This window comes from Mixophyes fleayi, chromosome 2, assembly GCF_038048845.1.
Source record: "Mixophyes fleayi isolate aMixFle1 chromosome 2, aMixFle1.hap1, whole genome shotgun sequence".
Taxonomy (NCBI): domain Eukaryota; kingdom Metazoa; phylum Chordata; class Amphibia; order Anura; family Limnodynastidae; genus Mixophyes; species Mixophyes fleayi.
The window spans coordinates 284,938,060-285,082,238 of NC_134403.1; the positions used below are offsets into that span (position 1 = coordinate 284,938,060).

Here is a 144,179-nt window from a genome sequence, read left to right on the forward strand (position 1 = left end):
CCTTCTTCACTCTGTGCCATGCTGCTTCCCCCCTTTCATCACTCTGTGCCATGCTGCTTCCCCCCCTTTATCACTGTGCCATGCTGCTCCCCCCTCTCCATCACTCTGTGACATGCTGCTTCCCCCTTCCCTTCATCAGTGTGTTATGCTGCTCCCCCCTTCATCACTCTGTGCCATGCTGCTTCCCCCCTTTATCACTGTGCCATGCTGCTCCCCCCCTCTCCATCACTCTGTGCCATGCTGCTTCCCCTTCCCTTCATCACTGTGTTATGCTGCTCCCCCCCTTCATCACTCTGTGCCATGCTGCTTCTCCCCCCTTTATCACTGTGCCATGCTGCTTCCCCCCTCTCCATCACTCTGTGCCATGCTGCTTCACCCTTCCCTTCATCACTGTGTTATGCTGCTCCCCACCTTCATCACTCTGTGCCATGCTGCTTTCCTCCCCCCCTTTATCACTCTGCTTTCCTCCCCATGCCTCTGTTCCTTTACTTACCTTTCTATTGGATTATTTCTTCTCTTCTCCTTTTCTCTTCTTTTCTTCTGACTTGCTTACAGGCTTCTCGCTGCGTCGCTCCTCACTGAATGTCGGGCGTGATGTGATGACGTCACGCCCGACATTCAGTATGAATGGAGAAGGGAGGAGGAAGGAGCAGCGCCGAAGAGGTAAATATATATATATATTTTTTTTTTAAAGTACCTGCTCTCCCCACCAACGGAAGAGGGCGAAACCATTCCTTTCCATGGACCATAGGTCTATGCAAAGAGTCAAAGGCTTTCTCTAAATCTGAAAAATACATTATTCTGGTGCCAGGATTGTCATATTTAGCCTGAATGTTAGCAATCATTAATACCATTTGTTCATTCCACCATGAAGTTCACCAGGCTACTATCTGATTGTGTATAATTGCTAGAATGTTAGCTAAGATTTTAAAGTCAAAGTTTAGTAACAATTGGTGCCAGAATGATGAACACAGCATCTAGACTTTTGTTTGGCTTTGGATTTAAGACATCTCTCATAAGGTATTGTACAGACCCCTCAACGTTTCACGAATGTCCTCTAAGTGAGATTTATACGACTTGATGGATTATCCCATATAGGCCCAGTGTGTTATCATTTGGGAACAACAGTCCTAGTGTCAGTGGGGTGCAGTACCATTCATACATGCTGGTCCTGTAACCTTTCATTGTGTCTGCCTTTGAGGTGGCTCCCAGGGCAACCAGGCCCTGCAGGGAGGAGAACCATCTTTAAATAGAACATGCGTGTTGAGTTTGCACGTAAATTGATTCATTCTGATGCGCAGCCAGGCTATCTGTCTTACCAGTACCTCTGTCCGCACAGCGAGTGTCCTGACCATGGTGTGCTATACCTTAGGAAGAAAGGAAAGAAACAGGGGGGACTCAGGGTGGCACAACCTGTAAACTGGTCAGAGGGGTGTATTTTCTAGTCACCATGACAATTTTGTCAAACCCTACATATGTGTATAAGTATGCAGACATGTATTCACAGCGTGTTCTATACCAGATATTACTGATTCATTACAGCTCACGCCATCTTCCCTGAAATTATCGCTTTGTCATCCTCAAAGCAGGGAAGTCCAGAAATGGGAAACTTGCATGATCAAAGCACGAGGGGATTATTTTGGCATCAAACATAATGTAATTTCACGTGGATTTATTTATGTCATGAAAAACTGTGAGGGAAGGAGAGTGATCTAAAAATAAACCAGCTTTGTAATATTTGTGGTAGGAAGCAATGTGTAAGTACCAGCCAGTTCTTATTTCCTGGCTAAACAGTCAGGCACATAACACAAAAAGTTCCTTTATTATGTAATGCTGTTTATATTATAACAGTCTATCACTAGTTTCACAGATCCCAACGAGGGTTGGATTAAATCAGGAAATGTGACATATATACACTGTCCACATTTGAACACAAATCCCTCTGCCCTTCTTTCTTTTTTTTCTATTATTTTCCTTTTTATGCTTCTGATCGCTCCATTTAGATTTCTCCCCATTCTATTTATATTTTGGGCAGGGTCCTCAATACATAATGTGTCAGTGTATTAATATGTATGTCATGTTCTTTTCACTACTCTCTACAGCGTTACAGAATATTTTGTGCTGTAGACCTATCATGTAATAATAGTAATAGATTTATAGGGGTAAACTCCTATCCTTGAAACAGGTGTCTGCTTGGCTCTTAAATTCATCATAGCATCCAGTCTGTAGAGCAGTCTATTGTAATAAAAGCAAGCAGGTTACTCGCATGCAAGCAGGAGAAGATGCCATGGACGCATGAAAAAGCGCATTTACATGCAAAATGCTTCAAACTGTCCATCCCTAGCATATGGTCAGAAGTAAAAAGTTCATAGACTTCAGTATTAGTAGTAAATGTAAGATTCACATTACCCTCTTTCTACACAATATAATAATGTAATGAAGTGTCATGTACACAAGCGAGTATGGAGTCTTGACAGTGTTATTAATAAATGTGGAAGTCACATTTACCATAAAATATAATAAAATACAAGTTACAAACTAAATTAATTTAAATTAAATCCAAATGTCTTCCCCTTTAAAATGCAAATGGGAATCTTCTTTCCTTACTCGGTCCAAATGGCAAAATCAATTAAGTAATGTGAATAGACAAGACGCAACATAAAATATAGCAGCCACACTAATGAATGAAGAGGTATCAGCTGGAGAGGTCGATCCGCAAACATTCAATCCAAAGAGGCTATAGCTAGTGCCACTGACAGTCTTCATCATCAATGCATCATATTGCACTTGACCTACTGCATCTGTAAGAGATACGTCTCCTGACAGGTATATCTTCATTTGAGTCCAGGTCTAGCTCAGTCACAATTACATGAAGACGCCTTTACTACACTTGGCCCTAAGTTTTCCCACCATATCCCTCCCCTGTTTTACGTCTCCAGTTACAATGAGTTGAAAGTGTAAGATTCAAGATTCAACAAATTCTACATAAGCATTTATACTTACATTTATTTTTAGTATACATAGTACGAATATGTATATCACACAAAGAAAATAGATGTACATCCAACTCTACATGAGGCTCTATGTGTTTAGATTGATTGACTGATCTTTCCAGATAATACAGCTACTCAGTGAGCATTCATTTCATTTGGTTGTCCTGTTAACATTAAAATTGGTCAACATTCTGATTGTTTGGTTATTTAATTGTCTAGAAAAATACATGTATGACTGGCCACACACATAGCAAACTTGTGCCTCAGTCTCATATCCAAGCAATAGGACCACTGGCAAAATTGGCCACACATGTTGGCCAATAGCGATCATCATCATCTATTTATTTATATAGCGCCACTAATTCCGCAGAGAACTCATTCACATCAGTCCCTGCCCCATTGGAGCTTACAACCTAAATCCCCTAACTTACACACACACAGACAGAGAGAGACTAAGGGTAATTTAATAGCAACCAATTAACCTACCAGTATGTTTTTGGAGTGTGGGAGGAAACCGGAGCACCGGGAGGAAACCTACGCAAACACGGGGAGAACATACAAACTCCACACAGATAAAGCCATGGGAATTAAACTCATGACCCCAGTGCTATGAGGCAGAAGTGCTAACCATTAAGCCACCGTGCTACCCACAAGATCACCTTCCAACCATATTTACCAAGGCGTCAGATTATGATCTGATGACTTTTGATTAGATTATGGAATTCAAGATCATTTTAGGTGAGTTCATGTTAGCTAAACTGTTTTGCAATAAATTCCCCCCTCAAGAGCTGTTCCCCTAGCTCTTCCCCCTTTCTTACTATGTGTGGAACACACAATGGGGAGGGGTGGATTTATTTTTAAATGATTTTTTCCTTTTTGCATGCTCACGCATGCAGACTTACTGGCGCAAGGTAAGTTAACCTTTACTGCCTGAGCCAGTATTGCTTACAGAGATTGATTTTGGTAAATTGCAGTGATAGGGGATTTTTTTTTTTTTTTTGATGAGTGATGATACAAAACAGTCTTATTGCTAGTCTTCATTCGGTACAACAAAGTAATAAACATCATCTATTAATGTCAAAATACTCTCGTCCTTATTCTGACGAATGAAGACTGCTCCTCAGTGGCGGAACTACCATTGGTGCAGCAGGTGTGGTGCACCGAGGCCCATGGAGATAATGGGGCCTGCTGCACGGCGAATGCAGAGGGTAGGAGATTGCAAGCTGTGGGCCCTGGCTCCCTGCTCCCCTCCTCCCCCTTTCCCTGCACAAGAGCCCACAGCTTGCTATATCTGCCTCTGCTGCTCCTAATTGGCTGCCTGTCTGTTAAGTAGGCGGACCTACTGGACATTAACACATTTGACTCTGTCGCTCCTCAGAAACAGTCAGGTTAAATTGGGCTTTTTTGCCCTATGAATTACGACGAATCAAGCAAAGATTAAAATTAATATTGCTGCAACAATAATAATATATTACTTCCCTATGGGGGCACTATTATATACTTTGTGTCCCTGGTACCCACTGGCCAGGGATGCCAGGAGGGGACCAATGTTACTTTGCATTGGGCTAGGCATCTCTAGATGCGGGGACCGAGTGTTTGTTCGTGTCCACCATCTTAGAGGACCGGCACCCATGCTAAATATAAAGGCCTGTTTTTTTTTTAACATTTCATTCATTTATTTATTTTTACTTAACTTATCAGTACCTAGAGCAAAAATAACTAAAACCACATGTGGCTTGAGCTACCACACCTCTTACAACCACCATCTTTTTTATTTCTGCTTTTCCCCCCCTTTATACCGACGGTTTGAAAAGCACACATTGCTAAACCCATGTTTTTCCCATGTTAAAAAAATGGGATGACAGTTTGCTATGTTGCACTTTTTATATGGTGGTTTTGCTGTGGTTGTGCCTTTCATAAGTCTGGTGATTTTCAAAATACCCCAAAAAATGCATAAAAATGGCGGTTTTATAAAATCGTACATTGACACATTTCCCCCAAGGACAAGTTTAGAAAGCAAGCCTCATTGTGTGCTGTTCCCAGCATAACGTTACCCTTGATGCACTTTTTTAGTCACAGTGTAGATTGTCTAATTTTGTATTTAGCAAAACAAAATACATAAATGACTCGAACATTTGACTGGTACCGTATCTGCCTGGAATGCACAAGACACGTGTGTGTATAAAAGTAGGTGCAAGTTCTGTCTTGTCTATTGTTTCGCTTCTAATGGGTTGGTATCTGTAGATTCCAGCCAGGTATCGGATGTTTTTCATTACAGAGTAACATTCAGTTACATTGTCAAAAAAAAATATCCTTAAGAATGGATTCAGTCTCAACATGATTGAATTATTTTTAACATGAGAATTATGCGTAGGTTAAAAATGTGTAATCCCAATTATAGGCCCACGGAGTCTTAAATTATATGATGTTGCATTGAAACTTCATAAATTAATACATTAAAATGGAATTGTGGATTAAGCTGACTGCAGTCTAAACTTAAAGGTTCAAAGAAACTCATGAATATTTTAAGATGATCGAGCCTCATCGGGAAGGAGCCCTTCGGTGTGAAGACGTCGAGGTAAGTGTTGTCGGAATAATTAGCATCACCCATTCTTTGATAACGGATATTATTATATATGAATACAGTTTTAATTCCTTGATAGATGGATGTACACATGTTAACGGACCATTATGAACCACTAAATTGACATTTTCAGATATAAAACGCAAAGGTAAAATACCATGTACAATGTTAACCTGACATTCCACTGCATCTTTGTTAAAGGAAAATTAACTTCCCATTCATTACAGGCAGCTGCAACTCCTTACACATCTTAAAAACAGTGTCCTCATCAGTTCTGATACAGGTCAAAAAGCTGAAACTAAGTTGCTGTAACATCACTGGCCCTGCCCCTGTGTATGAAATAACACCAAACTCTAATCGACCACCTGACACTGTGTTATGATGACAACCATAACTGGGGTATGATAACCCAATCCATTGGATGGGAATCGTTCATTCCTACCTCCCCGGCCAGATCCTGGAGTTCCCCCAAATATAACCGTACAGTCTCGCCTTTCTCAAGAGTCAACCAATCATCTCCCGCCCCTTAACCGGCAAAAAGAGGTAATTTCACACCTTATATTGGCCTCTGCATCCAATCATAAAGTGGTCCTCACCACTGATTTCTGTAAATATACTTTAAAGATATCTATCCAATATCTGATAAGTGCACTCCATCCTGCTGATAAAGCCAGCTGTCCAATCTTCCTCTAACTCCCAGTATCTGACTGCAAATGATCCCATAAATGAAATATAATCCGTCCGGCATCCATGGCCAGATGCTGTAACCAACATGCACCCATTATTATTATTATTATTATTATTATTATCTTTGACTTATAAGGCGCCACAAAGGGTCCACAGCGCCGTACATTACATATACAGAAAACAGAACCAAGACACAACATGATACACAAATAAATACAAACACAGGTGACAGGGTAAAGCAAATCAGATTATATCTGACAGATAGTGTAAGGGATGGTAGAAATCAGCAAGAAGAAGGCCAAGAGGTACAGAGGGTGAAGGAACAGTAGAAGGAGCACACAAGGAAAGAGGGCCCCGCTCATGAGAGCACCCCATCCAGAATATCGCTTATTAAGACCTTATCCCTGTACATATTGAGAGACAACTCCATAGATTATATTTATCCCATATCATTTCCTCCTATATGTAAAATGATCATGTCCGGCCTTTACACTTTCCTATGGATCTTTGCCACTTCTGGGATTTCTTTGGCCCACTCTGTCCAAACCAATGCAGCACTGCCTGCTCAATGTCGATTCCCAAGTTCTGTCCCAAAGGCATTCTGCCCAGTGTATGTATGAGTCTCTAGTATATGAATTATTTAATGGGCTTTGGATTTACACAATTCAACAGTATAAACTTGTAATACTGCCTGTTAATGCCCTGACCCCTTTCCCTCTACTTTTACTTCAAACTTAGTCTTCAGGCTAAGCTATAACCTGTCGCTGTTTGATCTCCATCTCCTCATTCCTTAAGTGCCATACTATCCATGTTGTATCAGCAGCTGCGCCTATTTGTAGAGTAATGCATGCTGAAATGTGTCGCCTCTACCCTTGCTTTACATGGGCCAGGGCTCAGCATGCTTGTAATCTTATCTGAAACAGGGATGAGTATTTTTGTGGGGATTTTCTCCCCAATAATATTAGCCATGGTTGCTAAAGTCTTTGGCACTTAACTCTTCTCCCATTTTTATCACCTATGTCCACTCTTGTCTGATTTTGCAACCAAGAAGATTTACTAAAACTTCTAAAAAGGTGAAGGTGCTGTCCATGGCAACAAAACAGATTATATCTAACATTTATCTAGCACATTCTAGAAAATTAGATATAGAGTCTGATTGGTTGCTATGGGCAACACCCCGACTTTTCCTTTTCAGAAGTTTTAGTAATTCCAACCCTAGGGGCTAGATTTACTAAATTGCTGGTTTGAAAAAGTGGAGATGTTGCCTAGAGTAACCAATCAGATTCTAGCTGTCTAGAATGCACTAAATAAATGATAACTAGGACCTGATTGGTTGCTATAGGCAACTTCTCCACTTTTACAAACCCACATTTTAGTAAATATACCCCTAAGTCTTTAAACAATGGAAGCAACGTCATAATATCTATATAATCCCCCTCCATGCTATTTATTTTATCCTAATGTTAAATGCAAGCCAGTGGTTGAGCTAAGCACACATATGCCTCCCATAATTATAACTTAGGATCTGTGATCTCTGCTCTCAAATCTCCCTTTTTTCAAACACGTGACTGACTACTGGTACAACTAAGCCAGGTCCAAACTATACGGTTGCTGTTTGGAGTCTGTATTTGGTAAACAGTCAAATATACTGCACTTTGCCGCAATTGTGGCCACCCCTTTCTCTTCCCATTCCCTCTCATTAACCCATAGTTGCCTACTCTCCCGGAATGTCCGGGAGACTCCCGAATTTCTGGAAATCCTGTCGGACTCCCAAGAAAGCAGAGCAACCTCCCGGATCCCAGACAGATTGGTAAATTACATGGAAGAGACGGGGCTTAGTGACGCGAATCACGCGTCATCTTGGCCCTGCCCCCGGCTGGTATAGGACAAAATGGCTATAATCACTTAGGGGCGGGGCTTAGTTACACAATTTTCCTAAATTTCAGTGTACAAATAAGCTATCAAGTATTTGTGCGTTACATGAAAAAACAGCTAGCATTTAACTTATGTGCAAAGTAAAAAACTAATCTGTTCCTCTTGCATTGTAACACGGTATTGTCCAGGAGAAAACTTGCCTTACTTTCCTTAATGAATCAGGTCTTCTGTGCACAATATTCAGCTCAAACAACATTTGATCTATTTTAATGTCAAAACTGGCTTTACTTCCCCTTTAAAGTGTGTTTATTATGAACAACATACATCAAAGTCCACCGATATTGTATACTTGATTGTGATCCATGGGAGGCATATCCCACAATGTTCCTTGTGCTGTGTACTGTCTTAGAATCAGTAGGTGTAAATGTCATCTGACATCTATGATTGCAGTAGGTTAAATATTTAGCATTCTCCTTTTTATTCCCACAGATCAAAAGTTTAAAAAAACACCAGCTAACTAAGTGCCGTGTGCAAGCTGCACGTTTTTATTTTAAAACTTTAATTGTAGGTTTGCGAGGTGGTGTGGCTAAAGGTGTGGGATATTTGTGTTTGGGTGTTCTTAAAAAGGGCATACTTATCTTTCCTTAAACCCCCACGCCATAGTGACACATTGAATGCAGATCTCAATTGCTGTTCCTCAACATCAACTCTGCTACTTGGCAAGCTTACAGCCAGGGCATATGGAGTCAAAGGCTTAATTATAAACTAAGGAATATAAACATTAATTACTCATGCTTTTAGACTTTCCAGCATTGCTACAAAATGCACAGAGATTTTTGTTTATGAGATTAGGGTCTAGATTTACTAAGCTGCGGGTTTGAAAAAGTGGGGATGTTGCCTATAGCAACCAATCAGATTCTAGCTTTCATTTATTTAGTACCTTCTACACAATGACAGCTAGAATCTGATTGGTTGCTATAGGCAACATCCCCACTTTTTCAAACCCGCAGCTTAGTAAATCTAGCCCTAGGTTTCTTCCATAAAACAATATTTGGTCAAATAAGGATACTCACAAAGAACCTGTCATTTCCCTCATTTCCACTTTTTTTTAATAATGTTTTACTTAAATCATACTTATACTTGCCAAGTTTTATAACCTCCCGGAGACGAGGTCAGGTGACAAGTGCAGAAGGGGGCGTGGGGCGTCACCACAGCCTGCTCCGTGCTATGTAATGCCGAACAAGATTCAGAAGAAGGGGCAGGTTGTCCACCGCTGCTCTAGGTATTACAAAAAAAAAAAGTTACACTGATAGTTATTGCACTGGGACTTTGAAAGGTGATTGCATGGGCAGCCTGAAGTCCAGCTGCCGTAAATATTAGCTTTGGTACTTTGAATGTCAGTGGCCAGAATCACTATGATGCTGCAGCAAGAGACAGGGTCAGCCTGCACAAATATTATGTCCTCTGTTAATTTAATCAGGAATACCAAGAGAGTAGAGGAAATAGGCTGGATAAGGTTGGTGGAGGATTAAGTTTCAAAAAAATATTAACCTCTAAAGATGCAATCCCACACATTTGAGAAGGGTGTGTGTGTGTGTGTGTGTTGTATTTTAAAGCAAGTTTTGTACCTATTTAACATGGTGTCCTGGATGTCCCCACCCATGGCTAGTAAATCTCCTAGGGTCTTACCTGATGCAGCATCACTTCCAAGAGACACAAAGTATCACTTGGTTTTATGCATCTGTACTAAACGTGGAATTTAGACTTTCACGTAAGTTGTAGTTGCAGGACACTACACCTGGACAGGTGGATCAGGGCAGAGTAGTAAGGAAATTCAGATGTATCTCTGTCACATCCCCAGGGAATGCAACCTATTGTGAGTGGTCTGCATCTGTATATACTGTCTGCCTTTAAGCAGATGTATATTTTGCACTCTGCACTCCCTTCAAAAATGAAAACCAACACAAGCCCTTATAGTCTAGCTGATTACCGCTAGCAAACAGCATGGGGTCCACCCGCAACAAATGCAACCAGCACCAGGCTGAATCATTGCTTCATTTTAGTTCACAGTGATTTTTGTCTTGGTGTGTCTTTGTTTAACTTTGTTTATTTGCTTTTACTTTACTATTTGACACTACAGGTCCCCGTGGGCCTAGCCTGCCTGGGCATGCTGATACTTGTATTTCTGGTACCCATGGATATGCTGGCACTTGTAGTTCTACAAGCTCCAGCATACCGAAGTAGTTAATGGATGCCAGGGCTTGCTGGGACTTACGCTTCACATCATTAACCTAAACCCACTGACCAGGGGGGTGGGGAAGAGCCCTATGCTGGTTGATGCTGGTTGTGGCTTTTCTGGAGGACCCCCGTTTGTTTCCCTGCATTAGCTGTAACCAGCCAGGCTAGTTTCATTTTAGAGGGTGGGTGGCTAAAGTCATCATCATCATCATCATCATATATTTATTTTAGAGATGGGTGGGCTCGGTTTCCTTGAAACCGAACCTACCCGAACCTCGGGGATCCGATACCGAGCCGACTCTCGCGCCTATTCGGATTCTAAAACGAGGCAAAATGTCATCATGACGTCGTCGGATCTCGGGAGTTTTGGAATCAATAAATACCCGCCTCCACGGCGATCTAGTGCCATTTGAGAGAGGGACAGAGAAGGGTTAGGTCACAGTAGAGCAGGCAAAGTGATAGAGTAGAAATAGGAGGGTGTGTATTTTTTCTGATTTTGCACTACAAAGTGTTTGGGGTGTCATATTCTCCCCCTTATAAAAAAAAGCTGTATTTTCTAACTGCTGAAATCCTAATATAGCACTGTATGTTTCTGAATTTCCACTACAAAGTTTGGGGTATAATATACCCCCTTATAAAAGAGCTGATTTTTCTGATTGCTGAAATTCTAATATAGCACTGTATTGTTTAGGGAGGGCCTATCAGGGATTAAAATGTATTTTTCTTAATTTGCACTAATAAGTGTAGGGTGTAATATATACACCCTTATAGAAGAGCTGCTTTGGTCATTTTTATTAATCTACAAGTCTCTGCAGGGTTTTTTCTTCATTTGCACTAAGTGTAGGGTCTAATATACACCCAAAGACGAGTGCTCTATTGTGAACAGTCAAAGATGAAGAGGAAGACAAACAGGCTTGTCTGTAGAATTTGCAGGCAAATTCAACAGTGTTACATTGAATAAACAGACACATAGGGGGAGAAAGAGAAGAGGGAGACAGAAAATTAATCATCTTCCTTTTACTCAGGACTGTCAATGGTGTTATTGTCTCTTAGTAGACTGTGGATCATCCTGCGACAGTCCTGGATGGTCATCTTCTCCCTTTTCAACATGAGGCGATTCCTGGCAAGCCAAATAGCGTCCTTAAAGCTGTTCATTAGGCTCCAGGCCTCCTGGATTGCCCCAATGATGTGGGTCCCAGAAAATAATCCATAAAATACTGAATGGTATGAAAGGCAAGTTCTGGGCACACTGTCCTTATGTTCATGTTCCAAGGTATCCAACAGTGCCTGTGCAGAAGGACAGTCCCAAAAAAAATACTGTGCTGTTTCCCTTCTGGTGATGCAGAAGGGGCAGTGGACCTATCGGCACAGGTTCCAGGAGTGCATGAATGTCCTGAGAGGCAGACATCCCTGGATAGCCATCCATGCAATGTCTTTGTGTCTAGTAGTCAGCCTCTTAGAGGCCACATTCTCCCACACGTTTTTTGTTGTGTTTGTATTCAGCACTTTACATGAAAGGTACTTAGCTAGATTATAAGTTTGTGGGAATTGGGGCTGATTCGAAGCTCACTTATGAACTGGCTTTTTGCTATTTTTTTCAATGGCTCTTTTTAGTGCATTGTCTGGCACCCTGTATTGGTGTGTGTCTGATAAAAGCACGCATCCTGGCAGGGCTGCCAAGAGGAATTCAGGGCCCCGGTACAACAAATACATGGGACCCCCCTTATAGTCGAGCATGCAAAAAAAATTGCGCCGCCTTGAAAATTTTTCGGGGGTTTGGTCAAGCATTTGGGGGCATGGCAAATGTGCCATTGGGGCGTGGCTAACATCAAAATCACTAGGCTCTCAATTCGCCGGAGCGTCACATATGTCCAAGCACTCCTGACTTTCAGGACATCTAGCACCACAGTGTAGTATAGAAAGATGGCAGTGTGTACACAAACAGTTCAGTCTTGGCCTGCACCTTACACTGGGCACAACACTCACCAAAAATTGGTATTGTCCCTACTAGAATCACAACATTTCACACACTGTGCTGCTCTCTCCTACCTGTTCTTCTCACTTTCTCCACCTGTGGCTGCTGTTTTCTTTAGTTGTGGCTTGTCTGGATCCTGGAATGTTGAAGGACCTATTTGGAAAAAAAAATGGAAACATTTAGAAAATTACAGCCAGCCCCGGCATTAAATCAATAGCACCCACGATTAATGATTAGGCCTTCCTCCAGCCCCAACATTAAAATAATAGTATTCACATTTAATAAATAAACTTATTCCCTTCCTGCAAACAGCAATACCTATTTCCCGCAACTATCACTGCCATTAAATAACTCATAGTCACATTTAATAAATAGACCTCATTCTCCCCAAACTCACCCCCATATTCAATAGCCCCCAAACCACCCCATGTTAAATTAATAGTCCCCGCTATTAAATTGCCTCACCATCACCCTACAAACAAAATAGCGCCCATTAATTAGCCACCACCTACCTCACACACACTACATTGCAACAAGCCCCCTGTGCCATTACACACACATTACTGTGCCCCTTCATCACAACTACACTGTGCCCGTTTATGCTCACACTGCACCCTCCATGCTGTTTTCCCCCCTTTTTTTTTTAGTCTGTGCTTCTCTCCCCTTTTTTTTTATCTGTGCTTCTCTCCCCTTTTTTTTTAATCTGTGCTTCTCTCCCCTTTTTTTTTTATCTGTGCTTCTCTCCCCTTTTTTTTTTATCTGTGCTTCTCTCCCCTTTTTTTTTAATCTCAGCTTCTCTCCCCTTTTTCTTTTAATCTCAGCTTCTCTCCCCTTTTTTTTTAAATCTCAGCTTCTCTCCCCTTTTTTTTAAAATCTCAGCCTCTCTCCCCCATTTTTTTACTCCCTCTTCCTTATAGTACTGTCCCTTTCTGTTTCCCCCCTTGCCTCTCCGTTTCTTTCCTTATCTTTTGTCAGCTTCTTTCTTTTCTTCTCTTCTCTTCTGTCTTCTCTTCTTTCTCCATGCTGCTTTCTTCATGCTGGCTGCGGCGCTCCTCACTGACTGTCGGGCATGACTTGATGATGTCACGCCCGACAGTCAGTGTGAATAGAGCAGAGAAGAGAGGAGGGACGCGGCTCCGCGATCACGTGAGTATGATTTCTTTTTTTCTTTTTTTTTTTGTTCCAGCGACCCCCACCAATGAGCTTGATGGACCGACCTCCCACCCCCCCCCCCCACCCCTGCGGAAAAAATATATTAAATTAAAGAATAAAAAAAAAAAGCAAGATAAAAAAAAAAAGTAAAAAATTAGAAGCAAGGGCCTGGCCCGGGTCCCCTGGCAAGCCCGGGTCCGAGTAAAATGTAACCACCCCCCCCTCTCGGCGGCCCTGCATCCTGGGGGGGGTTAGTGCTCGTTGCCATGTATTAGCTGTAGAATTACCTCAGTTATCCAAGAAACAGGTGGAGCGATTGTTGCCATGTATTAGCTGTACAATTACCTCAGTTATCCAAGAAACAGGTGGAGCGATCCAATGAACCATAACTGGTTTCATGATCCAACGACAATTCCATCTTGCCCCACTTTTATTTTCTGCCATTGTGTCCTAGATATGGCAGGAACTGCCGTGTGTTTGAGTCATTGCTCTGTCGCTTACCATCCAGCCAGATTGCTGCATTATTTGACTTAAAGTGTATGAAAAGCATATTGTGACCTGTGAGATGGTAAAAATTGAATGGAAATCACTGGAATATAGTGTTAGTGAAGTTAATAATAATGTAGGTACAAAATAATAGCTAAATTATGTGATTTTAGCCCAAAAAATTGAATTTTGTAAAAAAATGGCTAAACAAAAACAAAACACGCAAGGGCGGTTTTGGCAAAACCAAAACCCGAAGGTAATCCAGATCCAAAACTAAAACCAAAACACAAGGGTCAGTGAGCATCTCTAGCATATATATATTACATTATTATAAGTTGATATGCTTATGGTCAAGAGATTTGCATTATAGGTGCACCAAGCAAGTAATTACTTTAGGTTCCCAAAACATATATATGTATATATACTGTATATATATACATATAAAGCATCACTCTGCAATAGAGATGGGCAACAATTGATAGTAGAGGTTAATCACTTGGCAGAGTCTCTATAACCTAGTGTCACATAGAGACGACAAGGGTGTGGGTGTGAAAGGTTTAATCATGAGAAACGTGTCTGAGCACATCTTAAAGTCTTGAGTTAAATATAAGCAACTGGTGACCTCAAAGAGGCAAAGGCAAATGAGATATATGTTTAATAAATGTTTAATAAATGGGATGTGTCCATGAGAAAAGATGTACACACCTAACTTAAAATCTTATGACAAATCCTCCAATTACACTCATGATTTATGTACAAGAGAAGACATGTTGTTCGTATTAATACCAACAAACAATAAGAGAAACATAATGCATCATTTTAAATATCACTATACCTATAAAGTGGGAATTGAGACTACAATTTAATTTCAGAACCTAGGACCCTCATACCGAGGGGTTGTATTTATCATAACCATTCAATCGTGAAGATTTCCTATTGATGCCCATCGCAGCCATAGGAAATCTTCAACTGCAAAATGTATCAATGAGAGTTCTCCAGGACAGCTGAGCGATGCCAGGACAGTGTAGGCTCAATCTGCGAATGCAGGATCCGGCTCTTAATAAAAACTAAAAAATAAAGTTGTTTACAATTTTTTTTAAAAATATAAAAAATAAAAATAAAAAAAAATGAAAAAGATGTTTTAGTTTAATAACAAAGCAGTTTTATTTTTTGGGACCGACTGATAGCGGTACAGAGGCAGTACTTTTACCACCACTGTACAGGATAAATAGGCTTGTCCATGCTTCACTGGCCAAGGGACTTTAATAATTGGAGAGAAACCCTAAATCTAGTGAAAATCTCCAGTTTTCACCGGATTTGGGATTTCTTTCCTTAATAAACAGACTCAATAATTATATTTACATTGAACATTACAAAGTGCAAAATAGTTTTTGAATATCCTGTGCTCTTCAACTTGTGTTAGTGCATCTAGATTTACGTCTAAGCGCATTGATGGCGTTTTGTTGGAGCAGACATTTGCATTGACCAATTGGAAGGGTTAAGCCTTGTGAGGGTGTTCATTGCAAAGTACTGAGTAGGCAAGAATATTAAAATCAAATAAATGGGAGGAGAGTGAGCATTTTATGGGCGTTTCTTGATGTGCGGATGGGTGAACAGTCCCTCCGCAAAAGGACTTTATTTTTAAACATCTTCTATCCTTGAACTAGTGTTGAATGAATGTGTTGTAACAATGCCATAACTAGGCCCACTAATTCTATAGAAAATAGGGTGGGTAGTGCACAGTCCTACTTTGTGATTATGCAGACATGTAACCCTTCTGAGCAAACTAAGGAGCCAAGGCTACCTTTCCTTTTGAATCAGGGATTTTCCCACGGGAAATCTTAAAGGCAGGTTTGTGCAGAGGTCCTGAGGGGTAAAATTTAAATTGAAAGCTTCCCAAAGAGATGACTACAGATTAAAGAATCTTGGGTATTTCTCTTGGAATATATACCCCAAGAGGTAGATTATTATGATCAGTGTGCTGGGCACTGGTCTAGGCTCTGGACCAGGTGTAGTGCTATTGATGTAGGCCAAACTGATCACAGATCATTAACCTCTTACCAGGTCAGGAAAAAGGAAACATTACTCAGTACCAACCAGCCCAACTTGACTGTACAGCACAAGAAAGACAGTGGGCAGGGAGATGCTGAAAGGTTATCATGTCAAAGCCAGAGTGGTGAACATGGAAACTGTCCTGCCAATAACAATTCCCATATCACCTTTTTAAACAGGGGGAGATGTCATGATCATGGTATACTTAGAAGTTAGAAAAATAATTTATGTAGCTCCCTGTCACTGTGTGTAGTGTGGGGTACAAAGGTTACACAGTGTACCTCCTTCTCAAGCCCTGGCTAGCTGGTGGGCATGGGTGTAAATGACCAGGAGGTCCCTGCACATGCAGATATGTCACTACAAAGTGTCTTTGTAAGTAGCGGGACACAGATGATGTCACTTTGTGGTGCAGTGCAATAAAAGTCACAATAATTTGGGCGCTAGACCATCTCTATGGCAAACTGAACTCTTTATTTACACTCCTTTTCCTCCAGCATGATAATCATAATGTTTGCAGCAATACAGAAATATATATACAGCTCCTTACTCTCTCCAGCACAGTTCTTAATGAGCAATACAAATATGGTTGTAAGTATTTCTCCTTACTCCTCCAGCACAGATCTTAATGTTATCTAGTTGTAATATAACATAGTTCACATGTCTCCTTCACTTCCAGTACCCCATACTTCACTGCAATGCGCCCCATCTCTGCAGGGACATTCACATGGATGCTAACAGGCAGGCAGCTTGTCTTCAATTTAGTTCTGACACACTCTGTGTAACTCTCAACTGCAGCTCCCCCTTCCTCTGAGGGGATGATTTCTTTCTTGGGCTCAGACACATTACTCTGTGTAATCTCAGCCCCTCAAGCTCTGATACTTCAGCTACACTGCCTCTTTCAGCAACCCTCTCTCCAGGGTCTATAAGAGGCTTAATGGCTGATATCCTGACTTCCCTTCCCCTCTTACTCTTATTTAACTATTTCCTTAAATAATTGACACCAAACCTGAGTGTGGCAAAATTAAAATATTTATTTAAATATTGCGGTGGAGAAAAAGAACGACGTCCGCCGGGCAGAACCAGAATGTCCCAACATTAACCATGGGACCTCATCCACTGGGGTTCAATCAATCAAACCCCGGGTTTAAGTGGGGGACAACCAATCACACCGTGGGCACACATATCTACCATAGTGGGGCCCCGCACCTCAGACTTTACAAAACCCGCCAATCCTCTGTACTAAACGGAATGCAACCGCAGGGTGACCCACAGGAGCAGTACTTGTATCGAGACTATAGCTGCTTCACTCAAAGAGAGGCGGGTTCAGCGTGACCACTACCGTAATGTGCTCCCCAACTGCTGGCTGTCGACTGCACTGCATTTTCCGGCAACTTTCAATCCAGGATCTCCAACAGCAGTTCCAGCATATCATAACTTAGCACTATCACGATAAGCAGCCATCACATTATGTATGCCATAAAGTACCACCAACCAGGGAGGGTGGGTGGACAACATCCAGACTCCAGAGACTGTTTTACTCTCCCCCAACTAACGTATAGACACTGCCTACCCCTCCCCATGACATCAGATGGGCATACTCTATAGTTAACTATTAACTACAAAGAATAAATCCAGTTTAAAGATACAGCCTCAGCTTTTAAATTGCCTCTGAGCTTATTTTAGCCCTCAGTTCTTATTTCATGAAAAATGTCCCCCTCTCTCTTGGGGTTCTTGTTAGTGATATCGGTTTCTCCCCCTCTCTGGGATTGGGTACTCCTCCCCTCTGTAAATGCAGCCACACTGCTGCATGCAGCAACCCCCCTTTGGGGTCCTTCCCCTTATGGGGCTCCACCACTCTTGCTTAGGGGACAGTAGTGATTGTCTCTAGACAGCAGCCGTCACTCACTCCCTCCTGGGCATTGCTGGGGGACCCTGGGACCTCCACCCCACTGTCCAAGGTCCCCAGCTTTCACATCATGTCTCCTCTGTCTCTTGCTCTGTCTGACCCTCTCTTAATCTTATCCAATTCCCCCTTGCTGACAGCCCCTCCTTCTTCTCACTCAGTCTCTCACGGGCTGGGCTGGGCTGTCACCATAGCAACCAGAAACACCTTACTCCAGGTGACCCTCCTATATTCACTGGGTTGCATGGTTTACTAAAACACCACTAGGGAGCATTACATATAGAAATGTATAATAAATATATAAAATAATATATAAATTTCACTAAAAATGATATGAGCTTTAGTGAAGTTTTTGTCCCTGAGTCATTAAGAAAAGCAAGGCAGAAGAAGGCGTAAATTTGATCTTGGACAAAACCAGGGCCGGACTGGCCATCTGGCACTTCTGGCAAATGCCAGAAGGGCCGGTGGCCAGATGGGCCGGTTACTAACTGGCCGGCCCCATCGCTCAGCACACAGACTGTCATGCCAGCATTCGGCATGACAGTCTGTGTGCTGAGCGGTGGGGTCGGCACTACACTTACTTCCTGGTGTGGCCGCGCCTCCCCTCCTCCCCTCTCTTCTATGAATGGCTCTGGAGATGTCACATGGGACGAGCACCATGTTTTAGGAGAGACTACACAGCGCGCCGCGGAGGGCACAAGGTAAGAGGGAGGGGGGTTAGTTTGTGTGACAGGGGATCTATATGTGTGACAGGGGATCTATATGTGTGACAGGGGATCTATATGAGTGATAGGGGATCTATATGTGTGACAGGGGATCTATATAAGTGACAGGGGATCTATATGAGTGACAGGGGATCTATATGTGTGACAGGGTATCTATGTGAGTGACAGGGGAGCTATTTGTGTGACAGTGGATCTATATGTGTGACAGTGGAGCTATTTGTGTGATAGTGGAGCTATTTGTGTGACACCAGCAGCCACAAGTGGTGACCATGACAAGACAGGTAGGAGAGACCAGGACAGTCTGCCAACTGTTCTGAATTTGGTGGGTGACTGTCCCACTTAGTCAGGATTTGGTCTGACTACAAGGACAGTTGGGAGATATGTCCTGCTTCACACTGTACTGCTTGTTAAGGCAGAACTGCGTCCACCTAACAGTAGTGCACACAGTATTGCCTTTGTATTTGTCAAAAATTTGTCTAATAGCCAAATTACATCATAGGAGCCCCCCTGACTTAAGTGCCCGGGCCCCCCGAGCCTTAATCCAGTTGGTCAGCAGGAGGATCTGTGCTCCGTCCCGGACAGGGCACAGCCTGCAGAGCAAGCCGAGGAGCTCTAAATCTCACGAGATTTATTAATCTCGTGAGACTAAGAGCTTCCCTGCTCATTCTACAGGAATGTCAGCAGCATCAGAAGCATAGATAAGTACAGTGGGCTGGGGGTGTCATAATGTATCTGGGGGGGTGGTGTAATGTGGATGGGGAGGGTCTGATAAATGTAATGTTTTATTATAATGTATGTATCAACGCACCATTTTGACCACGCCCCCAACATAATGTAGCTACGCTCTTGGCGGCACCGCCACTGCACTGCGGCACACATTTTTTTCCCCTGCTAATCAACAGAGGTGGGCCTGTGCGCTTTAAATGGCAGGGCTGATTTTTAGTCCCAGTCCGGCCCTGGACAAAACCATATTACAATGCAAGGGGTGCAAATGAGTTTATTATTTTGCACATAAAGAAAATACTTTTTTTCATGTAGCACACAAATACTTGATAACTTTATATTTACACTGAATTTTACAGTTGATCTTGGACATGCTCTACCCCAGCTATAAATCTGTCCCCAAATTTTAACTTTACCTCCCCCTTCAATGCAACATAGTTTTTGCCGAGGTGCAGTTACTCCTTGCTCTTTTGCTTTGCTCTCCTTAATGAGTCAGGTCCATTGTGTGTAAATAAACCAGGGGTTAATGGATGCTAAAGCTAAAGCTAGGTACACACTACACAGTTTTCATCCAATAATCGGCTAAATCAGCCGACATACGACCGCTCGTTCAAAAGTCGAGTCAGTGTGTGCAGTACACGATGGTCGAAAGTCTGCCCAAATGGACGATTGTCGCCTCATTTGGTTGGTCATACTGTTTAATATTTTTGTTCCAATCTCGTTTCCGTTGTGTAGTGTGTATAAACTTCTGACCGATCCACAACAGTGAGTACGAAATTACAGTCATTGCTCACGACAACATGGCTGTAAAAAGTCGCTAAAGGGACGTCCGCTCTTCCCTTTATCGTCCTAAACAAGGCTAGTGTGTATGCAGTCCATGGACTGAGCGATCGGAACATCGTTCGCATGTAAAATCGCTCGGCATAAAAAGTTGGTTGAAATTTCTGTAGTGTGTACCTAGCTTTAGTCTTTGTGTCTTGTCATTAAGCTGGGTTGTTTATATTTGTAGAGGCCTGGTAGTAAATTTATCAAGCTGCGGGTTTGAAAAAAGGAGATGTTGCCTATAGAACCAATCAGATTCTAGTTATCATTTATTGAATACAAAGAACAATAGTCAGGATAACTCCAGTGCATTATATATTGTCGTGAACAGAGAGAACTTACAGTTATTTATAAGGGTTAACCCATCACATAATTGTGGGGGATAAGGCCTAAAATCATAACTGCAATGTAAATATGTTATATCAAATGAATCCAATGATAAGTTTAGCTACTGAAGTGTAAAGGTTAAAGACAGAAAGTTTGATGTATGTGTAGTTGATGACTTTGCACATTCCAGTGTGAGAAGATAGGAGTGTCACCTGTGGCAGCTTCAAAGAGCCCCTGATGTGAGATATAGCCTGGCTTGGGATGGAGTTTGACACCTGAATAGACTTTTAGGAACCACTCAGCATGGTGTCTGGATCACAGAGCCCATCTACTAACTTGCCTATACTTTATATAGACAAATAGAATTCAGTTTTAAAATATGCCACTTAAAATCAATAAAAGTAGTGATCAACCACAGATTACTCCATAGCAGGATGAGGGGCACCTCATATGTCAAAGTCAGAATTCTGCCCACAGAGAAGTTAAGGAAATGAGTATAAGCTCTACAATTACACTGTATCTGGGCGTGTTTGAGATAAAACAATGGACAAGTTCATAGGGGATTTATTAATAATAAAGTTGGATTTGTGTGACGCTCCACAGAAAAGTTAGGTCACATAGTAGAATTGGTTAGAAAATCAGGCAACATGCAAATCGTGATTTAAAAAAGTGTCACAGGCCACAACCCCTGGGGGAAGGAAGAAGAGTGGAAGTGTCTTTAAAAGGCTGAGACCAGGTACAGCAAATTGTCAGACTTTTAGGAAATCAATTCACATTGATAAGCTGTCCATCTTCCAAGCCAATTTCCCTTGGCCAGAATATCATCATCATCATCATTTATTTATGTAGCGCCACTAATTCCGCAGTGCTGTACAGAGAACTCATTCACATCAGTCCCTGCCCCATTGGAGCTTACAGTCTAAATTTCCTAATATAGACAAAGACACACAGACAGAGTGGGACACAGACAGAGATTAGGTTTAGGGTCAATTTTTTTTATTTTTTTTATAGCAGCCAATTAACCTACCAGTAAGTTTTTGGAGTGTGGGAGGAAACCGGAGTACCCGGAGGAAACCCACGCAAACACAGGGAGAACATACAAACTCCACACAGATAAGGCCAGGGTTGGGAATCGAACTCCTGACCCCAGTGCTGTGAGGCAGAAGTGCTAACCACTTGGACACTGTGCTGCCCATACCATTTATCTGTATGTTACGCTCTGAATTCAATTCTTTTTATTTTAAGCTGTTTTTGCTTGGGTATGTTATGTCAATTTATTCATTGTTTATTAATTATTTTTTATATATCTGAATGCCCTGTACTTTTGTATATGAAATCTATAATTTAATATGTTGCGTCATTGATACTCTAACGAAATTATTAGTCTGTTAAGAAGAAATAGCTCAACCAAGTTAACCCTTTGAGATTTGTTGATATATTTGATTAACAAGCTTAGTGTGTGCTTATATTTACATTTGTGTAACAGTCTGGAGGTGTGAAGAGTTAACCCTTTGTTTGCTGGTGGGGGCCTTGTTAGCCTGTGGTAGCTAAAAGTCTTGTGTTCCAGCGTGGGACAGCATATTGGGGTCCTATTGCCTGTATTCAATAGGTGGTGGCAAACCTGAAGTGTGTGAGAGTGTGAGTGCTGTTTGGGACCGATTCAGTAGGTCTATAGCCTGTGTGATAGGTAGAGAGAGACTGCAGACTTGTATGTGAACTCTTACAGCAAACACCCAAAGTCAGCTGGGAGCATGTTCGTGACATATATTCATATAGGGCACATACATCAAAGCACTAACTTTTATAATCTACATTTGAAAAGATCTTTGTACATATTTGAAATGAGTGTAACCAGTCACATGACATGTGTCAAGCCAAGATACCAGCCTTATGAGGAAAAGAGAGAGGTCAAGTATCTTCACAAATGCCTATATGCAGAGAGTGCTACTGCATTTTTTGTAGGTAATATCCCAGTAGAACAAAATCCTGATTCTAGAATTTTTGATTAAAAGTGTGTATGACCAACCAGCAATAAAACCAGTCGTAAAACAGATCAGCATACCAGCACACCTCATTCTCCCCACATCCCTAGATCAACATTTTTTAAATGTTGAAATACTGCACACTACAATTCCCGTTGTTTTTAGTAAAATGTGTGGGCCCAGTAAAGCTGGACCTAAAACAGAAGCTCATATGGTGCTTCACTTCACATATAATGCCCCCATGAATACCCAGAATAACAAAACAGTTAGTGTAGCAATGCCAGACCCCACTCACCGTCAGGTCCCATAGTAGCAGCGGAGGCTACTCCCTTGGTTGTTCTGCCACTGGTTGTGCACCATGATCAGGTGAAACTGTATAGTTCATGATGTGCTCAGAGGCACCTGCTAGGTAGCACGTATCCCTGGAATTTATTTTAAAATGTTGCCAACTATGTACAGAGGAATGACATATCAGCTTATACTTTACTAAAAATATAAAAATAATGTACATCATATTAGGTGTTATGTAATATTTTTTGACAATTTTAAAAGCATTCTAATTTTGGTGGAGGTGGTGTTTGGGTCATTCATTCCTTAAAAAAATTTGTATTTTTATAGGTTATGGTAAAAAGGTAATATCGCACTCTAGAAGAATTAATCATTTCTCTGCAAAACTTGGACCATCATGAGTCAATTACTGTATTAGAGGCTAGGTAGCAACATTTTGCCATGTAAAGATTTCATAACAACAAGGGTCATTTAAGTTTTTAAAACTGCTAACATATGGGGGCAAATGCTTTTGGGGAAGTACAAGTGCAAGTATGCACTTGTGCCAATGTGTATGCTGCCCCTTGTATTGCCACAAAAGGTTTTCAGTTTAATGTAATTTTCTTTACCCTGTTATCTAAATGCAAGGGATACCATAAGGGGTCCAGTGCTATTCTGTAATAGGCATGCACTGTCTAGGTGAGAGGGCTCGAACATTTTTTTTTGTGTACAGGGAAAACATTGGTTGTTTTTCCTTGTAGCAAACACTGTGCAGCTTTTTTTTACATTGCGATATAGAGTTGAGTTAGGATGCGTCCAGGGCTGGCATTGGTATTTCTAATGCCACCCTCCTGCTGGCAATTTGCACATTTGAGACTTTACCCAACATGTGCCTCAGTGTGCCTATTTCATTCTTGCCAGTTTTGGCAATCTCCAAAGTTGGCCATGTCTTGGGGGTGTGGCCATGGTAATTGTGTCATTAGGCCACACCCCTGCTATACAATGCCAATTTTGTCCTATTATAGCAGGGGGCAGGGTCAGGATGACACAACTAGCTTCGCCTCCACCCACTTCACCAACTAAGTGGGCAGAATTCAAGAGGTTGCCCTGCTCACCTGGAAGTCCGAGAGAGCTCCCAAAAACTTTCGAGTCTCCTGGACATTCTGGGAGAGTAGGCAACTATGGTCTATTCTGATGCCACTCTGTTCAGAGCTGGGACTCAGAAGATAAGAGAGAAGGTGGTGATGTGGCTCGGTAAGAGCGGCGTCCTCCTGCTGCACTTACCGCCATCCCTGGATGCATCCTATCCCAACTCTAAATCGGTCCATGCATTTTAAATTGCCCCCTTCTGTAGTGTAATTTGGGCAAAATGGAACCTTCTAGCTGGAGTTATCCTAACTTTAAATGATGTTTAACATGTATGGATGTATGTGAACATAAAAACTGAAGAGCAGAGGAAGAAGATATAAAATCTGCAGATTTGATTGAGTATTAGAAAAGAGCCACCACCTGCTTCAAATGTTTAACACCATAATTGCACAATAGCTCTTTTTGTCTGGACACTTACTCAAATTACAACTGTTACAAAGCTGTCAAGAGAAAGTATTTTTCAGTTCTGTTCCTCTTTCATAATTCATAAATGTGACCCTTACATGGCCTTTGTTACCGCTTACATTCTACTGTTTTGATGTCTGTTTATTGACCCTGTATCCCATTTTACTGTACAAAATGCCATTTATAGCTGCTGGGTGCAGTCATATGGAAGGAAATGGGAGGTCCTGTAGGAGAAAGGAAGGATGCTTGAGTCTTACATATGATGTATTCAATTTATTGCTGAGGACCTGAACAGTATAGCGTAAATGAGATCATAAGATTAACAAACAAAATGTGAAACCTGCCCTGGTAAAAGAACAACAAACACACAGTAGACTCGGTGGCTGTTTATGAAGTTGTAAATATCAACAATATGTATATTTATATTTAAAGAGCAGCCAGGTGTATTCTTTAATTATTAAAAAAAATATATAAATTATGATTCAGATTATGATTGGGAAATGGATTTGGTATTAAATAATAGCATGAAATTTCTACTAAAGTGAATGCTGCTGTGTTTAATGTTGGCTAAAATGTTTTTTCTTCAGCACCATTTGATGTGAGGTTTCAGATGTATGCTGTAGCTTACATATCATACCATAAATTCCCTATCTATTTCCTAGAGTCCACACAGGATTGCACAACCGTGGATATTTCTCAGAGCTTGCTAGAAGCATCTTCAGCAATGTACCCGAAAGTCATCACAGGCCTCAACTCTCTCCGTAGACTTCCTTATTCTGCAGCTTTTAAAGCTTGGAAGATCAGATTGAGCTCATAGCACCAGGTCTCATATCTGTAGGCCATCCTTATCTGGGCCACGTTGGTCTTGCGGATATCATTGCCGTGCGGTCCTTCCTTGCGATAGTCTTGACCAAGAAAATGTACTTTTTCCTAAGCAAATAAAGCATGTGAACTGTAAACACAATGATGATATCAATTTGCCATATACATGTTCACATTAAGGTTTCTTTCCTCGTGTTTTACCCTTTCCACATGCTTGCTAGAAATGTATTCTCTTCCCGTGTACTTTTAGTTGAAATCAGTTTTTGATGACTTGCTTGAAATTCATTGTATGTGAAAGTGATCAGAGATAACTTTGAATAGTTATAGTTACTGTATAGGGCATGAGTGGTCAATTTGCTCTTATTACTATGTAATCTTCATTTATGCCCATATGATTAATTAAATAATTGTGTTAAAAAGCTCCTACCCTATCTATTGTTTATTATCCCTATTATATTTGAAGACTACTATCATTATTATTATTATTAGAGAATTCTATTCATTTTATATGCAGGTGTTAAGCTAGGTACACACTACAGGGTTTTTACAGGGTAAAATATCCTCAGTAGCTTATCTATGCAGAAATACAACTTTGCAGATCATCCTACACAAGCATTGTGAGTGAAGAGGCTGATGAGTTATTACTGCTACTTTCCTTATTAAACTGCAGTTAATTGCTAGCAAAACAACAAAAACCTTTGCTCACATTCCCATCTCCTCCCATATTCCCATCTTTACTTTACCTAACTTTTATTATACAAGTCTATTCATTAACTCATTAAATATCTTTGCCGAAACCAGCTACCGGGTTCTCTATATATAGTTTATGTTGTGTTAACAATGTTTCAGGAATAAAATGATTAAACGAACAAGCACAAACCTCATGGGACAATCCACACTGCAAAACACTGCTCTTGGCTATCTCACACATGTCACAGGTGCTAAGCTTGAAGACTTGAGCAGCAATGGCATATTCTTCCATAAGAGGCTCCTGCAGACAACAAGATCAGTTCATGTTTAACAATGGACATGTTGACATTAAGCCAGGATAAGGATATAGGTGCAAAAGTATAATAATAATAATAATAATAATAATAATAGTAATAATAATAATAATAATAATAATAATAATCATCATCATATAATAATAATATCCAGAATCTTATTATTAGGAATTTGATGGGTTATGTAAAAATACTCTTCTATTGTAAACAGTATGACATTTTATAGGTGCAATATTCCTGTGCATTTCTGGTACATCTACAATGTGTACATTTCTAAATCCAGTCTTAGCAATACCAATAAGTCAAATGTTTTACTTCCTGTCACTTGTACAATGCTAGGAATTGTATGTATTAAAATAGATGCACAGTGAATGATGGACATAGAGATATGAAAACCAGGACTCTCGCTGCAAAATATGAAATCAACTTTTTTTTGTTAACTTTAACTGTATTTGAGTAAGGATGAAAAGAAAACCTGATTAACGGATAAGGGTGCAAGGCTTACAAATAATGCATAATATCTTTCTTTTATTCTATATATCTATGTATAGATCAGTGATGAGCAACCTGAAACACTTTGGTGGCTTCATGGTGCGGACCTCTAACTTTCAAAAGGGCCCCACAATAGCCTTAAATTCAGTAAATAATTACAAAATGTGGATTTTATCAAAGAAAGAGGCACCTGAGGCTATAAAAAGAAAGAGGCTATAGCTTGTAACCTATGTTATTTGCTATAGCAAATAAATCTGACAGTAAAGCAGGAAGGAGCTGGGGGCCACAGGTGAAGGCTCGGAGGGACATATAAGACCCTAGGACTGCCTGTGGCCAAACACTTTTTTAGATGTTACATGCTCGACAATATATCTATTCTTGTTGTAGCCGTAGACTCTAAGGGCTAGATTTACTAAACTGCGGGTTTGAAAAAGTGGAGATGTTGCCTATAGCAACCAATCAGATTCTAGTTAACATTTATTTAGTACAATCTACAAAATGACAACTAGAATCTCATTGGTTGCTATAGGCAACATCTCCACTTTCTCAAACCCGCAGTTTAGTAAATATACCCCTAAGTGTTACGGCTTCATATAGAGATCAATCAAATCTGTCTGTGTAATTAGGATCCAGTGGAGAATCCTTGCATTCCTTTCTGCAAAATTATTCAAGAAATTGGGTCATCAGTTCTACATTTGGTAAAATATTTGTTCAAAAACACAGCAGAACTTTGGCTTGAAGCAATGTACCAGTGGGGCTTGCTATGCATTTGGCACATTTTTTTTTGTTAATTTACATGTTTTCTCTTTAATACCTATATTATTAAAAAGTAATATTAATTGAATATTTTTTTTCTGTGTGTTCTTTTGTGAGTTTATATTTAACATAAGTATTGTGTGTATCCTGCAGTGTCTTGTCTAGTAGAGCAGAGTAACTTTACACTGTAGTCATCACCACACAAATCTTCTGAACCGTTCCTTGATCACTTCTTGCGAACGTATACCGGACTTAAAGGCGTTCTAAAACAAACGAACATTACACTCAGTATACACACTTTAATGAATCAGGCCCTGGGTGTCCATACATCACCATTTAGACATTTTATGACTTAAGCCCTTATATGAGGTCAGAGGTTCCATGCTTGAAAAACCTTTTTTCGAACACCACCAGTGTCATATTATCCTACACACATAAGTGGTGGAGGAAGTTTTAGGTAAAGAGACAAGGAATAAACCAAAATTAGTAATAAAAAATCTCTCAGGTAAGTTTAACTAAGGAAGAACCAATGCAGATGTGTACAAAGGGTAAGCATAAATAAGAAAATTCAAACAAAACTCGGTTCGGGGAAAGCAGCCACTAAAGTGAACCTGTCTGGAAGGGAATCCCTGCCCTCCAAATTAATGGAACTGAAATATAAATAGGCTCTGGGCGCTGAGTGATATTGGGTAAATGTTTTTAATATAATGCAAACATAAATGTAGCATGTTCCGGACGGAACAGATATATTGAATAATATTCCAAAATGCAAATAACAAATGTGACAGGAAAAAAGGGTACACATATAATATGCCAAATGAGATGATGTAGAAAGAATACTGTACTCATATCGGGATGGGAATAGTCTCGAAGCCCGATTGAAAAAAAGTATAGCCCGCCAGCACTAAAAGGTAAGTGAGGGGGTTGTGCCTGTTAAGCTATAGGGAGTGGGGGAGGCTGTACCTACTAAACTATAGGGAGTGGGGGGAGGCTGTACCCATTAAGTTATAGGGAGTGTGTGGGGGGTGTACCTATTAAGCTATAGGGAGTGGGGGCAGGCTGTACCCATTAAGTTATAGGAGTGAGGGTAGGCTGTACCCATTAAGTTATAGGGAGTGGGGGCTGCACCTACCAACCTACCAAGCTATAGGGAGGGGGGCTGCCTATATCAAACTATAGGTAGCAGGGCTGCCTATATCAAACTATAGTGAGAGGGATTACATATACCAAACTATAGGGAGAGGGACTTACTATATTGTTCGATAGGAGGGAAGGGATGGGGGCTGTTTTAATAACACATCGGTGGAAGGTAGGCTATAAATTTAATGGTGGAGTTTAGGTAGGGCCTAGTTACTATTTAATGGATGCTATTTTATTTGTGGGGTGATGGTGGAGCAATTTAATTTATTTGTGGGGCTATTTGATTAAATGCTGGGGTGGTTTGTGGCTATTAATTGAATGTGGGCAGAGTTTGGGAGGAGGGCAATTTATTAAATGTGAATATTATTTATTTAATGCCAGGGGTGGGTGTGGGAAATATATTAAACGCAAATGCTATTAATTTATTACTGCGAATGTTTAGAGGCAGGGAAATAGGTTTATTTATTAAATGGGAATACTATTACTTTAATGTTGGGGCTGGAGGAAGGCCTAATTATTAATTGTGGGTGCTATTGATTTAACGCTGGGACTGGTTGGAGTTCTCTAAAGTTCATGTACCCATATTTTTTTTCAAATAGGGCCTCCAACATTCCAGGATCCAGACAAACAGCAACTGATCTAAAGGCACTAGCAGCCACAAGTGGTGAAAGTGACAAGAACAGGTAGGAGAGAGCAGGGCAGTCTGCTAACTGTCCTGAATCTGGTGGGGCAGTCCTAAATTTGGGTGACTGTCCCACATTGGCAATATCATTAATCCTTCCTCCTTTGCACCTATTACATCACCAGCAAACCCTTGGAATAGCTCTCCTTTTCAATTATGCCATTGTCTGCCAACCCACCCTGCACTGTTATCAATTCAAACACCCCCAATCACAGGACACATTTAGCAATCTTTAAGAGAAAGTAAAGTATTAATGAAAAGTTGAATGCAATCGACTGCAGGACAGGACAGGGGAGAGGGGTTTGGTTTGGTTTCTGACTCAATAAAATAAGCACTACCAGTAGCCCAAAAATAATATACTGTTAATTAGAGGTGGGACTCTATCACAATTTAAAGAGCACTACCAGTATCCAAAAAAAAATGGGAAGAGGGTCTTACATAAAGAAGCACTATCAGCAAACATAACACCCTATACTGTTAATGGGGGGATTTGACATAAAGAAGCAACACCAGCAGACCTAACACACTATATACTGTTAATGAGGGGTGGGGCGTGGGGATTCTGACACAATAAAAAAGCTAACGCAGCCAGTGCACAAATAATAATAAATGAACCTTTCTAGAAAACATTATATCTACTGTTATTGGGGTGGGGGTTGACATAAGCCAGCACATGAACACAAAAAAACGCCCTACTAGAAAACATTACATATACTAGTATTGGGCGGGGGGGGGGGGGGGGGGTTGTCTGCCATAAGCCAGAGCACAAATCTAAAAGAAATGAAAGTCCTTTTCCTAAATACTATATATATTATTATTAGGGGTGGGTGGTTCATGCAGGGCCTGATTATCCAACAGGTTGACTAGACCGCAGCCTAGGGTGCAAAATTGTGACAGAGAGGTATACACTGAAATTTACTTTAAATATAAGAAAATATTTGTTCTCCAAAGTAAAAAGAAAACATGAAAGAAAAATGTAGAAGATTTTAATCTTGACGTATTCACATGGCAAAAGGCTGGAGAACTTGAGAATAAGCAAGTAGAAGAGACAGGGATGGCGACAGGCGCTGGAGTGACAGCCCCCTCACATCTTCACTCTCAGTAGCTCTCGTTCATGCCTCCATTCTGGTATACAGTTCTGATTTTACAATGACAATGAAATCAGTGACAAACACTGCTGTGACCCTGTTAAAAAACCCAAGTGTAGTGGAGTTACATCTTTAGTTCTTTGATATGTATGATACATGTGAAATTGGCCTTATTTGCAATGTACACTTTTTCTTTATGGACCACACTATAGTGGTATACTTTGTTCTCAATGGGCTGACCACACCCCTTTTAATGACTGACCACAGCCCCTTAGAGTTGGCCCACCCCAATGTAGTGGGCCCCTAAAACTGCATTCCCCCGGTGGGCCCTTCAAGGCCCAGTCCGACACTGTCTACAAATAAGGTATAGTGAGACTGCTGCATGCGCTGTCTGAGCCCTCTCTCCACCCCCTGTCCTTACACATTCCCTGGCCTTTCTGTGGATAATACAACAGTGTGTGAGACCTAGTGTAATCCATGATAAATGCCCAGAGATCTTTCCCTAATTTCAATAATGAAGTGAATGTAAAACAAGCAATGCAGAATTTGGTACAACACTTTTATTTATCAATACAAATGCATATTATGAGTGATAATTTATGATAATGATATAGATCTCTGTGGTAGTTAGATGCTTGAAAATGTCACTTTCAGAACAGTTTATTGTTAAAGGCACTATACCTATAGCTATGGACAGGGCCGGACTGGGACTAAAAATCAGCCCTGGTATTTAAAGTCCACAGGCCCACCTTAGTTCCAGCAGGAAAGAAAACGAGGTGGGCCTGCGCGGCAGCACCGAAAAAGGCGTGACCACATTGTGTTGTGGGTATGGCCACATGTGGCAATGATACATACATTAAAATAAAACATTACATTTATCACACCATCCCCCGAGGCACATTATGACACCCCCAGCCCACTGTACTTATCTATGCTTCTGGTGCTGCTGACATCCATCAGGGTGCTAACTTCCTGTAGAGTGAGCAGGGAAGCTCTTAGTCTCACAAGATTACCAAATCTTGTGAGACCTAGAGCTCCTCGGCTTGCTTTGCAGGCTGTGTCCTATCCATAGACTTGGAGCAGCTATCCGCTCCCTCCTGCTAACCAGAGCTGGATTAACACTTGGTGGGCCTGGGGTGTTTAAGACAGGGAGCCCCTATTATGTAACATAGCTATCGTTTGAGACAAATGTTAGACAAATACACAGGCAATACTGTGTGCAATACTGTTAGTTGCACACAGCTCTGCCTTCACAAGCAGTACAGTGTGAAGCGGGACATACCTCCCAACTGTCCTTGTAGTCGGATCAAATTTCACTAACCGAGACAGTCACCAAAATTCGGGACTTCCCCACCAGATTCAGGACAGTTGGCTGACTGTCCTGCTCTCTCCTACCTGTCTTGTTACTTTCACCACCTATGGCTCCTGGTGTCTTTACTTCAGTTGCTGCTTTTCTGGATACTGGAATGTTGGAGGCCCTATTTGGAAAAAAAATGGGTACATGTAATTTAGAAAACTCCAACCAGCCCTGGTGTTTAATCAATACAACCCATGTTTTATAATTAGGCCTCCATCCAGTTCCAACATTAAAATACTAGTATTTACATTTAATATAAATAGCTGCTGCTGCTGATAAATAAACCTATTTCCCTCCCTCTAAACAATCCCAGCCATAAATGTAATAGGTGTATTTATTAAACGTTAATGCTATTTCATTTATGGCTGGGATTGTTTGGAGGGAGGGAAATAGGTTTATTTATTAAACGTAAATGCGATTTCCCGCAACCATCACTGCCATTAAATTCATATTTTTTTCCCAAACAGCCCCACTTTAATTTAATGCTGGGGTGGTTTGGGGACTATTAATTGAATGGTCCAATCACCCTATCTTAAATTGCTAGCCCCTAATATAAAATTAACCCACATCACCCCACAAATAAAATAGCACAAATTAAATAATTAGCCCCACACCTAAACTCCACCATTAAATTAATAGCCTACCTCCCACATTATATTAACATTCTCCTCCTTCCATGCCTGAGTACATGCCCCCAATTGATATTATGCCACACAGTAGTGCCTCAAAATCATATTTTACCACACAGTAGTGCCCCAAAATCATATTTTAACACACAGTAGTGCCCCAAAATCATATTTTACCACAGTAGTGCCCCAAAATCATATTTTACCACACAGTAGTGCCCCAAAATCATATTTTACCACAGTAGTGCCCCAAAATCATATTTTACCACAGTAGTGCCCCAAAATCATATTTTAAGACACAGTAGTGCCCCCAGTTGATATTATGTACCAATAGTGCCCGCAGTTGATATTATGTACCAATAGTGTCCACAGCTGATATTATGTACCAATAGTGTCCGCAGTTGATTTTATGTACCAATAGTGCCCCCAGTTGATATTATGCCCCAACAGTGCCCCCAGTTGATATTATGCCCCAACAGTGCCCCCAGTTGATATTATGCTACTCAGTAGTGGGCAATAATATTTCCCCCCTCCGTTTCCTGTGTGGCAATCTTTCTCTTCTCCCCCGTTTTCTGTCTGTCTGGCACCTTTTCTCTCCCCCCCCAGTCCCGTTTTGTGTCTGTCTGTCTGTCATTTTTTCTCCTCCCCCCCTCCCCCCCTACCTTTCCGGACTTACCTTCTCAGCTTCTCGCCTGCCTGCTTCTCTCCACTCTTCGTCTGCTGCCTTCCAGGACCTGTACTGGAAGTGCGCAGCACATGTGACCAGGAAGTGTCAGTGCACACACTGTGCAGTGCACGGTCAGACCGGCCCATCTGACCGTCGGCCCTTCTGGCATTTGCCAGAACTGCCAGATGGCCAGTCCGGCCCTGGCTATGGAGATGCCTTTAACAATAAACCGTTATGATAATTGTATTTGAAAACATCTAACTACCAAAAAGATGTGTACTATTATTATTATTATTATTATTATTATTATTAATAATAAAATACTGTATAACAACAATAATATAGTTATATATAGCAGCTAAGTGTTTGAAAATATAATTATTCAAACAGTTTAGTGTTAAAGGCCTCATAGATATACTGTAATAAAAGCATAAAAATGTTTAATGTTTGACTATATATACCAGTGGTCGAAGTGGAAATTTATATGTATATTTAATGATAGTTAATAATCATATTAGTCGCATACCTACAAACTACCAATGAGTAAACACTGGCCCCAACCAGACACATACTCAGGTGTCCCCCCAAACCTGGTATTTTTATTAAATATTTATCAGGTATCATAGAAATGTATATCATGTAACATAAACATTATCTTTTGTTCAGTGAATAGTTATAATTTAATTAACACTTACTGAATGTTGGTTAATTTAATGTCATTTAATAATCATATTAGTCACATACCAACAAACTACCAATGAGTAAACAGCGGCCCCAACTAGACACATTTTCAGTCCCCAAACTATGTCTCCTTCTTTCTCAAAGTTGCAGCTAAAGGAGACTATTGTAATCAATGAAGTGAGTGGATAAATGATAAAGATAAGTCAATGTTGGTTCAATAGCTGTAACATTGTCTTGTACTTAAATCATCCCTCCCGCAAAAAACAAAAAAAATCTTATAGCGATTTTGAATCACGAGAAAATAACTAAATTTGACAAATTGTAAAATTGTTCCACTCATCCACTAGGTTCCAGCAGTTTTTTTTTTATTGATCCTATGACATTTATCTCCTTACACAACAATGTAGGAAAATATATATTGCAGATTGATTTTACCTTGGTGTAATGGAACTGCATGGGGTCATCTGTAGACAATGATATCACCAGGCCTTTTTCATGGAAATCCAGCAAGGGATTTTTGGCATACTCCAGAAACAGACTGTTGTTACTCAAAGGTGACATTGCAATGGGGATTTTTGCCAAGAAGTAGAGATATTGCAGCACAGGACTCTGAAAAATACAAGTGTTAGAAATTATACAAAAAACTAGGCCTTAATCATTTCCCACATAGATGACACAATTTTGCCTATATCAATTGGGCTACATGCCAAACTATAATTACAAATGGTGTAGCTAACATTATTGCATATTTTTGCATAGTTAATTATATGATTTTTTAGCTTCAATATATTATTATATTTTAAGATTAAGTTCATCTTTTATATTTCAAATTTAGAAATGTAACCCCTCATCCGCCTTACCTCAATGGGTCCCAACCTTGGGATTCCCCTCCTCATTCTTGTTGGGATCCATAATTATATTGGTTTCAGAAAGGAGCATCAATATATGAGTCAATATGCGAGTAGACCACATGCCAAGTCCTATGTTGACCCCACCTCCTTCTCTTGCACCACTTCAGGTCACTAGCACAATGATCCCAGTGCAATAGCTATTAGCACTGGAACCTTGAATGCTATTGAGTTCAGTGATATCAGTACAGCATTTATTCTTAAGTTTTTGGGAGAGTTTAATGACTTATATTTTACTATTAGCAAATATAATATAAACCTTTGCTATATGTTTATGAACTTTCTTAACACAACTTCACTTACAAAAAAATGTATTATATTTGTCTTTCATTTAAAATAAAAGCAATATGTTTGTGCTGCTAAAAACAGTAGGTGAAATGATTTGGTGGAGGTGTTGATATTGCTAATTTTATGCAATCAAAACACTTATATTTTAAATAGTAAAACACAGAAAACTCATATTTTTCTTTCCATATGGGAAAAACAAACACTTATGAAAATAACGTACATTTTATCTATAGGTTCATACAGGTATGTGATTTATTAATTTACAAACTTACCTTTTTCAGGTTTAAACCATGAGAAATGTTGTCTGCGGTCATAAATGCTGCTAATAAGTGAGTGATAGCACCAGCCTCTCCACAGTGAGGGCGGAACAGGAAAGTGTTCAATCCCCTTTCCCTAGAATGAAACAGACCTACTCAGACCTGTATATACATTTATGTACATATTATATACACACACACACACACATATTTACATACTGTACATATTATATATATATATATATATATATATATATATATATATAATATTCCAAGAGGGAATGCACTCAAATCACGCCAATTAAACCGTGCACAGTCCATAAAAATAAAATAAGTCATGGGTGTTCAATGTAGATGAACAGACCATGATAGGCTTAGAATAAAATATCAAAACATTTACTAAGATAGAAAATACATTACAGAGTCATGCCCAACGATTGTTTCAGTATTCCATACTTTCCTCAGAGACAATCAGAGTACAAGCGGGGTCCAGAAAAAAGCCAGGGGCCACAACGAAAATCGACCAACAAACGGACAGAGTATCCACAGGGCAAGGAGAGCCGGTCAGCTAATATGATACACAACGCTATAACCAGCAGAGAGGCTGGCCTCTCCCTTCCTTAAATACAGAATGTGACCAATCAGCTGCTAGTGCAGCAGCCCCTGCAATAAGCCCCCAGGTGTAGCTTATTTAATGGGGTCCCCCCTGCACACATCCCCGGCTGTCAGAATTTGCCTTGGACACAGCGCTGAACACTAGAGCATTCCAACCATTCCTTGACAATGGCAGGGACAAGTAGGGCGGAAGTGACGTCCCAGCTGTCAGGGCAACATTCAAAACGAAAACAGCAGGAGCAGCAGTCAAGCCGTCTAACTGGCGACGGCTCGTGGCACCAATATGCCTGGTTATACATTTCATAACAAAGAGGTATAATAGAGCTAAGCACTTTACTTTACTAGGACACTAAATTAAAAAATATTTTTGCCTAGGTGAATTCAAACCAATGGTCATTTTTTAGCATAAAAGAGAATCTGGATTAGAAGAAATCTTGGGTCTTCCCAGGCCCAGTGCTACCATTATTCAGCTTTTGGTAGCTGCCTAAGGTACCAGGCTTTTGAGGGTGCCACTTAGGCTGTCCTCCCACCCCCACTTGGGTCATAATTTAAATACATTGGGCAGACGCTAGGCATTAGTATAGGCTGCGGGCCTGCAGCTGCTTTCAGAAAGCAAAAGCGCTGTCTTAATCCCTCTCTCTTCGAAGCAGCCCCCACCCCTTCTCCGCATCATAGTGCGTACGGGCCATACTTTGTGGAACTGGATATATACATAGGGACACTGACATGTGATTATTTGCCCTCTGACCATTACAGGGATGACAGATCAGCAACAGGTATCATCATCATCATTAATTTATATATACGTGGAAATGGAGGGATTAATCAATATAATTTGGGGGAAGTTAATGTTCAGGGGGATAGGCATAATGATTAGGAGTTAAGGGTGAGGGGGTTACTGATCTTTATGGGTTACTTTTGATGAGGCTTTGGGAATTGATGTTTGAGGGGGTTAATAAATATAATGATATAAAGTAATGATATTGATGTTAATTAATAATGGGGATGAGGGAATTAGTGACTATAAAGGGGTTATTGATGTTAATGGGGTTGCTATGATTACACTAAAGTATTTAATTATTATGAGGAAGGGATAAGTAATTATGAAGGAGATGATGTGGAAATTAATGATTATAAGGGGGTTAATTTGCAATGTTAGGGGCTAATTAATGATGGAAAGGTTGATGAAGAGATTGTTATGATGATCCTGACAGATTTGATGATTTAGAGGAGGTTAGTGACTGAGTATCGGGGGGAAGGGGGGTTGTTTGATAAGTGGCTGAATGATTATTATGAGGGGTTAATAATGATGCTGGGTTATTTATCAGGATTTGGGGGTTACTTATGTTGGACCACTACTCTTGGACATGTGCTTTGTGCCCCCGTCCCCAGACAAATATTTGCCAGCCAGGCCTGCGTGTAATGTGTGGGATTTGGGTGGGGTGGTGTTGGTGTAATATGTGGGGAGCGGGGTGGGGGTGATATTGGTGCAATTTGATTTGTGAGGAGATGGTATGGATGGATGGTATTAGTGTAATATGTGTTTGTGGTGTAATAATGTGGCTCGCACACAGGGTAGCATGTGGGGGAAACTGTCTCAATAAATGGCATATAAGGACATCTGCACATTTGATGACATGTGGATGAAGCAGTGAGGGCATAGTATCTATATGTATTGTGAGTGGCATAAGATAGCTGGGATAGTAGGTGGCATGTGGGGGTACATGGTAAAGTGGAAGGTAAGTTGGGGGAAACTGGTACAGTGCATTTCATGTGGGGTGCATCTGGTACACCAGATGGCATGTGAGGGACACATGACATAGTGAAGGATATATGCAGGTTAATGGGAGGCATTCTGATTATGGTGGTGTCAAAATGTTGCTGGGACCCCGTGGCCCATGTCATTAAGAATGCCAGTACTCTAAAACAATGCTTATGTCTTGTATTAGTAGTATGAATTAGAGGCTTTGATGTTTTCATAATATTTTTTCTGAATACACACACATTTTGTATTGTGCAGATACATATATGAAATGCTAACCCACTCCTTAGCCCCCTCTCCTAAAATCTCACATTCACCAGTGTCATGGGCACTGAGTTGGGATAAACAGGCCATATTTTCCAGCATTTCAACAGTCTGGACAAAAGTGCTGATGATTGTGACGATGGGACCAGTGGCGGATCTACTATGAAACTAATGATTCATAAACTTCAGGACCCCTAATCACAGAGGGGCCCTGGAGCAACATTTTTTTGTGTTTCATATAGTATGTAGTATTCATTTTCATATGTGTCTAAAATAAAAGATTATATTAACTGTGGTTTTTGCTATATTTTATTTTATTATTCCATGATTCATCATGCATGTATATAAAGTTTCCCTAATTTTCATCCCCAATAACTCGAAAACTATAAGGCATAGCCTAGAAATCAGTAACTTTGACATGTGAGATAACCCAGGATAGCAATTTTAATCAAAATCTGAGATGTAGTGGTTAAATGTAAAAAATAATTGTGGTGATCTGTCATGGAACAGCCCCATTGAAGAAGATAACTGCGGTTACCCAGACCTCGTTGCTGGTGGGAAGGGGTTCACTGTATGAGCCATTTTCAAGGACTCCACCCCACCACCCCATTCTCTGCCGTTTGGGCCTTGAGGCAACAAAACCCTTGGGACTTGGGGATGTTGCCCTATTGTTGCTGGTTGCAAAGTGGCCCCCATAACATTTCAAGCTTCAGGGTCCCAAAAATGTAGGTCCGCCACTGGATGGAACAGAAAGCAAGACTGTCCCACTAGGTATACAAAACAGAGAGGTCCTCATTTACAAAGTGTACTGGATGTCAACGCTCTTCAAGATGTGTGTCTGCTTCCCTCTCTTGGGAGATAACTTTGCACACACTAAAAGTGCGCCTAGTTGTGCGGTGAAGCCAAAAAATCCGAAAAAGGCCTATTGGGCAAAGGTATAAACCATCATGTCAAAGTCCATCCACCTATCACTTTACTACCACTACTTCATTAAATACAACTATTCATTCTTTCTCCTAAAATATTGTTAATTTTAGCCTCACTTATTTCTTAAATTAATCATGACAGTGAAGGAACATGGTTTTATTACATGTGGCACTTTTGTCCATTTGAATATGTGATCTACATTGGGGAAACAGGTTATTGCACGGTAGAATGGCTGTGCGCAACTAGACAAGAAACGTCCTTAAAAATGTCAATGCCCCTAATTTCAATAATCTTGCTCCGCAATATTAAATCTCGTTTCTGCACTGCCTTGCAAGACTAGGTGCGTCAACAATGTACTTTGCAATGAACGTCCTCACTACTACCATCCACCTGCTGGTGCCCCACCGTAAATGTTGCCATCTTGCTCTAGAAAGTCATGCTCTTCAGCAGAGATCTAGTCGCAGTTGCGCAACTCAAAGGCACAGCACCACCAAAGATGATTTTTTTCCTGTTTTGGGACTCGTAAATTAGGCCCAGAATGACTTCTTCTAGTAAATGTAATGGCCTTTGTGAGTTTGTACAATTTACACTCACCATCTAATATGATTTTATGATAATCCCTGGATTTACAGGTCTATTGTTGCACAGGAGATGAGATTGAAGCTTCTTAATCACCTGATTTACAGGTGTATTGTAGACAATGAGATTTATGCTATTGGTAACTACTTAAAAGAAATGTCAGTAGTAATAATGCTGTCGAGGCAGATCCAGCCACATCTGCTATTATTACAAAATAGATATTTTCCCATAGGGTGTATGTGGAATTTGTAGCCACACTTGGCAAATATAAGGGCACGTTCTGGCTTTATGTTAAGTAGGGTAGGACAAAAAATTAAAATAGTTCCTAATATGGGTCAGAAGATAGGAGGGAATGAAAAATGCTGCTTTCAATTAGCCTAGGTTATCTGTATATATTACAACATATGTGTAGGGATGTAGTTGGCTTAAAAAATATAGCCTACATCACAATCAATAAAAATTTAGTCAACATATATATTATTTTGGGCTAAAATATTTATAATACGAGTAACATAATTTAATGAAATAAATGTGTCAATTTGTACCTTTAACTGAACAAAAATGTATAATCAAAACTAGTGGTACTACTACTACTGATATTAAGCAAACATGGGGCTATTCTGCATGACTAAAAGGGCTCTGTGGATTCTTTCTAAATTGATAATATGTTAAAAAGCATGCAAGCTACACCCACTTAAATTCACTAGGAAATCTAGTCATCATCATCAACATTTATTTATATAGCGCCAGCAGATTCCGTAGCGCTTTACAATTAGCAGCAAACGGTAATAAAACAATACTGGGTAATACATACATACAGAGAGGTAAGAGGGCCCTGCTCGCAAGTTTATAATCTATGGGAATAAGTAATCCTGGTTTTTGCATTTGTGCATAAAAACATTTAAATTATTGCAGGTATAAGACATTTCATACATTCGATGTCTGCCAAAGTAATTCAGTTTTGTGGTGTGAGTTTCTACAACCTACTGCAGCTTTTAATGAAATATTAGCAGAACTTCAAGTTTTTTACATGTATATGTTATATTTTAATATCTGTCGAATTTTTGCCTTTTAGCAAGTAAGATCCATTAACATTATAAAGACTTTTCTTAATATGTTGCTAGTGACAAGAGACACCATCTGGTAGATAGCTGTAATTGCATCGCCTGCCACATCTAATGCAGTCACAGGTTTAAAATGATATGATCAGTCATCAAGATTTGATGGGTCATTAAAATTACAGAAAGATCCTCCTGTGACACAAAGCCCAATAGGGTCCATGTAGCATGTCTCATACAAGAAAACATAGGAAGTGTGACTTTGTAGCTCAATGATATGACCAGATCATTACAAATTATGTCAATTCTGTATATATTTGTAAATTTATGCTATAAGTATGTGTTATTTAAAATAAGCTTATTTTCAGTGCTAACAAAAATTACCTTCAGTGTAACAGTGGGCCCATACCCCAATTTAACAAAGATATAGGTAATGTTGTATTAAGGGATCTGTGCATTCGGGGCTGTGACATACCTCCTCAGGTTGTTCAGCACTCTGATGTTGGCGTACATGTAGTAGATATAATACGTATACGATGGGTTCTTCTCAATGGTCCAATTTTGGGGCATCGGGCTCTTTGATGAAAACATGTGACCACTGTGTTTGGACTCATCATCCACACTGTCAAAGGCAGTTATCTGTCAAATCAGAGCATGGGCATAAAGAAATACAAGTTGAGTATTATAATATAATATAATATAATATAATATAATATAATGTAATATAATATATTGATAATAAAGATTGAAAATAACAGAAATTGCATAAAATCTCAAGAGTTAAAAAATTAACCATCTACTTTTCTGTCCAATAAGATCCCATTGCCTTTAGCTACTGTAAATGTAGGGGATATATATTCTCCCACAGTATTACTATGTGGCAGACATAGTAAAACAAAGCAAAATTAGGATATACAACTGTTATCCCAACCGCTGTGTTTTACTAAAGAACATTTGTGATATGCAGACAGAAAGTCCTGATATGCACACTCATTGTAAACTTACATGTCTGAGGAACACGCTGAGCTCCTTGTTGGCATTTGGATTGATTGTAGCTTCAAACACTGGCATGAAGATATTTTCCAGCATTTTTCCAAAATGAGGCACAAATTTCTGGGCCCTGAATATATCACTATAAAAATTTAAATTAAAAATACAAAACACACTGTAACTGAACATTCATATCAAGTTGTATATTATATGGGTTTGTATATTTTGAGTACCTATTTCACAAATAAGTTACATAAAATCAACTAAAACCTTTCTAGAAGGTATGTGTATGTCCAGTACCCTAAAATATACAGGCACACAAGTAATTGTGTGTTTATGAGATGAAACCCAACTCATAAAATATTCTTGACCAGGCCAATTGCCCATTACAATTGGTGTTGAAATTTTGAGTAGGAATTGGCTAGTGGATCAGCCTATTGTATACTGCAGTAAGCGGAACTAGCAATCCCTGTTTTAGTATGGGTGTAGGCATTTGAAAGTATAAAATGTCTAAAGGAGGAAGACCATTGGTGAACTATCATGAAAGGTGTAAGTAACAGAAATTGCATAAAATCTCAAAAGTTAAAAAATTCACCATCTACTTTTCTGTCCAATAAGATCCATTTGCCTTTAGCTACTGTAAATGTAGGGACTATATATTCTCCCACAGTATTACTATGTGGCAGACATAGTAAAACAAAGCAAAATACAACCGTTATCCCAGCTGCTGTGTTTTACTAAAGACGCTGCTGTCTGCTCTTAGGCTTGGCACGCTCTTATTGTACATTTAATACGTGCATATGCCCAGTCCTCTCCCCATTCCGCCCATGAACTTGTAAGTGTCTTTTGCGTTCAAAGATGGAATGGACGTTGCTGCATTCCCTGGCATATAGTTAATTTCTGGGCATGCGCAGACCGATTTTATGCAAAATATGGCACGTATTGGCATTTATGTTCCTTAATGAATCAGGCGCTAAGGGCCACATTTAGGGTTAGGAACAAATCCAACTACAGGGTGCAAATTTGCAGACCATGTTGTCCCTACAATAGCCCCGCCCCCACGTCTTCGCAGCGCAACATGGTATTGCCAAAATGTAAATGTGAATATTTTGTACAATAGGACCCAGCAGTGAAGCTGTAGTATATGAATTAGAACTGACTAAGAACTTTCACTAATGGATGCTGCTTATAAGGGGTGTGTCATGTGTTATTAAATATAGATGCAAGGAGGTTATCATGCAGAGTAGTATACACCATTAGCATGCACATGGAAACTGGTTTATCTTGGTTTATTTTTCTAGTTTAATTGAAATGGATGTGGTTTGGCAATGTTTAATTGAGGGAAAGGGGCATTAAACACACCTTCTTCAGTTATTTTGATGGCATCTCCTGTTCTGGTAAATCAATATCCTTTCCACATATCCACCCTGATTCTTTTGTTCTCATGGCAGTCAACCTGCTGCCCTACCCAACTGCACAGAGTGGAAATGCAATTGATTTAATATAGCATACATACAATGAACTGTGCTATGACCATATTTTATAATTTAATAGATTAGAAGGTCTTTGTTAATCCATTGTAGATTCTTTGATTTACACATCTGCATGTTTCTTGAGGCCCTGTTGCTTTATATAAAGTTATCTTAGCTTCATTAGCTTGTGAGTTAATTATATATGTAATAAATACGTACCAGGTAGGGATGCAGTGAGGGATGGGATAATGAAGAGCTAGGACAACAAGAATGTGAAGGGGAGGGCAAAATAAGTGAACTGGTTGGGGGGGGTGTTATGTTATTGTGCTGTAGTAAATATCTAAATATCTATTTTTTCTATAATTGCTTATTATAATCACTATTTTGTAAGGAAAATCAAGTATTGAGTGAACTAAGGTATATTAATTTATACTCCTATATATTGGTATGAAACACATGCAAACATGCTCCAACAAGCTTTACATTTTATAAATTCATTGAAGTTATGTACAAGCAGAATAACCATCATGTTACTGACAATCCCACTGTTACCACAGCCCAAATCTATTCATCACTCAGATATCATAAACCAGACTTTCTAGATCTAAGCTTTACTAGAACAATTACCCATTATGGAAACACGGCTTCAGGATGTCATACACTTACAAATGATTTTAGATGGTTGTGTAAGGATTGTCTAATAACTCACATAAAAGTATGCCTCAAAATATAGGGACAACAAAATGTTGAATCAAACCAAATTATTATTTTTAAAATATTAATAATCAAGTCTTGTAGAGTTGAAGACTAGACAGCTGAACGCACTTGAGCGCACAAGACATTTCATCACTTGTTTTAAAGTAATTCTCTGGTGTTCAAAAATACTGATAGAATATGACTAGGAAATACTCCCCTTGAAAAGCTATGCACAGGTAACAATTTTGTAACAACTCTAACTACTGCATTCATTGTAAACACATAAACCGCTTCACAGGGGGATAACACCATTAATGCAGTTAACTGAACTTGTTCATTGGTGTATTTACAATTTGCCACAAAAGGTTAAAAATTTCACTATCAAAAACAGAGTGGAATAGTCCTACACAGATCCGTTCTAAATATTACAACACACAATTAAGGTATGCTTTGCTGATGTGATTGCAATTCCACACAGTAAAATTCGCTGCAAAAGATCCTTCTGTCCTCTTAGATCTATTGCGGGTCCCTAAGATGATGATTTCTTTACTATGATTAAAAAATTATTAAATAGATAAAGACCTGCTTACCTCCTCTCCCCCCAAATATAAGTAACTAGCACGAAAGCTATAGCCTGGCTTAGTTAATGCTGAGGCATTAAGTCTTCCTGCCACAGGTCGTGGAAATTAACAATGTAGAGCAGCTCCCGTCTGCATGTAACGGTGGGGCCCTGCGGTGCCGGTACATACAGATGGAGGGATCATCGTCATCATCATAAACATTTATTTAAATTAGCACTTTCCTCTTATGCAGATATATTATCATTTCAATTTATAATTAATGCATTAATTGCGGCGATATTTTTCATTGGGTGTAGGAGGGAACTGTTTAGGGCAGATCTCTTATCTCTGTTATTTCATGCAGTTCCAGGCAATACTTACTAAATTCTTGGAACTTGAATCATCCATTTCATGTTAGGTGAGTAAACCTTTTGCTTGTTGAACCAGCGGGCAAGGTTGGTCCACTCACTAGGGGAGCGCCCATAGATTGAGAGACGGGGTTCAGCATACTGGTACTTAGCATCCTCCAGATCTGATCCCACTTCCTAATTTGAAAAATGCAAGGTATCGAGCATTATGTTGGCATATGAGGTGATGGAGATTAAATGAATAGGTCTACAATGTAGAATAAACAGCCAGGAATTGTAGTTCTCCTTTATACAAAAAATTATTTAAATAGTATTTTGATATGGCCAAGACTAGCCTACAGTAGCCTAGAACTGTTGTCAGTGAGAAGACCCATTTACTATGTCATGATCAGGCCAGAAGTTATGCTGGTGCTCTGCTCATTGTTCTTTATGTTATAGATGTGTTTTAGCTGCTCAAACACATGCCGATTTGCTAGGTACGTTTGACCACATTTAGTAGCCATTGCATTGAGACAAATCCCAAACTAGTCCAGTTGGGCCAAATTGATCTGCCAGGAAGGCACCCTTGATCAGCTGATAGTATTGATCAGTGCATGTATGAGATCAGGTATGAACCTGAAGGGGAAGAGGACCATAAAACTGCCAGACATACCTTATCTTTGTGTCTGAATGTCTAGATCTGTGCTATTTGACATCCCATTAAAGGGTCCAAATTGATTACAGATCTGAACTCCTTGCAATCAGGCCAGATTTCTGCATTACACTGTATGTGTTCAGCTTTAAAGACAAGTACAACCTATTTGTTTCAGTAGATCCAAATGTCTGTCCGTATGCTGTCTAGAAAGAGAACACACCTAGCCGGATGGCATAATGCAAATGTAAATGAAAATATAAAATAACTCCATTAGTCAGTCTAAAAACAAAAGGGTGAGCAATATGCCACATCACCATAACTGGTTTGTCAAGCTCTAATATCTTTGCCTCTTAGTACACATTTGGGGCTCATATTTTTAAACATTTGTTATACACACTTCAAAAATGCAAATGCACTGACAACATCCCACGGGTACATCATGAACAGATAATGAAAATTAATTATTAAAAAGAGTGAAAATACAAATTTGTAGTAACTCCTATTCAATTGTGAGCGTTAACGCTGAAAAACGAGCGCTCGAAAAATATTACCGTTTATACGGTAATATTGCGCGCGAAAAGCATTAATACGGTAGTTTACTCAGGGAGCAGCGAGCTGAAATTCCGCGAGTAATTACCGTATTAACGCTAAGATTTTTCGAGCGCTCGTTTGTTAGCGTTATATTCATACATTTTGAGTTAATGTACTGGAAAGCTATGTAGGATTTCTGACCTGAAGACAGGTCTGGAAGAAGATTTTTGCCAAATAAACGTGGAAATATCAAAGTGTGCACACAATTACATTTCAATACATTTCAATACATTTCAATACAAACTGATGCAGTAGCATGAACTACACAACTACTACATATAATCTGTATGATACTTGATAAATTAAATACAATGCTAGATCTGTTTCCAAATCTACCTATATTGCCTGTATAAATGTAGAAATTAGATTAAGAGCTTGATAAAGCATACACAGTGGGCGAAGTGGGGGTGTATACGGTGGTATGCCATACCGCCACTTCTAATATTTCTTCTCATTGTAAAACTATTAAATTCCATTCACTTACATTCGCATTACATTTTTCATACCACCACTTCCAAATTTCCACTTCCACCAGTGAGAATACATGTATATAGTGTGAATCCCAATCTGTGCTTAAATTGTTTAACAAGGGATCAAAACATACAATGTATTCTTAAAGCTCCTTGTACTCGATTCATATATCCCCCTCAATTAGCCAGTCTCTTGTACAACGTGTTGAATGAGAGAGTAAGTTACTGCTTATAAAGTGCACAATTTATATCACGATTAATACACGTATATGGATATAGCAAAATGAGCACTGCTAGGTTAAATTTAGAATTGTAGATCAACATGTTCTCGAATTTAGGAAGTACATTTCTTCAGAAGCCATATGTCAACGCAAACAACTGATTTCTAAACAACTTGGTCAATATAATAAAATCCAGAAATTTACCTTAATTATAGTAGCAAAATATTCACCATCAATAACATTTTCTGTTTTGAGGTACAAGTCTCGCAATTCACTGGCACCAACTGGGTTATACTTGGCATTAAACTTGTCAAAGCGCTGAAAAGTTTGTCTTCCCTAGGAAAATGTGCGTCATTAATATTATCAATTAGTTCTATAATAACTTAATTTGCCTTTCGTATACATCATCTTGATGAATCACATATATTATTGCATGTAACAGTAGGCAGTAATTGGTCATCGTTGGATTAACTATCTCCCAAGCCAACCACAACTCACATGTTCCATATATGAGCCATTGAGAGGTGGGTGCAATGGGGAGATGGGATTATTATTATGTATTTGAGTATCTTTTATTGTAATTACATTTAGTTTCAGGTAACACAGTTACACATGCATGGAAATTTAATAAGGATGTATAAAAAGCAATTCATCTGAAAGTTGTCTACATGGTGTCTTTTTTTCTGTGATGAATTGCCAATAGTGCTATAATATCTAAAGATATTAAAAACAGACTTTTCAAATATAGCAATGAGCATTTTCACATGAATATTAAAAAAAAAAAAAAAAGTACTGAAAATTACAGGTTTAATTTATTGTTACTACAAGAGATAAGTGCTGAGGGTATTTAGAAATCTTTCATTAAATGTTTTTTTAATTTATTTATAATAATAATAAAGACCTTACCCCATGCAAGTGTGTAGCTGAGCTGCACCGGTTTACTGATGCAGTTGTCAGTGTGGAGTTCAGTGCCTATTTTGTAGGTTAAAAGTGTGCAGAACGGTGGCTGCTAGATTAGGAAGAGCTGTCATGTCACACAGTGTAGCACTATTGGAACTTTTTCAAGTCCTAGGTAGCAGTAGGGTTATGGGGTATGGAATTGCAGAATAAACAGATATTATTCAGGTCACACAATGAAGTGGTGGTTGATGTTTTAAACTTTTGCTGCAAAATCACCTCCAATATTATTATTATTATTATTTATTTATAAGATGCCACAGATTCCATAGCATTAGATACTGAAACAAGTAACAAATAGATTAGGTAATACACATAAGTTGCACAGATGAGTGTGAGTAATGCTATGGGACTCACACAAAGTGAAGCAAAAGATATAACAGGATGTACAAGGAAGTCAGACAGTAGACAGACATGGGACAATAGGTAGAGAGAACCCTGCCCACAAGAGCTTGCATTTTAAAGGCAGGGATGGTGAGAGACAGAAGGAGCAACTGGGAGAAAATGGAGATGGCAGGCGAGGAAGAGGAGGTGATGGATAAGATGGTTAAGAGGTGGTAGGATAGGCGAGCTTGAAAAGGTGAGTTTTCAGTGAGTGTTTGAAGGACTGAAGGTTGGGGGAGTGTTGAGAGAGGTAGGGTAGGGAGTTTCAAAGAATAGGGGCAGCACGGCAGAAGTCTTGGAGGCAAGCATGGGAGGAGGTAATGAGAGGTGAATTGAAGTTGAGGTCAGGGACAGAGTGGAGTGGCCGGGTAGGTATGTACCTCGAGACAAGGTCTAAGGGGGAGAAGTGTTGGTAAGGACCTTGTAAGTGAGGGTAAGGAGCTTGAATTGAATTCTGAAATGGATAGGGAGCCAATGAAGGGATTTATAAGTAGTGGAGGAGGAAGAACAAGAGAGAAAGATGAGATTGGCTGCAGCATTCTGTATGGATTTTGGTTGCTTCCAGAGAGAGGAAGAGACATTTTTTCATGATGTTGCCTAGGAGGAAGTGGCAGAATTTGTCGAGAGACAGGATATGAGGAGTAAAGCTGAAGGCAGAGTCAAGGGGGACTCTAAGGCAGTGGGCTTGGCTGATAGGAAAGAGAGTTATTTTGTCAACCACGAGAGAGATATTGGGAGGGATAGCAACATTGGCAGGAGGAAAGATGATGAGCTCGGACTTGGAAATGTTGAGTTTTTCGAAAGGCATCCAGGTAGTTACAGCCGAGAGACAGCTAGATACTTAGGTTAGGAAGGTGGGAGAGATTTCAGGGGATGAAATATAGATTTGCGTGTCCTCAGCATAGAGGTGGTATTGGAGGCCAAATGATTAAATAAGTTCACTGAGAGAGGTGGTGTAGAGAGAGAAGAGCAGAGTGCCAAGGGCAGAGCCTTGGGGGACTCCAATTGAAAAAGATAGAGGGGGGAAAAAGAGTCGGAAGCAGAGAGGCTAAAAGAGTGGCCAGAAAGGTAGGAGGCAAACAAGGAGGGTGCTGTTTTGTGAAGGCCTAGGGAGTGAAGGGTGGTGAGTAGAAGAGAATGATCAACAGTGTCAAAAGCAGAAGAGAGTTCGAGGAGTATGAGAAGGGAGAAGTGACCCTTGGACTTAGCTGAGAGTAAGTCGTTTGTTACTTTAGCAAAGGCAGTTACAGTTGAGTGAAGGAAGACTGGCTGGAGAGTTCAAAGAAGAGAGTGGGAAGAGAGAAAGTGGGTGAGATAAATTTGAGAGTTTTAGAAGAAAAGGGAAGCAGAGATATGGGGTGATAGTTGGAGAGAGAGGATGGGTCAAAGGAGGATTTCTTAAGAAAAGGGGAGATGAGAGCATGCTTGAAGGGCAAGGGGAAGATACCAGTGGAGAGAGAGAGGATAAAGAGGTGATCAAGGTGACGACAGGTATTGGCATAGAGAAAGCTAAGGAACTAGGAAACGACAGGTCAAGAGGACAGGTTGCAGAAGAAGTGGAGGAGAGAAGAGTGAGGATCTCAGGCACAGTTACAGGAGGGTAGGAGCCAAGGGTGGCAGAGTGAGTGATAGAGAAATCGGGTGAGGGGAGGTGAGTCTGGCGAGAACAGATATCATTATGGATAGAGTCAGTTTTTGTCTTTGAAGTAGGTGGCAAGTTGAGAGCAGTAATGGATAAGGGGGAACGCATTAGAGAATTATTGGTAGCAAAGAGGCATTGGGATTTATTGTGCAGGGAGGAAATGAGGGATGTGACATAGGTTTGTCTGGAAAAAGAGAGAGCTGAATAGTAGGAGGAAAGAATGAAATTAAAGTGGATGAACTTAGCAATGGAACAGGATTTCCTCCATTGGTGTTCAGGGGAGAGAGAGCACTTTTGGAGTAGACGAGTAAGAGAGGAGTGCCAGGGTTGGGGTTTAGACTGGTGAAGACAAAGTGGGTTGGCTGGGGCTGCAGTATCAAAGGCAACAGAGAGTGTTGAGTTATAAAGAGAGACAGCGGTGGTGGGACACGTTACAGAAGAAATGGGAGTGAGGGGTGGCTCGAGGGAGGACGCAAAGATGTTAGGGTTAATGCTTTTGATGGGTCGCTGCATGCAGTAGTGCCATTGTTATGGACTTTAGCATTGAGATGTTTAAAGTGGAACATCTGGGGGAGAGTTGGGCACATTCCAGGGGTAAAAAAGAAATTGCAGATGCGCTATCTAGTTTTAATATTACAAAATTTCGCATCTTGGCTCAGATGTGTCGCCTTACAGATGCCAAAGCGTTGAGCCTGTCCAGCCCTCTATGACACAAAATACTTGGACTGCCTATTACAAGCACTGGGATGCCTTGATGGCCTAGATTTGGAAACAATTCATATTATAGCTAAGGAGCAGCTCTTCTTGGAGATGAGAGTAAGTGAGTATGTGACCAGCCCAGAATAGTATCCTGGCAGGTATTTCATTTTGCTTTCAGTCTCTAGGCTGGCCAGTTGTGACAAATGACCTTAACATTATAAGGATGTTGACGCGTTGGAATAGGATCTCTGTGGCCCCAGATGCCAGACGACCTATTACACTAAAGCTACAAGAGTTGATTACCAATAGCCTTCAAAGAGTGTGCTGGTCTCAATTTAACAAAATTATTTTATACTGCTTTTGTGCTGGCATTCTATGGGGCCATGCAAGGAAGTCAGTTAGTTAGCCCCAATAGAAGGGAGACCTGCAGTGCTGGATGTGAATGATATCCAGTTAAATAAAGGAGATTAAATCCTTGTTATGAGGAGTTCTAAGATTAATCTTCTAGAGAACGGGAGATGGATCAAGTTGATAAAGCTTCATGAACCTGCTATATGCCCTTTAACAAGGTTGCATAGGTGACCAAGAGTGCCTGGACTTTTATTCGTTCATTGATTTAATAAAAGTTGACGCCATACATTTGAGTACTCATTAATTTTGTACAGGCGCAGTAGGCATATGTGGAGCAGCCATTAGGGGTAAAGGCAGATGGAGATCCAACAGGTACCCGCTATGTATATCGCCATAAAACATTAATGGTTCTTGAGCTGTTTGATAATCTTCATATGTTTCTTTAAAACAAAAAATAAAAAAAAATAAAGACGAGTGGATAATGGGCTGAGTGTGAGGATGGGAATCACATGGCAGAAGGCATAAAGAATGTCAAGTCGGTCAAACATTTTTTTAGGTTAAGAAGACATTAATGTTAAAATATATTATAATGTTCAAAATGAATAATAACCACTAGTTTGCCATCTTAAGAAAGACTGAGGATGGGGTTGAAGTTTATCAAATGGAATGTGTATCTTAAGTGTGGTTACTCATGATGTTGAATAACAGAGCAGTTGTCACACCTGGGGATCTGTCTGTACCCGGACTGGGTTGTGTCTCTGGAGCTGAACTGGTGCCTACGTGTCCAAAGCTGGCTGGCTTGATTATGTTCCTTTGCATTGAAGTGAAAGGACTGGTACAGATGGTGGTTGCTGTGAGGAAACTAAAGAAACTGAGTGGCACTGGAGACTGGCAGGTAGTCAAGAATAATAGGATGGTGATCAGATTAGAAAAGGTGACCAGGCAGGAACCGGAATGCTGGACTAGACTGGAAGCGGATTACTGGACCAGACTGAAGACTGATAGAAATGACTGAGTCGACTGCAGACTGCTGGAAACCAGGTTGGCATCTAAAGAATCAACATTGCACTGACAACAGATTAGGGCTCCAGGAAGTCCTTTTATAGTAACTGCTATCCGCTGATTGGAGGCTGTGATCAGCTGAGCTGAAGCAGTACTCTCACTGGCTGAGAGGGATCAGGTGACTGATTCCAAGATGGTAGCTCCCATGCACTGGTTTTGAATGGAACTCTGGAGTGGAGACTGCTATTCCCTGATTGGAGGCTGTGGTCAGCTGAACTGGAGCAGCACTCTGACTGGCTGAGAGGGAGCAGGTGACTGAATCCAAGATGGTGAGACCTAGGCACTGGTCTTGGAGGGAAGGCAGACACGACACTCTACAGGGAGACATGAGACCAGCAGAGCCTGTGGACTGCAGGAATAGCTTAGAAAGACAGAGGAGGGATAAGTGACAGGACCTAAGAGTCTGGTGCATTTCAGCAGTGTTTTATAGGTGCATACCCCATCAAGGTATGGATATGTGGAAACTCCTACATCTATTGAGCTGAATTAAGGGCAGCAAAAAAAGCTACTGGGGTAAAACCTGGGACTCAACTTTAAGCAAGTGGAGCTGATGTGGTTAGAGATAAAATTCATGCGGTGGGCCCAGGTGATCTACATTTACAAAACTCTTCAAGAGAAGGCCAGACTTGTATGTAATTACACTGCATGAAGGTGGTAATGACGTGTAATATCAAATCCTTAGAATTAGAGAATGCCACATGCTGTGACCTTGTTCAGATTATTAGACAAGATCACAGCATATATTTGGTATATATATATATGGTGGTGTAGTCTGAGATGTGCAATTCTTGGTATGGAGACAGGTCACTAACATAAAGGCAGTAAACCTGAGCCTTGAAAAGGCAAATAAGAGAGTGTCTGGTTTACTGGGCATGATGGGGGTTTTACCATCATACATTGGAAATGTAAGACAAAACAACCAGGTTGTATATGCTAGATGGAGTGCGTTTATCAGGCATTGGCATAGCAATATTTTGTTTGTGCATACAGGAAGCAGTGGAAAGAGCCATTGAGTGGCTTAGGAGCAGAGACCAATTTTAGAAGTAAAATTGAGCTCTTGTTGCATTAAGGGGAGGCGGCTTGATGTTGTCCCCATTTGAGGTGACGCTATACCATATATTTATGTGAGTTTGGGGGGAAACCTGGAATTGGCTAGATAGCAGTCCTAGAAGTGTTTTCTGCCCACAGCTTGGGTTATTATACCCTGGTTTGGTTTTTGTTTTTGTTTTTAAGTTTCATACATTTATGTGCAGAAGTTTTATTGGCCCTCAAGTCAGAATGTATGCATCAGTGACTCTAATGCTTGTCACAAACATGAAAAATGAGAAGCAAACATGAAAAGTGCCACATAGTATAAGAATTTGTATGTGTGAATACTTACAGCATGGACATCTAGAGAATCTACTGTCAGGTCATAGGGGTGAAGTTTCAGCTTTTCAAACACTTGTTTTAAGGTCATCTGGTTGCCCTTTGCGTTATAAACCACACGTTCTGAATCCACCCTGTAAGTCTTCTTAATGAAGCGTAGAAGGTGCTTCTGGTTCATGCAGGCTGCAGCGTGGATATGAGTGTCTACCTTTAAAAAGGTACATGACCATGTTTAGTGTGCACACAATTGTCGAAATATCTCATTTATGTTTGGTCAATAAAGTGTTTCAAATTAGCTTTTTTTTTTTGTCTAAGAACATTTTAAATGAGTACTTAAAACTACTTTGGGGCTAAAAACCTATGATGTTCCACTGATCCTGTATCATCCCCTACTGGGCATTCAAAAATACTACAGCATCTATTTATAGTGGCTGAAGTCATATCATACACAATTTTAAGCCATGTTCTATAAACACAGAAACTAGGAATATAATCAACATTGATAATAGAAATATGCTCAATACCAAGGATAGGACAATAATGCTGAGTGTAGCAATATGCGCAATACCAAGGGTAGAATGTTTAGCAATACTGCTGCAAGGAATATGTTTACTACCTTGGCTTGTAATATATTCAACACTAAATCTAAGGATATGTTAAATTTTAAGAGTAAGATTATTATTAACACAGATGATAGGAATATACTGAATACTTAAACTAGGAATATAAGCAACACTAAGATAAGGAATATACTTGAAACAAATGGTAGCATTATTATGAATACTGAAGCTAGGAATGCTATTGATACTGAGGCTAGGAATAGTCTCAATACTGACACTAGAGTTATTATCAATACTGTGGCTAGTAATGTGCTTGGTGCTGACGCTAGGCTTATTATCACTGTGGAAAACAAGAATACTCAATATTATGGCTGGGACTTTCTTTAATACTTCCATTCTCCAGTGTATTCCTGTGTACATTTCTTTATATTGTGCTGATAATACTTGTGCAAAAAGATTTAGTGTCATTTTATTTTAAATATAGAACTAGTTTTTACCATTCCTGAGAAGACTGCATGTCGTGAACATAGAGAACTTACAGTTATTTATAAGGGTTAACCCATCACATAATTGTGGGAAATAAGGCCTAAATCATAACTGCAGTATAAATATGGTATCAAACGAATCCATTGATAAGTTGAGCTACTAAAGTGTAAAATGTGAAGCCAGAGAGTCTGTTGTGTGTGTATTTGGTGGCTCTGCACATCCCAGTGTTAGAAGATAGCAGTGTCACCTGTTGAAGCTTCAAAGGGCCCTGCGGTGAGCTATATCCTGACACGTTAGTTTTTTGGACACCTGAATAGACTTTGTGGAGCCATTCACAGCTTGACAAACTTGCAGACAAAGGCAGCATTTGAAGACTGCCTTTGTCAGTCTGTAGGTATATAGAAAGATGAACCTCAAAGAAAATGTCTTCTTAGTTCATATTTTGGGAAATCTGTGTGCCACTCCATACTGAGGAGCAGAAATCAAACCAGGTACTGGCGGTATCAGGAGATAGCTATAATAACATGTCTTTGGGAAAGGTATGTCACATTATCATAATTCCATCATGTTTGGTATTTAACGAATCCATTAGCCTGTTAATAAGAATATAGCTCGACCAAGTTAATCCTTTGAATGCCGGTGTGTGATTTGTTAACACATTTGACTAACAAGTCTAGTGTTTGCTTGCATTTACATTTGTGTAACAGTCTGGAGGTTTGACGAGTTAACCCTTTGATTAGTGGTGTGGGCTTTGCTAACCTGTGTGTAGCCACAAGCCTTGTGTGCCAGTGAGGGACTGTATATCAGTGTCCTATTGCCCATATTCAATTGGTGGTGGCAAACCTGAAGAGTGTGAGGATGTGATAGTGCTGTGTGAGGACAATTCAGTAGGTCTATAACCTGTGTGATAGGTAGAGAGAGACTTGAGTGCTGGAATCGTGTGTAACCTCAAACAGTAAACATCCAAAGTCACGGAAGCTGGGAGCGTGTTTGTGACACTACACATTACCTTTCTGCAGTTGTAAAAATCTCGGTGTGGGTTATTTTTCAGCTCTTTCAATTCATCCATCTCATTCAACATTTCATGGACCTTGTATTTAGATGACAAAAACTTCAGACGCCGATGGGTGTATGTCTTACTGCAAGCAAATGTTTGTAACTTAGGTTTCACATTAAAATCATAGTATATACACTATGGGCCTGATCATTAGTGCTCTTATCTTGTGCAAAAGTTAAGATGCTTATTTTAAGAAGAAAAACGGGGAGATAAGAGTGAAGTTAAGATGGATTTTCATCTTAACTTAAGAAATTCTTCACTTACGCAGTGGATTTTGCTTCTTATCTCCCTTTTCTGAGCATGCACAGAGTGGATTTGCTTAAGATAAGCAAAAAACGGCAGATAAGATCACTAATGAATCAGGCCCTACATGTTAAATTTTCTAAGAAAAAAGCTGCTCTAAATTTCACAAAAGTCTGGTATTTATGTAGGTTTTCTTGTGCAGTTTCAAAGTATTTCAGGCAGCATTTTAAGAGAGGTGGCTGATACCTCTTTACATGTAAGAAGCACATTATGCCCTCTCTGCTAGTGGTTTATAGGGGAGAGCAGCTACTCCAATTTCTGCAAAGCCTTGCAAAGAAACATGTAGCTCTGGCAAGTGAAAATAAAACAAGTGGAGGTCAATAAAGATAAATGTGATTGCTCAGGAATTTCCAACTCAAACTGTATACAGCTAAGGGTAGCATCCTAATTTGTTTCTGTTCGTTAAACAGCAAAACAATAGGCAGGAAATGGTAGCAAGACAAAAAAGCAATGGCTAGCTAGAAATATAGCTCCAGGGTCAGTTATACTTACACAGGTCCTTGCGCAATAAGCATAATTAAAAAGTTCATGTCATCCACAAATACACGAATATCTGGGTAGTTGAGATTTTTAGGTTTTTTGTTGTTCAGTGCATCATTGTCTGGGTAGACATAAATCACACCGTCTTTCATCTCTGACTTGTATCCAAGGTCAGCAGGAAGGTTATCCGTTCTGAAAGGGTCTTCTCCCTTTTGTGGTGGTGGGTTGAACGCTGTAAAAGTAGGAAGGAAATTAAGTGTTGCTTGTGGCTGCATTGGTTTATGCTCTGATTTAAGGTATTTGAATCACAAGATTTGGTTGAAAAGGACTAATAAGCTTTATCGACAACACAGTGGATGTGGTTGTATAGATGTGTGTTCATATATGCATTGTGGTAATGGTCACCAGGATAAGACTTGTCCAACAGGGAAATGCACAGACAGAGTTAATGATCCTGCTGTTACCTTGAGAAAAAAGTTTACACACAGGTGCATGACATGGGTATGCTTGCTGTGGTGTGTGTTTGTGAATAAAAGGATTGTGGGTTCTGGTGGGCATGGCTTCCCATGCCGACTAGCAGCCGGATAATAGGTAGGGCTTGTGGGAGTAGTTAGTGTGTCAGGAAACCGTGGAATCTGTAACGTTTGTGTTATGCTGTTTTATGCTGGAATAAGAGAGCAACTGCTTAAGAAGCCTGGAGTAAAGAGACTGTTATTTGGTCATTTCCACAGTATTTATTATAGTGTAGTAAACAGGGGCGCTCACCATAAATGTATTAAGAAGTTCCATCCTGGAATAGATTTCATCTCAATAACTGAATGAAGCGTGTGACCAGGAGATCTACTCAAGTTTGTGAATAAATAGCATAATATGCACACTAAAGTCGCTCTGGTTTCTTTCAAATTAGAGATGGTCACTGACCCCCGTGTTTTGGTTTTGGATTCGGTTTTGGATCTGGATTACCGTCGTGTTTTGGTTTTGGTTTTGGTTTTGCAAAACCGCCATTGCGTGTTTTGGTTTTGGTTTTGGTTTTGTTTGGTTTTGTTTTGCAATTTGTTATAAAAATTACATTTATTGGTGCTAAAATAACATAATTTAGGTATTATTTTGTAGCTACATTATTATTAACCTCAGTAACACTAATTTCCAGTCATTTTTTATTCAATTTTGAACACCTCCTATGTCACAATATGATTTTCATACACTTGAAAAGAAAAATTGCTGCAGTTCTTGCCAGTGATAACAAAAAGGCCATTGTCATGCCTGGGCATAAGACCAAAAATCCACCTCTTAAGTGTGGAATTATTTTTACACGAATCCTGGCAAGAGTTGTCTATCCATTTGTAACATTTTGAAAGCCACACTCAGTAGAGGTAGGGACCTTAACCATCTGGGATCCTCATCCATGTTTCGTCATTTTTCAGCGAGTTATTGGCAAACTGTTGGGAAAATCAGAAACTTTGGTTAAAAAAAAATTAACAACAAGCATTCCAGCATAATCTACCTCCCTTCTCTCATCTACATCCCAGCACCTGCAATCTTCCCCCCCAACAATTGGCAAGTAAACAATCCTCTGCAAGAGGAAGCAAGAATGAAACCTGTCACCCAGTCGCAAAGCGGATCACAGACGCCCTGGGTACTATGCTAGCGTTAGATCTGTGTCCAATGTCCACTATTAATACAGTTGGTTTAAGACATTTAATTGAGGTGTTATGTCCCTGTTAGCAAATGTCATCACTATACCATTTTACTAGAAAAGCTTATTCTCTCCTGTACCGGAAAGTTCCTAAAAATGTCATTATTGGGTGACAAAATGGTATTCTACCCACTGTACACTTAACCACAGATATGTGTACAAGCGGAACTGGGCAAACAAAAGATTATATGACTGTGAAAGCCCACTGGGTTGGTCTTTCGCCTTCCCCAGCATGGACAGCAGCAGCATGTACCCAGGTGCATCACATTTTTGAGAAGTAGGCTACTCTGTGTATCAGCAGCTTCACTAAGAGGCATACAGCTGACAAACTGTTCCAAAAACTAAGGGATGTCATTGAAAGATGGCTAATCCTGCTTGGAGTCTCCTGAGGATATGTCATTTCTGATTACGACCCCAATATTGGTCCAGCATTACAGCGGGGCTGAATTCCATCACATTTCCTGTTTTGCACACACTATCAACTTGGTGTTACAGAACTTTTGAAAAATGACATGCAGGAGATGCTGTTTGTGTCCATAAACATTTAGGGTCAATTTGTGGTTTCTGCAACAGCATGTAGGAGAATACAGCAGCTGCAAGAAGACTAGCATTTGAGGGGAATATACTTTAGTCCAGCGAAGTAGTTACCTGTGAAGAAAGTGCAGACACAGTTAGCTTGAGTCAAGTGATTGCCTTAATAATAGATTTTGAAAAGGTGCTACATAAAATTATAGTGTGCAATAAAACAAAGTAAATGTGCTAACTATATTTTAATTGTAGATGAAATACTTAATTTTCTTTGCAAGGATCCCAGACTTATCAACATCTTGTTGGGACGTCTTCTCCTTCAGTTTCTCTGGCAACTGCTTGTAATAAAAGAAATTGCTTTCCCAAGACACCCAGTGGTGATGCAGATGAGTCCGCTAAACATTTTGATATTTGCTGTGCTGTAAAAGAATTGCCCAAAAACCGTGACAGCTCTGCCCTAAAATCAACTAGTCATTCCCTTTGGAAGGCCATTATCAGCAATTACATCATACTACACAGACTTCTATGATATTGGGATATTGGGATGAATTAGTATTGTTGGAGGAAGATTATCACTAAACCCTGCCACCTCTCCAGTTTCGCAATGAGCTATGGTACAATAAAATGTAACTGCAGATTTAGACCAAGACTGTCAGCCCTATTATTTCTATTTCAGCAATTACAATTAGCAATGGAGCAATGGAGCTCTTCTCTTTGGGTGTTACCTATATAACGCAGCACAATTTGCCTGCAAATTCTACAGACAAGCCTGCTTGTCTTCCTCTCCATCAATGACTCTTAGCAATTGAGCACTCGTCTTTGGGTGTATATTACACCCAAACATTATTAGTGAAAATTATGAAAAATACAGTTTAATCCCTGATAGGCCCTCCACCATCCTTTGCATGTTAATAGTAGGATTGGTTGGAATTATGGTCAAGGTCACACATTTTTTTGACAAATCCTTCAAACCAGCCCAGATGTCAAACTGTTGTGGTCTGCCCCCTGCGTCATCCCTGCTTGTGTTTGGAAAGTGCATATTGGTGCCAGAACCTCACATGCCAGAACTGCTCCCACTGGTGCCACACTGCTGCAGGACTTACACAATCAACCGCATCCTCATCGTCGGATACCCAAATCTCCCCCACATCCTCTTCTAAAGACAAAGTGTCATCCTCACTTGGTGTATCACCGGCTACACTCGGGCTGTTCAGGCACACATCAGCAGAACTGCTGAAAGGGCCCTTCTTTATGGGTAGACTAACAGAATGGTCACGATTAGACATCCCACTGTTGGATGGACTCTCCACAGGGATTGTTGTCATTTGTGAATCAGAGCAAATATTCTCCTGTAATGCCTCACTGTTATCTTGCAGCTCGGCTTTGACGCGTAACAGTAGTTGTGCACCAATTGTAGGCTGGGTAACTTTTTGGGATCTGCCACTAATAGCCAAAGGTGAAGGCCTCATTCTCTCTTTGCCACTGCGTGTGTAGAATGGCATGCTTGCAATTTTTTTTTTATCGTCACTTAACTTTTGCTCAGTTACACTTCTTTTTCGCTTCAATACAGTAAAATTTTTTTGGGTTTTTGTTTTTTGCACTAATTTGAAAACACTCTGTTGTTTGACATCGCCTTGGCCAGATGACGTACTGGGAACACTAACATCAGGACTGGTGACAGAACCTGGTTGCTCATTTAGATCATATGTGGACTGCTTTGAATCCATTCTGAGCGCAAACCACTGGGGAGTGCTAAAAATTATTTAGTAGATTCTGCTGACAGTTATGACTTTTGACAGCCAGAAATATTAATGCACAATTAGGGAGGACACCCCAAAAACACTGAGGTGTGCTACAAATTATTTAGTAGATACTGCTGACAGATATGACTTTTGACAGCCAGAAATATTAATGCACAATTAGGGAGGACACCCCAAAAACACTGAGGTGTGCTACAAATTATTGAGTAGATACTGCTGACAGATATGACTTTTGACAGCCAGAAATATTAATGCACAATTAGGGAGGACACCCCAAAAACACTGAGGAGTGCTAAAAATTATTGAGTAGATACTGCTGACAGATATGACTTTTGACAGCCAGAAATATTAATGCACAATTAGGGAGGACACCCCAAAAACACTGAGGTGTGCTACAAATTATTGAGTAGATACTGCTGACAGATATGACTTTTGACAGCCAGAAATATTAATGCACAATTAGGGAGGACACCCCAAAAACACTGAGGAGTGCTAAAAATTATTGAGTAGATACTGCTGACAGATATGACTTTTGACAGCCAGAAATATTAATGCACAATTAGGGAGGACACCCCAAAAACACTGAGGTGTGCTACAAATTATTGAGTAGATACTGCTGACAGATATGACTTTTGACAGCCAGAAATATTAATGCACAATTAGGGAGGACACCCCAAAAACACTGAGGAGTGCTAAAAATTATTGAGTAGATACTGCTGACAGATATGACTTTTGACAGCCAGAAATATTAATGCACAATTAGGGAGGACACCCCAAAAACACTGAGGTGTGCTACAAATTATTGAGTAGATACTGCTGACAGATATGACTTTTGACAGCCAGAAATATTAATGCACAATTAGGGAGGACACCCCAAAAACACTGAGGTGTGCTACAAATTATTTAGTAGATACTGCTGACAGATATGACTTTTGACAGCCAGAAATATTAATGCACAATTAGGGAGGACACCCCAAAAACACTGAGGAGTGCTAAAAATTATTGAGTAGATACTGCTGACAGATATGACTTTTGACAGCCAGAAATATTAATGCACAATTAGGGAGGACACCCCAAAAACACTGAGGTGTGCTACAAATTATTGAGTAGATACTGCTGACAGATATGACTTTTGACAGCCAGAAATATTAATGCACAATTAGGGAGGACACCCCAAAAACACTGAGGAGTGCTAAAAATTATTGAGTAGATACTGCTGACAGATATGACTTTTGACAGCCAGAAATATTAATGCACAATTAGGGAGGACACCCCAAAAACACTGAGGAGTGCTAAAAATTATTGAGTAGATACTGCTGACAGATATGACTTTTGACAGCCAGAAATATTAATGCACAATTAGGGAGGACACCCCAAAAACACTGAGGTGTGCTACAAATTATTTAGTAGATACTGCTGACAGATATGACTTTTGACAGCCAGAAATATTAATGCACAATTATGGGGGACACCCCAAAAGCGCTGGGGAGTGCCAAATATGAAGAAAAAATAATAAACCTCTATCCTCCTCTCTGCACTAGCGATTTTGGTTAGAGCAATTGCAAGAACAATATGGTATTCTCTGTCCCTGCTCTAATTAGCCTATGACTACACCCTGCTCTCTCCCTCTGTCAAATGGCGATGGATTGCTGTGGAGGCGTGTATTTATAAAGTTGAAGTATCGCGAGAACCGAGTCCCGAGATCCGACGACGTCACAATGACGTTCGGCCTCGATTTGGATTCGGAATGGGCGGGAGAGTACCGAGCTGCTCAGCTCGGTACTCGGATACCCAAAGTTCGGGTGGGTTCGGTTCTCGGAGAACCGGACCCGCCCATCTCTATTTCAAATATTCTTCTTTATTTATTACTCAATAAAAGCCCCAGACTAAGATTAAATAGAATTCCCAATTATATAATTGATCGATAATTGATAGCTAATAAATGATGGTGCAACATAAAGTTGGCAACATATGAGCAAATCATATGAGAGGTTCAATGTTATCTGCACATAATTGTTCACAAAATCAAATGTTATGACTCCAATGCATCAGAGGGATGATAAAAAAACATGTGTAGAAAATTTCTAGCCTCAGCATATTTTATTGTAATCTCAAACATAGTCAATGATACATGCACTTACATATTCATAACTGTGTTGTCTGGGGGCAGCACGGTGGTGTAGTGGTGAGCACTGTTGCCTCACAGTACTGGGGTCATGAGTTTGATTCTTACACATGGACTTAACTGTGCGGAGTTTGTATGTTCCCCCTGTGTTTACGTGGGTTACCTCCAGGTGCTCCGGTTTCCTCCCACACTCCAAAAACATACTAGTAGGTTAATTGGCTGCTATCAAATTGACCCTAGTGTGTGTGTGTTAGGGAATTTAGACTGTAAGCTCCAAAGGGGCAGGGACTGATGTGAGTGAGTTCTCTGTGGTATTAGTGGTGCTATATAAATAATAGCTAATGATGATGTGTTCCCTCACTTTGTATGAGATAAGGTAGTTGATTGCTCAGCTGCTTTGAATAGAAAACTCCTCTGTATGTGAGTAAGGAATATTTGACACAGGATTCACGATGCATGTTTGTGTCACTACCTATAAAATAATAGACCCATGTGTTTATATATAAATTACTAAAAGCTGTTATTATTCATTGTGACTAGAGTCATAAAGGGCCAATGAACATTACAGTCATGGAGCATAAAGGTAATATACATAGTTCACTGCACTGTAGCTGTTGTTCAAATGTAAAATTTGCCTCTGCACTTTTTTACAGGAAGCTGAAAGGACAGGACATACAGCAATGATTGTTATTTACTAATAATGTTCAAAGGTGCAAATCTGCACTAAAATCATGCCAACCAATCAGTAATTATGTTTTATCTGTCTAGTATATTTACAACAATGAAAACAAATGATTTGTATTCAACATATATAATCTTCAGTGTCCTAATGGAATCTGATGGAGGTCAAAAAGCTCAGACTGCAGTCTGTTAGACTGCTGTGAGATCACTGCCCTGCCACTGTGCATGAATCTCCCAGTACACACCGGGCATTTTTGCAGAGCATGTTTGCAAGTCTGTCAGTCCCATCCTGACTGCTGTGATAGAGAACAACATCCCCTATCATGGCAACCTGCTGCAAAGGGTGGAAGACAGCATAATAGATATATTATTATTTAGTTAAATATACAGTACTCAGCTCAGTAATACATCTTTCCATTTCATCATCTGTTTTTGTTTTACCTGGGATTATCTCATCATCCTCTTTCCAGGTCCCACCTTCAATTTCACGGAGATATTGGGCTACTGTCCTTGGGAATCGTTGGATGGAATCTCTCAAGTACTTTTCTCGTATGGTCAGTGCCCGATATAGACCCTTTCCTGCCAGCTCAAAGTCATCCACAGTCACCTGTAATGCCAGTGTGTAGATGGTGAATATAGTTTCATTATGTATGCAGTCAAAAAATATTCTGCTTCTCTAGAAAAAATTGTCACAGTTTATTTTAAAACAATACTTACTGTATATATACTAGTGAGTAATAGTTTTCCTTAAATTAAAATATAAATTTTAAAGTATCATATTTCAATGTGCATATAAAGTAAATAATATTTTATGGTTTTAACCATACTGGGAATAGCTCCTAGGGGGAAGTAGCTGCCTAGGTCACAACAAAGCTTGGGAGAAATGTGCAGTACAATAAATCTTTTTTCTTAAATTCTTTAAAGTGAAGACAACGCCAGTTGCCATCATCAGGGAGAATTCCCTGATCTATGTATTAGATTCAGCCCACAAAATGGATGTGTTCACTGTGTAGATTAGGGTTAAGGTGAACCTAAAAAAATAATATGAGGGGTTGTACTGGAAGGAAGAGCAGTGCACTAGCTGTCAATATGATACCCTGGCGCAGAGCTGGATTAAGGCTCTGGCGTACCCTGGCACATTTTAGATAGGGGGACCCTATGATGTAACATAGTTATAATTTTAGGCAAATTCATCATCATCAACTATTTATTTATATACCGCCACTAATTCCACAGCGCTGTACAGAGACCTCATTCACATCAGTCTCTACCCCATTGGAGGAAACCAGAGCACCCGGAGGAAACCCACGCAAACACAGGAAGAACATACAAACTTCACACAGATAAGACCATGGCCAGGAATCAAACTCATGACCCCAGTGCTGTAAGGCAGAAGTGCTAACCACTAAACCACCATGCTGCCCACAAAAAAACAGACAATACTGTGCACACTACTGTTAGGTGCATGCAGCTCTGCCTTCATGAGCAGTACAGTGTGAAGTGGGACATGCCTCCCAACTGTCCTTGTAGTCGGAGCAATTCCTGACTAAGCGAGACAGTCACCCAAATTCTGGACTGCTCCATCAGATTCAGGACAGTTGGCAGACTGTCCTGCACCCTTCTACCTGTTCTTGTCGCTTTCACTATCTGCGGGTACTGGTGTCTTTAGCTCAGTGGCTACTTGTCTGGATCATGGAATGTTGGATTCCCTATTTGTAAAAAAAAAATGGGTACATGAGATTTAGAAAACTCCAACCAACCCTGGTGTTAAATTAAATTATATAGCATTTACATTCAATAAATATATCCATTTCCCACAACCATCCCCAACATTAAATAATTCATATTCACATTTAATAAATAGCCCTCCTCCCCAAACTAAGCCCCATATTTAATTAATAGCCCCAAACCACCCCAGCATTAAATTAAAGGTCCTGTCACCTCATCTTAAATTAATAGCCCCCATTATTAAATTAAATAGCCCCACCATCACCCCACAAATAAATTAATAGCACCCACCATTAAATAATTAGCTCCGAACCACAGTCCACCATTGAATTAATAGCCTACCTCCCAACCATATTACAATAGAGACCCCTGACCCCGGCAATAAATGAATAGGTATATTTATTAAGAGTAAATGCTATTTCCTGCAACCATCACTGCCATTAGTTAATTCATATTCACATTTAATAAATAGACCTCATTATTATTACCAAACAGCCAAATATTCAATTAATAGCTCCCAAACAACCCCAGCATTAAATTAAAGGTCCAATCACCCCATCTTAAATTTATAGGCCCACTATTAAATTAAATAACCCCACCATTAATTTAAATTACCCTACCATCACTCCACAAATAAAATAGCACCCATTAAATAATTACCCCCACCTATACTCCACCATTAAATTAATAGCCTACCGCCTACATTATATTAAGACACTCCTCCCTCACACACATATTATATTAACATATCCCCCCACACACACAAACATTATATTGCGGGTTTGAAAAAGTGGGGATGTTGCCTATAGCAACCAATCAGATTCTAGCTTTCATTTATTTAGTACCTTCTACAAAATGATAGCTAGAATCTGATTGGTTGCTATAGGCAACATCCCCACTTTTTCAAACCCGCAGCTTAGTAAATTTAGCCCCGGGTCTCTCACCGATAGGAGACCACACATCAGGGGAGGGCTGGCAGACTTTAGCCCGCTGGCAAACACAGTACTGGCCCATAAGTAGCGGCCCATCCTTAAAGGGTGGTTCTTGGTACAATATATATTTATCTATATATAAAAAGGCTATTTTAGTGTTGTTTGAAGCATATATATATATATATATATATATATATATATATATATATATATATATATATAAAAAACAAGTAGGGCGCCCAATGTGTAGTATTAGATAGAAATGGGGACGATGTAATAAACTGCGTACCGTAAGGATTCCAGGATCATTTAGTATGGCAATTGTGCATTTGCTCCTGAGGAAGTCCCACGGTGTTGGGACGAAACGCGTTGAGCTATTGATTCTACTGATATTCTACTGACATCATTTCTGTACCTCATGTGAGTTTATATTACTCTTTTTATTAAATCGTTATTTTTTACTCTGACATGGCAATTCTGTTTTTGTCTGTCTGCCTATGACATCTGTCTGATTGATTACACTATGATGGACTGTTGATCCTGAGCACACATCCTGAGCACACATACGCTACTTATATAACAGGATTTCTGGTACGCAGATTTTTTGTTTCTATTTGGAGGTGTTTACCTAATATTAAGCCATTTGGTTTGTGGGCTTCCACTATTGATAGTGGTGGAGGATTCATCACAATTGGTGTTATATTATACAACCATACTAAACTATATGTGCTTTTATATATCCACATTGTCGTCATCCTGTGGGCGAGGGGGAGGTATTACCTCTGAAGAGGAACTCCTACCATACTACATGATCCTGGAATCCTTACGGTACGCAGTTTATTACATCGTCCCCATTTCTATCTAATACTACACATTGGGCGCCCTACTTGTTTTTTCTATCAACAGTTACCCCCATTTCTCCGGATTAACCATCTGGACACAAGTCATCTGTGGCAGCCGCTCTTAAATTGAGCTATATGTGTTTTTCTATTACGGGACTGATCATCTGGTACATTCTTATACCAATTATGTAAATTGGTGGTTACAGTGTGGTTGCTAGCGCCTTATTATATTGATTTTGTGCTTATATATATATATATATATATATATATATATTTATTTATGCCCAGGCCCAGAGCTGGATTAAGGCTCTGGGGGCCTGGGCACTTTAGACAGGGTAACCCCCTATGATGTAGCATGGTTATCATTTTAGACAAATACACAGCCAATACTGTGTGCACTACTGTTAGCTGCAAACAGATTTGCCTTCACGAGCAGTATACGGTGAAGCGGGACATACCTCCCAACTGTCCTAAGCGAAACAGTCACCCAAACTCGGGACTGTCCCACCAGATTCAGGACAGTTGGCAGATTGTCCTGCTCTCTCCTACCTGTTCTTGTCACTGCCACCACTTGTGGCTGCTGGTTACTTTAGCTCATTTGCTGGTTGTCTAGATCCTGGAAAAAAAATGGGTACATAAAATTTAGAAAACTCCAACTAGTCCTAGGGCTATATTTACTAAGCTGCGGGTTTGAAAAAGTGGGGATGTTGCCTATAGCAACCAATCAGATTCTAGCTATCATTTTGTAGACGGTACTAAATAAATGAAAGCTAGAATCTGATTGGTTGCTATAGGCAACATCCCCACTTTTTCAAACCCGCAGCTTAGTAAATCTAGCCCCTAGTGTTAAATTAATAGCACCCATGTTTTATAATTAGGCCTCCCTCCAGCCACAACATTAAAGTACTATTCACATTTGCTAAACATATCTCTTTCCCTCCAACCAACCCCGACATTAGATAGCAAACACAATTAATAAATAAACCTATTTCCCTCATCCAAACAGCCCCAGCAATAATTTAATTAGCATTTACATTTAACAAATATTACCATTTCCCACAACAATCACAGGCATTAAAAAATACATCACATTTAATAAATATACCTCCTTTTCCACAAACAGCCTACAACCAATAAATAGCTCCCAAACCACTCTAGTATTAAATGAAAGATCTAATTACCCTATTATAAATTCAAAGGCCCCACTATTAAATTAAATTGCCCCACCATCACCCCACAAATAATATCGCACCCAAAAATTAGCCCACCTGCAATCCACAATTAAATTAATAGCCTACCTCGCACATTATATTAAGACCTCCCCGTCCCTTCCACATTACATTCATTTACTGCCCCCCCCCCACACACACACTACAATCATTTACTGCCCCCCCCCACACACACACACACACACACACACTACAATCATTTACTGCCCCCCCCCCCCACACACACACACACTGCATTCATTTACTGGCCCCCACGCACACACAATATATTGGCCCCTCACTCACACACAATATATTGGCCCCTCATTCACACACAATATATTGGCCCCACACACACACACACAATATACAGGTCCCGTACTCATATATATACAATATGCTGACACACACACACACACACAATCACATACAATATGCTACCTCACACACACACACACAATCACATACAATATGCTGACACACACACAATCACATACAATATGCTACCTCACACACACACACACAATCACATACAATATGCTGCCACACAATCACATACAATATGCTGCCATACAAAATCACATAAATATGCTGCCACACACAATCACATACAATATGCTGACACACTCACTCACTCGCAGATGTATTAAAGTGAGATTTTATGTAAAATCGCCAGAGATGTGTTTCTGTCAAAATCGCCATTTCCAAAATCGCTAGAGGTCAAAGTCCCGACCATCTGCAGTCGTCTTCTCGTCACCCGGTTATTGCTCACACATTGGTACTTTGGGACAGAGTTTAAGGTTCGGGGTGTAAATGTATCAAGCTGAAAGTTTCCGGCGAGTTTGAAAAGTGGAGATGTTGCCTATGGCAACCATTCAGATTCTAGCTGTCATTTTGAGGAATGTTATAAATAAATGATAACTAGAATCTGATTGGTTGCTATAGGCAACATCTCCACTTTTTAAACCTACCCGATACTTGCTTATTGATACATTTACCCCCTGGAGTGGCTTTAACAGCTATCAGACATGAATATAATTACAAATATGTGGGAAGATTTCAAACATGTAGTGCTTGCAAGAAGACTTAAGAATATTTGTGGCCTAGATGAGTTCCGTAAGGAAGAGTGGGGAAAATTAACTCTCTACAGGAAATGTATGGAAGCTGGAATTTCTGTGAGTAGACTGACTGACAGGGTGATCACACTTTTATACAAGCCACATTCATTGTTCTTTAATTCGCTTTTAATCTGTTTGACACAAAGCTACATATCAAGATTGTCACACATGGTAATATCACCAGTGATTTTGTCACGTCTATGGCTGCAAAACAAGTGTGAAGCTGAAGAATATTCCGATTAGATTAATATTGGGCACTCCTGTACATACAGTCAATGGAAGACCTCTATTTGCATATGTGAGCTCATCGTCTAACAACACTTACAGGCTGCAATTGGGTGCAGAATTGGAAAGACCACTTGCTCTGAGGCCCAAATGGCTGTATCTTGCTTATTTTGACAGTCACATGTGATGTATGCACAGCAGCACAAGCATATATTTTCACTGATCCACGGGCAACACAGGGCAGCCGGGCGTGCGTCTCCAGCCTAATTAATTATCTCATTTATTAATTAAACAGTGCCTGGGGATATTTACAGGGCAAAGCCCTGATTGGCTAGTTACAGTATTTAAGGCAGGGAGGGCTTAGCTTCCCTGCCGGTTATAGCGTGGATTTTGTCTGTTGCTGACCTGCTCCTGTCCTGTTCCTGCTTTGTCCCATTTTGTCTAGTGGATACTCTGCTTGTTTATTATTGGACCTCCTGTTGTGACCTTATTGCCTTGTTCTTGGATTCTGCTGTCTTGCTGGTGACCCTGACCCTTTGGCGTGTTATTTGACCATTCTACTTGCTTGTGACCCCTGACCTCGGCTTACGTCTGACCATCCGCTACCATCTACTCAGCCTCCTCTGACCTGCCGCTGCGGTGTTGTTAACAAGCTTGCACTACGCTAGGAGTTAAGTCCTGGGGGCATCCGAGTACCTGGGAGCGCATAAAGCTCTACGGGTAAGGTGGCTGCTATAGGTGAAGAACTCTGTCATCTGTTCTGCAAGTTCGTTATCAGACCGGCAGCCTAACACTCACACAACATATTTCAGGCAGCATTTCCTAATCCTTCAGGAGTCATAATGACACTCAATCTATTTTAAGTGGGCTAATAAAATAGTAATATCATGTTCATAAAGGTCAACAGCTGACATCCATTTGTAAACTGATATCCATGTCTTGTCCATATTTCTGAAAATAGGAGACATATCCTGACACAGATCCCCACATCCCATTATAATGAGCGTTCTAGACTTGTCACGTATCCTTCATCAGTCAACTCAAATGATTAATACTGTGCCAGGCACTGCTAATTTCACAGTCACTCTATTACTTAAATTTACTGGTTGTCCTTAAATCTCATTAGGCACCACTAAAATGCCCCATGCAGCAAAGCATATGAAAAATACATCCACTTTCCCATCATGCCTTACTCAGCAGAGGCCCCTTATGACGTTATTATCCTGCAGTCTATTCACTTGCTGGGGTGGTTTGATTAACAAGTCATGTGGCAGAATTGGGGGAGGGGTAAACAGTAAAAGATGTTTTGATATCATAAGTTAAACTATCTCTTGATGTAGCCCTAACAATTATTAAAATTATAATATTTGTCATATTGTACACTATACTAATAGAATAATTTAAGCTACTATGGCTTGGTCTCAATATTAGTTATCACATTCCCTTTACATTGCCTATTCCAAATAAGTTTACTCCAAAACACCACTGCTAATAACCAGAGCTAGATTTGCATCATTTAGAGCTAGACCCTGATCTATCTACTTTTACACATAGATGTGGACCTAGGAATTTTGGTGCCATGGGTACGAAGCGTTGCAATTTTTCACCATGCCCCCTTTTCACCATGATATTTCACTCAAGCCTATGACTGTGGTATTTGTAATAGTACTATAGAAAACAGATACTAAGAATCACGCCTTCATTGTAGTTTAGATTGCAAGCAACATCGCACACACCCCATTGCAATATTTTATTATAAATTATTATTTTTTTTGCCTGCTTTTCCTCCTCCTCTTCCCCCTTCCTAATCTTTTTTCAATTTGATATTGTGCCTCTTTTCCAACTTGTTTTGCCTCCTGCCCCCACTGCCCACAACTAAGTACACCTCTGTGACACATCATAATATAATGGCACTATTCTACACAATTCATCCCTACACCAGATAAACTTCACCAGTTGATTTTCTCAGTCCCTCAGCTTAGTTGTTACTAGCATATTATATGCAGTGTGTATTCGTTTTTAATTTAACACATTTCTCAGTACATTGCGACTGTAAATGATCCCATTACCCCTGATGCATAGTCTCCTGTGATTTGCACCCTCTGGAAGTCTGGAACAGTTTTATACAGAGGAGTTGAATCTGCTGCATCTTCCACAGCAACTTGTTTCTGTTCTGCCTCAGGAACTCTGACAACAATTGTCTTCAGACGTTGCAGACGCTTCTTCCTAAAAAATTGAAATACTATCAATGCCATTATTTTGTGTCGTGAAAGAAACCGTGATCTCGTATAATTGTCTGTTTGAAACAAGGAGGTCATGTAAGGAAAGCTGTCAGGTGCCATGGCGAAAACTATCCAAAGTGATAATAATAATTATTTTCGCATACCTACCAATATTTAGAATCCCGGAAGCGGGACAAAGTAAGCACCTCTCTGATCTGCATATACTCTACCCACAAATAGACATATTTGGGTAAAACGCCACCCACTTTCCTGTTAAGTCCCACCCCTTTTGCGGCCCGTGAATCGGGATGTCCCACCAAAATCAGGACAGTTGTGAGGCATGTTATTGATTTCAGATCTCCAGCTTCTATACTGAACATGTGCAGGGCCCTGGCACATGGGTATAACAGAAAGCTTTGAGTTTCCAATTCCAAAGCCATGTCAGGAAAAAGTATTAGGTGAAAGCTTAAAATAAAAAAATAAAAGATGTTATATAAAAATATAGCAGTGGATGTACTATATGGTTTATATTATATCTACCATTCCCCTGGTCCCCAAATTATTGTTTCAATCCTCTCTTTCTGTTAATGTCAACTGGCGTTAATAGAACAGGTACTGTCTCAATAGTTGGGCAGGCTACCCCATGCAAAAGCATATACTTAAGAATTCATAAATAGGCCAGCGAGAGGGTATTTCCCCCTTTGAGTCCCCCCTGCATCTTTATGGCCAGTACAAAACAAAAGTTTTAAGAGTGTAAAATAAAAAATACAAGAAAATTTACATAAAATAATAAAATTTTAAAAAAAGCATAGCACAATATCACTGGCATCCATCTAAATCGTATCAATGGCATCCATCTAAATCGCATCTAAGCCCATCAAGGCCGCATCAAACAATTCTGTATGACACAGATATGTTTTGCATACATGTCACACACTTGTGCAGTCATGTGCAAAAGGCACACAGAATTTAAAAATAGAATCCACCATCGCAACTTTTGTCTCTCTGTCCTTGCAAAGTTTTTGAAATGCTGGCTTTTAAGCATGGTTCCTAATTGCTTAAGCGTTGGCAGATAGTAATGAATTGAGACTTGGGACTAGGAAATGATGGGCAGCACAGCGGCCATGGGTTAAATTCTGACCAGCCCAATACCTGTGTGGCGTCTACCATGTTCTCTCTATATTTGCTGGGTTTCTTCCAATGCTCCGTTTTTCTCCCACACTCCAAAGACATACTGGTAGGTTAATTGGCTTCTATCAAAAATTAACCATAGAGTGGTCATATGATAGAAAATGATTAAAGCTGTAAAGTGCTGCATTATATGTAGGCAAATAAGAGAATAATAAATCACAATCATACACTGGACAATTGGTAGTTTAAATATCCATTCATTACAATGCATTGATTAAGTGCTGCACCTGAGAGCCTGCAATTTATAATAATATATATTAATAATTATATATAATAATTGACATTAATTACACTAATTGTGGGAACAATCATGTAAAAGTATAATATATGTTATTTCCTGTTTTCCTTTGTATAAAGCTTTTTAAATAAAATGTATTTGTTCCACTTTGCTACATTTGTAAACTAAGAAATAAAAAATGCATAGTCTGGGGGGGGGAGGGGGGAATATGCGCTCCCTGTGTATGTTCAATATGCAGCTTCTTAAATCTTGATATGTAAACAAGCGCAATGATAATTTGATATCTGTTGTCTGGCAGTGTCAGGTATTTTTAATGGCAGCAATACAACCAGTCAACCTACATAAAAGTTGGTATGATCCCAGTAAATGTACATAATATAAATAAAAATAAAAATACCAAAATATTATTTTTTAATAAAAAAGCTATTCACATTTAAATCGCCCACAAAAAGTAACATTTAATCTAGTTGAAAAAGGAGCGAAACCCCTCGAGTGGTTAAAAAATTGACAAAGGTTGCACAATATTGCTGAACAGGATATTATAAGTTAAAATTGAATATCAAACTTGCCAGCTGTCCATAAAAATGGTATTAACAAGATTATCTGTAAGGTCCATTTATAATATTAGATCTGTAAGAGCAAAACTGAGTTTAGTTTCCAATTGACTTTTAACCAGTATCAAAAATTTAGTAAGACACTATTTCATACTTACCAACTTTCTGTTGGTCAAATCCGGGAGCCTGCGGAGGAGGTGGGCGTAACGGGGGGGGGCGGGGCTCCAAAATGGCGTCCTTTCGGACCCGCCCCCATGACGTAATGACTCAAAGCGCGTCATTTGACAGCGGGGGCGGGGCCAAGCGCCGCGATTCACCGGGAATCGCGGAGTTTGGGACTTAATTCTGCCCACTTCACTAGGAAGTGGGCAGATTTATCCAGATGCGGGAGATTGCCACACTCGCCCGGGAGCCCGGGAGACTCTCGCAAAATGCGGGAGTCTCCCGGACATTCCGGGAGAGTTGGCAAGTATGCACTATTTACTCATTCAAACCTCCCCATTCACCTGCCATTAGCCAAATGCTGTATCATTCTGAGAATCTGAGATCTGCTGGATACTTTCTTTTCAGACCTCCTAGTTGGTTGAAAGAATAAGAAGCCATAGGATACTAAAGAGTCTGTCACCACATTCCCAGGCAGAGTAGCTGCAGATGAGTATCCAACAGCCTCTTCATATCAATGAGTTTCAAGCTGTTGACAGACATGATTTCACTCATAATTTCAGTCATTTCCAAGCATTAGTATCATTAACTGACTGTTAAATATAGGCCATATGACTTCCAGTACACAACATGTCTACCTACTTAGCTAGAAATCTTTGGATCTGAGTCACTAAGGAATGTAAGGCAAAAAAGGGAGAAAAATTTTCTCCGGGACAAACCATGTTACAATGCAAGGGGTACAAATTAGTTTATTATTTTGCACATAAGTTAAATACTGGCTCTTTTTTCATGTAGCACACAAAAACTTGATAGCTTTATTTTTACACTGAAATTTAAAGTTGATCTAGGTCATGCCGTATCTGAACTACAAATCTGTCCCCACATTTTAAATTTAGCTCCCCCTCCAATGCAACATGGTTTTGCCAAGGTGCAAAGTTACAAATTTTTTTGCTTTACTTCCCTTAATGAATCAGACCCAATATGTCATTTGGTCTTTCTATTTAACATTGCACGCAGTGACTACTGGTGAGAGCACACAATACTCTTGGACATACTTGCCAACATATTGGATCTCTGGAGATCTCGGTGTAGAGGTCCAAGCGACAAGTGCAGTGGGTGTGCTGATGTGTTTTACCTTATTGTTGCATTAGAATTTTGTTTTTGTTTTACCTTAGTCACATTGTGACTTCACTACAAGCTTCATACCTTTTATCCTGAGCTTCCTTGGTATCTTGCATAACCAAGTGATCTGTGAATTCATGTTGTGCAATGGGGCAGTTTTCTATAACATCAAAGGGAGATACTTCTTCCTTGGTGTCCACATTAAACACTTCAGTGGCAAATACTTTCTCAGCCAAACTTCGGATCTCATCACTGCTTTCTGAAAGAATTAAATATTGAGGATTACTACAGGTTACGAACAGATAGGAAAGTTGTAAAATATTTCATACAAGCAAATGAAGTCAACCTAAGAATGCATCTTCCAACATGGAGATTAATGGTCAGACTTATTTTGATCCTGAAATCAGGCAACACGTTTGTTTTGGGGCCACATATGCTGTGATATTGCAGTGCGTGTGACCAGCTTTAGTTACAAACTATTTCTATGGGAGAGATTCATCAAGGAACGGATCTGATGTTTTTTGTGGATGATACGCGATTGGCCACTGCGCATGCCCAGAAACGGGAGATAAGAAAGGAAATCCATTATAATCCGTTGCACAAACTAACTTAATCTGTTGCGTAATCTAAGAATCTCTAAGTGAAAGTCCATCACAACTGCATTTACAAAGTTTTCTGACCACTTGAGAAAAAAGGGTGGGGAATGGGTGGAGATCTTAAATAAGTTGAGAAAAGTAGGCGTTATTTGTACTGACTTGAGAGGAGTAGGCGTTACCTCCGCCTGTGTCGGATAGTTAAGTTGAATTTTATCTTAAATCATTGCTGACACTTAAACAAGCCCAGGGTCATGTATAAACCCAAAGCAGCTAGCTAAATAACAACACTAAACTGTTCGAAAAGCATCGTTGTTTGAAACATTTTTCTTTTTTTTTTAATATTTATTTTATGTTTATATTGAACATTAAACATTGTGCACATTTTTTTTAAAAGGAACATTTTTTTAATTACAACCACAATTTGTAATAAATTGCAATGTAAAGTGGTTGATGTGGCAACAGTTAGGTGCTGATATTTGTGGATTAGGCTAAAACTGGAACTGCCGGAATGTCGACACGCCGGAATGAGTCAGCTTACTATAGTGCACTCTGTTGCTTGGTGTCTTGAGTAAAGCTTGGCTGTGTTTTCTATGCCTGTATAGTGCATTATGTTCGGCTACACAGATATGTTCTCTGGAATATGTGGAATAACTATTACACATATTATATTGCATATATATATATTGTATATCCCAGCTATATATTCTAGTTATCCATTCTACCTGCCTTAATGTATGCTAAGTGCATTCCCCATCCATTCCGACTGCCGGAATCTGTAGATTGCAGGGGCGCATGGAGGATTGTCGGGGGGGGGGGGGGTTCTCCACGCTGACCGGAAAAAAAAAAAAACACGAGAGAGATGCTCCGTTTTGCCAGCGCTGTCCTATACAGCAGCCGCGGCGCTGTCTAAGAAGTGTCTGCAGCGGTGCTGTATACAATACAGCACCGCCGCGGACGCTTCTTTGACAGCGCCACGGCTGTTGTATAGGACAGTGGCCACTTAGTTAGCACAGGGGGGGTTTCTAGAGACTCAGAAACCCCCCCCTGCGTGCGCCACTGGATTGGTCATATGTCTTTGCAATCCAGTCATTTTTAACTGCCGATTCTCTGTGTTGTAGCTGCACACATTTTTCAACATGCCATTTAGCCATATTACCCAAAATGTAGCAGGAATCCAACTCATGAACCCACTGATGCAAAGGGGATTGTTTAACTACTAGGCTAACATGCAGGTGGAAAAGCTGAGCATCACCGTCTCTCCTAACAAACAGTTTAACACCAATAATTTTCATTCATGTAATAATCTATCTATTAGATGCTTATTATCCAATCTACAATGAAATATTCGAGCCCTCAATGCTTGGTACATGCACAGTTAACATTTTGGTATAAGTAAAATCACAACACAACACATGCATTTCTGCCAACATGAATGTTGAAGGAGAAACACTAAAGTATAACTCACACATTCTCTTGTTGTACATAGCAAAAAATGTGTCATAGTAAAATTAATAAACGTGGATGCGGATGTAACTGCTAACAATTCGCAATCATAATATGCACACTAACCATATTACACGGCAAAACATATACTAGCATACTCTTCTATAAATTTCACAGTGGAGTACATCCACAGAAACATGGGAAGATACAAAGTTAGCACAGATACAGGCATGATTCTGGGTTTCAACTCATGACCATGCTGTTGTCAGATGGAATGGCTAACCACCACACTAACGTCCAGACTAAAGAGTACATATGTTATATAGTCTATACTGAAATAATAGATCATGCAACATATCTGCAATTACGAAACCTGATTCTTTATACAGAAGGAACACCTAAGTATATTAGAAAACGATGTAATCAAACCAGCCACATACACTTACATCACTTTTTTACTCAAATGCAAAAATATGCCTGGTGGTTTTTTAGGCAAAAACAAACACACTTGCTCTCTAAACGCACCTGTGTCTGTCGTCATCTGAGCAGCGTCAGTGTATGCACCTGCAAATAGTTAATTAATTATGCTTCCTTTTAAAATCTCATTTGCTGCACTGGTTTTTGGTTGGGAGTTCAGTGGATTTTGGTGAGTAACACAGACAATATAGTGCAGTTTAGAGGTATTTGGAGCAGTACCTTTCACGAATCAAAGTATGTTTTAAGAGCTAAAATAGCATTGCGGTGTGTTTTATTGTTTGATACACCTATGTTAATTTAACTATAAGGTTCTCTAATTTGTGAAGTAAGGGGTTTACATATGATTGTATAGAGTTGATTTTTGATGGTAGGAGTAAAGCATATCAAAATATTTTATATGGTCGACCTTCTTGCACTGTGTATTGTCACTTTGAATAGGGACTGCATCTTGACAGAATTATTTATAGTTTGTTTTAGTTTGTGTCCCTTTTTCTTGACTATATTTGTTACCTGCTCCCCCTCCCTAACAGATTGTATGAGAGAAAGTTCTGAAAACTCTTTTAGAGTAAGGTGCCTTGGCTTTTTTTGTGTGTGGTAAGTATACAGTGGCACCCACTCATGTCTGTTGCTTTTATCTTTCTGTATCTTTCTGGTGAGGTGGTCTCTGATATGGTGTCTTTGCTTTGGCTTCACTATGGCTTGAGTATTGTAGCCTTTTTTTTTAAATATGATTTTTTTTTTATAAATTCCCCTTTTCTTGTCTCTCTTTATTACTTGCTCCCCCTCCCTAACAGATTATGTGATACAAACTTTAGTGACTTTGAAATTGCACAAGGTGTCTTTTGTGTTTTGGTGTGTGGTAAGTATACAGTGGCACCCACTCATGTCTGTTGGTTTGCTCTTTCTGTATCTTTCTGGTGAGGTGGTCTCTGATGTGGTGTCTTTGCTCTTTCACTATGGCTTGAGTATTGTAGCCTTTTTTTCTTTTGTTCTCAATAATTACTGACTGTACTTGCCAAACCCAAAATAGAAGATGAATCGTGATTTTGTTATAAGCATAAGTTTCAAGTTTGGAGTCGACAGTGAAAATGGTAAGCTCTAAAGGCCTCACCTAATGTTTTTGTTGGTTTGTAAACTCAGGCTTTTGTCACACATACAGGCGATCCTGGAGTTGGACGAGAGTCTGGTTCTCGAGGGAGGCTGATCCTCCACAACATCCAAACCAGCAACTGGTACAACATCTCCGACCTAAGGAGTGTGTCTTCAGGCCACGTGTTAGCCTCTTTGGGACCTTGAGTCAATGCGACTCATCCCGACAGCAGTACCGCCTTTGACCAAACTGTTGGCGGTACTGCACTTCTATGCGTCTGGGTCATTCCAGACCACAGTGGGGGTCGTGGCAGGTATATCTCAGGCCACCTTCAGTCGTGTGCTGAAGGTTATGCTGAGGGCATTCCTGTCGCGGCTCTCCCAGTTTATACATCTGCCACTCGATGAGGGATCCCTTGTGCGGATTAAGCAGCAGTTTGCCACCATGGCTGGCTGTCTGGACGTCATAGGGGCATTAGATGGGACGCATGTGGCCTTTGTACCATCGAGTGGGGATGCTTCTGTGTATTTGAACCGGAAGCATTTCCACTCGATAAATGTACAGGGTATTTGTGACCCGTCTCTCCAAATTCGTGCCCTGGTTGCCAAATAGGGTTGGAGTACCCATGACTCCTTCGCGTTTAGGCAATCGGGGATGTGACACAGATTACAACAGAGGCAAGGGGGTGCAAGGCCACATGGAGACGCGTGGCTTCTTGGTAATTAGAATAATGTATTTGCTCAATTTATTTATATGCTTGTTTCTACAATCATCTACTTCCAAGTTATAGTACTCTGAATGTGATCTTTGTCCTTAGATGTTATGTTTCTACATTGTGTCATATAATGCATGTGCCCGTTCTTTATAGTTGTTACAAAACTGTGGATTTTTAAAAATGTCCGTGTTTAAAAATACTCCTGGTAATGTAGCCAGCTTTCATAAACAGACAAAACATCTAAAGTTACATGATGTATTGAAGTGTTAGCAAACTCTACAAGGCCATATGTCAAAGACAAAAGTTGTTTTGAAATGTGTATTTTCACAATGGTACATTATATTTGTTTTGCTTAAATTGTTAAAGAGGTGGTTAGTTTATAAGTATTCACTACATGTAAGACAGATATTGGCCATGGCATCCCTCCGAACGAACGTAGAAGACAAATTGTAAAAATCCTTCAGCCTCCTATGGTTTGTTTTCCAAAATGTGTTTAGTTAGCAATGTTTTGTTTAGTTAAGTTAATAATCCTCACTTAGCTGTCAATTTGCCTTTGCTATAATGTACTAGACATACTTGTGACTGTTAGCATTTGGAGGGTCGTCCTTTGTTTGTGTTAAAGTGTATTAGTGTTTGTTTCTTAGAACTTTCCTCTCATCCTCCATAGGAGACAATGCTTATCCCTTACGCCCTTGGCTCCTTGCTCTGATGTTGAGCCCACACACAGTGTGAGGTTGCATATAACTCGGCTTATACAGCCACCAGATCATTGAAAGGGCATTTGGCCTATTAAAGGCCGGCTTCAGATGCCTTGACTGGTCTGGTGGTGCACTGATGTATGGGCCGAGTAAAGTATGTGACATCATAGCTCTGTGTGTGGTGTTTCACAATATTGCCATCCGGAGTGGGGCTCCAGGGGTGGTGGACGAGGTTGCTGGGATGGACGAGGGGGGGAGCCTGAAGCCACACTGCGGGAATCAGATGAGGGGGCTAGCTTCAGGCAGTATGTCCTTGATATATATTTTTTAGGTAAATCACATTTATTAGTACTGTTTCCTTTAAAGGTCAAAAACACCAATGCTATATGATTTAATAATGAGCAAACAAAAAATATATTCAAACTTACATTAGAAACCCAGAAATGGCTTGTCAAACATGCATGTGGTGTTGTCCTAATGAAATTGGTTCCATTTGCCATGCTTCTAAAATCTATGCTAACCTCTAAGTGTACTTGAAAATGCTTTAGGAATTCTCCTTCAATTCGTGTAATTTTTTGGACAATCATTTGTCCTCCAACCCCCAAAATCTTTTGCTGTCAAAAACTACTGGATAATGTGCAACATCAACCTCCTGAAGTGTCGAATTTCTAACTTAGCTTTCAACTGTCCTAACATGACCCATATGTTGTTTGAATAATATCATTGATTAAATGGCATAATGGTTTGGTAAGACAATGGCAATTACCTTTCAAATATTATTGCCTAACATCATTAGTAAAAACCGAGGTTAACAGTGTTCATCAAGGAATCTAAAGTATATCATCTAATTCGTAGGCATTAGACTGAAGAAAATGCAACATTTGTACAACAAGTAATGTCTTTCCTTTGTAACCACAGGCTGTTTCACCAACATGCCACACTATCTAGGTGCTGGCAGGGCTAAGGGCCCACAGCACTTGCTTTTGGAGTTGTCGGAGGTGCCTATCGTGTCGTAGCCAGTTGAAAAATGTAAGTATCTATAGTGTTCTGATAAATAACATTTAATATTAATCAAAAGTGTGGGTGCTGCATACAATATTGCTGTAAAAAAACCTATGGAATCTTGATGGAGATTTGTGTGTCTGCCTAGGCCACGTTAGGCAATCCACATTTTTAATAGCTGATGGTTTTTTGGGTACTTTCAAGACCAAACCACCAAACCACACTCCAAAACCAAGATATAGCTTAAACCCACAAGCCAAAGAGTATTGTGTTGATCCTTACAAGACACTTTGCATGTTAGGTTACAGTGGCCACCTTCAATACACCAAGGCAGAAACTAAATACATGAATTAAAGTTAGATGTGAGCTAATATTGGTGTATTAATTTTTTCCTTTACCTTCAACAAGCAAAGATGACATGCATTTTATAGTTCTGAATTTTGTGTCTTCTTACACATTAAAGTATTTGTCCAATGCTACAACCCTGCCTATGTGTTTCTTCAAATGGCGCTGGTTGTTTACTCATCATCCAAGGAACTTTCTCTCAAAGACCACTGTCTTACTTCCTATGGATTGTGCTGCAAATATTTAATAATGTCTGTTAATAATAAATCTGACCATGCAATAGTGTCAGCAATCAGTCACAAAGAAGTATCTGCTGTTACTACACTGCTGTTCTTCCTCTTGTCATACACAACAATCCATAGTCCTTTGAGGTCCATTTAGGTACATGTATACTTGTACTATCTATTGTAGCCATCCTTGCTTCTTTTGACATTAGCCACCTACAGCCCTTCCCCTTAACTCACTCTCTATTTTGTGGTTTTGAACATTATACGATTAGGTATATTTGTGTGTTTAGTATGTATGCTCTTTTTTCTTGGTCCACGTGTTAGGCTTTTGTATTGGGCAAGTTCAACATATTAGGCGAACTTAATCCTATATATTTTTTAGTAACCTAATGTTGTCGAATTAGGGTCCTTAAATGTTACAAACGTTGCCCCCAACACTTCCTAGGCTAGGACATGTTCAAACCACAATGCAAAAAATTGACTCCAAAATATGAAAACAAAATCACATTGTCCACCCAAAGCAATTCGTCCCACCCCAAAATAGACTCCTCAGAAAGGGCCACACTCGCACGCTCCTCTACGGGTGTTAGGCTTCGATCTTTCGGGGGCTCCTCACCAGTTTGCTGAGCATGCCTCCTTCAAGCAGCGATTTTGTTTTTCAAGCGTTGTTTATAATCTGCCCAGCTATCGAAATTTAAAATAAAAATTTGCCTTTAAATGGTTAGATAGTCAAAAACATGGCACATAATAGTGTCATTTTACTATTTACAAACAAATTCACACTACAACTACTCTGGTAAATTTGAGTGGCTTTTCAAGGGTGGATAATAGACCAAACGAGACCTTTACATTTGTATAAGTACACTTTGAGGCAACCATGGGCATTTTGTAAGTTTCAAAAAAGGCTTGACAGAAAAAAGACTTACACAGGCACAATATGTGTCAAGTTCACAGTCGTCAGACTTGTGCTATGTTTTGAGGCCTCAAAATGAAATTGTGGTTTACAACAAGCAATTTCATTGTACCGTTTCTGGACTTCATGGGTCAGACGCCGACAGGGAGCTATGGCGTTAACTTGCACGGTTATCTTTTCCCATATCCACGATTTTTCAAATATCCATTGGGAGAAGTTAGTTAATATTTATCTGTGGTGGCAATAAAAAGTTTCACAACGTCTGATCTCATGATTATCGGACTACACATAATTGTTAAGCAGGTTAATCTTTGAACAATACACTTATATGTTATTTTTATTCAAACAGACAGTAGACATTGGCAACGACGGCAGGCCGAGGAGGAGGAGCAAGATGTGGAGGAGGGAGATGGGAAGCCTCAGGAGGAGGAGGAGGAGGCTAAGGGCGAGGCCGAGACAGAGGGCGAGCCCGAAGCGGAGGGCGAGGCAAAGGCCGAGCTCGAGGTCGAGGCGGAGGAGGTAGAGAAGGAGGAGGAGGTGCACTAAAAGGAGGAGGAGGTGCAGGAAGTGGAGGATACAAAGGCCTTGGGAGATAGTAAGTATTTTCATTAAAGCCTTTATCTAATTTTATAACATTTAGATGTCCATTGTACTGTTAATAAATCCCTGATGTCACACATGTTCAATTAAAGTTGACATAAATGTCACAGGTTTCCATCATGATGGGACTACAAAGTATTTTTTGGAAAATACACTCTCCACGCCTCCTTCCCCTGGCCACAACAGAATTGTGTATATATATATATATATATATATATATATATATATATATATATATAAAACTGCCACACAAAAACATTAGACCTCTTGCTACAACTGTATTTGACATCCCATCTCATTTTAAAGTAATGTAACAGTACACATCTCTGCTAACTCCTGTATGTTTTCAAAATTAAGTGGCCATGGATTTATTTGTTTTTAATTTTTCATTTACAGTTCACGTAGATGCCTCAATGTGGCCCAGACCCTCCCCCCCCCCCATCATTAGCCAAAATAAGAGCAAAAATTTAAAAATATAATAAAAACAAAAAAAAATTTGAAAAAAAATAAAGCAACAAACGGATTTGCTGAAAAGTCTTTATGAATATATTTTTTTGTTTACAGTAAATGTACATAGTTAAAGTTTTTGTCAAATGTTATAAATATGTTAATATTATCAAACAGATTCATTGGTGTGTGTGTCTTTATTAGTATATTACAATTGCACATCATGTGGTTATAAGGACAATAAAGAATGGATATTTCAATAAAACAATAATAACATTTAAGCTAAATTGTTTTGTTACTACTACATCATCATTGCAACATTTACCGTATTTCCCCATGTATAAGACGCACCTTTTTCCCAAAAATTTTGGGTCCTATGTGTCTTATACAGGGGTAGCGATACGGGGGCAGCGGAGGGGGGGGTTGATCCAGTAGGAGGGGGACAGGCAGCGTGTCAGCGCGATCCAGCAGGCGGGGACAGTCAGCGGGGATGCAGATGGCAGAGTGTCAGTGCGATCCAGCAGGCGGGGACAGGCAGCGGGGATGCAGAAGGAGGCAGAGTGTCAGCGCGATCCAGCAGGCGGGGGACAGGCAGCGGGGATGCAGAAGGAGGCAGAGTGTCAGCGCGATCCAGCAGGCGGGGGACAGGCAGCGGGGATGCAGAAGGAGGCAGAGTGTCAGCGCGATCCAGCAGGCGGGGGACAGGCAGCGGGGATGCAGAAGGAGGCAGAGTGTCAGCGCGATCCAGCAGGTGGGGGACAGGCAGCGGGGATGCAGAAGGAGGCAGAGTGTCAGCGCGATCCAGCAGGCGGGGACAGTCAGCGGGGATGCAGAAGGCAGAGTGTCAGCGGGGATCCAGCAGGCAAGGACAGCTACCGTAATATTTTTTTTCCAAATTTCGGGGCCAAAAGTAAGGTGCGTCTTATACATGGGAGCGCCTTATACATGGGGAAATACGGTATATAGCACCACTAATTCTGCCTCAGTATACAGAGAAGGCAATCTGTCCCTAAGGAGCTTACAATGTAAAAGCTGTTACACAGACAGACTCAGGTCAATTTGTTAGCAGCAAATGAAGATACTAGTATGGATTTGGACTGGTGAAGGAAACCCACACTAACATGGGAAGAACACTAACTCCATACACCTAAGGCTATGGTCAGGAATCAAACTCAGGTGCTAGATACCAAGCCACCATGCTGACCCGGTGTTGGCTATAGTATTTTAGTATACAAGATGTGTAGATAACATACAAGCAGTAGATGAGGAAAACAGATTTGCATTTGATATTTGCATTTCACAAAAAGGAACCTGTGCCCTCAAACAACAATCCACCCCTCCAAGAGGTAGGCCATCCGTAGTAATAGCATACACATAATGTGCCCTGGGGGGCAGAATCATTAAGGAAGGTATATGCCAAATGCCATATAAAATTAAAAAGTTCCCAAAATCATGTTGGATTGAAGTGGTAGTCAAATGTTAACTTACAATGTCAGAGTAAACCAATGCAAACATTGAAGAGAACATACAAACTCCACACAGATAAGTCCATCGTTGGGATTTGAACTCATGACCTCAGTGCTGTCAGACAGAAGTGCAAGTGACTCAAACCACCATGCTGCTTGACTGTGGTCAGCGTTCCTTTTGGGTAAAGCTGAGTACATAACATAACCCATAAGCCGTAGATGCCGAAAAAAGAAGGTTTCCAAACAATATGGAATTTATCTCCAAGGAGCCTGTCCCCTCCAAATCAACACAGAAAGTTGCATTTGAGTGGGAGATACATGTTAAATATGAGGGCTGATTTGTCATTGTGGTCGACCATGTAGTAGATCACTATTGAACGACAAAGTAAAAAACAAGCTGGTTTGGGCAAAGTTCCTGTGGTGTTTCTCTCATTAATGAATAAAGGCCACAAGCTGCACACAGATGCTAGGGCCATGCTTGGTATTCAAACTCATGACACCACTTTTGTGAGACCAAAGTGCTAACTACTAAGGTACCTGTCAGAATAATAACTTGCATATAGTTTTGAATAATAATTAAGTGTACTATTAACTAGCACTTTCATCTGTAGCACGAATACTGTATTGTTCAGCTTCTCACTCTTTTTTAAAAATGTAGGTTGCCATAGTGGTTAGCTAATCCACCTTCAAAAATGGAGTCATAAGTTCTAATCCTGACTCACACCCTTTATCTGTGTGGGGAGGTACTGTACTATGTATCTATTATGGAAGAGTACACTATGCTTAGTACACTTATTTATGCATATTTATTTATGCTCGCGAATTACATGCGTTTGCATTAACATGCGCTCTGTTCAACTCAAACACAAACAAACCTTTCATGTAGCAGAGCAAGAAGGTGTTTGGATTTAGGTAATTAAAAACACTACAATAGTCATTGGTTCAAGGTTTACAAAACATGTACATGTGAAAAGGAATAATGAGGTTACAACTGTCCTGCATAAATACACACTGGATTGTGTTTTAACATTTGTAAACAAACTTGTTGAATCTTCCACATTTGGCGGGACATATACATTCCTTATCTTAACATAGTGGAAGTAAACGTAGCAGAACTTTTTAAGTGAGTTAATGGCTTAGTATCCGTTGCATCTTCTATTCCGCTGTGTAAAGGACTAAAGGTGGGTGTGTTTTTCGACTTTACTTACCTTATTTGAATTGCGAATCTATTATCTAGCCCCGTTTCTACTTAAAGTACTTAGCGGAACCTACAATGAGGAAAGATAAGATCTGTTCCTTGTTGAATCAGGCCCTATGTATTTAAAGCTACATTACCACTTATGAATGATCTGGTCCTTTTCCTTCCTTGGGAGAGGGGGTAATACATGCAGCTGTTTTCCTGGAGCCCCTGGAGGACCAATCAGCAGCTATTTTACAGCAGCAAACTTAAATGTTGAGCAACTTAGGTCAGGCCTAGCTAACCTGTGGATCTCCGGATTTTGTGATACTACAAGTCCCAGCATGCATTGCCAATAAATAGCCAACAGAAAGCTGTCAGTGTATGCTGGGAATTGTAGTTTCACAACACCTGAAGAGCCATAGGTTGACAAGGTCATGTACTACTGCTTTAAGGGAAATGTAGAAATAAAAACATAGCAGTAAAACAGTGCCACCCAGTCATCATGTTGGAACCCTTCCATGGCATTACAGACACTATAAAATTGTATTTGCATATTTAACCTTAGCACATTGAGGATGCTATTACTCTATAGTAGCAGACTTAGTGATTTGAGTCTGCTTCCCCTTGGTTTGTTCTTTGTTAAGTTTTCAGAATTGTAACTAAGTAACACCCAACCTATCAATGTTAAACCATGGTCACAATTTTATCAGCTATCACTCCTGACATGCCCCCAAACTTTTGTATTTTTAAAAGATTATTACATATTAATAATATTGGAAAAAGCAATTTAGGTTTAGCTAAGGGGATTATTAGGCAGAGGCAAAAATGATGGTCTGTGCGCAAACTAAATTCTGTAGCGTTGTAAGATACAACAAACAGCACTGAATTCTGTCAAGTATAATGCAATGCATTCGGAGGAGATAGAGTCAAGAAGACCCAGAATGATTTAATAGGAAAATGGTATCTTTAATCTCTCATCACAACAGTTTACAGGATCCAAATGAGCCCTTTAGATACAGGTTTTAAACTTTGCCCCATTGGTCGAACCCAAACTTTTTGAGTTGTTTATAGATTTAAACACGTACGCTCAATGTGTCAAACAAAATATTTTCTCAGTAAGAGGTTAAAAAATAGGGACCATGAGTTGTCCTATAGTTTTGGACAAAGATGATGACCAGTTGTTAAATATCTTGTAAGAATTATTTCAAGATAATGCAGAGATAAAAGAGATTCCGATTTTCACTGATAATAAAAATACTGACATCTTAACAATGAGAGCAACATTCAAGAAAAAAATTGGAATTGTTTCCAATTCAGCCAAAGGGTCATATAGTGATTGTTTCTACCAAGTCACTCTGCAGAATTTTAGAGATATTTGTTCTAAGCCACAACATTTTTTTAGTAATCTCTCTAGATCAGAGAAGTTAGCATTACAACAATTGAAATACGATACTTCTGTCGTCATCAAAGGGGCTGACAAAGGGAAGGGAATTGTCATTCAAGATTGGTCAGATTACATCCAAGAAGCATATAGACAGCTGGGCAACACTACATTCTATAGAGCTCTCAGTACAGATCCTTCCCATAGTTATCAAAAGTAATTAAAAATCTTATTGGAGGAAACCCACAGTAGAGAAATTATTTAGAAAGAAGAGTTTTATTTTTTATTTCCGGAACATCCCATTACTGCAATATAATATTTTTGCCAAAAACTCACAAAAATCTAACTACAACTCCTGGTTGTCCCATCATCTCTGGGTTGGGATCACTAACTTTGCCATTATTATTTTATGTGGATTAATTTCTGCAAACTAAAGTAAAATCATTAAGATCTTACATAAGAGAATCAATCAATCTACTAAATACTTTGAAATCCATAAAATGGCTTAAAAATTACGCCTTTTTAACATTGGATGTTGAATCATTGTGCAGTAATATTCCCCATGATTTTAGACAAACTATTTACACTATGAAAGTTCACATTTTCAACCTTGGAAAGATAGTATCCCCAAGGGACAGCTACTTCGGCTTAAGCCTAACTATTCTGATGAGACTGCCTTCCAATCACAGGAGCTCCTATTTCTATTACGAGCATAAGACCTGGGGGAAACCAAGTACTGTGGAACACATCAAGTCCCTTGGAAAGGGGACTGCTAGAGGTGAACTCCTTGTGAAGCGGTTTTGGTAGTTGAGTATCACATGCCATTAACAGCAATCCAACACTATCCAACTCTTTTAAACTCTGTCACTGGCAAAGCAATAAGGCAGTAGGAGGTCTTTAAATAGTGCAGCTCACCAATATTCAGGGAAGGGACACCTGCACTGCACCTCTTGAGACTTGATAGAAGGCAAGATGGATGAAACAAACAGCTGAACCCTAACACCATCATCATCACCATTTATTTATATAGCGCCACTGATTCCGCAGCGCTGTACAAAGAACTCATTCACATCAGTCCCTGCCCCATTGGAGCTTACAGTCTAAATTCCCTAACACACACAGACATACACAGACAGACAGATAGACAGAGACTAGGGTCAATTTTGATAGCAGCCAATTAACCTACTAGTATGTTTTTGGAGTTTGGGAGGAAACAAAACACGGGGAGAACATACAAACTACACACAGATAAGGCCATGGTCGGGAATTGAACTCATGACCCCAGCGCTGTGAGGCAGGAGTGCTAACCACTTAGCCACCGTGCTGCCCAGCCTACTAACACTTATGAACCACCCCCTTCATTAATGTCAACGGTTTCAATGTATCTCCTAAAATAGTGCCTGGTTTATCCTAACTTATGTCTTTCATTATGAGTGTGAGGGGACATCAGAACTATTTTTATTACATGTGTTACTATCACATAATTTTATGCTTTTATTACATTGGTAGAAATGCACTGTGCCAAATAAAGTGCACCTTGAAGGTACAAAAGGCATCACAATGAAAGGTCAAGTCCTGGTTTCTACAACTCCAAGAACCTCTATGAAAGAAAGTAATTTTGCAAGGAGGAAAATGCTCATCACAAACCAGGAAACGTTCCTATAAATGGGTCCTCTCCACCCCTTGAGTTTTGTTTAAATATCTTGTCTAGCAAAGCAAAAGGTAATTTTTGCATGTGCAAGTAATTTTTTACCTTAAGTCAATGAGCAATGCATGCCATGATAACCTCTCAATTAATTTCTCTTATACACAGGGAAATATTTTTGGACAGACGAGGTGCAAAGCAGAAATCCTCAGAATCCTCAGACTTGGAGATACGACCAAATGAGACTTGAACGTTTCCCCAGATATGCTTCTTAGGAGGCCTGGTATAAAGATACATGATACATGATGATGATGACCCCAGCAGCACTATCTAGCTGCTTCTGATTTGACCCCTCCTGCTGATAGTACGTCATTCACTAGCTCTGTTATGGTAAGTTATTATCATCTATTCGCATTTCTTATTGACAAGTTGGAATACTGCAGGAAATAAAATTCCTATTGGATTTATAAAGTGGTAAATGACAGATATGGGGGTGTTTTTATTAAATAACATTTTATAAGGAAAATGCGACTTTCACATCTATTAATAATACACTATTCTCTCTTGTATATATGGCACTTCATTAAATTATATTTTGTACTAATAGAGTAATACAACTTTCATAATTATAACTAACACTGCCAAGTTGCATCTCTATGCTATTCAGGACCGGTGCTAGGGTCCTCGGCGCCCTAGGCACAATGTAACAAAAGCTTTATACGTATATTTGAAACTTAAAATGCGTCAAATGCTAAATGAGCCCTGTTATGAATTCCAAGTGCAGCTGACCCTGGCAAAACATAAATGGGAGTAAGCTTGCAGTCCTGCTCTCACTCCTATCTTTTTAAGTATTTTGTTAATAGCACATAAATATCTAAAGGGTACGGCTTATCACATGCTGCAATATTGCCCAATTGTCTCCATATCACAGCTTGTGTGGTCCCCAGAACCATCCTTATACCTAATAGATATCCAATTAAAGTTAATGGCATTATTTTAAGGCATGTGCAAATGGCTGGATCATGTCCAGTTTGACCACCTATGCGTGTGATCATTTTGGGAAGTGATACCCCTTCTTCCAGCTGTCTATGCAGCAGAATTGTTGCAGTGCTCCCATGCGAGAGTCCTCCCAAACTGGGGTGGTCCCTGGCAAGAAATTTCCATGTTTCCACAGCTCCAAAGGAGGAATTTTAGGCAAATATATATTTTATGTGGAGCTATCCTTTAATAGAATATTTGTGCTCAGCTATCACTACTTTTTATTACCCTTTAGCCTATTTTCCCTCTTTTTCGAAAGAATATTTTAGATACATTTTCTTCCTAATCAAGCTGAGTGCCAAATCTGACACATAACGAGCCAGATGCCACTGATGGAGCCTCAAGAGTGTATAAACATAGCGACATCAAGTGCCAAATAAAATTGGAAAGAACTTGGCCTTCATATCCTTCTTATTCTACAATGTGTTCCTCTGTGTAATGTGTGAAATTTAGCACCTTTTTATCTTGTCTGTCAATTTACACGTTGTAAGCTATGAATTACCATTGAAAGCAAATGTCAGGGTAGCACAATGCATTTCCCACTGTTATATTCTGTTCCTAATTTCTCTGGTCCAATTAACGAAGGGAAGGGAAAAATGTACAATCTTGTTGACATGTGAATTTTCCTCTGTATTGTGGCATCGTGGTTACCATCACAAGTAGCCAGTTGACGCCATTCCATCAAATAATGTAGTTATATAGTGGATTTTAATCAGCTATCTGTTACCAAGTATCTTCCTACAACAGTTCATGCTCATTCTTCTTGACAGATCAGCACAAAATCTTGAAATTTGATTGGGGATTACCTGTGTTAAGGTAATGTTACAAATATTTTAATGGACTACTGGCTCAATTAAGTACATTAATTTTTCTCTTGCTTTGTTTGTAGGATCATTGCTCTTCTGAAAGGTTCTGGCAGACTGGAACATGTTTTCCTTTGGATGTGCATATATTTTACACCATCCATTTCCCACAACCCCACCATTAGAGCACATCCACACAACATAATGCAGCAGTCTAGATTTTCATGGTTTATATAATGCGTTTAACTCTATAAATATTATTGCAATTGATTAGCAGTAAATATTTTACACATACGCAGAGATATCTGTAGCTATTTTCATGTTATCTAAAGCTGTCCATAAATGGGCAGATTATGCTGGCAATTTTCCCACCTAAATGGGCAACTAAAAATGATTAATCTGGACACTTGGAGCTTAGTATGATCCAGTGGCAGTGGGAATAGGACTTTCAAAAGAGGTGGATCTTAATGGAATGTTTGGAGAATATAAAGTTGAGTGGGAGATAGGGGTTCCAGCACAGGAAAAATCTTTCAGAAGAGCATATAAACAAGGTGTGGAAGGTCATTGTTGGAGCAGAGGTCTTCATGGAATTTATTTAAAACTAGATTATAATCTAAGGAGGAACTGATTGATGAGGGCTCTGTATGTAAGGTAGACAACAAATGGTATGCAGTATAGCATAGGGTGCCATTGGAGCAATTGGCACAGAAAGTAAGATGAATTGTGGTGACAAAAGTTGTGAATTAGTCTAGAGGTAAAGTAGTCAATGTGGAAAATCATGACAGAGGGGATTCACTATTCAGCAGAATCCTGTGTAAGGAAGGGATGTATACTCTCAATGCCCCACAGGTTCAAAGAGATGGGATGAAGAGCAAAGGAAAGGACAGAGCTCTAGTTGACTCCAAAGCTGAGGGCTTGGGGAATCGGTGGAGAAAGACACCCTTCTAGGTATTCTAGACAACACATGTTAGGGGAAGGTGGATTCCAGTATCAGATGCATAGAGATAACATTATACACCTTTTGTAGGATATTAAGTCAATCATCTAGCTAATATGTGTAGACTGAGCTGTGTAGTACACTGAACTGAAGAAGATGAGATAAAATATATCTCAGAAGAATCAATGAAAATGAAAGAATTCAAAAAAATAAATTAGGAATGTAACACTTGGTCAACATTATTACATGAAGAAGAAAGCTCAACATATGGAGAAATTACCCTTGTATTTGGTATAAATTCAGTTGTTGAATTATTTTGTTGTGTGATTTCTGTTTCATGTAATTGGTGCAATTTTGAGGCCATTGCAGTAGATAGATGCACAAAATAGAGGTGTTTTTTTAAGAATCAAAATTATTGTAGCATATGTGACGATGAAGAGAATATGCAATTCATAGTCAAGTTACTAATGGTAAGGCATTATACTTTGCATCTGGGTGGATCTGTGCTCACTTTAAAACCAAATCAGGTAAGGATGAAATTAGGAAGACCACCATTTTTTTAAATTTCATGCAAACTAAGTGGGCTTTGTGAGAAAAGACATACAGTATCTTCTAAGGTGGGATACAACTTTTGCCTTCAGTATATCATCATTAGAATATTTTTGTAAATGGTGGTTATAATCTAGCACAAGTGTAGGTTCAGAGAGGTTGAATAAAGTATCAATTATGTTCAACATTTTATAAATTATTTGTTAATCCAGAGAAACGCAAAAGAAAAACCCCAAACAGCCATCATTTTAACCTCCAAATGACTGAACATAAATCCTTCCTGACCACAAATGTGGTTACTGCCTTAATTTCCTTCATCCCAGTGATGCTAGCACAGCTGTGGACATTTTGCATAAGACCTCCAATGCATTTTTAACAATTATGATAAGAAGGCTGAAGGAAAGAGTTCTCTTAGGTAGCATTTCAATTGTTATCGAATGTGGATGCAACAGTTACAGAAAAATACAAATTTCAAATGGCAGACATCCTGAGAAATCTCTGTATAGTCTTAAAATATGAATTAGGTTATCTACAAGGCACATTGTTTTCCAAAGTAAACAACCCCAATTTTTCTAGCATTTACTTACAAAATACTTCTATTCTTTTTATAAAAATATTCTCCCATGTTTTTCTTGTAGACAGGCGTCCACAACATTACCACGCTTTCAGGATGAAGTTTAACTACAGATTTATTCAGTCTGTGGCTACTTAGTGTCAACTACAAGGTCATTAATAGGTCATTAATAGAAGATTGAAAATAACAGGCCTCAAAACACTGTGGTAAACCACTGACACCATTTGCCCAGACTAAATCTCTTCTATTTATAGCAGCTGTTTTCTGACTTTAAGCCAGTTATCTACACATGTACATACCTTATCCTCTTATACCATCCAGTATTAAAATGTTATGTGAAACATTATCCAATACTTTTGCAATGTCCAAGACTGTTTTATTAATAAAAGCATTCCAACTTTCTATTTTAAATTAGTCTGCTTATGTAATATGTCACCGAAGAGCATATCTTAAAAATCCTATTAAATACTTTACATGCAATTGATGTCAGGCTCATTAGTCAATAGTTTGTGATTATATTTTCCTTTTTTGTTGCTCTTATTACTATTACAAGCAGACCTGCAATAGACAAAGTGGGTAGGGTTAAAGCAACCTGTTGCCAAAGTGCAATTTATTATGCAATTTTAAAACTGGCATTAATTGGATGTATTTAATAATCTGCCGTTTGCGTAAAAATCGCATGTGTGGTGGGTATAAAAAGACACAACATGCTGGTTTGCAATCTAAACTTCATGAAAAGCTGTGCGCTCCTGACTTAACCCTATGCAATGTGTCCAATTTTGACTAACGTATTTAATATATGCATTTTGGGAGTTTTATCTTTGTGCATCCCATAGGCCTGGTGAAATGTAATGTGTTGATGGTGGCTGTCACATCTGTCCTTAGGAGTAATAGTTATGCTATATTTAAAGATGTAGATATCATTAGATTCGTTAAAGGAAAAAAGGGGACCGAGTTAATTGTATTAAACTGCAATTAGAGATGTTCTCTTGTTTTCTTTAATATTTGCATTAACTTTTGCGCAGCTGCTGTTTTTTTCTCTCACTGAGTCCTTGAGAGCCTTAAGGTTTGTAATTTGTGATCTGCTGATTTGAAAAATGCGGCTTGATGTGCAGATTTTATTTTGATTAATTACACGGTTTGGAAACACATTTTAAATTGTGTTTTGGGTAAACCGCACTCTGAAACATCCCCCTTCATCTGCTTTCCATCTATCTTGTGGTACTGACTCAGTATGTTGTGCTGCAGGGGGGACAAATTTAAAATGTTCATGCAGATTTATATTTTGTAGAAGGACACATGCTTGCTCAAGTCTAAACTATGGTGTAAAATTAAAGCTTTCCAGTATTTTCCCTACATGCAGAAACAAATTTGTATTTCCACCCCTTTCATTGTAACATGGCTGAGTATGTTGTGCTGCATGGGGGGGGGGGGGGGGGGGGGGGGTGGGGGGTAAATTATTAATGTTTCCTTTTGTAAACAAAGAAAGAAAAATATTTATTTTCTTTTAACCTCCCTAAAGTATCCTGTTCATTTCATCTCGTAATATCAATTACTTTTAAATTAAGGATGGAAAAAGGGCACATAGCAGGTCGCAGGTTTGGTGACATAAAGCCACTAAAGGAAATCTCATTCCTATCCCAATTTCCTCCACTATAGATCCATGCTTTCATCTTACAGCACTGCCCTTTCAATTGCCAAACAAAAATTCTTCAAATCTCTAATATCCGGTCTTCTGACCCACGTCGCCTCGTTGTCACCTTCAACTCCCTTCTCTGCCCAAATGCACCTCCTCCCCCTTCCATCCTCACAGCCCATGATTTTGCCACCTATTTCAAAGACAAAATCGATGCCATTCGACAAGATATTTCCTGAAGCCAAATTCCACTCACTCCATCCACTCTACCCACCTTTAGCTGTATTCCCCAAACCAACCTTAATTCATTCACTCCAGTAACTGAAGACGAAGTCTCTGTATTCATCTCATCATCTCACCCTACAACCTGTCCCCTCGACCCTATTCCCTCCCAACTTCTCCACTCCCTCTCCTACAGCTGCATGCCCACATCTATCTCACCTCTTAAACCTGTCTCTCTCCACTGGCACATTTCCATCTTCCTTCAAACATGCGCTCATCTCACCAATTCTAAAGAAACCATCTCTCAGTTCAATCTCTCTCTCCAACTACCATGCTACTTCTCTCATCCCCTTTGCCTCCAAACTACTTGAGCGATTAGTGTACAAACGCCTGTCTCACTTTCTCTCCTCTCATTCCATTCTCGACCCTTTATAATCAGGCTTCCACCTCCAACATTCCACTGAAATTGCTCTCACAAAAGTGACCAATGATCTACTTAGTCCAAAGTCTAAGGGTCATTTTTCATATTCATTCTCCTGGACCCCTCTGCTGCTTTTGACACTGTTGATCACCTTCTTCTCCTACACTCTCTTCACTCCATTGGCCTTCATGACACAGTTCTTTCCTGGTTCACTTCCTACCTATAGAACCGCTCCTTGAGTGTTTCTACCTCTGGCACATCCTCCCCTCCCACTATCTGTTGGAGTCTCACAAGGCTCTGTTCTTGGCCCTTTACTTTTTTCATTATATACCTCTTCTATTGGGGCACTAATTTGCTCATTTGGCCTTTATGACACCCAATTCTATATCTCTTCCCCTGATCTCTCTCCTTCTGTACTATCTTGTGTAGCCAACTGTCTTTCTGCTATCTCCACATGGAGGTCCCAACACTACCTAGAGCTCAACATGTCCAAAATAGAGCTTATCATCTTCCCTCCTGCCAGAGTCACCACCTGCCCTCAAATCTCTTTCACTGTCAATAACACCACAATTTCCTCAGTCTCCCAAGCCCACTGCCTTGGCCTCACACGTGACTCCGCCCTTTGCTTTATTTGTCACATCCCGACTCTCTCCCAGTCCTGTCGACACCACCTTAAAAACTTTGCCAGAATACACTCTTATTTTACTCAACATGCTACCAAAACTCTTACCCAATCTCACATCATCTCTTGTCTTGACTATTGCAACCTCCTGCTATCTGGCATTCCTGACACCAATATAGACACACTTCAATCCATCCTAAATGCTGCTGCAAGACTGATCTTCCTCTCTCTCCGCTCCACATCTGCTGCACCACTTTGCAAATCCCTACACTTGCTCCCTGTGTACTCCAGAATCAAATTCAAATTACTCACCCTTACCTACAAAGCCCTCAACAACACTACCCCTGCATACATCTCAAATCTCATATCAAAATACTCTTCCTCCCGCCCTCTTAGATCTACCTCTGACCTTCACCTTGTCTTCTCTCTGGTAACCACCTCTCACTCCCGCATGCAAGACTTCTCCCATGCTGCTCCCCACTTATGGAATTCCCTACCACACTCAATCAGACTTTCTCACAGTCTTCAAATCTTTAGACGCTTTTTGAAAAACCATCTATTTTTTAGAGGTGACCTTAACCCCGATAACAGTATTCACACTAATGCACCCAATCTCCACTCTGAACCCCATTTGCTCCTTTTGTTTCCGCTATGCCCTCTTCCACTTAGAATGTAAGCTCTATAATGAGCAGGGACCTTCATACCCTTTGTTTTCATGTCTGCGCTTATTTTGTCTACCTTGTATGTCCCTGTTTTATGTATGTACTTTTTTACCTGTACAGCGCTGCGGAGCACTGTGGCGCCTTACAAATCTGCAATAATAATAGCAATAATAATAACATATACACTTGAGTGAATCACAAGTTGTAGCATTTATGGCAACAAAATTACTTGGTTTAGATACCGCTCCTCTTTTCAAAGACATATGCCAATTCTCTCTTCACATGGTTATTGTTATGTGTGTCACTGTGCTCTTCCTCCTCATGTAGTGATAATATAATTAGAGCAGAAGTGCAGATATTGGATAGGTCGGGTGAGGACATTGCCTCTACGGCTAGCCCTAGACTTCTGCCATTTTTACTTGATGATAAGAACAGCTCATATAAAAATACTACTTAGACTTGCGCTCTTGGTATGTATATAAAATATATAATCTATTTCAGATTAGAAGAAACAACCAACATTAAATATTTATCATTGCATGTAGTATCCCAATCTTTTATTTTACTAAAATATAATATTATTTGTTTTATCTTTTGCTCTAATAAAAATCAAGTTTCTCTACACTGTAATTTTGCTTCGGCTGAAATAGAACATCCATTTCAATCATTAGTGTGTCAGGCTGTGGATGACAAGTGACTGACACTGAGGTGGGCATGTTTATAGTAAACGTGCCTTTACTTTATCTGCGTTGGTTAGTGTTGCTGTACTAAAATACAGATAACTTCCAAATAGATAACTAAAGTCAGTCATATTGCTCCTTACAAGGTATACCATCTAGGGTGATTGTTACCACATGGACCTGACTTAAAAGGATATTGGCTATCAACATTAATATGCCCTAACAATCAATTCAGTTAAATAATACAAATATAAACACTTATTTAAGACAGCTGGTTAATTTTAGTTAAACATGAAAAAAAGAAAAAAATCACTATCACCACACAATGTAACTTGTGTACATGTCACTATTTTCCAGAGTAGAGAGTAGTCTTTATGCTGTGAAATCTGATGTATGCTATTTATCAGTGTATAGTCTCCTCACCCTATTTATCATCAAGTGCTCCTGATGTAACTGGGGATGTCTTAACAACAGGAGAAGTAAGAAATTGAAAATAAGAAAAATAATGCATTTTCTGGGAAAGCAGTTATTTTAACACGTATGTAGTAGTATGTACTATTGAGTGATAAAATATTCACAGTGATGGGCTAAATTTAAACTGCACCTGTCATCTACATGCACTGGTGAAAGCTATTTTGTGTGCTGAATAAATATTTATCAATTCGGTAGGAGCTAATGTCATCACTGAGAGATGAAGGACTAGTGATTGATAAGCTGCATTCTAATTAATACTGATTCAACCAATGGCTGTATGGTGTTCGCCCATTCAGGACCAGGACCATGTTTTAAGCTGGACAAATGGGTCTATAACGCACTTTATATACATTTTTGCTCCCACCTCTTCCAACACAAGTATCTTTATCACAGTACAATGCATATCGTTTTAAAGTATATCCATTATTGACGCACAGCATACATCATTTATTTACTAGTTCACCACACATAGCATCATGTAAATCATTTTTTCGCTGAGGCGAGAGAGTGAGGCGCCAGGATTAAATTTCGCACAAGGATGCAGAAAGTGATGCACTTTTGGATGCTGACATATTTATGATTAAGTCAATCCCACATCCTTGGTCAATGCCCTGTCGCCCCCAGTACAACAGACAATTTGTTACTTTACTTTTTAGTTTGCATATCACGCTTTTAAATAGTAATCAATTACATGTCTAATTTTATTATCATAGAATTATATTTATCTCATTAGAATTGAATACTATATATTAGCCATTTGCTATTGTTAAATATGTGAAAAGGTTTCTCCTACATGGAGTGACAAACGTGTTTACAAATTTTGGTTTATCCCATTCATAGTAAAAATCTTAATAGAATCTTAACATATTGGTAGAATTAAAATCATGCACAGCAGAGTAATAGTGTTAACCTATGCACTTCATAGTACAAACACTGTAAGCACCAGAAAATATGCAGCTGGCAAGGAAAAATTCACAATATTAATTTAAGAAAATATATTAACTTCATAATTATTAAAGAATCACAAATTAAACAACAGATGACATCTCCATTACATAAATGTATCCATGTTTCAAGCATGTCACATAAAAATACCAAAGTGAGGTCTTATTACAGGAGTGAAGCTCCCTGACCAGTGTTTTTTGATGTAACTAAGTCATTGTCCTGTAATGGGATCCTTATTTACACACTGCGTACTGAAACTTTTGTATATTTTAAGCCTCGGAGCTGCAGCAATACAGTAACTACACATGGGGAAACTGTAATACACTGAAACATATAAACAGCACCAAGAATATCAATAACAGAATGAGTTCAGATGATGGGACTGAATGTGTATGTAGACTTGGGACACTTGACTGGCTGCAAATGCTGATGTGCTTGAAACAACTATATTGAAACAAATATTGGGAATATTGATTTTATTTTGTTTTTAGTGACAATAGCAGGCAGGGTTTTCATTTCTATTGTTCCATGTTTAAATGATAAAATTATGTAATTATTATAGTATCTATGTGTGTTTCTTACTTTGTACAGAACTACCAGAAATGTTGGGAGTTTCACTATCAAAAATACAGTAATATATGGCTGGACATCTGTAATGAAAAAAAACAATGCTCTTATTTTTAATTAATTTAAAGCACAATTAATCTTTTCATTTACATGGATACAGGCTTGCTTTAGTTCTACAACCTGGATTGACAGAGATGAGCTCCGTAGGACTCTGAACTTGACAACACATGTTTCTCAACCTACTTTTGAACTACAACTTGTATTCTGTACCAGTCACAGGCATTCTGGGAATTTTAGCTCAGTAGCAACGGAAAGTTACATTTGTACATAACACTGAACTAGATGGCGCAAACACTTTCTGTTTGTGTTGACTACATCACTGTTTGCAACATGCAATGGAAATCTCTAATGCACACAAGAAAACTTACTATCTGCTTTTGACATTTTGGTGCCTGGTCTTCACAGCTCAGCAGGAGGATAAATGGACGGGACAGCTAGCTGGTACTGGGTAGGAGTGTTAAACTGCTAGTGTGTGCAGTCTCCTTTAGCAGTAATGTGATCTAATAGATCTATGCACTTTAAAAGGATAGGAAGCTATTTCCAGCATGAGGTTTAAAGTAGTTGCCAGTGGAGCAGATGCGATGAAACTCATTCCCAACCTCAGCTTCAGGAATTACGCACAAAGCTGCAACTTTTATGTCTTATGTCTATAATTTCCCTGACTTTTGTAGCTCTGGTCATAAACATTTACAGATTCAACCCCACTGATATCAATCATGTTTGGTGAGGACTGGCATTATTGATACAGCTTAAAAGGGAAATATACAGTATAGCTAAAGTTTATATTACTTTAATATCACTTTTACAAAGGTTTGCCAAACACAAGGCAACTTAGTTCTACAAATTGTGGTTCATCTACAAACTGCAGCAGTATTTTTTTTGTGCAAATGTTAACTGAGCACAGAAGAGTCCCCAGTTCTGCTCTTATGTATCACTACATCATTGTGCATGAGCCATACTGACGCAGTCTCAGAATAGGTAATTGTGCAAGGAGCCTTGGGAGAGTGACACCCTCACTTCAGGGCCCTGTAGTGGCCACACCCCCTGTAGTGGCATTAGTTCCACCATTGGTCCAATGCCTACTCTCCGACGCCCCTGAGGATGTGTAAATATTAGGTTGTTTGATAGTCACTATTGTTTCCAAACAAAGTTTTTAGGTCTCCAGGACTTGAACTGGAAAATATTAATGTTTTAAATTGTATCCAGGGACCAACCTGACCACCAAATCATCCAAACTTCACTGCATATAAATGTTGAATATAGATGACTCTTGACAGTGTATGTCCACATTAGCCGATGTTCTCACCTATAAGCTGGAAGGGGAACAGGTCCATGTGCATTGCAATACTGACCACCCACAATGCTAAAGAGTTCGGCAGTGCTTGGATTCCTCCTCCCTGCACACAAGGAGTCCCTTGTCTGTACATCTGAAGTTGTCCATACAGCACTTGGATAGTATTATTTGAATGCAGTAAATGTTGGTCCTGATAAAGTTGTTAGCCGCACTTACACTGCCAGAGCTTTGCAAATGATTATTATAAACTCTTATTTCAGAATATCTACATTTACTCACATAAAGGAGAGCTGCTAGCGTTGGACCTACTTACTATAAACTTCAATAAAATGGTGGTTAAATTATGAAAATTGTAGAATATTTGTCTGTCTTTACCAATCAATGGGGCCTATTTAACAATCCTCTGATTTTTGCCCTGTTAAGTATCATCTGTCATCCCAGCGATGACAGATGACTTAACAGAGCAATTACGGTAATCCACAACTTGATTTGGCCGCATCTGCGTCAGCGTGCCCTTACCATACATTACCTAGGGAAGACCACTGCTTCACTCCACCATTCTGTCTCTCAAATTGTAGGCAGTCATAAGTGTCATGTGCACTACGGACATGAATTGTATTCAATGGTGTAAGGTCCGTTTCTGAGCATGCGCCGAGCTATTTCACACGAGATACACTATGCAAAAAAACATGAAAAATGAATCAGGCCCTGTGGGCTTTAGATATACACTTTTTATTAATACATTTACAGTGACTGAAAATTATTCACCAGTTGTGCCCTTTTTTACAATTTATTTTCTTACAAAATGAAATGAAAATGGACGAATGATCAAAACAAATAATAAAAGTGTGGTTGAATAAATAAACAAATTGGGCCTGATTCATTAAGGTAAGTAAGTCAAAAAAGGGAGTAAGTTTTCTGCTGGACAAAACCATATTACAATGCAAGGGGTGAAAATTAGTGTATTATTTTGCACATAAGTTAAATACTGGCTGTTTTTCATGTAGCACTAGATGTAGATCTAGGACATGTCCTACCCCAACTATAAATCTGCCATCATATTTTAAATTTACCTTCCACTCCAATGCAACATGGTTTAGCCAAGGTGCAAAGTTACTCCCTTTCTTTTCTTTGCTTTACTTTCCTTAATGAATCAGGCCCATTATGTTTACCTGATGGAGTTCCTCATGGAAATGAATTGATAAGGTAACCATAATTTGCTTATTTCTTTTTCAGACCCCATGACAGCCCACGTGAATGGGATATACCCAAGCACTCTACTATGGGGGAGGGGGTCAGACAAAAGAAGAAATCAATCAAATACTGATAAATTCATGCACCTAAACAGATTGTAGAAGTTTTCTTCCAAGCTGATTGTGTTTAGAAGTTATGACATTCAGATGATAGTGTCTGAAGAATGTATGAAGTGACAACCTTCCTGCTGCTTTGCAAAGATCCTCTGCTGAAGCCTATGCCCTGTGAGCCTGTAAGAGGTCCACTGGGGGAGAGGTGGGGATGTCTGGGCGCTCAAAACGCCACAGGGGTAAAGGGCCCCTGTCCTCGTGTGCAGGGCACTCATTTTGCTGTAAGGGGAAAGGGGAAAATACGGGAGGGACAGCTCCACAAGGTGAGTGCACCAAGGGAACAGCCCTCGCAGCGGCTATACTCACGGACGCGAGTCTACGACGGCGACTCTCTTTTAGAACCCAAGATGCCACAAAAGATTTCATGCAAGGCCAAACTATTTTCACTGATTGAAAGAACTTCTTGATTGTCTGATATTAATATTGTATCTAGGAATACACCCAGTGCCAACACTTGTACCTTTATTGCACTAATAGCAAGGCAAACCGTTTTGAAGAAAATTTAGTAGCTGAGTTATGCTACCATCCAGTGCACTGGTTGACTTGGACCTGCACCAATAAAGTCATAGCCAAACGTTTTGAGAATGACACAAGTATTGGTTTTCACAAAATCTGCTGCCTCAGTTTTTATGATGGCAATTTGCATATACTCGAGAATGTCATGAAGAGTGATCAAATGAATTGCAATTAATTCCAAAGTCCTTCGTTGCCATGACAATGAACTTTATACCAAAAATAAAATTTCCACTGCATTTCAGCCCTTCCGCAAAAGGACCAGCTGACATCAGGTCAGTGATTCTCTCGTTAATACAGGTGAGAGTGTTGACGAGGACAAGGCTGGAGATCACTCTGTCATGCTGATTGAGTTAGAATAACAGACTGGAAGCTTTAAAAGGAGGGTGGTGCTTGAAATCATTATTCTTCCTCTGTTAACCATGGGTATCTGCAAGGAAACACATGCAGTCATAAATGCTTTGCAGAAAAAGGGCATCATAGGCAAGGATATTTCTGCTAGTAAGATTGCACCTAAATCAACCATTTATCCGATCATCAAGAACTTCAAGGAGAGAGGTTCAATAACTGTGAAGAAGGCTACAGAGCGCCAAGAATGTCCAGCAAGCGCCAGGACCGTCTCCTAAAGTTGACTTAGCTGTGGAATCGGGGCATCACCAGTGCAGAGCTTGCTCGGGAATGGCAACAGGCAGGTGTGAGTGCATCTGAACGCACAGTGAGGCGAATACTTTTTGAGGAAGGCCTGGTGTCAAGAAGGCCAGCAAAGAAGCCACACCTCTCCAAGAAAAACATCAGGGACTGATATTCTGCAATAGGTACAGGGATTGGACTGCTGAAGACTGGGGTAAAGTAATTTTCTCTGATGAATCCCCTTTCAGATTGTTTGGGGCATCTGGAAAAAAAACGCTTTTCCAGAGAAGCAAAGGTGAGTGCTACCATTAGTCCTGTGTCATGCCAACAGTAAAGCATCCTGAGACCATTCATGTGTGGGGTTGCTTCTCAGCCAAGGGAGTGGGCTCACTCACAATTTTGCCTTAGAACACAGTCATGAATAAAGAATGGTACCAAAACATCCTCCAAGAGCAACTTCTCCCAACCATCCAAGAACACTTTGGTGACTAACAATGTCTTTGCAAGCATTATGGAGCACCTTGCCATAAGGCAAAAGTGATAACTTAATGACTCAGTCATCCAAACATCGAAATTTTGGATCCATGGCTAGAAAACTCCCCAGACCTTAATAACATTGAGAACTTGTGGTCATTCCTCAAGAGGTGGGTGGACAAACAAAAACCCACAAATTCTGACAAACTCCAAGCATTGAACAGGCAAGAATGGACGGCCATCAGTCAGTATGTGGCCAGAAGTTGATTGACAGCAAGACAGGGCAAACTGCAGAAGTCTTCAAAAAGAAGGGTCAACACTACAACTAGGTAAACTTTAATTTGAGTATTCCTCCCAGAAAGTGCATAATCGTGAAGTGTCTGGGATGTTGTTGTCTCATTGACAGGTTGTCCCATCTCTGCCATGAAAGACTGTAACTCTGTCAGAGCAGCCTTAGGCCACTTTATTGCCTCTTGTCACACAGCACAGATACTCAGGATATTAAAAGTCATTAATTTCTTCTTGTATGATTTCCCTCATCATTGATTCTTCGGAATAACATTTTATCTGACATGTTTTAATCTTCAGAATGAAGCTCCTATTTGGAAATGCATCAACTGTGGGACTGACCAGTGTATTTATACTAAAATCAACTATACTATATAATAATTATATGACTTCTGAAAATAATGAATTGCAGCAGGGTGTATTTACTTTCATCATAGCAAAAAAAAAAAAAAAAAAAAAAGTCACAACAAACTTCAAATACTTATGGATACAATTACTGCCTGTTATTTTATCTGCAATTATATTTAACAAGAATATTTCTTGTTTAATCAGTGGTGAAAAAATCCATTTTGAATCCATGCCGTAAGAAATTAATTTGATACTATTTTTTTATAGACCCTGTAGTAACTGTCCATTTCTAAATGCTTTCCATCAAAAACCTAGATTCAATATTTGTGAGTCATTCGGCCCACAGGATCAGTTTAAAACAAAGAGAGAAAAAAAAAGACATCTGGTTCACAGATCAGACCTGGAAGCAATATATACTGTTGTGACGGTAATTAAACAAATATCATTTCTCAGCAATCCACAAAGCAAGGAAGAGGTACTTGGGCTGAGTATCACTTTGGACAATTTTTAGTAACTGTAAAGCACTTTTTGAAACCAAAGTTTATTTAAATAAAATAAATGTTACAGTTGCGTAACATTATAATAAAATGACATGTGTGATGGGAATTAAGAATGTATAAATGTTAACAAAAAAAACATTTTTTGTACAGGGAAGGTGTGGTCAAGGGTGCCCAGGCCTGCCTGTGTAGTGGGAGGAGTCACCAGCCTGGTGTGGCTCCACCTCCTTCTGTGACTATAGAAGGGGCCCAAAAGTTTGACAACCCTATGTGTGGTGGAGTTTATTCATTTATATTTTCTTATGCAAGCCTAAATAGATTTGAACCTAGATCTAGATTTCACTTACAGGCTTAGTAGAGTAGCCTGAAAGGGTGAAAATAAAATTGCGTGAAAGATTAAACTTTACTTATATACATACATACACACACATAATCTGGTCAGAAATTGCCTCTTTTGTATTCTGAAAAACTTGTGTGTTTTTTAACACTTATTACATGACACTGCCATAAATTTAAAAGTACATAACAATTACATTATTTATTGATGGTGTCCTGTGTGATATAAAAAGTGGGCATGGTCATGTTAACCTTTATGCTCCAAAAACTGATGCATAAAACATTAAACTAATCATTTGCACAGGAACGTAAATAATTCCTATATTCCTTATTCATGACCATTCACATTATTTTGTTTTATGGTCATCTCCTACCTAGACCATACAGTATCTGGAACTGATTAGTGCTCCACAGTTAGCTTGTATGCATAACTTTATTAAACAGCCTGTATGAGAATAAGACACATTTTTAAATATCTATGTTGCCTTTATATTACACCTGCATATTTTATACCTGTACATATTTTGTGTTGTTTTTTTATACTACAGTATAAGTGTGTTCTCTACAACATTCATGATACTACTTACTGAAGATTAAGAGGTAATAGGCAAATTTACATAAGTTGCAGTTGTACAAGTTTTGGATGACCATGAAATTTACAAATGTTTCCCAAATAATGTACCACTTTTTTTGTATGTTTTAAAAAAACATAAAATTCATGCGACTTAATATTCTCCAGAATGATCTTGGTGTGCTTTTAGTGTAATATTTAAAGATCCCACACTTACAATACACTAAATTCACAAAGTAACATACTTACAGAACAAATAGGAAAGTGATATTTTGTAGTTTGCATTATATTTTGCTCACTTTTTTCCAGTTACACATTGTCAAAGCCCTTTTTGCTTATTTCTGGCACCTTTCCAATACTGCCCCCCACCACCCAGAAATAATAAAGCTGCATACTGGCACACACATACATTTATTTTAATATGGAGTTGGTCCCCCTTTTGCAGCTATAATACCCTTCCAACTCTTCTTAGAAGGCTTTCCACAAGATCTTGGGAGTGTTTCTGTGGGAATTTGTGCCTATTCATTCTGCAGAGCATTATTGAGGTCAGACACTGATGTTGGATGAGAAAGCCTGGCTCGCACTCTCCGTTCCAGTTCATCCCAAAGGTGTTCAATGGGGTTGACATCAGGACGAGCCAATCAAGTTCTTCCACACCAAACCATGTCTTTGTAGTCCTTGCTTTGTGCACTGGGGCACAGTCATGTTGGAATAGAAAAGGGCCTTCCCCAAACTGTTGTCACAAAGTTGGAAGCATAGCATTGTCCAAAATTACTTGGTATGCTGAAGCATTAAGATTGCCCTTGACTCGAAATAAGGGGCCTAGCCCTGAAAAACAGCCCCATACCATTATCCCTCCTCCACCAAACTTCACAGTTGGCATAATGCAGTCAGGCAGGTAACATTCTCCAGGCATCCACCAAACCCAGACTCGCCCATCTCACTACCAAACAGAGAAGAGCGATTCGTCACTCCACAGAACATATTTCCACTGCTCCACTCCAGTGTGCTTTATACCACTCCATCCAACGTTTGGCATTGGTCTTGGCAATGTGAGGCTTGCATGCATCTGCTTGGCCACGGAAACTCATTCCATTATTGCCACACAATTTTTGTACATCATTAATTCCAATAAATTTCGTAACTCTTCAGCTATGGAATCAACAGAGCATTGGCATCTTTTACACACCGAGTGCCTTAGCAATCATTGACACCGGCTCTGTGATTTTACGTGGTCTTCCGCTTCTGGGCTGAGTTGCAGCTGTTCCTAAACGCTTACACTTTCTAATAATATCACTTACAGTTGACCGTAGAATATCCAGCAGGTAAGAAATTTCATGAACAGTTTTATTGCCGATCCTATCGCAGTACCACACTTGAAGTAACTGAGGTCTTCAGAACGACCCATTTTGTATCACAAATGTTTGCAAATGGAGACTGCATGGCTAGGTGCTTAATTTTATACACCTCTGGCCACGGGTCTGATTGAAACACCTCAATTCAATAATTAACAGGTGTGGCCAAATACTTTTGTCCATATAGTGTATACATAGTCCAAGACAAATTTATTAAACAGAATTTAAATAGATGATTACTTTAACTTCGGGTACCAAATGAATTTTTTGCATATACATTTTTCCATTGATTTTCGTGTTCATTTATTCAGATATTAGTTACATGAAAAATCAAGGAAAAATTCAACTTACACGTATGATAAGTAGGAAGTGAGATCCACTGATATCGTAATCGTCAACATATCCTTGTAGAACTCTTTGTGGTTTAAGGTATAGTACAAAAAAAAAAAAATTTCCCAGTGTCACTAAATAACCAGTGTGACTAGATACAGTACAGACCTTCATTCCCAGTATGGACATTACCTACAGCAGTCCCTTGCTGGAGAGGCTGTTGTCTGGGTTGTGGCTAATGTCTCCACCCACAGTTCTTTAAATGAAAATTAAAACCTTTAATTTTTAGTTTTGCGACACAATGTTATTTAAAAGCAGAGATATGTAAATACCTTGAATTAAGAATGCTAATACTGTCATTTATTTAGTGGTTCCTTTCAGCCCACCTCACCTAACCTTAATGGCTGATCTCCATAAATCCATATAACTGCAATATGAGTAACATACCAAATAATATTTTATTTTTCACTGCATTGTATTAACCTTCACTAAACCAGTTGCAGCTACACTAGATATTTTCACTTTGTTAATAAAGAACCTTCACTACGTTTTATCTTAATCATGTCCTCTATTTCACTAAACTGTATATCACCATAACATCCTGATCCTGCTGTTCTCATACCCCGGTTTCTGGTATTCCTATAACCAATGCAGTCACTAAATCATATCATCTCTGCAATTCCTATATACTTACTCTTAGCGCTACCCCAATAACATCATTCTGCTATCCCTAGCCACCTGGTACAGGCCATCAGAAATTGTGGGGCCCAGCACAAATGAAATAGGCAGTGCCCCCCCCCCCCCCCCATCCCTGCCACTATCCCCACCACCTCCCATCACTGTGGTTAACTTATATTTTTGGAGGAAAATGTAAAAGTGCCCAAACTCCTGTCAACTCATGCTATAACATATCCAGTGTCCCTCATAGGGTGAAAGAGAAAAAGGTTTAAAATTCTTTTACAAATTAGTTGACCATCTGCTCACTTTACTGGATGCAAAATCTTGTATTAGGTGTTTAAAATGATTTTCAGTTTATACCTCTCCGTTACAATTTTCCACCCCCAATTTTTTTTATTTGTATTTACATTTTCTACACAGCACAGTACAAACTATTGCTATCCGTTATCAGCCATGGCAGAAAAAAAAAAAAGGGGGAGGATGACTGCAGAGTCCTTCAGTCAGATTATTGACAGGAAATTTGACATGTCTATGAAAAGCATTTTCATAGACATCCCAACTATCCCAAATATCTTGTGATCAGCTTTACACATACACATGCCCCCTCCCCATCACATTACTCCTCCTTCTTACCTTTTTCTCCCCCAGTGACAGCACAGGAACAGAAAGATTTCCAGCAGCCACTGCATGGTGTACCATTCGACTCCTGCAGCCACATGACCTGTGATGTCACAGGGTGAAGAGGATCTAGCTACTACCTACAGTGATTCTATGCAGACAGCCTGTGCGGAGTATGCACAGACTGTCACATCGCACATCCTACTCACTGCAGCCACACGATGTGACAGCCCATGCAGATTGCAAAGGCTGTCTGCACAGCATTCCCACTGGACCACCAAGCATAAAAAAGCTCGAGCCCCCTGGTGAGCTCAGGCCTCATATGCTAGTACCCCCGTACCCCACTGCAGGCACTATATCCTAAACCTGTCCTCTGCTATTTTTGTCCCCACAATGCATTGCTCTCATTGTTTTGAGGGGAATGGTTGAGCCACTCTCCCAGTCCTACTTAGCTGCTCTGTGCACGGTGCACTGCTCACTGTTTCTGTAGGGCAGAAAGTCAATGGCATGAAGCAGGCCCATCCATACCTGCCTGCTCTTCCAGAATGTCAGGAGACTCCCCCGAATATTGGGAGGCTTCTCCTTGACTCTCAGGAAGGTAAGATAACCTAACATCCCAGATTCCCATTGTCCCACCCAAATTGTCTGCTTGCATATTCACAGATGACGCAACATCACCAATATAATTTAACTTGGTAGGTTCCCTTCAGCCCAGCTACATTATAGAGCATCTGGCGGCATGCCACCCATACACAAACTAGAGATGAGCGGGCTCGGATATCTGAAATCCGAGCCCACCCCAACGTTGCCGATCGGAGCCGGATCCGAGACAGATCCGGGTATTCCCGCCAATTGCAAAACTGAAACCGAGGCTCGGAGTCATAATCCCGCTGTCGGATCTCGTGATACTCGTATTCTATAAATTCCCCGCTAGCCGCCGCCATCTTCACTCGGGCATTGATCAGGGTAGAGGGAGGTTGTGTTAGGTGGTCCTCTGTCCTGCTATATCTCGTGCTGTGCTCAGTCCAAAAAAAGTTATAAAAAAAAGAAATTAAAAAAAAATATCCAAAAACAATCCTGCAGTATAAGTCCATTGGTACTGCAATATTACAAAGTTCACTGATTCTGCAGAATAGACTGGGAATTAGTGGAAATTATTGTTATTGAATGTTATTGAGGTTAATAATAGCGTAGGAGTGAAAATAAACCAAAAAACTGGTTTTTAACACTTTTTATGTTTTTTTCAAAATAAATCCGAATCCAAAACCTTTAGTCAGGTGTTTTGCGAAACAAATCCGAACCCAAAACCTCGAGCAAATCCGAATCCAAAACACAAAACACGAGACACCAAAAGTGGCCGGTGCACATCCCTAACACAAACCCATTCTGGCGTCATGCTGCAGACAGTACTCTAGGTTCCATATAGTGGTTCTGGACATGCAGCAGGGTGGCACTAGATATGCATGAAGGTGGAGCTAGAAACGCCCCTTGGGCAGAGCAGGACACACTCCATTCACCAGCACTTCACACTCGAAGCACAATCTCCCTGAAATGATAAGTAGGCACGTATGCCTATAAATAAGTAACTTAATTTTATTCTATTAAGCTGGAAAAAGGAAGAAATGACTGGTATAATAGAATATATTTAATACAACCGCAGCTTATACAAAAGCACAGTTTGAGCTTAATCTATGTGCATTTATATCACAGTAATTTTCTTTGGAATTCTCAAAAACAAAAAAATATTGGCACGGATATCATTATACTTAATAGCATAATTTATGCCTTGTATCCTGACATTTTAGAGAGAACTTGAGGTCTTACATTAAAAACAAAAACAGTTAATACAGAACAATGTAATTTCTCTCATACATCACCTGAATAAATATACAATTCTATATAAATTTATTTACTCCAGAAGCATTTGTATATTCAATGGTTTTCTTATGCAGTCTTACAATGGTTAATAAGTCAAATGTAAGTCACAGTTAAGATAAACCAGCAAACGGGAGAGTAAGAAAAACCCAAAATATATATCAAAAGTTGAAGTATGATCCCAATTACAGAGCAGACTCAAGTACTCAGATTGAAATCCAAACTTTTTGAAAGACAGAATTAAATACTTCATTTTATTAGGCGTTACTTGTAGTTTATTTAACTATGGCTTCATTTAAGCCACTTACAATATTTAGAATTGTTATGTTAAGGTTGAAAACCCATTTCACATGTACAAATACATAAGCACAACACACTTTAAAGTTCATGTTGTAAAGTGGAATACTGTCTGAAACAAATAACACAATCAGTCTAACATAACTCAGTACTTGTAAATGAGGACTGCCTTATTTGTGTAACCCAATATTCTTTTGTGGACTTTTCCTCGCCAACGGTGGCGTTTTCTTGACGTGACAGTGTAAGGCAGACGGTGAAGAACTACAAAATTTATATCAAACTCCATACAGTCCCACACTTACAACAGTTTGCACTAACACAAATTATTATTTCTTTTGGTCCTCCTACCATAATGTGCATTTGAATTGACATTAAGCCATAACAGGTCAGAAAATCACAAGACCAGATCATCAGAAGAGTCAAAAGGCCATTTTGTCATGCTAAAATTATTAGACACTTGAAGAAAACATTGTTCCCAGGAGTTGTTTTTTTTTAATAGCACTTATTAATTTCAAAGTTTGTTTTGAAGGTCAAGGACCAATTGATTGAAAACAGCAGTGCATCAGGCATTTTTTTGTCTCCATATAATCTGAGAGATTATTTCACTGAATATAGTGGTCTACACCCAATGCTATTCACACAACACAGGAGGTGCTCATTAAACCATATAGATCCTTGAGATGAGGTGCATCACTGAAATACACAAAGCAAGTGTCTTCACGTCATACTCTTCTTTAACCACTTGAGAATAGTTCTGCCAAGGCCATTTCCTTTGCGATTCGAGTATAACAAACAACGGGTGTAATAACCATGTTAATCCATGTGGAAAGTGCCCAGTGATGAGATCATCCATAAATGAGGTAAATAGTTTGACAAGTGGAGTTTGCGTGGTAAGTCTTGTGCAGGTGGTCTGTATGTTTTAGTCTTCTGGGGCGTGGGGTGAAGAATCACCTCCGATGCTTTGCCCATTAAGACACTGTGAATTATACAAAAAAAAATGCATTATTGAACTTGCAGCCAACAACTGTGTGTTTGTTACTTGATTATACAAATATTTCTAATCCCTAAAATCATCAAGAACACGGTTACTTGGAGCAATGAATTACTACTATAGTGTAACAGTTGTATACTAAAATGCAGATCAGAGAAGTGATAGGTTTCAGAGTTCATTGCAAATGTATTGTACGTAGACCTGTCAACATAAACCTGCGGACACAATAAATTTAGTAGGCATCCTTTACAGCAGTAATGTAACAAGGAAACTACTGTACTCGCGCTGATCAAAGGAAGCTGCTGTTAGGCTTCTTATGTCGAAAAAAAAATCTGCATTCGTTAAAGAGTATCAAAGATACAAACAGGGGAGGAGGTCAGCTGGAGGCCTACCTAGCCTTGTGCCTGGAATGGCACCTCTTCTGCAGCAAGAACACCACAAACCGGAAATTAGTAACCAAATGGAGCCAAGAATTAGCTCAACATTATAGAGCCACAGGAAAAGAGATCTATATTGCTTACAGAGGACTTGTTTAAAAGTTCTCTATATAACGGAAACACCCTATTTATCCATCCCCACCACCATGGTTAACCATTTCAAGAATGAAAAAAAAAATTTATTTTTAAAGTCACTAATCTGATATCTGGCAATGCTATCATGGTAAAAAATTGGCAACAAACTTTAGGACAAATACATTGCATTTAATATTATATTCATGTCCCCTAAAGCAGTCTCTATTTTGGCCTATTGTTAAGCCACAGAGATATATTGTAGCATACACTAAATAAAAAAAAAACCTACAATAAAAGTTTATATATGCAAGTCATACATATTAGATACAATACTACCAATAGTTTATGGTCATTGAAACGACCATAAACCAAACATTTATAATGCACCATAGGCTTGTTATGATAATCTCAGAGGTTATTCATTTGAAATTGGCCATTGGACCATCAGAAAACTGAAAAGCAAATGGAATAAAACTGTATTACTACCTATGAATGATCTGCTCTTTCCCCTCCCCAGAGCCCCAGGAGCTGCTCCATGCTTAGTCTCATAGCTCCGTACAAAAAGGGGGCTGTGTGATCCTTTGGAGCGTAAGTGTGAGCAGGTCTCAAGCAGACCGATTGAAAATACAAAAGACAAAAACACACAAAATCATGAGCAAGTAGATTAAAAAAAAAAAAATCATACTATCCTCCATATCTCCATCCATAGACATTGTCTCATACATAATTTGATTTAACTAGAAATTTGATTAAATAGGGGAATATGTTGTATGTTAACACAACTGCACCCCATTGTGGGACACATTTTGTGTTTTGCCATGAGTCTTAAAGGTACATCAAAATACAGAGATAATCACTTGGTTTAACACGCTTGCATTATCCTAGCACTTACCGGACTACATGAGAGAACAAGGCAATCTAATGCAGCCCTGGTTGTTGTCTTCATTGCTGTCCAGTTTTTTCATCCTGTACTGATGGATTTCACGAACCAGCGTATAAAAAGCATCTTCAACACCCTAAGGAAACGATTTGTATGTAAGAACAGTGCTAAACAAGACTCAAGCACCAGTTTATTTTCACTGTATTAATTTAAAATAATGTTATGTTTTCGAAAAACATTTTAGAGATACAAGTTTTGGACCACTAATGTATTTACCTACTGCATACAGTTTAAATACACCAATCTGTACACAAAATTTCAATTACCTTGGAGATGGTTAACAAAGAACTCGTATCTATGATCTACACAAGTGAAATACACAAGTATACTGCTGCCAAGTGAACTATTGATCCCTTTGTCTCTGTCCTCCTCCACCAGCTCAGGGTGATGCAAGGAGACATCCTCCTTGGGCAGCATGGTGGCACAGTGGTTAGCATTGCTGCATCACAGCTCTGGGATGGATTCTGACCAGGGCCCTATCTGTGTGGAGTGTGGGTGTCCTCCGAATATTCCGGTTTTCTCTCACACTCAAAAAAATATACTAATAGATTAATTGGCCTCTGACAAAAAATTGACAAGTGTGAGTGCTTGTGTAGAAAAGAATTGACACTGTAAGCTCCAATGGAGCAGAGACTGATGTGAATGATTACATATTCTCTGTACAGCGATGCGCAATATGGTGGCGCTACATAAAAAGTCACATTAGTGACAATCTGCCTGATTGATTATTTATACATAATTGACGAAGTGTGGCAGGAATAGAACAAAACAAAGAATCTATTACAGCAATCTGTATCTGAAGTCAGACAACCACAATGGCTGTGCTCCATCCGATCAGTATCTAACCTCATGTAGCCAGCTTTAGTTAAAGCACTTTAAGCACAGTTATATGGGGTGCAGTAACAGTAACAACAATATTTGCATTTAAATAAACCAACCCCAACAAAAACCAATAAGATGTTTCTACAACCAAATAGTAAAAGTCTGCAAGATGACATATCTTGCACAAAATAGGCATCATTCATTTATATCTCATACCTGTCTTGTTTTCGCAGATGTCTCAATGAAAGGAATTCCATAACTCCTGGCAAGCTCCTGAGCTTGCTTGGTGTCAACAGTCCTTGTCGGCAGATCGCATTTGTTACCAACAAGTACCATAGGAACATCATCAGAGTCTTTTACTCTTTTAATCTGCTCCCTACAGGAGAAGGAATAGGGTCTTTAAAAACAGCAGCAATGGAATAAATACTATAGGCACAGCCAACAAATCCATAATAATCTAGAAGAACAAATGTGTTATGCTGAAATGTCCATTATAGCGTATGCAACGTGCCAGAATACACCAACCACTGTGAAAAGGTTAAGAACATATTCTGCCACACAGTTATTAGCTTTAAGAGCAAATTTATTATATTGTGTGTATGCAGAGGGGATCATTGCAAATAATCAAATTGGGTTTTATGGGCCTGATTCATAAAGGAAAGTCAGACAAAAAAAAAGGAGTAGCTTTGCACCTTGGCAAAACTATATTGCATAGGGGAGGAAGCAAAATTTAAAATGTGGGGACAGATTTATAGTTGGGGTAGGCATGTCTTAGACCAACTGTAAAGTTAGTGCAAAAATTAAACTATCAAGGACTTGTTTGCTACATGAGAAAACAGCCAGTATTTAACGGGGTTTGTTAAGGAGAAAAGTTACTCTTTTTTTTTTTTGCCTTGATTTCCTTAATGAATCACCCTACGCGTGTAAAGCAAGCAGGACAATGAATGACAGCAAGTGTCTGATGGGGTACTATGGTGTCATGCAATTTTGAGCCTAAATGCAATGTTAATAAATAATCTCTTTAATCAATAACTGGTGATTTATACAATAAAACATGAAAGCATTTTGTGAAAAGTGGGCTTTAAAAATTCTACCCAGTACCCATGACAGCAAAGACTGCTGCAAAGTGCCATGTCAAACAGGTACAATCTGTATAACTCATCTTTCAAAGTTACCATAATCTGCAGTATTTCTTTAGTCCTAAGTATATACAAAATAATGTATTTTCATAGAGATCATTTTGGCAGCTTGAGAGTGCAGAATTGAAGCCAGTCCTTGACATTTTAAAAAAATTAATGGATGGCTGCTAGATGGGTTTTTAACATAAGTTTTATGTTTTGTATATAACTACCATTTAAATACACCTCCAATAAAGGCAGCTTTGAAAACTAGCGAGTCCAAAGTCACTCGGAAAGAGTGAACCTTGGGCTTTTCACACATGACAATACAGGTATGAACTAGCACTTGTTTTCTGTGAAGCGTCTCAAAGCAGGTTTCTGAAAAATGCAACTCTATGAAAGAAGTATTTGAAACACCATGTGGTCTCTAAACATGTTCTTTCATGCAGTCACTTGTATAACATTCCACTGAAGATGTTCTGGCTGTGATGAGAAATATATACTGTTAAAACTTTTTAGGGGTTTGCACACTGGTGGTACGCCTTTCTGTCTATTGCTAAATTAAACCATACCAGACTACACAGATCCACTACAAAAGGTCACCAAAGTGAAATGCATCTTCTCTGTAAACTGGGGGGTATCCTCATTAACTATAATTAAATATAGGGGATTTTCTTTTCATATAAAGAACATTTTGTAACACTGAAATAGTTGGATTTTTTTCATTCCATCTACTGCCTCAAGCATTGTAGGGAAGGTAATTTAGATGATGCTTCCTTTGAGAGTACACAGCTGTAGTCAGGAAGCAAGCACTAAAAAAAATAAAATATTAGACTTATTCAACACCACACCCTACGTCCTACTGTAACTTAGCTGCATACTTAAGAAAAATGATTAAGCTAGGGGGATTCTGTGCCAAACAATGTGTTGAGCCAGCTTGTACATTCATTTAAGACGGCATCTTTACCTATACGAATTAATATCAGCAAATGATTTGCTATTGTTGATTGCAAATACGCAAAGGAAGCCTTCCCCGGTCCGCATATACTGGTCCCGCATGGCGCTGTACTCCTCTTGCCCTGCAGTATCCAAGATATCCAACAAGCAGGTCTCTCCGTCAATCACCACCTGCTTCCTATAGGAGTCCTAGTGAATAACACAAGTTATCATCTTCAAGAAAACCATCTTAAATATAATCAGTTTGCTTAATCCACGAAAAGTCATAAACGCCTGTGGCTCACACTCTTTATGTAAAGGGTTCAGCTTACGACATTATTTGTCAGTACCAAACAAGTGCATGCTGTGTGACGAGCGATGAGTTCCCACGTATTATAAGCAAATATATACAGCTGTGAGCGTGTCAAGTGAAGGATTCAAAACAGAATCAACAATTCCTAATTATATAGATATGAGTTTGACCAAGTACACACATCTTAATAAGAGAACAAAGTAACAATTGGTGAAATGCATGTGGTTAGTTTGAAGATGGTTTATACCTCTATTGTAGGATCATATTCATCTACAAAATGGTTTTGTATCAGTTGTATTGTTAAGGCACTTTTTCCAACACCTCCGGCTCCCACCACCACCAGTTTGTATTCCGTCATTTCTGTAGAGTGGTTCCCTGGAAAAGTAAACATTTATTAGAAGTGCACAGCAAGATGTTGTAGGGTTTGAAGGAGTTTTAATATTTTAGCTGTTGGGAAGTTGTGGATGATAACTAATGCATCATAACTAATGCATCATATGGTCAACATAGTAGGAAAAATAAATACAAAAAACAATTGCATAATAGGATCAAATATTTTAAGAGCCCAATGAAGCCAAAAAATATTTTAAAAATATAATTGAAAATAAATATACCTGAAAGTTGGGAGAGAACTGGTGCAGGATAAAGCAGTAACTAAATACCATGTTGTAGATATATGAGGGTATAAATCAGTGTGATGTTTAAATGAGTGAATGGAACAAAGTTCTGTAGGGATGCATTACTTGGTGTATATTGCTCCTTCATAAACCACTACTGGGTAAGCTCAGAGGGAAATGCACCTACTAGCACTTCAGACGGCCGAGTAACATGGAAGAAGAAATACAGAAAAGTGCAGAGTTAATTCAGTCATGAAAAAATTAAAGATTCTACACTACAATACAAATGTGTATCATTTTCTGAGGACATCTCACCTTTTGTCCCTATCACTATACAATTATGTTATTTGCATAGATTATAATAGAATGCTGTCCACGTCTGCAATGTGGTTGATAATCACACCTCAAAGTATAGTGTCTGACATCACACTCCAACCTGGCACCTCATAGTACCTGTGGCTGAGGCTGAAGGGTTTAAGCCCCAAGATTCATGACCACACAATCCAGAGTCATTTACTCCACGTTCTTTGCTGCATTTCTACTGTCAATAATTTTTCTAGGTTTACAACTACTACCATTAACCATTTAATGTACAACTGTAACATTATTTTTTAAACATTTGACCAAAGCATAGTACAGTTTTATGCTAAGACTACAGGATAAAGAAAATATTTGGATCTATTTTCAGGGGCACTCATCCTTACTGTCTCTCTTTGCACCACTTCTCCATCGCTCTTTCTTCCATGTACTCACTGGTTGCCTAAGCGCATTATGACACAGTATATCGCTGTGCGTTTCCTAATATGCTCTTTATGTGAGGAACAACAGTGATGTGTTGCCATGTCCAGGGAAACAGGAAAAGCAGCTTGTAGACCAGGGGCCAGGGTAGACACATCTCTCATGCTCCTAGCATTCAAATGCCTGAGAAAAAGTTCTTACATCACAATATGATTGGTCCTGTAGATATGATATTGCTATAAAACACTGCATATGTAAAGCATCTTGTTTAAATATCAACCTACTAAGACCACTGGAATCATGGTGGTGTATCTAACATGATCACTCTACCTTTTCTAGAAAGTCAAAGTAAGACACTAATTAATTAAGACTGGAATCTATGTTCCCAAATAATTGTTTTTAGTATTTAAGCTACTCCTCCAAGACACAAACGCAATCTGTGACACAAGTGTTCAAAGCCCCCCCCCCCCCCAAAGCAATATATAAATAGGAGACAAGAGGCACATAGTGAAGCACAATAAAAGATCCATTGGTAGCACACCAAATCGCACAGTCGCCATGCAGTATGACAAGGCTGGCATATCACATGACATGTAAATCTACATGAAAAATAATAATACGTTTCATAGTGTCAAACTTTTACATGCAACCTCAGTTGATCATGGATATTTGTAAATGCAAAGCCATGTTTCTGGCTCATTTATATTATCTGACATATTCCTTTTTCCCTGTTAAGCCAACCTATTTCTACCGTGTGGTGACTGAGGTATACTTTTCACGTGCATCACTCCCTTTTGTATCTTTTTTGTGTTATGTGGCTAGAGGAGATTCTGTTTATAGATTGTTTTGAGTTTCCCATTCAACTCTACTCAAGTGTCAAGAGGGAGCTATAAAAGAACACAGGTGCATATAACAAAATGGGTAAAAAAAACATGTTCTTCCATTGTAAATGAAAACAAGTAGCATTACTATAATAAACAGAGTGAAGAAATGTCCAAAATCTACAATGCAGATACAAAGTGTACTAAATAAGTGAAAAAAAATTATGTTTTAAAAACTTAAAAAATCATGAGCTTCACCTTACTACATAATATGCCAGAGCAAAATAGAAATCAATATCATGATAGTGACTGTTTACTCAGAGATTTTCCCAAAAAGGGAAAAAATGTGCCAGTGCTACATTTGCCGACATCACTTGTCCGTCTGTTTACAAAAAACAAGATTGTAGTCAAGGAGAAACTATGGCAACTTGTAAAATGAAACCACAGAAGTGATGAATAAGGTTTCAGGCTTCCCTTTCCGTTTTACACATAAATGAACTACTCAAGTCATACGTAAACAGGCATCCCTGGTACGGTCCAGGGGACAATCTCTTAATAATACGCTCTACTACCCTCCTCACATGACATACACACTATGCAGACTGGGAAAAGTACATGAACCAGAGGAAGGAAGAGGCAGAACATTGCTGGAGGCAACAGAATAAGGGACAACAAACAAGTTGGTTCATCTAGAACAGTGATGGGCAAACTTTTTCAGGAGCGGGCCAAATAAAAAAGATAAACTTTAGGCGGGCCAATATAATTTATTAAAAAACTCAAATATGGAAATATATAATACAAATGTTTTGAATGGGACGGAAGGGTGTTATATAGCAGTGTTACCTCTATAAGTGCAGCGATCGTACAGACACTGCACTTATTTCAGCAGGTTGTTGCAGATCCGTCTTTCTGGTGAGCCACTAACTGACAACACAGCAGCCAATCGAAATCCGCCTTAGTATATGGCCCAGCCCATCTCTTCTCACATGACTTTCAGCCATTGGGGGGTTTGAGTAATTGACATACGAAGTGTCCTTTTAGGAAGGAGGATGAAGTGTAATGGAGAAAATAGCGGGGAAGGCATAAAACTGAAGGTTCTGACACACAGGGTCGGCCCTAATAATTTTAATGGATATTTCAATGTAATTTTTTAAAATATTGGCGGGCCGGATAGAACCTCTAAGTGGGCCGGATCTGGCTCACGGGCCGTAGTTTGCCCATCACTGATCTAGAACATGCACAACTATAACATATAAGAAAGAAGTATAAGCAGTCAGCTGAATAATCAAATCTGTACTAAATGAAATCAATAATTTCCTCAAGCTGAAATTGATCAGTTGGAAGCAACAGATTTGTTTTTTTATACTGTTCTGTAACCGCATAATTCAGCTGGCAGTGACTGATTGAGAAGTGGTGAAACATTAGCCACAACTTGGTTAGCTACTTCAATGTGTAGGTTTATAAAATAAGAGCAATCAGCTTCTCTGCCTTTTGGCTAAGATCAAGTGAGTACCTGTCTGAGTAGGGATTCCTGCACCTGAAAGGGCCATGGGAAAGCTTGGTCTGGCCAGAGGGCCGGTAGCTCGAAAGCCTTGAGAAAGTGCCCCTGGAGTGGTGACCCAGGGGTGCCGAAAATCACCTGAGGCCTTGTCACCCTCACTTGACAAGATGGCACTGAGCACGATCTCACTTTCTGCTTCAACCTTTCCTTGCCCCGGCCTTTTGGCCAGGCAGGAATAATTTTTAACATCTCGGCCGAAAGGCTGGGGCCGTTATGCACAGCACTATTTATTTTCTACACCGCTTTGTCACTTTGGCTTATTTTTATGTTATTTTTTCACTTGGATTTGATGGGTGTGCGGCTTCTCTTGACGATCTAGGGGGAGGTGGTGTGGTCCCAGTGGCTCCCACCTCCCTGAACCCCTCTGAGGTCTCTCCTTCTGGGGGTAGGCAGAAGAACCGGTGCCAAGGGGTAAAACCCTTGGCAAAAGGGACCCCCCTAGCCTTGCGGCGAAGGGGGTCTGAAGACCCTTGCCCCTTAAGGGTCCTTATGGATCGGGGATCAAGGGACCCTTCCTCTTTAGAGGAGGGTCTGAATCCGCAACCCTTTGCACGTTTTTTATTTGGGTTTTTCTCACTTATTTTTTCGAGCACTGGGACACAAAAGCACGCTTAAGGCTTTCAATAAAAAAATAAAAATAAAAAAAAAATAGGGAATATCTAATGATTCATGGCACAAAACTAATTCAGATTATTGCAGCGGTCTCCACATTTGCCAGATCCTAAATCAAGACAGTATCTGTGGGATGAGACAGAATGATATACAGGAGATAGTGATCCAGCCACAGCCATTCTGAAACAACCATGGGACACATTGGGTGTTGACATGGACCAGCATTCCTGGACAGCACTGTTGACACCTTGGGGAACCTAATTCAGACTGCTCCGATAACTATTTTGGGAGCAATTTACTATTAGGTAGTTTATACCAGATAATCTAGCTAACAGCATATTGGTAATAACAAATCAGTCGTCATTTTAAACAATTGTTACACTCTATATCAAACAAACCTGACAATAAATCAAGGAGGAGCTGGGGGCAGGAGGTGAAGGCTCAGAGGACCACATGACAGCCCTAGGGCTACCTGTTGCCCATTGTTGATTTAAAGTACAGGGACCAAGGTTTACGATATTTAAACTGAGAGCACTACAATAATATATCTAGGATTCCATGTAATCTCATTAAACAAAGGAAGACAACTGGTAAAAGCTATGGTTTAATCTTAATGTTGGATATATGAGGTACTACAAAACTCCAATCTGTGAAACATTAATTTCTATGCTGACCTAAGCCTTTCATTTAAGTAAACAGAAAACTGTATATCCAAAGTATCTATTTCAAAGAAACGGGAAGAAAAGCTATGCATTCTATTCTTAATATAAAATGCAGAAATGGATTTATTTTGTTTTGTTTAAAAGTTGACAATATACAATTTCCCTCCATGTAAAGCACTGGTTTATTTCACAGACATTTGGAGTTTATAGAAGAATTTATCGTATGAGACATATAACACCATTTCCTTGGATAGCTTGAGTTCTATAGAAGACCAGAACAATGTTCAATCCATCATTCTATTGTACAGATGTCACAGTACTGAGACACACCCATGTGACATTTCCTCAAGTACTTTACCAATTTTGAATTAGTTGAATTAAAGTAAAAGCAACTTTGGTAGCAAATAACTTAAAAACTAAGGGGAAAAACAACTTTCATTGCATGCAAAGTTCATACACAGTCATTTTTACATTTATTTTATTCCACTATGGTAAAGAGATAAATAAAATGAAAGGCTACCACTTCAAGACAGTTCATCTTGGAAAATTTATATAGGGAGCAAATAAAAAGTTCCCAATTCTATATAGAAATGTTCCACAATGGCAATCCCTACTCCTAGCTTCACACCAACTCACTATATGTGGGCCAGCCAGCCAGGTGTCCCGCCTACATCAATACCACATTATGTTACTCTAACACCTCCCTGCTGAGAGACACCTCTTGCATTCAAGCACTGCATGATAATTAACACACAACTTTACATACACACATTGCTGCATTTTTCAGCCTGAAACCTGACACAGTCTGATATATCTCTTAGATAAACCAGAAACCAGTTTGTTTGATTGCATTAAAGCTTGCAGAATAAACAGACAAATGGGGGGAAGGGGTGGGCAGCAGAACATTGCTACAATGCTCCCAATGATTTTAGAAAAGGCGTTATTACCATGGTCATAATTTGTTTTAAAACAGCATGTTCTATATAGTATTGTAGAATAAAGAGGATTTTATTATTTATTAGAGCGCTAAAATATAGTCACCGAAGCAAGATTAAAGACTACAACAATCTGATAGATGTAGCAAGACACGGTCAGACTAACTGTAAATATACTATTTCAATACAACTCAATTTGTTACAGAAAATACAATTTATTTTTTTAATAATCTGTCACCATGTGCAGGTCTGCACATCAGCATGAACATTTACTATAGTGGACAAACTGGGCCACAAGAAAAAAACCTCAAACAGGTAAGGATACAAGGGTTTGTAAACAGAAAATAGAATCCTGTATTTAGGTTGGGTACACACTACAGTGTTATCAGCCGATTATTGGGTCAATCAGACGATAAACGACTGGTTAGCCCGATATCACATTAGTGTGTATGCTACAATGATGAACGATTATCGTTCCAAAGCACATTGCATCGTTTCATTTGATTTTTAAACCAGAATAAAAATCTCATTCATCGATGAAACAATGTTGTTCCAATTCTGCAGTGTGTATGTAACTACACTCACAACCGACAGCGTCATAGATCTCTATGGAATGTGCATAGTCACCATCTTTTTAGAAGATGGTTATGACAGCTGAAGAGCACAGATCTGAACGGTAAATCGTGTAAAATGTGTTTAGTGTGTACACATGAATCAGCATGTTGATCGAGAAACCCCCCCCCCCCCCCCACACACACCTGAGTCATTGGTAAAACTCTTCAAGATGTTGCATTGAAAGAAATTTTATGAAGCGTGTACCCAAAATTCATATCACTGGAGACCAGATCACCTAGTGTATTCAGTCATTGGTCATCAGGGAAAAAAATGGAATAACCAGATCTTTCCAAATTGGCCAGTCTATCTTCAGCAATCAAGAAGGATGAAAAGGTCTCTACAATTTCATTTATCATGAATACATATGCAAGTGTTTCGACAAAATGACAGGAGATATGTTTGCCACTTTAAAAAAACCTGGATCTCTGATCCCACAGCACACTATTGCACTCTGATCAACCATTTTAGATTCACAAATGTTCTTGATGGGGCTTTAAACTACTAGCAAGAACTCTAAAGAATCCTTTCTATCCAGATTAGAGTAACTCAAACTCCTTTGAATCATAATAAGCTTCTGAAACACACACATATATTCAGTGTTCTCTCCAAAAAAATTGCCAGCCGGGTGGCATTAAGCAGCAGCCGGGTAGGGGCACTTGTAATTCATTGCAATATTAAGGAAAAATGTTGGAGGTTATTGCCCACACCTGCCAGGACTGGTCAGACTGGTGGTCTGTGGTCGAACACACACTTCTGGCTGTAGTGCTGCTCACAACATATAGTGTGTTATAGTAGGAGAAACAATGGTTTATTATAGTTCTATTATAATAGGACTCTGATGGGCTCCAAGAGCTGGGTGGCAAGCAAAAACAGTCGGGTGGAGCACCCGGGAAATAGGTGCTGGGGAGAAGAGAGCGAGTGAGTGTGTATGTACGTACAATATATATATATATATATATATATATATATATATATATATATATATATATATATATATATATACACACACACACACACACACACAGAAACAGTGAATAGTATACACAACCTTATTGCAGTTGCAGGTATTGCAGTTGCAGGTATTTGTAACGTGAAGCCTGAAATCAAACTAAATGATGTCAGACTATTTTCCACTTTTCTGTGGCCTTGCAACCCCCAGGACTCAATATAATAACCCGATTGCATAAGTATGTACACCCTTTCATAATAGGACTCTGTTTAGCATTCAAAATCATGTTCAGGAAATTAGCATACACCTTATCATACACCTGCCAGCAATGAAAGTGACTGTGATTAACCCCAAATAAAATGAATCTGTTCTTATAAGATTTCCTTATCTAAGGGATCTCCTTGTTCAAAGGTATCATTTAGGAGAGGGGTATAAAATAATTTCAAAGATATTACCATGGTACACTGTAAAAAATATCATCAATAAGTGTAGAAAATGTGGCACAACAGGGACATTGCCAAAATCAAGACATCAAAGTCAACGCCGGGACAAGGATAAAACTAATCAGGGATGCTACCAAGAGGTCTACAACAACATTTAAAGAGTTGCAGGAATTTCTGACATGGTCTCTCCCCATGTGACAACAATCCTGCACTTATCTAAGCTATCGGGTAGGGTGGCATAATAGAAGACATTTCTCAAAAAAACAATATCCAAATTCATCTAAATTTTGTAAAAGACAAAAAACATTCTATCACCCCAAACCATGTTTTATAGTCTGATGAGACCAAGGATGAACTTTATTGGCCTTCATTCGAACAGATTTTTTTTATTATTACAGAGTACAAGTGTACACCAATGACTTTCCCCCAATGTAAAGTGAATGTAAGCGAATGGAGTTTAACAGTTTTACAACGAAGGCATTCCTACAGTCTATAGACCTCCACTAAGACCACTAGTTATTACGTAGTAAAAACAAGCAATAATTCTACTCTTTACACACTAATAACTTACTTAACTACTGGATACTGATCTGAGTTTATTTATAATATTATATCGCCGTCAACAAAAATATATGGTAGATATAATGCATTGACAAATGCAAGGATTCTGAGAAATATGGCGCTATGAGGTAATGGATGATGTTGGGGAACAAACTGGAAAAATTCTGACTGTTCAATTCTTGAATTCCTTCCAGCATCACTGAGGCCTGAAAGTGGGGCCAGAAGACGTCTGACAAACATGCCTTAAGCAGCCACCTTCTTTAACAATTTAGCAGCAGTTCCGATAATGATCCAATAGATTTTGATCAGATTATTACTGGGCATGGGGGTTGTTTTAGGATCACATATGCTGCAACATAAGGCTAATTGCCTGATATCGCTGTATGTGTGACCAGTATAAGTAACGACTGGGTGGTTGTTCCAAGGTGAATCAAGCAAGCCAAAAAGGTGCTTTTTATAATTGCTACTTCCTACTGGTTGGGCAACTACCATTCAGTAACCACAACCATAAGTACCAATTCTGACTTCTCCACAGCAGTTTGAACACTAGAGTAGGACCTTCCAAAAAATAAAAAATACACCTCAACAGTAACATTAACTTTCAGTGAAATCACTCTACTGCCTTAATTCTAAATTTACACCACTTATGTTCCAAAACACTAATACTTTCTAAACTACAATTTTGAAATTGACATAACTTGTAACATTCTTTATTATAGATCAAAATTCTTTTAAAAGCAATTATGAACAAAATATAGGTGTTCCTATAACACATAAAACACATTTGGGTGACAACCATTAAAGTGTATGGAATTTGAGGAAAAGTGTGTTATTTGAGACTGTTAGGATTATGAAGTTCTCAATGTTTTATTAATGGGTTTTTTCGTTCTTTAAATGTACAGTACAATGAGCCACCTAGTTTTCATTCCAGAAAGAAAGTGCTTATGAGGTTTTGTCTTCAAAACATAAAGAACTTGTAAATAAACGTGATGACACGAATGTCCATTGTGCAGCATAGAAATGAATGAAAAGTAGTGAAGTATGATGTAAGATGGTCGGCAGGCCATGTAGCAACCTGGATACTTTCAGAACACAGACTGACAAACTCAAACAATATGATAATATAGGACTACAAACACAGTTGATTTTAGCCCATTTGGTAAAGGGAATGACACAGCAACGTATGGGATGGTTGAAAGATGGGTGTATCTATAAGGCTGATGACTGGACATGCACTGGAAGTGCTCAGACACGTGTAATGGAGATAAGCTGAAGTGGTCATAGCCGCTGTGAGGCTCTGATTGCACTTACCCTCCACACTGCGTAGCCGCGGCCCCCCTCCAGGTCCATGCACCGGTCCGTCCGCCTTGTGCTCCCCAACTTCTCCCGCTCCTCTCCAGGAGCTTCCAGTCTGTCCGGGCGCACCCTGCACCCCTCCTCCCAGCAGCGGCTTCCGCATCCACCGCTCCAGCACTCGCGAGATCTTCCGCCCTCGGCACTGCGCTCCAGGCCTCGTCCTGGCCCGCCAATCAGGTCAGAGAAGTCTGCTGCTCCTGATACAGCACATGCACACACAGAGATAACCCTATACCAGTGTTGGCTAACCTATGACACTCCAGGTGTTGTGAAACTACAAGTCCCAGCATACCCTTCCAGCAATAAGCTGCTATATATTGGCAAAGCATGCTGGGACTTGTAGTTTCACAAATATCTGGTCTGTCACAGGTTAGCCAACACTGCCCTATACAGCAAGTAAATAACGTAGTGCTAGTGCGTGCTTAGACAATCTCGGTTCATATGCGGTTGTACTAAAGTATGGAAAAGTAATTAGAGAGGTATAAGATTAGACAGAAAAGAGAGACAATTGGGAAGGAAAGCAGCAGGAGTATTAGGACATGTAAATACCCATGGCAATGTTCCTTCAGGGCCTGATTTAGCATAATCCACTACTCTGCGGATTCAAAATAGCTGTAAATTTACGTAAACTTGCAAACATGCCAAAAAATATATTTTAAATTCAGGTTTTATTGGTAACTATTTATGGAGACATTTGATACTTTTCATACCTGCATGTGTGTTTTGTTTTTATCATATATGTTTAAATCAAACACAGATCTGCTAGCCCACAGGGTGGTATATACAGTATGCTTAAAGTTACTCTTCATATAGTGTAATCAGACGGCCAAACAGAATCCATACTCAACATGTAACCAATGATAGTGCAGGTTGTTCCATTTTAGTTTTTATATCTGTGCAGTCTGTTATGCCGGGCATTGTACTGTATACATTTGTAAAAGGACATATATTTGGCCACATAATAATAATTACCAAAATCCAAATTGCTACTAATATCAGCACACAATATTTGACAACAGGAATGTTTAAAACTCTATTCGGGGGTTTTTGTTTTTTTTGTTGTTTAAAGGAAAAAATGCAATAAAATTTTACCTGATTTAAAAAAAAAAACTCTATTCGGAGAATATAGGTTGAATATATATGTTGCATAATGTACATGAGGATTAGTTGTTTTTAGGATGTATGAATTTGAGATAGGTGCAATTAAGCAGAAATGTTACATATAAGATTAGTTCATCTGTACTTCCTTAGACAGTGGGACAGAGACCACTTGTATGCGCCGCAATTAATTGACTGGTAATAAACAATACAAGGCCCATGATGGTGTCGTGGATGTGTCCCTCCAGGCCAGTATCACTACAGATGTGAACACCAATGGCTGGTGGGTCCATCCTAGGAATAAACAAATACAGGCTCACTGGTGGAAGTCGAGTCTTCTAACCTCAGAACGGAAGGTGGTCTAAATAGCTCTGCAGAATATATATAGAGAAAACCAGTCTTTGTTGTCTTTGACAAAACAAGAGTAATGAGATAACAGGAGGGAAGGCATAGTATTCCTTTATGGAGTATTATGATGGAAATCCTATTATGGGCAGGAAACTTATTTTATATCACCCAACTATACCTCTCCTCTCCTGATCTCTCTCCCTCCCTCCTCTCTAGGGTTTCCGCGTGCCTCTCTGCCATCTCCTCCTGGATGTCCTCCCGCTTCCTTAAACTTAACCTCGCCAAAACTGAGCTTATAGTTTTTCCTCCCCCTCATACCTCATCCCCTTCTGACCTCTCCATCACTGTCGACAACTCCTCTATCTCCCCTGTCCCCCAACTTCGCTGCCTTGGTGTTATCCTCGACTCCTCTCTCTTCTTTGGCCTCCACATCCTCTCCCTTGCTAAGTCCTGCCGCTTCCAGCTGCGTAACATCGCTCGCATCCGGCCCTTCCTCTCCCAAGACGCCACCAAATGTCTCATCCACTCTCTGATCATCTCCCGCCTGGACTACTGCAACCTCCTCCTCACTGGCCTCCCCCACTCTCATCTCGCTCCCCTTTGATCTGTTCTTAACGCTGCTGCTAGACTTATTTTCCTTTCTCGCCGCTCCTCTTCTGTCTCCCCCCTCTACCCAGCCCTTCACTGGCTCCCATTCCCCTTCAGAATCCTCTTTAAACTCCTCACACTCACATACAAGGCCCTCGCCAACTCCACTGCGCCCTACATCTCTACTCTCCTCTGTACTCACACTCCATTCCGCCCTCTCCGTTCTGCCTCTGACCGTCGCCTCTCTTCCCCCCTTATTACCTCCTCCAAGACTTCGCCAGCGCTGCCCCCCTCCACTGGAACAAGTTCCCTCCTTCCATCAGAACTTCCCCCAATCTGTCCAGTTTCAAACGGGCTTTAAAAACTCACCTTTTTCTTAAAGCCTTTCAGTCTCTCACTTAACTTCCTACCTTATCTTCTGCCTCCGTCCCCCTACTCTCCCCTGTGTCTCTCTGTCTGTCTGTCCACCCCTCCCCTTAGATTGTACGCTCCTCTGAGCAGGGCCATCTCTCCTCCTGTTTCCACCACTCCTAACTCTGCTCTCCAGCTACTTAGCCCTCCTCCTCGAGGACCCTCCACCCCCTGTCCCCTCTGGGGGTCTCCCTGGCTTCCTCGCCCTCCTTCTTGGGCTCCGTTGTTTGCGGATCCTCCCTCCCCCTTCCCCCGCCCTCTCTAGCTGTGCATTGAGCTTACTGAGTTACTGTGCTTACTGTTTACTGTACTATCTCACCTTGTACTGTAACTCGTTTGTCCCTGTACGGTGCTACGGACACCTTGTGGCGCCCTATAAATAAAAATGAATAATAATAATAATTTAAAGGGAGTACATTATTGAGGCTGTCTTAAACAATGCAGACTGTATAAGCAGTTAAATGGTGGAGCTGCTGCATGAGCTCTGAACTCAGAAATATTACAAACCTTAGTGAAGGAATAGAAAAATAAATAGAAAAAGCTTTGTGTTTTTATAATGGCAACTTCAATCAATAGAGAGTTACTTGTCTTTGCTTAAGGTTCCAGGACAAGAAAACAAAAAGGATCTTCCATGTGACCTTTATCTTTCCTCCATTTCCGTTGATCTTGGGGATGCTGAGGCTATTTTGAGAGAACAGAGCAAACATTTTCATGATTCTTCCATGATGGCCAAGGAGACTAGGTGGGGACTAGGTACTCTGCCCGATGATCTCTCCTCCTCACAGATTACTGTCTCACCCACAGTGTTGGTCTTCAGGGCCACTTGACTTACTGTTACAAGTTGCTCAGGCCTTCTTTGTGCTCATGTGTTTTGATAAACTGTACAGAAGTGAATAAAGTTTGTAGCAGTTTCCAGCCCATGGGTATTTATCACCACGATGGCAAGGGAACAGGAAAATAGAAAATGTATTTCGTACTTTTGTAATTTTCTATTCGTGGAACAGAACAGTGAGCCCAAGGAATCCCACCTTTATTTATTTGCCAAGTCAAGTAAAAGACTGATAGTATATCCCATATGTGACAGGATGCACCCTATCGTGTTGCTGGGGACTGACTGGACTTACCTTGTCACCTTCCACTTTCTTTATCCCAATTACACTCCTCGATGCAGTAGGAGGAGTTCTGCTGCCACCACTAGGCATCTTCACCAGCGCCTAGAACCGCTTCCTCTGGGTAACTGCCGCTGCTATTGCACCCCCTTGCTGGGCACCTGGGCTGGTACACCTGACCTCTTCCTTTAGATCAGGATTGCTGTGGATGGGTCCCCCTGGCCTCTTACAATAGCTGCAGCTGCAGGGTAGTGGTCAGAGCATTGTCATTAGATGCTGGGTCCAAACCTCAGAACAGCCGGATAATGGATTAGATTGGTCTAATCTGTAGGTCACAGGAATTATAGCAGGTAAGTAGGTGTCAAAACAGGATCTTGAACCAGTGATGTTTTATTATCTTAAGTGGTCCCTACAAGGACTGTTACATGCTAGTTTGAGGCCACTTATTATTCCTGTCGCCTGTCCTGTCAACAACTTAACCTCTTCATTGCTAGCAGCCTCTAATTATACACAAGACAGTGCTAAAATAATAGAATTTCCCAAGATTATGGGGCCTAACACTCCTTCAACATAAACACCTTGGATAAGTGACAGCTGAAGTGGCACAGGGATCAAGAGCAAGAGTGGAATCATGTCTGTAATACTTTTTTTTTTTATAAGAACTTTATGTGAACATAAGATTTTGTGCAAAAGTCAGTCAAGTACTTGACAGGAAGGAAGGAGCCCAGAGGAGAGAGACATCGCTGGAGCACACTGCTGGCTGAAGTGAAATAACATTGTTCCATCTGTGAATAAGATTTTCAGTTCAGTTTGAAAAGCTTGATTTTATGTACTTTAGAACGATAATCGTTTATTGTTCCAGGGTACACACTACTGTAATATCAAGACAATCAGTTGTTTATCGTCTGATTGCCCCGATAATCAGCTGAAAAAACAGTAGTGTGCACCCAACCAAACAAAATTTACATCAATCTGTAATTTCCCAAATCACTGACTGTTTACATTGTTCAGAGGTTTACTATCTCACTCAGGGCCGCCGAGAGGGGGGGGGAGCGGGTACTATTTACCCGGGCCCGGGTATGCCAGGGGGCCCGGGGCTGCACTGCCGATTTTTTTAAATTTTTTTTTTATAAAAAAAAACTTTTTCCATGTTGGGGGGGGGGGGGGGGGGGGTAGGGTTCGGTCCGGGTTCGGGCTCGGGGTTGCGCTACTGTAGTGCCGGCCGCGGCGCACAGACAATGCGATGACGTCACGTGAGACTGTGCTCTCGCGTGACTTTGTGGAACTTGTTTACATCCTGTGACCGTGCCTGTAAGGAGCGCGAGTCAAAGCGCTGTTTTCTGAGCAGGGAGCAGGGAGCAGGGAACAGGGAACAACAATGTAAGTAGAATTATTATGTGTAACACATCCAAAGCAAAGATTAATGTTCCTTATTTGTTTCCTCTATAAATTCGTGGACCACACTTTTTGGAAATGAATATTCTACCACCATATTCTTAGACATCAGTGTCTTCTGAAGGGAACTGTGCTGAAAATACTACAAGTATAGGTAGGATAGGTGTCCAAAACAGAGGATTATAGGGATGGAGCACAGAGAGTGGTTTAAGGTGTGAGAGAACTGTGGGAGGGGATGGTGCAGAAACTAGACACTTTTAAGAGACGTTTTCTAACTGAACATTTTCTAATCAGAAAATGTTCAGTAGGTGAAGTACTGTGCGTCCTTTTCCAATGCCTCCCATCGTCCTCGTGATTTGTCCCTTATTATAGGGAGCTTCAAGAAGTTTTAATTTCTCTGTCAGAGAAACAGATCATCATCATCATCTATTTATATAGCGCCACTGATTCCGCAGCGCTGTACAGAGAACTCATTCACATCAGTCCCTGCCCAATTGGAGCTTACAGTCTAAATTCATTTTATGTCACACAAAAGTGCCCCCATATACTCCCCCATATGTCATGCTCCGGCAAGCGGGCGCTGCACCAATGGTGTACGCAGCAATGCAGGTTTTTTTCGGTAGGAAGGTGGACTAGTGCTTTTAACCTGGTAGACATGGGGCCGGACACAATTATGCATAGCCATGCCCCAATTGTGTAACCACTCCCACCATAGCCACGCCCCCTTTTTGCGGCAAAAATTTTCTGGCCTGCGTCAGGGGGCCCCATGAGGTTTCTGTACCGGGGCCCTGAATTCCTCTTGGCAGCCCTGATCTCACTTGCATCCTGTGCCTGAGAGAGATAGGAAATCTAACAGCAAGTCTAGCAACCCCCTTCTGTGCATTCAGGCTAAAGGATGTGTTGGACACTCACAAATCAAAACGCCTAATTAACATGGGAGAGTCTTTCTTTAAAAACGTTACAAAAAACAAGCTTCTTCCAACATGGCATATTATCTCATAAATCAATACATGAATATGAAAATAAATACATGTACACTCCTTCTGGTGCTGAGCGCCAGTTACCAACTGGCGCCACAGTGCCCGTACATTAAATATTTACATTTAAATTAATAAATATACCCTTTTATACATTTTAATTCCTTAGTGCTGAGTTTTAACCCATTCGATGCTGCAGAAGTCATCTTGGCCATGTGGAGGTTGAGGGGGACCTGACCACATATATTGTTTATTTTTCCATTCCCTGTGCTTTATTTGTATTTATCAATAGGGGCTTAGTACTATGCTACAGTCCAGGAAAAAAAATACAGTATAAAAACAATTTATCTTTTTTGACCTATTGTGCCTGCTATATAGTTTCACATTCTAAAGGAAATGTCTACCCCAATTCTTTATAAGTTATGGTTTTAGAGACTAAACATTTTTTGTTTTACATATTTAATATGCAACGGCGAGCATTTAAACTGTATATATGTATTTCAGCCTTGTCATTCATCATTAGATGTGACAGTTTTATGACCAAGCTAATGTTTAGCTGGAGTGATTTCATTAAATATCAAATTGCTACCTGAATATTCTCAGTACTTCATATTTCTCTAATATTGTCCATCTTGTGACAGCTTACAGAACTGAGATATGACATTTTAAAGCTGCTGGGATATTATATACATGAACTATTGAGATATTGTTGATGATTTCTTTAGTAGTTTTCAAATATTTACACTAAAAATCACAAAGAACGGACCCGTTTTACTTAGTAAAAGGAGACTCGTTAACTGTAATGTTGTGAAGTGGCTCAAGCAGCAAGATTGTATAGATTTTATTAAAAAGAAAAAAAAAATGCAAATGATGCACACTAAGAACCTGATGTAGAATATGTTTCAATTCTTGTGTAGTAGGTGGCTGCATATACTGTATGCTTTAAGCATTTAAGTACAAAGATTAAATATATATATTTAAAAAACATTTTTTGTGTGGGGGGGGGGGGGGGGGGGGTTAAAAAAGATTTACAGTTTTTATTATGTACCTTTGCATAAGGCTGAAGCAAGCCGCAAGTTTTATGCTTCCTAAGAGGCATATCTGGAGAAGCGGCCTGCTCTAAATAGGCAAAGTTGTACTTGCACACACACATGTTATGGTAAACTTACACATTGTTTTACTGTGCATAATTTTATTTTTGTGGGACAAAAATTGGCCTTATGCTTATGTCGAGAGCACCAAGTTGTTTGATAAATTCTCTAATGAGTTTGCCGCCGTGTAAATGCCTCCGCGCAACCCAGGATTGTTCCTCCGGGCCACGACACTTCCACTGTACCGGGAAATGGATTTGCACCTGGACCATTTTAGAATCAAGAATTTTTTCCACCACAAATCACTGATGATCCTCCAAGTTAAAAGGCTGAGATCTTCGTAAGTAGCAGACCCTACATTTTCAAGCAGGGATAGCAGGCTTCAGGAGAGAACAATGGAAAGTGTTCGGAATCCTAAGAGAATGGGGAAGCTTCAACCTGAAGGCGACAGGATTGACCTGTTTAATAATAGAAAAAGGTCCAATGAATCTAGGGACAAGTTTTTTACAGGGTTGTTTGAGCTTGATATTATGAGTGGAGAGCCAGACCTTTCGACCCAGTTTAAAAGAGCAAATTCTTCAGTAACGGTCTGCAAACCTTTTAGGCTGGAAAGAGACCTGTAGTAAAGCAGAGTGGACTTTCTTCCAGATAATCCTGAGGTGAGAAGCCAAGGAACGTTTCTCCAAGAGGTCAGAATGGTTGAGAGAGTACAAGGAGTTGGACTGTGGCTGGAACCCGAAATTGCAGAAAAATGGAGAGATGCAAGTGGAGGAATGACATGAGTTGTTATATGCAAACTCGGCCCACAGGAGCAAAGATGACCAATTGTCTTGAAATTTGGAGGTATAAAAGCGTAGAAACTGTTCTAAAGATTAGCTCTTTCAGTCTGTCCGTTGGACTGAGGATGATAGACTGATGAGAGGCTGATGTAATCCCAAGGAGGCTACAGAAGGACTACCAGAATTGGGCAACAATTTGGGAGCCGCGGTCTGAAATAATATCAACATGTAAGCCATGGAGATGGAAAACATGCTGTATAAAGAGTACAGCCAGACTCTGAGCACTGGGAAGCTTGGCCAATGGAATAAAATGGGAGATCTTACTGAAACGGTCCACTACTACCCAAAATGGTGTTGTTTCCTGAAGAACATGGCAGATCCACAACAAAAATCCAATGACAAATGCGTCCAGGGTTTCGCAGTGGCCAGTTGCTGGAGTCCACCCCTTTGTGGATGAAGGCTGTAATGGTAGCCACCAGATCAGAAGAGGCTCGGATGAATCTTGTGTAATAATTTGCATTCATAAGATCTTGGAAGACGGCGCGCATTACACAGGATGAAAGGCATGACCAAGTACTCATAATGGCCAGATTAAGTGTTGAAAGCAGTCTTCCACTCATCGCCTTCCCTAATGCGGATGAGGTTTTAAGCACCGTGTAGATCAAAGTTGGTGTAGACAGTAGCATCTCTAAGTTGATTGAACAAAACTGAGATGAGTGGGAGCGGATAGGTGTTTGTAATGGTGACTACTGTCCTTTTTAGACACAAAAAAACACCTGGCTCCCACTGGGGATTCAGAAGGTTTAATAAAACCTTTCTGTAGATTTTCCTCCACATATCCCTGCATTGCCTTAGTCTCAGGTCCAGAGAGTGAGTATAACCTTCCTATAGGCCAGTGGTTCCCAACCGATGGTACGCATACCCCCGGGGGTACATGCTGGGCGGTTCAGGGGTACTCCAAAAATAATAAGTAATGGCAGATTGGAGAGAGGCCCTGCTCTCTGCTATTCTGTCTCTGATTGGGTGAAACAATGAACATGACTGAGGTTGCTAGGAGACTGGGAAAATGCAAGAATCGGAGGTGACGGCTGAGATGTGAGTAGTTCTGTTCTATATCACCAGCCAATTACAGAGATCATTTTAACAGCTAATAGAGACGTCAGACTGTTCAGTATTTAAAAACAGCTATTTTAAAAACAAGGGGTACAATTTATAGAAATGGGTTCAAAAGGGGTACACAAGTCGAAAAAGGTTGGGAACCACTGCTTTAGGCAATTTAGACCCTGGAATTAGAATAACGGCGCAGTCAAAGTCACAGTGTGGAGGCAGAGAGTCAGCCACCTTTTTGGAAAACACATCCTGAAACTTACAATAGGGGAAAGGAAGTTGTTCAGGAAGGGGCTGCAGAAAACGAAGAGACAGGGTCAGACAATTTTAAGAGCAATGGGAATTCCAGCGGACAATCTCTCCTAAGTTCCAATCAATAACTGGGTTATGAAGATGGAGCCAGGGATGACCCAGAATTAGTGCAACAGAAGGGCAGTAAATGAGACAGACACAGGGTTTCGGAATGAAGAGATCCCATCGCTAGTGGTAATGGCGAAGTCTTGTAGGAAATCCTGCCCTTGGGTAAAGGGCACATCCAGACCACAAACTGTGATTGTAGTGTTGATTTTCACAAAAGGAATCCCGAGAGACTTGGCAAAACCAATATCTAAAAAATTCCCTGTGGCACCGCTATCTAAAATGGCTGAGATGAGACAAAATCTCTCTCCTACCCCGGAGGTTGCGTTACTGCAGCATTACCCCCCCCAGTTTCCATCATATGCTAAATATGTCTTTAGTCATATTCTGATTGCCGCAAGAGCGTCCTTAGCTCAAGGTTGGAAGTCACCACAGATACCCTTGATATCGAAAGTAGTGGCCAAGGTGCAATTCAGCTTTGAAATGGAGACAGAGGGGATGCCCTACTCCACTGCCACCTCGTCCCCGATAATGAAGTGGTTCAGTTGGCATGTGTATGTTACGGACGGAGAGGGAGCGCGTCCAGACCGAATAGACTCTGATTTACTACCTGCATCTCCTACACTTAGCGAAGTTCCCCAATGTCCCTATTAGTAGTTCCATGGTGACCATTCGACCAGTGTAACTTTCACGAATTGGAAGGGATCCTATTAGGTTCCCTCCCTCATGTGTTCAATATGGCTTAACAGCAGAATTGTTTAATGTGTTCCCCCCACTATGTACCCCTTCAATCCTTCCCCCTTTTTATTTTGTGTCCTTTCCTTACCCCCCATCCCTTTCTTCTTTCTGTACCCCATAATTTTTGAAAAATTAATAATAAAAATACTATTGAAGTTAAAATGGCTGAGATGGCGGTGGAGCGTGAGCCAAAAGCAATATGAGCGGGAACTAATAAGGCATTTTGGAAGAAATAAACTGCAGACCTAGATGAACCTCTTCCACATTCTCTAGGTCTGTTCTTTTCCCAACTTGCTGGGACAGGAACGAAGAAGGTGACCTTTGTTCCACAGTATAAACAAAGACCTAAGGTACGTCTCATAGTTCTTTCCTCTGGAGAGAGGCGATAATTCCCAGATGCATAGGTTCTGCCACTTCCATAGTAGGAGGAGACTCAGAAAGGAGTGTATCTGAGGTAGGTGCTTCCTTCTCAGCTCTTCTTTCTTTGATGCGTCTATTAACCTTTATAGGGAGTTACATAAGTCCCTCCAGAGAGGTAGGTGAAGGGTATTGAACCAGAGAGTCCTTATTTTGATTTGACAAGCCTAAACCGAACTGACTGCGTAATGCAGGGTCGTTCCACTCGCTATCAGCGGAGCCCGGCCTTGCTTTAGTGATCTGAGTTGGGATTCAGCAGAAGCCACCCGATCTGGGTCATCATACAGGAGACCTAAGACATTGAAGAACGTATCCACTGATCTTAATGAGGGACTAACAACTTTACATTAAGAATATCAATATTAAGGATCCAAGATTATAAATCTGTTAGGCTATCCTTGACGTATGGATCATTAGAGTAATACTAATTCCAGGACATTGCTTTCATCTAGATCATTATAACCAATTAAGGGGAGTAAATCACGAAATTAAGGGTAACAATAATTAGCAGAGATTGCAAATATGTACTAAACCCTTATACCTCGCTGATAACATATATTAAAAGGAGTCCAAGCACATCCAGAGTTTTAACTCACTTCAATCACTAATTCACTATATTTTGCATATTTTAATATTAGATTTACTGTTTTAACAATACCAATAAAGGTTATATTTTAAAAAGTACATGATGCCATATAAAGATTAATAGGTAGAAGGGAAATAAAGTGCACCGTTGAAACAACTTCGTCTTTTTCTTTTGACTCAATGAGGGACTATCAGAAGGCAAGCTGAAAGTCCAGGAGTGAGGTTCACCCTGAAGAAGCGAAATTACTATTCCCACTCTCTGTTGCTTGGAGCCGAAGGAGCGCGGCCGTAGGCAAAAAAAGTTTGCAGTTCTCCTTAAAGTTGCTAAACAAACTTCTGTCCTCAGAAAATTGGTAAATCCAACTTGGGCTAAACAGTAGGTGCCAAAGTGACCTGTGAGGTTCTGGAGGCTTCTTTTTGTGCAGATAAGTGGTTTGACAGACCTTGGACCATCTGGGATAAGGTTTGAATCTTGATCAGCCAGCACCTGGGCTAGAGAAGGATTTGTCCCGCTTTCATCTATGTAAGTGAGTTCTTCCAGATTCTTCACTGGCCGGTTATAATGTCACGGTTAACGGCAATTGTCGTAAGCTTGTAGAACAGGTGGTAGAGGTCTTCACCTAAAGCAGCCACCTTTCCCATAGAGCTTGTTGAGCTCACAGGTGCTCAGATGCCCTCTTATGCTCTGCGTAGTACAAGCTTATGAATATAACCGTAGCGCGGACAAGGGGATGATGGTAGGAGATAAGCGAAGTCAGAGACAAACCGATGTCATAGGGCACAAGCAGGCAGCGAGGCGAGGTGAGGTCCAGGCAAAGGGTCAGGTCCGGCAGAAAGACAGGATATCCGTGTCACAGGCAGAAGTCAGAGTCGCAAGTAATAAATCACGGTCCAACAAACAAGCCAAGGGTCATACACAAAAGTACAGGAACAAAGTACAGGAGCAGGTCAGCAGCCAGGAAACTGAACACTAAACCGGCAGGGAGGCTAAGCCCACCCTGCCTTAAATACCTAGACTGCCCAATCAGAATTAAGGAGGTGCTGAGTTTTAATCAGCCACCTGAGACTGTAAATACATAGCTAATTTAATCTGCGCCTGGCTGCCTCTAATGCCGGGACGCAGGGCTGTCAGTGAGAGTGTCCCGACCATTGCCACGGTGACGGCCGGGACCTATAAATCTGGAAGTGACGCCCCGGCTGTTGCTATGACAGCCGGGACGCAAACAGGAGACATGAGCCACGGATTGCCATGACTCGAAACACTGACACTTCGAAAGGATGCGGACTCTGCAACTAAAAAAACCATGTGTCCATCAAGTACTGGCCTCTGGCTGCTAATGCTTTCCGGCCCACCAGCACAACTATACACTCCAACAGAGTAAAGGGCGTACCGCCCCACTCACTCATCATCAATGCGTATAACCAAATTTTGTGAGAAACGAGGGGGACAGACTGGTTAGGGTGATATTAATACCTCGTTTCACCACATTCCTCCCCCACTTTTTTAGCCCTTGTTCCCCAGTAGCTCCATTGCCCCAAGTAAACCTTTCTAACCCAAGTTTAAAGTCTCTGGCCTGTTGTGGTTTCACCTGGGTCTGATGGTATTGTAGACAGTAGTACAGAGTTCCTTAATCTCCCACCAGGGTCCCATGGGTGCAGGCATATCATCCCACACAGCTGGAGTGGGACTTTAAGCTGCCCTGTGTCATAAAATGAGACAACATTAAAACTGGGCCACTCCTGTGTACACATCCATGGTAGGAGAGTTGTAGTCCAACATCCCTTGGGTGCCTTGCTCACCCTTAAATGCCCAACTGCAAATAGTCTTTTGGCATGTACTCTGTTTCTGCAAACCATGCTCCTCTCCCCCACACATTTGAGTGAAAACTGCCCAGGGGCCGGAAAACTTTAAGGCACCTTGTCCGGTTGTTTCTGGCCTCCCCAAACACTCAAGGGACAACTGGGGGGGGGGGGGGGGGGGGGGACAGACGGACGGAGTGTGAATCCTCATTGGACCCAGACTTGTCCTCCTGGAAGCAAACCAGAGTGGATGTTCCAGTGCAAGCCTCTGGTATGGGGTCCTGGGTTCCCAGATTTGGAGCTGGAGTGCGATGCTTCAAAGCTTGTGGGGCTGGTGAATCTTGCTGTGCTGGTGCCCTCTCAGACACCCACTCAGTCAACATCTCATTCGCCAATTCTGCATAGGGAAAGATGTAGCAGTAGTTTTCCCAGGGCCCCATGGTAGTGGCCCCTGACATAACAATTCCTTTAGCCTTTTCCAATAATTCTGTCATACAATCTGTAATCATGATTTCTGCTGAGATCATGTTAAGCAAGTTTATGATTCTTTTTTGTCACAATTTGGTACAGCTGTACACCATTTGCACTGGAGAGCACGCATGCGATATCCTGTGTTAATTCATTAGATAAAACATTTTCAGACACAACAGGGGTGAATAACTCAGACAGTGTCTCAGGTGCCAATAACACTGGCTAATTATCAGAAGATGCTACTACATGGTGCTTACTTGGTAGCTCTTTTCCATCCAAGTCACCAAATGGGAGGATTTCTCCTAATCCTGAGTAGTCAGAGGTACACATCCTCACCAAGCAGTTCTTCTCCAGCCTCCCCTAAGATAGTATCTTGGGCAGCTGTGTATAATCCACTGGGATGGACCTCCGCGATTAACAGACTGAGCAGTCCTTTTTTTTAGAATGCAACAAAAGATATTGTAATTGACATTTTTCAGGATTCATTTGATAACATTGATCCTGCCACATTTCAATGTCAGTAAGTCCTTGTCGCCACACCTCATCCTCTGCTTCTTCAAAACTCTGTTGCAGATATTGCATTTGTTCCCAGAGACTAAAGGCATTGATGGGATTCTCCTAATCATTTAAAAGATGTTTGAGAATATCCCTGTGAGTGCTATACAGGCAAGGTACACCTCGGATCTGGCATTCCACTATCAGCTCCGCCATACTCATGGTCTCTAGTGGATCTGTAGAATCTGCTTATGGGACAGATTCTATTAGTACATTTGCAGGGGATTCATCAGGCATGTCCCAGTGCTGTAACAGTACATTTTCGTCTTGTTTGTACTGCTATTGTTGAAACTGTATTTTCCCTTGGCCAGTTCTGCATAGTACAAATAGGAGGATTTATACTTACGATAAATCGGTTTCTCTGATTCCATCTGGGGGACACTGCTAACCATGGGGTAGAGTAGGGTAGGGAGGAGTCTGGCACCCAAATAGTTAATCTTTTGCTGCTGACAGGCACAGAGAAACCGATTTATCGTAACTATAAATCCTCTTTTCTCTTTCATCCATCTGGGGGGACACTGCTAACCATGACGACTTACTAAAGCAGTCCCTCTGATGGGTGGGACCGCTCTGATCGCCCCGCACGTAGAGCATTACGGCCAAATGAGGCGTCCTCAGACGCAAAAACATTAAATTGGTAGAATTTTGTGAAAGTATGGACCGAGGACCAGGTAGCTGCCCTGCAAAGCTGGTCCGCTGAGGCCCCGTTTCGCGCTGCCCAAGACACCCCAACCGAACGGGTAGAATGGGCAACAATACGCTTCGGCACAGGACACTTAGTACGGACATAAGCCTCCCTAATTGTTAGGGTAAGCCACCTAGCAATTGATTGCTTAGACGCAGGCCATCCTCGCCTAGCGAAATCAAATAACACAAATAGAGAATCTGTCTTACGTATCTTTGCAGTTCTCTTAACATATATCCGCAACGCCCTAACGACATCTAAACATTTACTTCCTTTTGTTCCAGTAACCTGAGGATCCTCTCTGAATACCGGAACTACTATTTCCTGATTAATATGGAAACCCGACACCACCTTCGGGAGGAAGGGTGGAATAGTCCTTAAAACTGCCCTATCCTCATAAATGACCAAATAAGGTTCTTTATAAGATAAGGCCCCCAGCTTGGAGACCCTCCTAGCTGAGGCAATAGCCAGCAGGAAAACTGCCTTCCAAGTCAAGAACCGCAATTCCGCTGAGCGAAGTGGTTTGAATGGAGGCTCCTGCAACATGTCCAGGACCAAATTAAGATCCCAAGGATCCATAGGATGCACGTAGGGTGGCTGGATGTGAAGAACTCCCTGCAAGAAAGTTCTAACATCCGGAATCTCTGCCAGCCGTCTGTGAAAATACACCGACAATGCTGACACCTGAACCTTTAAGGTTCCCAACCGGAGACCCGCATCCAAGCCACCCTGCAAAAAATCTAGAAATCTAGCCAGACAAAAGGATTTTGAATTGTAAGATTTCTTTTTACACCATGTTATATACACATGCCAGATGCGGTGATAAATCCTAGCCGAAACTGGCTTCCTGGCTCTTAGGAGAGTGTCTACTACACTCACAGAGAACCCTCTGGCTCTCCACAGACTGGATTCAAAAGCCATGCCATTAAATTCAGCCGGTCTAGACCCTGATGTAAGAACGGTCCCTGGGTCAGCAGATCTCTTCGAAGTGGCAACCGAACCCCTTGACCTACTGCTACCAGAAGAATCTCTGGGAACCATAGCCTTTGTGGCCAGGCTGGAGCTTCCAGAATGACTGGTCGATCTCCCTGCCTGACCCTTCGGAAGACCCTGGGAATCATTGATATGGGGGGGGGGGGAACAGGTATTCTAACCTGAAGTCCCAAAGCATTGTTAGGACATCCACTGCCACAGCCAGTGGATCCCTTGTTCTTGCGCAAAACTCTGGGACTTTCCTGTTGACTCTTGATGCCATCAGGTCTCAATCCGGAAGTCCCCATTTGTCCACCAGCAACTGGAATACTTCGGGATGCAGAGCCCACTCCCCTGGTAGAATTTCGTGCCGACTTAGATAGTCTGCTTGTACGTTCTGTTTCCCTGGGATAAACACGGCTGACAGCGCAGGCACGTTTCTGCCCAGGCAAAAATCTGAAACGTGACCCTCATCGCTCTAGCACTCCTGGTTTCCCCTTGTCTGTTTATGTACGACACTGCCGTGGCATTGTCGGACTGGATGCGAACCGGCCTTCCCTGTAACACACCGAGCCCTCTGCAGTGCTTTCAGGATGGCCATAAGTTCCAGCACATTTATGGGAAGAACCGACTGTCTCTCTGACCACAGACCCTGCATCCTTAGGTGAAGGACCACTGCCCCCCAACCACGCAGACTGGCATTTGTGGATACTAAGATCCAGGCCCACGGGGCAAAGGACCTGCCCTTTATTAGGTTGCCCTTTAACAACCACCAGCTGAGGGATTTTCTCGTCTAGAGATAACCTCATCCACTGGCAATCCAAACAAAGGAAGTACCCCGACCACTTTCTCAGAATGTCCCATTGCAGACATCTGGAGTGGATCCTTCCGTATGGCAGCGTCTTGAAAGATGCCACCATCTTTCCTAGCAGCTTCATACACAAAAGAGTACTGACAGCCTCCTGTGTGACAGAACCCTGTCTGTCCACTCCATCAAGGACCTTATCTTGTCCTCTGGAAGAAAAACTCTGCTGTCTGCAGTGTCCATTATTAGTCCCAAAAATGTCATTCTCTGACAAGGGATCATTTGTGACTTTGTTACATTCAGGAGCCAACCGTGCTGTTCCAGCACCCTCACCGTATGCTGAAGATGTTGTTCCAACAACTGAACCGTTGACGCCTTCATTAGAAGGTCGTCCAAATAAGGTACAATCTGCACCCCTTTGGAGTGAAGGAGTGCTGCCATAATCGCCATAATCTTTGTGAATACTCTTGGGGCTGTGGCAAGCCCGATCGGAAGAGCTCTGAACTGATAGTGAGCTGAGCCTACCATGAATCTGAGAAGCGGCTGATGCCCCTCCCAGATCGGCACATGAAGTCTATTGATCCCTGATGTCTATTGATTCCATGAACTGGCCTGCCTCCAGGCCATCTATGACAGATCTTAGGGATTCCATCCTGAAAAAAATCTACTCAGATGCAGATTTAGCTGCTTGAGGTTCAGCACTGGTCTGAATGAACCATCCGGTTTCTGTATCAAGAATAGGTTTGCGTAAAACCCCTCCCTTCTTTGGTACTCCGGGACCTGTACAATAACCTTCTTTAAAAGAAGCAAATCGACAGAAGAGAGCATTGCCTGTCTTTTTTGAGGACAGCAGGGTAAACTGGTTACAAAAAACCTTTGTGGAGCAGGCTCCACCAATTCTATCATGTAACCCCTTCTCATGATCCCCTGAACCCACCTGTCCGCTGAGGACTCTGTCCACTGCTGGGCAAATCCCAGCAGCCGTCCTCCCACTCCCCCCTCCGTTATCAGAGGAGGGTGGTAGTCATGCTGTCGGTCTATCCGGCAGCTTGGCGAAAGCTAAACTTGCTGCCGTGGAGGAAAAGGATGACCTTCCTCTAAGCGACTGTCTCCTACCTCCAGCAGCCCTTGACCTGACTGTCTGGCCTCTGCCAGACGCACCACCGTGAAAAGGCTGTCTAAAAGAACTAAACCTTGGAACTCTGGGTCTAGGAGCATTCACAGGCAAGGACGTACTCCTACCCCCCAAGGCCTGCGAGATCCAGGAGTCCAACTCTGGACCAAATAGCATCCCACTAGTATACGGAATGGATTCCAATGATCTTTTTGACTTCAAATCCGCATCCCAGGCTCTTAACCATAATGTTCTTCTTGCTGCTACTGCTGTAGCAGAAATAGAAGATGATATGGAGGCTGAATTCTGAGCCGCCTCATATATATATATCCTGCCACCTCCTTAAGGTGCATGGCCAGGGAGTGCAGTTCCGAATCCTGTAATGCGGACTCTAACTGCCCAGCCCAGGCTTCCATAGCCCTTGCTACCCAGGCCGAAGATAATGCCGGTCTGAAGCTTGTACCAGCAGCCGTAAAGACCGATTTCAAAAAAGTTTCCAACTTCCGATCGGTCGAATCCTGTAGGGCTGCCGTTCCTGGTATGGGTAAGCGTGGTCTGGCGAACCAGTCTTGCCACAGGCGCATCTACATTCGCCACCTGTTCCCATCTGGTCATGTCCTCCTCTTGTAAAGGATATAACGAACCAAATTTTCTAGGCACAGTGAACCTCTTGTCCGGATGCTTCCAAGATGCCTCTGCAATCTCTCTTTCATCTCTGCTGAGGGAGGGAACCTGACCACCTGTTTAGAAGCCTTCTTAAAGAGAGACCGGTCCAAGGACATCGTCTCCTCTATTTCAATAAACCCCAAGGTCTGACGTACTGCTTTTATCAGATCGTCCATACCCTGGTGCCTGGAGCTTCCTTCTGATTCTATTAATGAACGATCAGAATCCTCTAACAATTCACCTTCCTCCACCGAGGATCCATCTGAATCAGACAGAGACAACAGCGTATTAGCTGATCTATGTCTTTTATAACTATGAATATGTCTAGGATTTTCCAGCAATTGGTTTAGTCGGTCAAGACCTCTAGCCACTGCCGACCATCCTGCCTCCCCACTGTGGGGTGACTCTTGCAGTGCCGGGGAAGGAAATTGTACAACCTCTGGAGGTAATGAACTACTCATTTCCCCTCCTAACTTCACTGGGGGTTGTATCTCAGAGGTAGATGGAAGTCTCATAGCCACCACTGGGATCTCTGCTGGTTTAGATAACAGGTTCACAAGGGTATTAACCCCCTGTAAAAAGGTTGCCATCTACTCTGGAGGCTCTGTCCCCTGAATAGGACTGTCTTTAGGCTGCAATATTACAGGTGTCACAGCACAAAGCCCTTGATCCAGACGTTCACTGGTTAATTTAACATTACACTTTGAACAGATCATATGTTTGGC

General features: G+C 40.2%; 2 protein-coding genes across 3 annotated transcripts; both read right to left on the bottom strand.

The window, feature by feature from the left end:
- Nucleotides 1–24,603: 24,603 nt before the first annotated feature.
- Nucleotides 24,604–98,895, bottom strand: AMPD1 (adenosine monophosphate deaminase 1). 2 transcript variants are annotated; one of them, XM_075196298.1, is made up of 16 exons: nt 98,785–98,895; nt 76,566–76,604; nt 74,086–74,260; nt 70,582–70,738; nt 62,901–63,066; nt 55,682–55,901; nt 54,839–54,968; nt 52,797–52,991; nt 46,525–46,656; nt 44,418–44,581; nt 41,324–41,450; nt 40,794–40,957; nt 35,129–35,249; nt 34,096–34,269; nt 26,048–26,158; nt 24,604–25,275 (listed from the first exon to the last, which is right to left on the bottom strand). In XM_075196298.1, exons 1-16 carry the CDS (start codon nt 98,798–98,800, stop codon nt 25,117–25,119), a joined length of 2,250 nt encoding a protein of 749 aa, XP_075052399.1. In that variant the 5' UTR covers nt 98,801–98,895; the 3' UTR covers nt 24,604–25,116. The 2 variants fall into 2 exon arrangements, with proteins under 2 accessions (XP_075052399.1, XP_075052400.1); XM_075196299.1 differs by lacking the exon at nt 76,566–76,604.
- Nucleotides 98,896–109,339: 10,444 nt separating this feature from the next.
- On the bottom strand, nt 109,340–125,566 carry NRAS (NRAS proto-oncogene, GTPase). Its single transcript, XM_075196300.1, has 6 exons — nt 125,342–125,566; nt 115,764–115,891; nt 115,235–115,413; nt 113,366–113,525; nt 112,280–112,403; nt 109,340–110,860 (listed from the first exon to the last, which is right to left on the bottom strand). The coding sequence occupies exons 1-5, from the start codon at nt 125,487–125,489 to the stop codon at nt 112,284–112,286; spliced, it is 735 nt and encodes a 244-aa protein (XP_075052401.1). The 5' UTR covers nt 125,490–125,566; the 3' UTR covers nt 109,340–110,860; nt 112,280–112,283.
- Nucleotides 125,567–144,179: the final 18,613 nt, after the last annotated feature.

What these genes read in the sequence shown, in the direction of transcription:
- AMPD1 (XM_075196298.1), bottom strand. An exon ending in CAGGAGACTATGCATCAGGG is followed by an intron (nt 63,067 to 70,581) that starts GTAATGGGATCA and finishes CTGGCATTACAG; the next exon opens with GTGACTGTGGATGACTTTGA. An exon ending in ATTCTCTAGATGTCCATGCT is followed by an intron (nt 46,657 to 52,796) that starts GTAAGTATTCAC and finishes ACATTTTCCTAG; the next exon opens with GGAAGACAAACTTTTCAGCG.
- NRAS (XM_075196300.1), bottom strand. Translation starts at nt 125,489, where the DNA reads ATGCGGAAGCCGCTGCTGGGAGGAGGGGTGCAGGGTGCGCCCGGACAG. An exon ending in AATATGATCCTACAATAGAG is followed by an intron (nt 115,414 to 115,763) that starts GTATAAACCATC and finishes GTTATTCACTAG; the next exon opens with GACTCCTATAGGAAGCAGGT. An exon ending in CATCTGCGAAAACAAGACAG is followed by an intron (nt 112,404 to 113,365) that starts GTATGAGATATA and finishes TCGTTTCCTTAG; the next exon opens with GGTGTTGAAGATGCTTTTTA.